Raw genomic sequence first — 129270 nt, forward strand, 5'->3', positions numbered from 1 at the left:
AAAAAATCCAGAAATAGACCCCTATATGTAAGAATTTGGTATATCCAATAAAGTTGGCATTTATAATCAGTTAAGAAAGGATATACTTATTTAACAAACAGTGTTAGCATAAATATCTATTTGGGAAAAAATAAAACCAGTCCTTTACATCACATTATATACAAAAAATAATGGCAAATATACTAAAGAGCTAAAAGTAAAAAAAAAAAAAAAAAAATTTACATGAGAATAAAATACAAAAAAATTATAATCCTTTTTTTGTTGTTCACCAGTACAGCTGTGTGAGTGTGTGTGTGTGTGTGTGTGTGTGTGTTTCCAGATTAATATATAATACAAATGATTAGGTTACAACATTAATGTTAGTTAGGTAAGGTCCCTGTTGTAGCTGTGACCCTCACCCAAGTGTGCCATATACCATATAACGTTAGAGTACGCCAATCCTTCTGTTTATTTATTTATATTTTTAAATGAGTCTCACTCTGTTGCCCCAGGCTTGAGTGGCCTGACCTCAATCTAGCTTACAGCAACCTCAAACTCCTGTGTTCAAACAATCCTCCCGCCTCAGCTTCTCTAATAGCTGGGACTACAGGCACCAGCCACAAACTCATTAATTTTTCTATTTTTGGTAGAGATGGGGTCTTGCTCCTACTCAGGCTGGTCTCCAACTCAAGGTATCCCTCACTCAGCCTCCCAGAATACTAGGATTAAAGGCAAAAGCCATCATGCCTGGCCAAAAATTTGTAACCTTCAGGTTGTAAAGTGGTTTTTAAATCATAAAATTCTGAAACTCAAAATGGAAAAGATTGATTGACCTAATAAAACAAACCAAAAAATGATTATATTTACCATAAATTAGGTTAACAGACAATACCAGTGAAAAATATTAGAACATAAAACAAATGAAGAATTAACATTCAATCTCCACACAAATCAAAGATTACAAAAAGGCAACTGGCAGAAAAAAATATAAAAACCTATCAAAAGTTATCTGACCTGACTAATAATCAAGGGAAAACATACTGTTATATTTTACCCATTAGACTAATAAGAAGTTTAAAAATTTATCATAACTAGTATAAGCAAGGATGGAAGGAGACAGGCACTATGAGTAGGAAAATTGGTAAAGGGAATTTGGGAGTGTTCAATAAAATTTCATACACATATGCCTCCAACCCAGCTGTTTCATTTCTAAGAATCTGTTTTACAAAAATTTTGTCCACGTCCACAAATAAATATATTAGAATCCTCATTATACTATTGGCTAAAACATTTAAAAACAAAACCACATATTAATAAGGGAATAATAAGCAAATGATTAAACCATTAAAGAATGATATGGAAAATTATGCAACTATTGCCAGAAAGAACACACAAAAATCTCACATACATACTATAAGTTGTAAAACAATGTGTTCAGTATGAGCCCACTAAAATATTTTGATTATATGTGTGTTATTATGTAAATGTTTAGAAAAGACCTACCTCCAGGAAGGGTAGTGGGAGCAATTAAAAATAAAGACAGCTGGGCGGCACCTGTGGCTCAAGGAGTAGGGCGCCAGTCCCATATGCCAGAGGTGGCGGGTTCAAACCCAGCCCCGGCCAAAATAAATAAATAAAATAAATAAACTTAAAAAAAAGAAAACAACATCAAAAAATAAAAAATAAAAAAAATAAAGACAGCTTTAACATTTTGTTCTATGGGGTTTCTATCCTTTGAAATCTTTTGTTAGGTTGCACCTCTTTTATCAGATTGGGCTATGTGGAATTGCTGCTTATTCTACTATTTTGACCTACCAAAATGTCAATTTCGTAACATTCAATTTAACAGAGTAAGAATTTTTTGTGTACTGACTTTGTAATGTAAATAAATAGATTAGAAAAAGGAAAAAGACAAACAAAATGTATACACTGCCTTGGGCTGCAGTTAAACAAGCAGTGTTAATTACAACTCTAAGTGTTTATGAGAGGCTGGTCCAAAAAGAGGGCGGCACTCAGTCATTTCTCATCTGAAACAGCCGCCCACCCAGTCATCGTCCTTTCTGCCATTTGTCCGGGAGTTTTTTAATCTTCTCTGCTTTAATCAGACCATCTCCTGCCTTCTCCTCGACCCTCAGACCCTGGCTATCAAGTGGGATACAGGTCTCACGGCTATGCATTGCTCTTTGGCCACATCCTGATGATGTTACATGCTAGAAATAAAAATTTCACATTTTCCAAGGAACATCGGAAAATGTGATCATCACTATTTCTGCACCTCCATTAGTAATTTTCTAAAATAATGCTGAGTTCTGTGGTACATTACAGTAAAAACTATGACCTAGGAATCCTCCTTTTTTTTTGCTATTACTGAAAACCCATTATCTTATTTGAATACATTGAGCCTTTTCCTGTAACCACTCCAAACAATTTTAAATCAGTCTTTTTCTAATTAAATATACAATTGTTGGAAGCTTTGCTTATTTAAAAAAAAAAAAGCCATGCTTTTCATGATATTTACTAAGAATGTTTTAGTAAAAAAAAAAAAAACTCTTCTAAGTCTATTAAAAAATGGGAGGTATAATGATTCACCTTTTAAAATCTCACCAAAGTAAATTTGAATTTTTGTAGTTTAGATAATTGTTAGATTGACAGTGACTTCCTGACTTGATTGCACTATGGTTTATAAGAATAAGTTCTTATTTGTAGGAAATACACACTGAGTTATTAGGAGGTAAAGGGTTATATCCAGATGATATTACTCTAAACGTAACAGAAAAACATCATACACACACACATACACATATAGAATAAGAGTTACAAATGATAAACCAAGTGTGGTAGTATGCTAACATCTAGTGAATGCGGGTGAAGTGTGAAGTGAAGTGAAATTCTACCGGAACATTGGCACTGTTTTGCAACTTTAAGTCTGAAATGACTTTTAAATGAATTGTGTTTTAATTTTCCCCCCAAGCGATTCATGGATTCAATAATAACAAATTCTACTGCCCATAAGAACCTCTATGCATAGGTAACATGCCAGGGCTTCACAAGGACCACTTCTTTTTTTTCCTAGTATGTAGTAATGGATCATTACTATTTTATTCAACATATGGCTTTTCTACATTGAAATTTGATTTTTTTTCTTTTTTTTAATTTTTATTAAATCATAGCTGTGTACATTAATATGATCATGGGGCACCATACACTTGGTTCATAGATCGTTTGACACATTTTCATCATACTAGTTAACATAGCCCTCATAGCATTTTCTTAGTTATTTTGCCAAGACCTTTACATTCCACATTTACTAGGATTCACATATACCCTTGTAAGATGCACCGCAGGTGTAATCCCATTAATCCCCCTCCCTCCACCTACCTCCCCCCTCCCAAGGACCACTTCTAATTTCAGTTCTCATGAAGTGGAATCATCATCCCCGTGGTACTGGGTATGTGAGTGCTGCTCTCCTGTGCCTCTGCTCAGCCCCATCTACCCTGTTTCCCTGAAAATAAGACAGTGTCTTATTTTAAGGTGTGCTCCCAAAGATGCGCTAGGTCTTATTTTCAGGGGACGTCTTATCTTTCCTGTGAGTAGGTCTTATTTTCGGGGAAACGGGGTATTGATTTAGGGGATATTCTAAGCCTTTACCCCTCTCTTCAAGCCCCCTTCCTTCCTCATCCCGTCTGCCAACACCCTTATTCCCTGGGCGCATTCATTTCCTTTGTTCACTATTTAATCGTTTCTTTTCTCTGCTTTGTATCCAGAATCTCCTCCTCTGAACTGACTCCCCTCAGGCCATACCCTTGGTGAAGATGCTCACATCTTATTCTAACAGTGCTCCCTTAACTCTATTCCACTCTCTTGTCCTCCTTTCAGAACCAGGCTTTTGAAAAGAATAACCTACATCCCCAACCCACTTCCCATTCACACCAAAGAAGAAAGAGGATCATCTGTCTATCTCCTACTATGTGATTTATTTTTGCCAGTTTTTTTATAGGCTTCCAGTGAACAGAGAAAAATTGCATTAAGAAAAAGACAGGGACGGCGCCCACAGGAAAGAAAGGGTAAACTTTTTTCCCTGGTATGCAAAACACACAATGAGTCAAATAAATCACTGCTTAATGTCTATGTACAAAGCATTCTATTTGGTATTAGCTACTAGATTTTTAGCTACTAGATTGTTCAGATCCTGAACAAGAATCTTTGGACCAAAAATATAAATTCAACCATCAGAAACAAAATGAACACTAAAGACAAAGATTCTTAAAGTAGTAAAATGATGCCAAGCAATGTTCCAGTTTTTTTAGGTCATATAAAATACTAGAAACAAAGAATAAGGAATAAAGGTTGCTTCCAGCCGAATCCAAAATCTAATTTTATTGTCATCAAAGGATAACCAAATATCATCTCCACTTAAAGAAGGCTTAAAACACAGGACAAGATACGGCTCTGCTTATTCCTTTGGACGCTAAGTATCCCATGGGTCAGGAACGACACCTCACAATTGCCACCTCCCTCCAGAAGGGGCTTCTAATTAGTTTCCCCACCATTTCCTGGGCCAAGCCACCCCTCCCTGCATCTGGATACATACCACTATGTGTAGGCAACTTGGAGTCACATGAACAGAGGGAACATTCAGCATTGTTGAATGAAAGGATAAATGAATGAATTGTGTCTCTAGTGCCTCGCACATAGATGACATTTTATGAATATTTCAGGAGTGAATAAACTCGCAACCCAAAAGACAGAAGGCAGGGCAGAATTACTGGCCCTGCAGTTATAGCCCCAGCCCTTCCCCAGTCACTACCCAGCTCACACTCCCTCCTTCCTCAGGCTCACCCCATCTTTGGGAAAAATTTGAGGACTCAAAGAAGGGTAAAGACCATAAATTCATCATGTTTCCCTCCAGGATTGTTTCAGAGCCAAATACTGACAAAAGCAAAGAACTGAGAGGGGTTTGGGGTAGGGGTGTGGGGTGACTGTCTCAGCGTCATAAGATGCACAGTTTCTCTTAGCTTTCACCTTCTACCTTGATTCATTCCTCCGTTCATCTGACAAATAATTATTGGAAAAAAAATTACCATGAGCCAGACAGTATCCTAGTCATTGGAGATAGAGAAATGGCAAGGACCCTACATTTATTTATGGGGTTTACACGTTCATTCCCTCAGGTGACAAGTATTACCTGAGAAGCTACGACAGGCAGACCCTTTACCAAGCATGGGGTACACATTTCCTCCTTCATGAAATGTATGTTTCAGTGAAGGAAAACCAGAAAATAACTAAAGAAATAGTAAATAGGCTCAGTGCCCGTAGCTCAGTGGTAAGGGCACTGGCCATATACACCGAGGCTGGCAGGTTTGAACCTGGCTTGGGCCTGCTAAACAACAACTGCAACAACAACAACAAAAATAACCAGGCACTGTGGCAGGTGCCTGTAGTCCCAGCTACTGAGGAGACAAGAGAATCACTTAACCCCAAGAGTTTGAGATTGCTGTGAGCTGTGATGTCACAGCACTCTACCTCTACCCAGGGCGACATAGTGTCTCAAAAAAAAGAAATGGGTAAATAACCTATATAGCATATATGAGGAGCTAATTGATCTTGGAGAGGGTGAGAGGAGACTGAAACAGGGAAGGGGGCCAGGGAGTATGGGTGGGGGGTGCAGTTTTAGATAGTGTGGGCGGGGTGGATGGCACTGAGGAGAAAAGCCCTGCAGGAGCTGAGGGGGCAGAACAGCTGGAGAATGAGCATGCCAGGCAGAAGAAGCAAATGTAAAGTCTCTGAGCCACAAACACCCCTGGCACGTTCAAGAAACATCATGGAGTTTGGTCTGGCAAAAGTAGAGGCAATGAGGAGAAGCGGGAATCACGTTGGATCTTGTTGGCCGTTTTTAAGGCTTTGTCCTTTGCTATGGCTGAGAGAGGTCATCCAAAGATTTCTAATAGACTCAGATCAACAGGATCACTCTGGCTGTTGGGACAAGAATGGAAAAGAGATGGTGTGGTTGCTGTGGGGCTTTTATAGATGGGAGAAATATCAGGATGTTTATACTCAATGGTTATGCTAAAAGAAGAGATGACTGTTGGAGAAACATTCTTGAGTACACAAGCAGGGAATGGCTCTAGTACCCAAGTGGAGAAGTCAGGGCCACAGAGTATTATTAACCATGAGTCTGGGGGGAGGCAGAGTTTACGGATCCACATGAATATAAGTGGATAAATGCAGTGGCAGGAGCTTGTTCTATTCCTTCTGTATTTGCCTCAATATTTCAGTTAGGTAGCAAGCAAGATCATCAAATCAAAGTGAAGATGGAGCAAAAGCATCGCAGATTTGAAGAGAAAATCATCATCCCTACATGAATGCCATCTGTATGGAATCCCCTGAAAGACCTATAAAACTATACCCACAAAACTAAAATCTTGGCTATGGATTTGGTTCCAGAAGACAAAAAAAAAAAGACCAGAAAACATTTTTACACACATAGCATATGTAAAACCATCTGAATACAACAACATGTACAAACGGAGTGATGTGATTTGGAACATTTCCAACTGACATGATATGGCACATTTCCACAAAGCAATGGAAATTAAGTCTACTGAGATTTGAATCAGGCAAATCCCTCTTTATTACTGGAAGTAATTTAAATGTAGGTCAGTGCATTAGGAGTGAGATATTATAGTGTAAATCACATGTCCAGGCTGTGCCAACCAACATGAAACTCTGGTGAAGGGAGCGTCATTGTCAGGGTCTGTCTCACGCTCACACTGAGTCTAGTCACCACCTGCCTTTCTGACTGATTTCGGTATTGTACCTCTCCTCAAGGTTAGGAATCTAGAATACTCAGGATTATTTTAAACTCTCTCTTCCATAACAGTAGCTCAGCCTACAGTTCTACTTCAGGAAAACATGCTTAAATTATACTCACTTCCACCATTAGATTTTACCTGTTAAGTAAGACAACTTGATGGTATAACATGTAAATAGTCAAAGTGAATTAAAAACCCCAAAGACATCATTCCATTAAATGTTTTTAAATTTGAAATTCTTTAAAGCATTACACCCTTCTTCGTGTCTCAAAGGCCTGTCCTGCAGTCTAAGCGTTGCCAACATTGTCCAGCATCCTGTGGCTAGTTGGTGTGCCTGGCTGGGTGGCATAGAGCTACTGTCAAGGTAGGTAGACACTGCTACCCCCACACCCAGAGCATGTGGGAGCCAGCAGGGCAAGGGGCAGGCATGAGGCCACCATCCCTGCTTCAGCGTTCAGCTCCACTGTGGACTTACGGCCTCACTGTGGAAACCCCTAGAGGTGTGTTCCTGGTGGAGACATTAAGCTCTAAAATTTTCCTCTGTTTCCCATTTTTACTTTCACTTTTGACTCTGGTTCTTTTATCTTTTTCATTTACTGAGAAAATGGTTTTATTATATTATGCTTTTTGTATTGTATTGTATATATGATGGTTGTATTTTAATGACCATCAGCCTAGTTTGTCCTTCCTTACTAGCTTTTCCATCCATTTTGACATTTTTAGGTATATTTAAGAGCCTATATTTATCTAATTTTCTAGTCATTTTTTAATCCTTACTACTTTCTATAATAGCTATACTTATTTCTGTTTTGTCTGTTTTTTTTATTATTATTTTTGCTTTACCTAGTTGTAGCATTGGCCTAGCAGCCAATACTTCTGCTTTCCGAGCATTGCCTAGCAGGTCCCATTAACAACCATTCCCCATCCTCTTCCATACTCCCAAACTCCCACCTAAAACTTTTAATCCATAAGATTCAGGAGATTCAGCAGTTACAATTCCTTCCTTGGACAATAAATTTGCTGTTCTGGCTGCACACAATGGTCCATCTGGAATCATATGCGTTTCTCATGTTGTCCTCTGTGGAGTCCTTCTGTTGGAAATTCTGTGATCTAGACTCCATCGCCTCTGCTGTATGGAATCAGGGCATGGGAAGAAGATCTGTGGGGCATCACTGCACAACAGGAGAGAGAGGACGGAACCAGACTTCTCCCACACTATCCCCAAAGCTTATTTTAACAGAGAGAGCCCCAAACATTACAACTCTCCTCAGAAGCCACATCAAAGACCCAAAAAAACCTTCAAAATAGAATCTTTCTCAACTTGCCTATAAATGATATGATTAATCTGTTTTCTAAATTTGATATAAAAAATTATATCCTTCAGTAGGTCTCCTACTCCCCCTTATTTTAAGTTCAAGGAGAAGTGACCAGGGCTGGGTACAGTGGCTCATGCTCCTACCTGTAATCCTAGCACTCTGGGAGACCAAGGTGGGTGGATCCCCTGAGCTCAGGGGTTCAAGATCAGCCTGAGTAAGAGTGAGACTCTGTCTCGACTAAAAATAGAAAAACTAGTTGGGTGTAGTGGCACAGGCCTGTAGTCCCAGCTGCTCATGAGGCTGAGGCAAGAGGATTGATTGCTCAAGCCCAAGAGTTTGAGGTTGCTGTGAGTTATGATGCCACAGCACTCTACCCAAGGTGACAGAGTGAGACTCTGTCATGGGAATTAAAAAAAAAAAAGGAGAAGTAAGCAGGAATTATCCCTAATAAAGATATGGGTTGGGTTTGGGTTGGGTTTAGTTTTTCAGATAGATAGTTAATAGACTGGTTACATTCAGTTGCTGAATGGTTACATTTTTTTAAAGGAATATAAAACTATTGATTACTGTTCACCATTATTTACAATAAAGTTAACAATATACAGTTTGATAACATTCTGATTATTATGAAGCTGTGTTTGTTTGTTTGTTTTATGGCTCCTGCTCAACCAGCAAACCAAATACTGAAAAGTTGAGTCTATATGTAAGGAATGAGTTGGGGTAAGGAAAAAACATGCAGGTCAGTAGTTTAGATTACAGAGTTTGTTCACACACTTACGTCAGCAGGTCTGAAACTGCCAATATGGCTTACCCACTGGATTAGATTTCTATAAGCTAAGCCTAGGAATGGCTTACTAGAGGAAGCTTTAATGACTGATTAACTAAGTTTTATTTGTTTACCTCCTTAGAACACACCAGAATTTGTCTACTTTCCTCATCTGGGTGGGGAGGTTATTGGTAATGATAAAGCTTTTCCTTTTAGAAATTTAGTAAACACAATTTTGCATTTATATGACTACACATATAGATACAGATTCTGTCATGGCTGCCTTTAAATTATCCATTTAAATTGTCCAATTAAGAATGAATTATTTAATTTGAAACATTATGCCTTTAGGAAAATTTTCTGTTCTCACAATGTTCAGAATGATGGTACTGCAGACACTTGGGCTTACCTGTAATTTTTGTTTTGGTGAATGTTTAAAAACAAATAAAATCATTTATATATGTATATTATATATGCAGAAACAGAAACAAATTTTTTAAAAACCCCAGAATGGTCCTTAGGCATAGAGTCAAACACAAGTTCTGATTGAAAAATGGCTACAGAAATTGAACGGTTACATTTTGCTGGATCACTTGAAGAGCAGGATCTTAGTAAGCAGCTCAGGTGTGCTATGAACCCTAAAGCCCTATAAGAATGTGTACCTGTCTCATTCCCTGACTAAAAGCTTCCTTCTCATAAAGAATCACTCAGTTCAGAGAGGAGGGCAAGGTAAGACACCTGCAGTCCCAGGCTTAGTTCTCCCTAAGAAAGCAGGATGCCATTCTGGTTTGAGTTGAGTTTCTAAAACAACCTGGTAAATTATCAGGGCCTAGCCCATGTCCATGATTCCCCCAAACTAAAGAGAATTTCACAATTTTTCTATTTATGTGTCCAAAAGAATGTGTTTAAAGAAAAAACTATCCCCACCCCCATCCACCCATCATTAACATTATTAATGTGTTTCCTTTCCTTGAAAAACTTATGTTTAGAGCGGCGCCTGTGGCTCAGTGAGAAGGGCACCGGCCCCATATACCGAGGGTGGCAAGTTCAAACCCAGCCCCAGCCAAACAGCAACAAAAAAAGCCAGGTGTTGGGGCAGGCGCCTTTAGTCCCAGCTACTTGGGAGGCTGAGGCAAGAGAATCACCTAAGCCCAGGAGTTGGAGGTTGCTGTGAGCTGTGACACCATGGCACTCTACTGAAGGCGATAAAGTGAGACTCTCGTCTCTAAAAAAAAAAAAAAAAAAACTTATTTTTAGACTTAGAGCTTCAGTCCATCTCTTACCAACCTGTAATTCCTGTCTTCTCTGCTTGTCTATCTGCATGGTTGCACAAACTCTTCTTAGCTAGCCAGCTCAGGGTGTAGAAATTCCCATGCACCTGATAAGCTTCTACTGGTCTTAAGGGCCATGTGGTTTTCATCTGGAAGAAGTGCTAAATCACGTTCTGCCTTACATACCTCAGAATAGATCAGCGGAGTCTAGCCAGATCTGATTCCCACTCTCACTCAGCAGTGAAAGACCCATTCAGCACTGAGCTGCCCAGGCTCACACCCACGCCCAGGAGCACTCCTGCTGGAGCTCGGCCCTCCCGGCCCAGGAGGTCCCCAGGAGAGTCTGTGAAGTAACAGAGATTTTTCTGCTTGAGTGTAATAGGATAGCATCCTGTAACCAAATACCTGTTTGCATGCCTTACTACATTTTGCCACTGAGAAATCCAGATTCAGAAAGCAAATTCTCTCATTTCCAATAATTGAAACCTTTTTAATTTTCTTAGAGACAAACATTACAGAGAAAGAGTCAGCCTACTTGATTTAAAGCCATGTTCCAGTGACAGCCACTCAACCTGCTTATGCCCCAGACTCTGATCTTTCTAAGGTAGACACAGCATTTCTCTTTGGCCAGAATACACACTGATTGTTCAGGTCCTTGGCCTCCAATAAATAGGATATTCTTCTCTGAAGACTGCAAGGTCAAGACTGGCAACAATCTTGCCACAGTCTTTGCTGAGACAGGTTGCACCAAAAGGATTGGTTTCATGTGGCATGGGCCACCTCTCCAGGGATAGTTATTTTAACCTAAATGAAAAATCCCCTGTCAAATCTATAAATTTCATCAAATATTGGTGAATGACAGTTTCTGGAATGAGTTTAGTGGAAATTTTATTTATTTCTCAATTTCACAGATAAATGGTATAGATTTTCTAGGTAGGTAGCCAATATGTAAGGATAGTAGTAAACATATTACTATTCTTGGTCTTTGTTGAAAACGACCATTTTAATTTTAACTACTTTAGTCTTTGTTGAAAATAATCATTTTAATTTCTTATAGTATATGTAGAGCCCTTTTAAATAAGTAGGAAAAAGAAAAATATGAATTAGTAGAAAAATAAGCAAAGCAAACCTAAACAGCCATGAACCATATAAAAATGTATTCAAATTCACTCATAGTCGGAGAAATGTAAAATAGGATATAAACATGAGGAATTTATATTCATCAAACTGAAAAACCTAAAAAGAGTTATTATAACACTTGAATTTGAGGTGATATAAGGGAAAACTACTAAAATATATGGAAAGTGAAATTTGAAACTTATTATATCCTATATGGAAAGCAATCTGGTAACATCCATAAAAATTAATATAGATACTCATCAACTCCTCAATCCCACTCAGAAATATACACTATGGAAATAAACGTGCCAAAATGTCCGGACATATATAAGAGCGAGGAACTAAAAATAAAGTGAAAGTAGATTAATGCCGGGGAGGGTGGGGTATGGGTAAGTGGAGATGGCCGAATAATCAAGATATGTACACATTCTACCTCATGGTCTTCACAGCGGATGAACTAGAGAACAGTAGATGAACTGGGGGAACTTCATGAGCTACACTGTTGAAGGAAAAGTCAAATGCCAAAAAAAAAAAAAAAGAAATGTGTATAATATAATCTGATCTCATTTATAAAATAATTTTTGTAAATCTTTATGTGACAGATACACAAAAATAACAGATTCGTATAGAGCTATACAGATGTGGATAAAAGCATTAGAAAGGAAGTCACTACTAAATATTAATAAAGGTCACTCAAAATGGTCAGGGATCAGAAATGTCATACTAAAGTCAACAGGTGGATTGACAGCTGTCCATGATGGAAAACAGAATATATGATATGATCCTGTTCACATAAAATTCAGATATGGATTAATATGTATGTTTAATATATAAGCATAATATATATTTAAAGTGTGTGTGCATGTATATATAATGCAACATATATACTCCTAAAAAGATTCATAAAGCAATGATCACCGAAAAGTTAACAATGGTTATCTTCAATGTAGTGGAATTTTAGATGAACGTGGCTTTCTTTCTTAATTTTACATATTATTTAAATTCTTTAATATAATATGCTACTTACACTTTGCACAAATTTACTTATATAATTTATTTATAAGCAATATATTTTATATATTGAAAAATATATTTTGTGTTATCTAATTTATATGTAAAGATATTTAATCGTGAAAAAGGCAACAAAACAAATAACTTAATAGGTCAACCAATGGAATAAAGGGAAAAAAGTCCCTTCTTTATAGCCCTTCTCTTAATGTGGTGGTAGTTTCCAAAACTATTTTTATATAAAATTGCACTATTAAAAATAGGAGTTAAGGCTCAGCGCCCATAGCACAGTGATTACGGCGCCAGCCACATACACAGAAGTTGGCGGGTTCAAACCCAGCACGAGCCTGCTAAACAACAATGACAACAACAAAAATAGCCAGGCACCGTGGCAGGCGCCTGTACTCCCAGCTACTTGAGAGGCTGAGGCAAGAGAATGGCTTAAGCCCAAGAGTTTGAGGTTGCTGTGACCTGTGACACCACAGCACTCTACTCGGGGTGACATAGTGGAACTCTGTCTCAAAAAAAAAAAAAGGAGTTAATTAAATAGAAACATGAAGAATATTCCTATTTCTATAGAAATCATGTTTCTTTAACTAGAAGAGTTTCTAAATCCTTATTCCAATTGCCCTGCCTAGCTCCTACTCACGGATGTTAACCGCATCATCCTAACGGGAATTGTTAGGCCGCAAGAATGAATCCAGCTTGGTCGGCAAAGGGAATATACGAAGATACGCTAAGCTGACCTTGAAGCAACATGATAAACTGTCCAGTCACTTCCCCAAGTTCTCTCACTGGAGAAGTTAAAGGTGGAAAACACCATTCAATGGGGAGAGGCTGGGACAAAAGAATTAGCAAACAAGTGAGTCAGTCCCCAGAGCAGAGCTGTCTCCGAGTCTTTATAAATAAATTTGGGTATACTGGAATGTGTCTTTTTTGCGACCTGAAAGAGTCAAACTAACACATGTTCCCACTTGAGGAATAATTATATTTAATCTTTTAAAAAATCATTTCACCAAATAAATGTAATAAATCAAGATAGGAAGCCCTATGCCTGTTTATATAACTAATGATAAAGGCGTATTACACAGTTGTCCACCACACAGCTTTCATAAAAGGTTTTGCAAGTACAAATCAAAATTGATATCTGAAAAGTCTGTGTCTTTAAGCATTATGATTCTGAAATGACTTGGTGTGCCCTGAGTTCCTTAAGTTTCATCTACTCTAAGACATTCTCAAACTGCACCTGGCCTCTTGTCTTGTAACTCATCTAAGTTAAAGTTTAAGGTGACTACCCTTTGGATTTTTTTTTTTTTTTTTTTTTGTAGAGACAGAGTCTCACTGTACCACCCTCGGGTAGAGTGCCGTGGCATCACATGGCTCACAGCAACCTCTACTCTTGAGCTTAAGCGATTCTCTTGCCTCAGCCTCCCGAGCAGCTGGGACTATAGGCGCCCGCCACAACGCCCGGCTATTTTTTTTTTGTTTGTTTGTTGCAGTTTGGCCGGGGCTGGGTTTGAACCCGCCACCCTCGGCATATGGGGCTGGCGCCCTACTCACTGAGCCACAGGCGCCGCCAGGCTACCCTTTGTCACAGATCATTTATTTCCTACTTCCCCACTGTCTATATCACTCATTTCATAAAGAAATCAGAAAAGAAAAATCTAAGGCTGGAAAGTGAGCGCACCTTCTTGCTCTTTTTGGAGACACCCCTCAGTAAGGGGTGGGTAGCAATTTAGTGAAGCCACCCTGAGGCCAGGGCAGGACAGCCAGAGTTAAAGTTAGGTAACCTTGGAAGGAAGGTCAGGAATTAGGGTGTCTACTCAGCCAAGAGGAACATGGGTAGTTAAGGGCGGCCAGTTTTAAAATAAAGATCTGCACCCTGTTACCTGGAAGAGAATGAGAGGGCCAAGAGGTGAGGACAGCAGGGATCAGGAGATAGGCACAGGGCAAAGGAAGTTGTATCTAGGGACTGGCTGTCTGGGTCTTAATCCCAACAGGGTCCTAATTCAATCTGAGCTAGTGTAAGGAGCTATACAGATGGGGCACCATGACGCACTCAGAAGCTACAGTCAGCTGTTTTCTGCAAAAGAGGAACATTAGACCTCAGCCAGCCTTCTCCAGGACGTCACAAGAAAGAGACCTCTGCCCACGAGCACTGGAGTCCTCACACACCAAGACATTTGGTCACATTCAGACAACCACATGTCTCACTTCAGGACATGTGTGAACCACTGGATACCTACCTGGGGCAGGAAAGGGAAAGCTCTCATGAGTGGATTTTGGAACCAGACAATGGTTCAGGTTCACTGGGGCAACTCCAACAGGGAGAGAACAGAGCAGGCATCTCATTACAACTGTTTATAACTGCTAATGCCCTGGCATTGCCCTTTCCTTCTGGAGGCAGGAAGTGGCTCTGGGCCCAGGACCCCAGTATAGTCTCTGGTAATTTATGTTCACACAAAACCAGGCTAGAAGGCACAAGTGGTCCCCTGACAAGTTATATGATAACCTCCAGTACGCGTCTAGCACCAGTTTCTTTCTAATTTATGCAGTCATAATTTAAATAACCACAGACAGTAAGGACAGAAGTATCCTCCCACATGATATCAATATGGTTTTCTTATGAATCAGGGTATGTAGTCCATTTGAGTCTATTGGCAGAAAGAGAGTCTCCATATAAGTTACACTAGAGCTAAAATCATTGCTTTTGATAGTCTCCAAAATTAAACTCCAAAGTTTAATATTAAATAACAACTTACTGTAAAGTAAAGTAATTGGATTTGTTATCTACAGCTGTATTTTGCTGTTAATTTATAAAGACAATATTCCAAGAAAGCAAAAAATTCTGAAACATCTCTTACTCTTCTTCAACTCTGTAACCTCCTAGGTCTTTAATGCTTCTTGATTGAACAACAGCATTCTAGTGAATCTCTAAACCTCTGGTCTGTCTCATCCTGGCCACTTCCAGCAAACCCATTCTGTACACACATGAATGCCAGTATTCAGCAGTGAGCCAGGAATGTGTAATCATCTCTCTGCAGGTGCCGGCTTCCATCCCTCGGATTCACTCAGGTCACCTCTTGTCCCATGTATTCCAATTTGACACTCTTTGCTCTTGTCTCTAACTTCAGTTTTGATGGTTCCCTCTGGATATTTTATTCCATTTCAACCCTAGTGTCTCTCCCAAATACAAAACTGCTAGTCACCTGGTTCTATCATCCTAATCCTAGAATTTGGATCAGATATTCTCCTGACCCACCACACCAGTCAGTCCTTCTGCACCTAACAGTCTGCCTGGGGAAGTTAGAGAGTGTCCATTCTCAGGTGCTTCCAGTCTCTTCTCTTCATTGAAGCCAGATTCATCTTTCCAGAATGAAATGCTTATACTATCTGTCCCCTGCTTAAACATCAGCTATATCTCCTATAACCTTCAAGATAAACCCCAAATTCCCTATTGGCAAACATAGCAAATCAAGTCCTTCACGGTGTTGCTCCAAACACCCTTTCCAGCCAACTCACCCACAACTCTCCCATTACCATAGACGTGACTTTTGTCTAACCATTATGACATGCGGTTGACATTTGAACAGTGTAGGTGTTAAGGGCACTGACCCCTTGCACAGTTTAAAATTCATATAATATTGAATATGAATTCATATAATTTTGGCTCCCCAGAAACTTAAGTATAATAGATTACTGTTGACCAAAGCCTTAACAAAAATTGACATGTTTCATTTATTTATAACGTAGCATATATGCATTACACACAGTATTTTTACAATAAAGTAAAGTAGACAAAAGAAATTACTATTAAGAGACTTGTACGAAGAGAAAACACACTTACTATTCATGAAGTGGAAGTCGGTCATCACACAGGTCCTCACCTTCGTCATCTTGACATTGAGTGGGCCGAGGAGGAAAGGGAAGAGGAGGGGTTAGTCTTAGTGTCTCCGGGGTGGCAGAGACAGAAGAAACTCAGTGTATAAATGAACTTATTCAGCTCAAATCAGTGTTAAGGGTCAACTGTCCTTGCATTTCTCCCAATGTACTATGATTTCCTGCTGCTGAAATTCCCCCTTTCTGAAATGCTCTTTCTTACATTGTTTGCTAAGTGAATTCTGTCTTCAAAATTAAATATCAACATTTTCTTCTCCAGAAAATTTTCCTTGATTTCTCTGAGCAGAGATTACCATTTCATTCCTGATGGTCCTATAGTGCTTTTCCTAACCTTATTAGACTCCACTGTAATCATTTCTTTTAAATGTTATTCTAAAGGATTGTCTTTCATGAATTTTTAAATCTTTATTTCCTGAAATAGTATCTGATCCAGCATAATTGTTGAATGAAGGAACTAACTATTAGCAGGTAGTTTTAGAGCAGATCTAAAATACATTCCTGGGAAAATTTTAGTGTTATCTTTGGATGAAAAACTCTACCAAAATTGAGCATTCTCATGGATTTCTTAATGGTGAAACAGAAGTATAAGCATGTATTCTCTAGTTTGGGACCAAGATTAAGAATGGCCACAGTTGTTTCTCTAGGAAACTGGTGATTCCAGTCCATTCTCCAGGAACTCAGGAATAGAAGAAGTTGTAGAGAGAAACAAAGGAAGAAAAAGAAATTCAAGAAATCAGCAGCTGACAGATTTGCCACGTAAAAAATAGAAACATTTGCTTTGACATCTATTCAAATATATGAGCTACCAGAAAAGAAACCACAGCCAAATATTGTACAAGTTAGGAGAGGAAAAAAATTTTCTTCTGGATTTGTAAGGCTGTATAAATGATGCTGAAGTTACATCACACTGGCAGGCAAACAGGATATCAGCCAAGAATAAGATAACACCATAAAATTGTCATTGTTAGTAGAGTTTTACCAAGGTGTTTGTAATTCTGTTGTTGTTATTATTGAATTAATACCTTTTTCAACAATCTTGATGGACCAAGAGACCATTCTCCTAAGTGAAGTATTGTTTTCTTCTTAATGAAGGGGAAAATAAGTATTTTTTTAGTGTGGCACCAGAGAATTAATAGAGTATTTAGATCTGTTTTACAACTTTCTTAACTGACATGTATTGCTTTAATGGTTCTACTAAACTTTTAATTTTTTAATTCTGGAAAGTTGTATGGGGAGAAAGAATAGTTCTCTCCCCAGAACTCCATGACTTACAGGTGCTACACTTGTGACTCTCCAATCCATTTCCACATAGAGGTAGAAATGATCATACAAGAGTGTACAAAAAACTAAAATATTAATAATAGGAAGATAATCTGACCTCTACTATTTTTATTTCCTAATCTGGTATCAACCTCAACCAGCCACAGAGACCACTAATGCAGCAGACCTTGGATAGGAAAGACAACCTCAGCAGCCCTGCCTCCTGCCCAACTCCTATTAGAGGCCTTGCTGATGGTAGTGTTATTTAGAAGTTCTCTTATGACATGCAATCCCTCTGTTCTTCTAGGCAGTATGTTATCAAACTGTCCAAAACAAACTGTCCAATGAGATGGCAATCAAAAAGCCTGCAGAAAATAGTCATTAAAAAATGTGCCATTTGATTTCATATTAAAAAATCATTGGGCTCATTCTAACCATCCCTTACATGAAGTTTCAAGGGTACCATTTCTTTAAAATAAAAAGAGAAAAAGAATACAGTTAGTTCTAGGAATATCCTGGCTACTCTGAGAAAAATCCTGTGTGCTTTCTCCTCTCTAAAAAGGAATAGTCAGAACTGCAGCCCAGAAGCCTGGTGAATTCTCTGGGTCCTCCAAGCTCTATTCACAGTAAAATGACCACTCCCACCCTTCCTTGCTTAATCTGGAGTTCATGAGCCCATCTTCTCCACCTCTTCTTGCTTTCCCTCTGTTTTCCTTAGGCTTAAACCCTTTTTAGTGGTAAATTCTCAGTCTTACTCTTTTATTCATTTCAGCAATAAAATGTATCGAGAATCCACTAGATATCAAGTATTGTGCTAAGTATCATAGATTGTGAGAAAAAAAAAACAATCACAGAGTTTACGATCCAAGTGTAAAGAACTCATGATTTCTCTGTCAAAATTCCAGCTCCCAATATGTCTGCTCTGGGCCAGAGGCCCCTGCAGACACTACTAGGCATGATCACCCAGGACCTGAACAGCAGAGTAATGAAAATCCATATTCCACCCACTTGTAACCACCCGCAAAGGGGGAGATTCTGCCAAAGGCTACTGACTTGTGAGGACATTCTAATTCTCCTGGCAGGCTCCTTGACGGCACCTTCACTCCTTCTGTTCTTTGGATGGTCTGCTTAACCAGTACTGAACCCCCCAGTTCCCGGACCAAACTCTGACTGTCAGTCCCCCACTTTGCAAATGCTGTTCCCCTCCTCTGCCAACTCACACCTGACAGACTCCCATTTATTATTCAAGTCACTGCTTAAGGAACACTTCCTTCATGCCTACCAGAAGTCCACCTCCTTCTTTTTTCCTCCATCCCCAAAGTAATCCCTCCTTCTTTTGTACTGGAGTTGTACAGTGCAACAGTTTCTAGTTTGGTTTCCAAATTCAAATTAATTTGTGTTTATTTCCTGGCTCTACTACTTAGTCACTATGTGATCTTGAACAATTTATTTAATCTTTCTGGGTCTCAACTTCCTAATCTGCAAAAGGAGACAATAACAGTATCTATCCCATAGGATTGTTAGAATTAAATAACATGAAGTATGTGTATGACTTAGAACTGGTTCTGTTCTGATGCACAGTAGGCGATTTTACCATCAATCATATGTCACTGGGTTGTAATTATTTATTGAGGTTCACTCTACCCCACTAGACTGGCAGCTCATTGAGAGTAAGAACAATGTCTTATCCATCACAGGCCCCAGCATATAGCAAATATACCATAGTGAGTTCTGAACTAAACCTAATAAGGGTATAAAATAAGTATGTCATAATTCATTGCAATTCAATGTAATTCAAACATAAATAATTTAAACTAACTTATATGGACAAATGTGCTAACTGCCTTTAGAGATCATCCTCTTCCCAGGCTGTTTCTAAAACTTACTATCACTTTCTTGCTTGGCTTCAGTCATTCAGCAGTGATCTATCAGGTACCTGCTATGTCCCAAGCAATGCAGGAGGGAGTGGCAATACTTTGGTAAACTTTGGCAGCCCACTTCTCCAGAAAAGAGACAGACCAGTTCATACAACAAAGTCCTCCTGGGGGTCATGGTGAGACAGCACACAAGGTGCCATGAGAAAACTCAGCAGAAGCAACTAACCAATTTTTGAAATCAGATAAATGAAGTTCAGGTGACTTTAAGAGAATATGATCTTTCAGAGGTGTCCTCTTTACATGCGAAGTTTATTGTACTGATCACCAGCTGCCAGAGGCACCCCTTGTCCAGAGCCACACTTCTCTTACTGTTAATAGCAAACTCTAGAGTACTCTAAAGATCAGTGTCTTAAGAGTCTCAGGCAACCCTAGCTTCCTTACACCATTATTCCCAGAAGGATATTCAGCTTAACACTACTTTATTTTGGCATATTTCTGGCACCTAGAAGTTAACAGTTAAATGTAAATATACTGTAAAAACCATAGAATGCTGGGGGGCTCGCCAACTGGAGCCTCCTAGGCTGTCTAGAATTCACTGCAGTAAATCTTCCTGCCTATGCAACCCCATGGCCCTTCTTAGAAGGATCTAATTTTTCTTCAAAACACCTATTAAAACTATTCACCCACAAATCGCTCTTATTATGGTTCAAAAGGCCTAAATTCTGTTTGCATGTAAACTGTGCTTTGTGTACAAACAGCCTGAGATAATCTCTAAGTTCTTTTATTAATAAAACATGTATTAGACATCTCCTGAGCCACCATGATTATCATCACTAGGAGGAAGGTTATCATATCTTGACTTTTTTTCTTAATTATTACCCAGTCAGTTTTCCCACATCTGTAGATTTGTTTATATAGTGAAGTAATTTGGGGGAAAGGGTGAAAACACTAAGGATGCAAAAGTCAGAATCACTCATCAGAGTTTTAAATGGCTTCTGATTATAACTTCCAAGGTGTGCGGCAGGGACCCCTTCCTTTGAGCATCGCACTGGGGCAGTTCTCTTTAATTCATAACTTTTCCCTTCCATGTGAACTATAGTAGTTTGTCTCTCCTATCACCAATAGACTATAATTCTAGGTAGTGAGTCTGAATAAATTGGTACAAGTTTAGCACTTTGGTTCTCAAGCCCAACTGAGTTTGGATTCTGGCTCTACCATTCCCTAACTAGGTGACCTTGGGCAAGTTACTTCTCTAGACCTAGTTCCCTCATCTAAATAGAGTTGTTATAAAGATTGTATAAGATAACATATATAGAAAGCTTAGCTAGCTGTAATAATCAAGCATTTTTCTTAGCATATTAACTCATTTAGCCCTTGCAAGCTACCCATCCCTTAGGGAATTTAGGAATATATATTAGGTCACTATTTTACAGGGAATCCATGCCTCCCCATTACACCATATTCTGTCCTTCTCAAGTCAAAAGATAAGACTAGCTTTCTTACCAAGGCCAGCCTTGAGGTTCTACTGGCCCCAGGCATCAGCCCTCAAACTCTTCCGCATGGCGCCTTTAATACACTCCGTGTGGCTGTTTCCCTGAGATAAATAGGCTGCCTGCAGCACTTTGCACTGGCTGCAAACTTGTCTCTGCTCTTAGCCCAGCAGAGCTGGCTTTGCTGACTTTAAGGACATGGTGCAAAGCACAGCTCTTTAGTTTCCAAATGAATGAAAATGACATACTGAAAGCAAAGCAGGCCACAGCATCTAGCCGAAAACAACAATGACTCACAGCAAAGACAAGTCTGAGTAAGCACCAACAAAAGGCCACTCGTCCCCTCATTAACATCACTTGGAAAAATATGGTCTCACCATGGAACAACCAAAAACATATGGACAGAAATCTCCTAGGCTTTTGAGGATAGTCTAATTTCCATCTGTTTATAAATTTCCTAACTTCTAAGTCAGCTTTAATAGGAGTTGGGGAGAATATTACAGGGACCACAGATATTAGAAATTTTTACATACAGCATGCACCTACCTGCATCACGACTAGCATTGCTAATCAATTGTGAAATGACTATTAGATAGCTTTGATAGGAGAGGTTCTTATTGTAGTCTTAATACCGAACCACGAAAATATTCCACTGGCTACAAAAGAGATTGAAGCTTCTTTACTACCACTGTATTTTGTCAGAGGTATGGATAGAAACCTAAAATAATAATAATAATAAAAAATAAAATATTTAGTGTGCTACTCCTTTCTTGTTTAATATATTTATTATATACTTTTTAATGCTATTTTATTTTGGCATATCTTAATTCTGAAAATACCTTATAACACATAAGCTTTTCTTCCTGGCCAGTCATTATTTTTATGGCTGATTACTCAATATAGTAACAATTATATGTGTGCAGCAAAAAATATGCCTTGATTTTAGTGCCAGGAAATGTTAAAATTTTGAACTAAAAATACTATTTACATGATGTTTCTCAGAAAAAAAATTAGGTAAAAGAATCTAATGAACTAGTATCATCTTTACTTTCTTGAGGACTTCTCAGGAATTGAGAGCTAAAAAAGGAAATGTCTAAGATATTAAGAGTATTGTCCCAAAATATCTGGTATTAACTAAATAAAAGGGTTATTAACCCAAATCAAACATTCTTAGAAGACAAGCCATATATATACATATATACACACACACATACATAGGATGCTGGCACATGGCCTTGAGTCCTCTTACTGTAGGGACTCACCTCAGCTTTTGAATCCAGAGCTAATGACCAAGAAGGAAGAACTTGATAGACTCCGTTCTGGCAACAGTGCTAGCAGGCAAGGACAGAAACTACATTCTTTTTGCAGATGCAACAGCCACAGTGATTTTGAGGCCACCTCCAGTGCCGGCATCAGGCTGGAGGTAAGGTAAGCTGATGTATCTGTGCCTATCAGTAGAGGCATTGGTATCTGTCTGGAATACTCTGTCCCACGACATCGCACAAAGTACCTGGCTCTATAGGCTTCAGGCCTAGGTCTTCAGCACTTCTAGAGATTGTCAGATATCCAGTTCCCTGAAACAATTTATATGAGTCTATTGTATCACACCAGAATTCTCATTATTTCATTGTATTTACTTTTTAAAATATTGAACATGTTATTCCAGCTATATATTATAACTTGAAAAAATGGGGCAGTTCTAGGTTAAGAAAGAAGAGGACGTAGACACAGAAGTTTTGCAATCAATAGCAAGGCAGTTGTCAGTCTTGCTATTGCAAAACAGCTGATGTCAGTTTGGAGTATTCAAATTCTGAATTCCAGAATGTGCTTTCCAAGAGGCAAAATGACTGAGCAATGACAAGCAATGCACATTAGCATATAACTGCTCCTTCTCACCCCTCAGTTCTCAGAACGTACCCTACCTACCGTGGCCCCCAGCCTGTCCTTTCCCCTACCCTGGCTGGTCCACTCAGGGAGTAACTCCCCTCCACTGAGAATGTTGTTAATATTCTAGGTCAATCTCCTTGTCCCATTGAACTTACCCCCATTTTATTCATTCATTTATTCATTCACTGCCCATTTTCTTGTCAGAGTTCCTTAGCACAATGTTCTGCTCCTTTAAAGAGGATACTTAACAATGTGTTATATACAACACATTGCTAAGAGAGTATATTTGGAATGTTCTTACCTGTAAAAAAAAATACTGTGAGGTAATACACATCTTAATTTAGCTTGATTTAATCATTCCACAATGTATACATCTATTAAAAGATCATATTAAACACTATAAATACATACTATATAATGTCTGTTAATAAAAATAATTAATTAATCATTATTTTTAAAAGAGAAGGCTTGATTAATCTACTCCATTTCATCCTAATTCTTAAGAGACAAAATCATAGCACAAACTGTTTGTTGCAAACTGTTCTTGCAGGAATTGGCCCATATGATCTCTTGCTAGCATTAAGGAATTCTTTCTGTTTATACCTCTGATAGAAGAGAAAACCTGTTGTGAGAATTATAACTATCCTATTTCCAGAGAGTAATATTAATTTAAGCAGTATTTTAATAAAGGATTCCACAATTAACTTAACAATTCAATTAAAACTTCTCTCATACTAAGCAAGAAGATTTTTCGGGACCTGGATGATTCAGGATTCAGGACAATAGTGTGTTCAAGGCAAACACCAGAGACCTTATGAACATATCCACTTAATAAAGGAGAAGCCAGGCATTAAAGAAATTCACTTGCTCAAAGCACATAGCTGGTTCCTGGTGGAACTGGATTATTAGGACTCAAAACTTGGTATTCGACGTCCTACCTCATGCTTTTCCTCAACATAACTATCTCTCAACTGTAAGTGTCTATCATGACACCTGCCACATCCACAGCCCAGAGTCATTTTTGAAAGAAACTACTCCAACTCGAGGCCTGCTGAGACAGCAAGGTGGCCAACCATGGCAGTTGGGTCCCACCCTTCCCTGGCCTCCACAGACTGAACAAGAGTGGGTAAGTGACCCCAAGGCAGTTGGGTCCCTCCCTTCCTTGGCCTCCACAGACTGAACAAGAGTGGGTAAGTGACCCCAAGGCAGTTGGGTCCCTCCCTGCCTTGGCCTCCACAGACTGAACAAGAGTGGGTAAGTGACCCCAAGGCATTTGGGTCCCACCCTTCCCTGGCCTCCACAGACTGAACAAGAGTATGTAATGACCCCAAAGGATCCACAGACAGGTCTGCAGCCTGGGAGGTGGCCTTGGCACAAAAAGTTTTGACTCAATGGGAGTGATCTGAGTCAACCAGACTCTAGGCAAGTCTTGTTCATTTTAACCAACAGACTCCAGTTGACTCAACCTTTCTAGAGATAGTGGTTGTGCACATTATTCTGATTAATTGCATACAATAACCCTGTTCAACTTCCCATTTCACCCCTTTATATACATAAGTCCTAACAGAATAACATATCACAGATTGGAAGCTTTCCACCTCCTTAATCTTTGATAAGCACTTCTCTCCTGAAATACTCATTCCTTGGATTCCATGGCCCCACACAATCTTGGTCCTCTCTACTTTTTGATGCTTCCTCTTCTATGTGCTAGGCAGTATTTTGAGTGCTTTATATAAATTATCTCATTTAAGGCTCACAACAACCTTATAAGGCAAACACTATTAGTATCCCTATTTTGCAGATGAAAAAAGTCAGACACATGGAGGTAGTGGTGATTTAGATCACGGTAATGGTAGGAGAGAAGAAAAAAGGATAGATGAGAGATATATTTGGAAGATAATCAACAAACCTGGCTGCTAGATTAGATGTGGACAAGAGGAAAGGGAAGAATTAAGGAGGATACTTAATAAGGTGAATTGTGCTGCCAGTTGTCACTCTAATTGGATACCCAGAAGCACCTCAAAGCACCTCAAGTCTAAAACTGAATTTAACATTTTTTTATAAGACCTGCTCCTATTTTTAATATTTCTTAAATATTTTCTTTTTCGAAGGCTGTCATCACCCCTGTTGTTAAGGGATGATGCATCCCTGTTTGCAAATGAGAGAAGCAGTTAAAACTATAGTAAAGATCCTTCTAGGTACTCAAATTGTATTCTCTGACTTATTCATTTATTTATAAGACTTTTACCTCTCTTGTTTATCCAAAAGCATCTCAGGGGCAGAGCTTGGTCAGTAATTTGAGTTAACATTTATTGAGTACTTTCTGAAGGTCAAGGCTTATGCTAAGCCTTCTGGCTACATCACCCGTGTAATTTTACCAACAGCCTATGGGGCATAGCAGTTAACAGCAGGGCTGTAATGCTAGAACTTTAGGAGGCAAAGGCAGGAGGATTGCTTGAGGCCAGGAGTTCAAGACCAGACTGAACAAAAGCAAGGCCTCATTTTTACAAAAAAATACATAAATTAGCTAGGTATGATGGCTGGTGTAGTCCCAGCTACTCAGTTGGCTAAGGCAGGAGGATTGCTTAAGCCCGAGTTAGTGGTTGCTTTGAGCTATGATGATATCATTGCACTCTAGCCTGGGCGACAGTGAGACCCTGCCTCAAAAAAAAAAAAAAAAAAGAGCAGGAGTTAAACTGCCTGGGTTCAAATCCCAGCTCTGTCATAGGATTTGAGGGAAGAAAGTCATCTTTTCTGTGCCTTGATTATGACATGAGACTTGAGAGCTTACAGGAAAGACATGTAACCCAGATAAATGAGATCAAAGAAGGCTTTCTAGAATGGCGTGAAATGCTGTGCTAAATCTTTGTTCATAAATCTACCAGGAGAAAGATGTTGCAGGCAAAGAGAGCGGCCTTTGTAAAGGCCCAGAAGAAAACCAAAGCATAGAATCTTTTGATATCTGCCAGTGCAATTTATCAAGAGCAGGAAAAGATCACAAACTCAAATGCCTAGAAGTGGCAGACAGGTCTGGGAAATAAGTGAGGCTGACCAGGGGCAAGAGATAGGAGGACATGAGGTTCAGGGCAAACTGGTGAGCCCGTGACCCATCTGAAGGGGCCGCGTCTACTGCAGTCATACTCCTTCCCTCCCTTTCGTAAGCCCTGTACGCTGCATGCACTGTCTGGAGGCTCCACCTGGAAACTGCTTTGCATTTCATTTCAGCACAAATGGGATTTGGAAGACACTTTCTCTAATCACTGTCCACCTGCTAGCCCTAGACCTGCCTGCACCCCACTCCAATTTATTTCTTCAGAGCACTTACTATTATGTGAAATTATTTGGTTCATTTGTTTATGGGTGTATTTTGTGTCATTGTTTAATTGTATATTGGAAATATAACCTAAGCTCAGTTGGAGCAGAAAACTTTTCCAGCACCAATGACAATGGCTGACATGCAAGAGAGGCCTCATTTCTTCATTTTGAAGAAATAAATGATGATTTTATTGTGCATCTACTCAGGCCAGGAACTATGGGCTTCTGATACAGATTTGGCAACCATCAAATATAGGTAATAGCTAATGACACAGGGATGGATGAGACGGTCCAGAGCATGTATGGGGAGCCAAAAAATAATGGATCAGACAGAAATTCTTTGTAGGCATAGATGTACAAAGAAAAATCCCAGAGACTGATGAGAAGTAAGTGTAGAATCAGGAAAGAAATAGCGTCACAGAAGCCAAAGGAAAGCGGAGTCCACAGTGTAAATCAAAACTTAATCAGCTCATCTGCTTCCATCTGGTTATGACGTGCACCAGACACCTGAATAGCCTGTCCAGGTTTCTGTGATACGACCCAATAGGGATGTCACATCTCTTTTCTTTTTACCTTATTCAAATAAACTATCCTACATTCTCACCCCTGATAAATTTCCATTCATATACTATAATTTTTCTCTTTTGTAAAATTATTTCTTGATTAACAAGATAGAATCTGCCATTCTTATATTCTGATCCTGATCCTATTCACTGGGCTCTCAAAATTTTGGTAGTGTCATGAGCCTATAGTTTCTATCCAGTGTTAAGTAAAGGTTGAAGCCATAAATAGCCTATCTGGCCTCCTTCTCACTCTCTCAAGCTCTCTCTCTTTGAAAAAAATGTATTAAAATGATAATACACAAGTCACATCTTCTGCAATTATAAGAGGTGCTCAAACATGACTTGCATCCATCTTTTGTTATCAGTATATATCAAGTATTACAATTTTAATACAGATTCTTTTCTTTCTTAAAATGTGTATACATTGTTTTGGCACCCTCTGATGTATGCAAATCAGAGCTAAAAATCAAGGTTATGCTATCAAGGTTAAAGATGAACTGTGGGCAGAATGTAGATAAACGGAAGATGTTTGTGATCTTTTGACAGGGAGTTGAGGGATGGCTTCTCTCTCTACTAAGGTAATATTTGAGGAGAAATCCAAAGGACGTTAGGGAGAAAGTCTGGTATATATTTGGGAAAGAAATTCCAGAGACAGGGATAGTAACAGTAAAAAGCATGTAGCTAGCAGAGAATGAGCAGAGGAGAAAGCTGTAAGATGAGGGGCTGGTAGGAGAACCTGAAGGGAGCAGCATCTGCCTTTAGTTCAGGAAGTCTCCAAGGCCGCCTGAGGAAGTCATGGTGCAGCCACACAGCATCTGCCATGCCACAGGTGCTCAGTAAACATTTGTTGGAGAAATGCACCCGAAATGAACAGATAATTATTTTGAGAATGAGCCCTGGGGACCCCACATGACTGAGGGAGCCCCTAACTCAAGCAGGTTTGATATTTGATTATATGTAATTTTAGTGTCTTCTCTAGATTTTCCCCCAATATATCTTATCTTTCCAAGAAAATATTTGGTTTATTTAAGGTATGATCCATGTCTTTATTTTATTTCATTTCATTTTATTTTATTTTTTTGAAACAGAGTGTTGCCCACAGTAGAGTGCTATGGCGTCACAGCTCACAGCAACCTCAAACTCTTGGGCTTAAGGGCTTATCTTGCCCCAGCCTCCCAAGTAGCTGGGACTACAGGCACCCACCACAAAGCCTAGCTATTTTTTTGTTGCTGTAGCAGTTGTCATTGTTGTTTGGCTGCCTCAGGCTGGGTTGGAAGCCACCAGCCTCGGTGCACATGGCCAGTGCTACTGCACTACCAGGGCCAAGCCATAGGTCTTTTATTTTGTGATTCTGAGTCCAGTTCTGGCACTGAACACACACTTGTTTAATAAAATTAAGAAAGATAGTGGAATTACCAGTTGAGAATGAAAGAGAATGCAAAATTCTAAGGGTGGTTGGTTATCTCTAGGTGATGGGGTTAGAAATGATTTAGTGTTGAAACTCTATGTGCCTTAAAAACTTTCTATAATGAGCATGTATGACTATTATAACTTAAAATATCAGAATACTAAAAGGTACGAGATGTTAAAGCCGGTGAAATCTGCCTCCATTAACCCTTATCAAAAGATCCATATAGATAAAGCACTTCAGCCTCAATTTCACTGTCGTTCAGCTATATGTAAAAGGGTCTTGACAAATGCTAGCTCCTGCTTTTGTAATGAAGAACCAACCACAATAAAGTACAGTAGAACCTTCATAGGTGACCACTTCCCTGCATTGACCGTCTCCTTAAGTTGACCTAACTTTTATAGGCCAGACGTGCACACCAACCAGTGCAGTAGGCCTAGTTCTTTATGTTGACCACTCCATATGTCAACTGGTTTGTTATAGTCCCTTGGGTGGTCAATTTACAAAGATTCTACTGTAATTGTATAGACCTTATCCTACCAAAACTCTAAATGCTCTTGCATGCACGTTTTAGCAATGTAAACCACAGAAGCACTGGTAATATATTTCATTGGGACAGTGTCTTCTTGTAAACATGCTGTCCTTGGTAAAGCTTACCGAACACTTAACTGCCTCTTGTAGTTATCCAAAATAAAACAAGTTCCTGAATTCCTCTGGCAAGATCTTCATTAGGAAAAAGGGACTGCCAAAGACAGATAATGCTCACTTTTAAAAATAGATGCTTGTAAGAATGAGTTGGAAGGTCTAACCTTTCTCAATAAACCTTCAGGGTTTTGTGTAAGAAACTCAAAACTAGAGGAAGTTGCAGAATGACTGAAGAACTGGAGAAAGATTCCAGGAGACCCCTGCTATAGTTTCAAATTAAAGTAAGTTTTTTGACCAAAAAGAAGGGAATCAAGAAACAGGAATAGATGAATGGTTCTATTACATGTTGAAGTATGGCCTGACTCACCTCTGCCTATAAGTTTAAACCTGTGTGCTCTAGACTGACCACAGAATAGAAAAAGCAGAAGACAAATAGCTCCAATAAGATCAGAGTTCACCTCCACTGAATCCCTGAATGTGATCTGTGATCTACCAAACCATTCAAAGCCATCAGATGGCTCTGTCCTATTTATCTCTTCACCTCAATCATGTCTCACTTAGGCCCGTGGTACCAGCTTACAGGACTAATGAAGGCTTAACATTGTCCTGGCTGGACTTTTCATTTTTAACTCCTTCTGAATGTTCTTTGGATGAATATTTCCTGGAATTTCAGTGTTCAAAAAAAAATAGTGACAGTCTGAATTTTCCATTGACTTCCTCTCTAAAGTTGAAAGTACACACTATCTAGAATCACACAGATTGGTTGTCTCCCCTGTATCCCTCTGAACTTAGTCACTAAGCCTACTTACCTCCCCCAATCCTTGACTCTGAAGCCAAGCTAGCCCCTACCAAGTCAAGGTGACTTGATCCACCCAACCTCCCCAGAAAGGCAGTATAGTGACTCAGCAGCAAACCTGCTGTGCTGATAATCCTGTTCTTCCTGTAAACCACAGCCCTAATTAAAAGGCTCTCTCTTTTATTTCATTGCTGTGCTATTTATTGTTTGTTTGTCTGTTTATGGGATTGTTTTAATTTGTTTGGTCAGTTGCTTATCTTTTTTTTTTTTTCTTTTTTTAATCAAGCCCCTGTCATCTCTTTTAGTTCAGTAGTTGGCTCCTTGCCTTATTCCCCCACCCGTATATTTCTAGTTTCCAAGTTCCTTTGAGATTTGAAATCCACCTTGCCCAATATGTCAGAGATTGAGGACCTGAATCATAGTTCCCAAGACCACATCTCTACTACCTTCTGACAGATTAATACCTCAGTAAGAAGCCACAGAATGGCGAGTCACTGGGGTTCCAGCTGTCTGTAGCCAAGCTGAAGGCCTTCTGCAGTCAAGGTGCAAAAAGCTGAGGACATTGCAGAGAATAAGACACAGCTCCTGGTTTCATGGAGTTTACATTCTGATAAGATAAAAAATAGAACAAATAAGCACAAAGCTTCTAGGTGGTGAGTACTATGAACAAACTGCCTGTACAGTCTGCCCCCTGCCTATGCAGACCTTCTAGGATGCCTTCAGGGTAAGTGCACTTCCTCTGGTGTCTGCCACTGAGAACATCCCTGAATGTTCCCCTTGGGTCAAGTAGTTCCCATAAAAACTTCTCAGAGAATCAGGGTTTATAGCTTTTGACAATTAAGTTGTAAAAACAATGACTAATCCCAGTAATGCCACTGGGGATCCTTGAGCAATGAACAGATCTCCCCTTTCACAGGATGACAGAAATCTTTCCCTTCACTGGGAAGCCCCAGACTCCACACATGCAACTCACGGGGCTCCCTTAACTTCCTCTTCCTTGTGACTGTGGACCAATAGATATAATAGTCTTTTTTAAAAATATTTTTAAGTAGTTAATTCAAGTACCCAATTTAAAATTTAAAAGCTATGTCTGAAAGAGTAGAGAGTAAAAAGTGAAATTCTCCTTCTCCCCAATCATCCTGCTCTCCTGCCCAGAGATAACAGGTGATACCAGTTTCTTGTGTGTTCATCAGAGATACCACATGCATTTATAGGCAAACACAGAGATTTTCTTCCACACAAATGGGAGCATACTATGTACACTGCTCATCACCTTCCCTTTTCAATAAGTAATGTATCTTGAAGTTTATTCTATACACAAAAAAAGCTGCTGTATTTTCTTTGAAAGGTGAATGTCACTCCAACGTATAGAGATACTTTAAACAGTCCCATATTAATGGACATTTAGGTTGATTCTAATATTTTTTGCCTTTGCAAATAATGCTGCAATTAACATTCCTGTGATAGAATTTTTAAACAAAAGATGCACTCTAACCTGAAAATTCCACAACTCTGTGTCCAACTATCTCAATTTTGTACATTTATAATTCAATATACCAATTTCCTTTTAAAACAAGAGACACTGATAGGGCACATGACTGCATGGCACTGGCACGCTGGGAACCTCCCCACTCTCCTCCCCACTCTGTCCTCTCGTGGCCTCCCACAAGTTCAGGGAGGGGGAAAAAAGAGTCATGCTGCTGGCAAGGAATTTTGTGGTTACCCATCAAAAGAAAGAAGCTCTGATATTGGTCAACAGCACGTATCTCGTGCCTTCTGGTTTCCTTTCCCTAAGCACTTAGAGTTAAATAGAAACTCCAGCCAGTAACTGAAGCTCATGGGCAAGAATATACTTCATCGCTCAGCGTCTGTCTCCCCTACAGCATGTGCTTGGTAAATGGTTGAGTCATGATGATAAATGAAGCTTAACATTTCATAGGTTGTTGGAATTCACAGATTTTCTCAAAAAGACATAAAAGAAAGTGGGTGAAACATCCCAGTAGTCACCTGGCTGTGTGTGTGAAGCTCCTCAAATGCTGGCCAAAGAGCTGGAGATGAAGGTGCCACAGTGGACTGCTGACATCGTTCCAACTAAGGTCAGTGTTCTGGCAGAGATGGTAGGGGTGTGAGGCATAGGAGTTGGAGAAATGACCCTCTTGTGGTCATTTCCAGTGAGAAATCTCCCAAGGGCGTCACTAGGAAACCTCTGCTTAGAACTAGTTGCCAGGGGTGAGTGTGTGTGTGTGCCAGTTTTGAACTAGAACTTTTGAAGTCTTTGAAGTTCTTAGATAAGGTGGGTGGGTTTAGAGCAACCATGATGGGATGTGATAGGCATCTGAATCGCCACCTTTTTAAGGCTCAAATGTGAATCTAGGAGTGTGGTAATCTACCTGGAAGCCAGAGCGTAGAAAGCAGAATTGATGCCCTCCCAACCATTCTCCCCTCATCTGTTCTTTCTAAAGCATTTGCTTTTAAGTAGTGAGGCTATCCCCAGATTTTGCCTGCTATGGAGACGTAGCCACTTAAGTTCGTTAATCAGGTACAATTCAAAGTCCCAAGTCAAGGTTCAGACTTAATTTTAGAACTAAAATGGGACTTTAGCTATTCAGAATCAGCAGAAATGCATGTTTGCCTAATGCCTGTTTGAAGCTTTACTATCAGACACACAGAATTTGATGCTCAATTTCATCATTTGCAAAATGAAAAATGGGGTTAGATTAAGTATCTTTAAATTTCCTCTCATCATCCTAACATTCTCTGAACCCATAAAAATTCTTCCCTATATTCCTCCTCTTTCTCTCTTTAGGTAAATATAATTTGGGATAAAAAAAGAGACATGAGAAGAATTCCCCAATGCCTATTTAACTCAGAGTCATAAAAATATTTTATTTTCATTTGAAATGTTCTTTCAATTGTGATTTACTAAAGGTGAACAACAGCCATGTTGGGTTATTGTTACAATAGTTGACAACAGTCAACAATGATTATAAATAAGTCAACTTGTTTAAAGTTTTAATAATATTCTCTTAATAGCAGAGAGAGTATATATTTACCCTGTATCTGCCTTTTTGAGATAATACTATAAAACATTTTCACATGCATATTATATGTATTTTCAAATACATGTCTAAAACCAAACTGTTCTGAACATTTTTAAAAAACTAGTTTTCCTAACCATATACTGCCCCATTTTTCTGTTAGCAATACTAAGGTTTCCCATCCATACTCACTAGTCGTTTTAGACTTCTCCCTTTTCTCACGGGTGTCTCCACCAAGTACACTCACCCACTCGATCACAAAGCCTTTGTGATTTGTACGTCAGGGTCTCACTAACCCATTGCTTCCTTTCCTCTCTATCCATGTAGTCCGGGTCAGTTCTGCCTTATCAGCCTTCAAACTTGTTTCCCTCCCCTTTCCAAACCATCCAATAACCATCAGTGTATGGTATTCCTATAATGGGATACTCTTCACATTACCTTACAGATTCCCCACTGCACACAGACTACATGGAACCTTCTCTCTTTCTCCTTCCCTCACTTATTTTTCAATTCTCAGAAATTGTGTCCTTCTTTTCCTTTCCAGCTTTTTCTTACTCCTATTTCCCTGGCACTATATTTTTGTTTATACTGTCAGTTCCACAGATATTCCCTTCTTTTTCCTCTCCATTCATCTAAACACTATTCATCCATCACAATCCAACTCAAATCCCCCCACTGTTGAAACCCAGATTTATCTTCTATGTAAGTCTTCCCATCTACTTCAATCTAACATGATTCTTCTGTCTTCTGATACCTATGGCATTCATTACCCATGACACATATTTGATACTTATAAATTATCTTATCTTTTTCATTTTCTATTAACTTTCATGTGTTTTTATCTTCCTAAATAAGTAGTAAAATAATGAGGGCAGTTACTGTATCTTATTCACATAATGAGTCTTAATTCTAGAGTCAAATTACCTGCAGTTTAGTCCTTGCATGTTTATTTATTTACTGTAATCATGGTCTCAGTTTTCTCATCCCTGAAAAGGAAAAAGTGATAAGTGGTCCCTTACCAGGGTTTTGTGGGCATTATATGAGATAACACATGCAAAATGCTTAGAATAGCATCTGGAACGTGGCAAGTATTCATTAAATGTTAACTATTATAACTATTACTCATCTCTTGTACCCCGATATTTAACTATGCTTTATTGATATTGAATGGAATTCAACTGAGTCAATTGTGAAACACAAGCAGTAGACTGTGTGGGCCTGTATCTTCGAGTGGGGGAACTTCCTGACATCCCTAAAATCATGCCCCAGATAATGTCACATTGTCACCAACTAACCAGCCTCTTTCTAAGTCCCTGGTAAGTCCCTTGGAGATCTTAAGATTAAGGAATCTAATTATGTTCCAGAGACTTCTGAGGGTTTGGTCCAGTGTACAATGTTTGCTTTTCCAGCCCCCACCTTTCTTGCCAATAAAATCTGACCCTGCTATAGAGAGCAGGTTACCAGTCTTCCAAAGGGTCTTCAAGGTGGTTCTTAAAAATGTGGACCAGAGAAGTCAGTGTACTCACCCACAATTTTATTTACTAGGCTCCAAGACTAGGAGGAAAACAGGCTCAGGGAGATACTCTCCTTTTATCTCTAGGGAAATCAGGAAGCCCATAGACACCAGCCAATAGGATGCTCTCAGCTGGGACCCCATCCATCCCCAATAGCTAAAGAGCAACAGATGCTGGCCAAAGAGGTGGGCACATCCATCCTGCTCAGCTCAACCATACAGGCATATTGTTTTTGGTAGTGAACATTAACCGGGAATGTATAAAGTTTTAGCCCCAATAAGTAGTCGGAGCAAATTAAAGAGATCCATGCTTAAACTATACATACGCCTTATTGAAAAATCACTCAAAGAAGCAAGACATAATTCTGGTGAAAATGTGTTCAAAGGCATGAACCGCGGTCCAGTGAAACAAACGGGTGCTTTGGATGCAACAGGTCCAGATTCTTCATATCCAAGTTGTGTAATAGCAGGTATTAACAGCAGGTATTTAACCTCTATTTTCTGATGGATAAAGGGGATTGTAATACCCAGCTCACATGGCTGCAGTGACAATTAAATGGGATAGTACATTTAAAGCAGGCTACCTGGTCCGTGGAGCATGGCAGGGGCACAATCATGCAGGGTCCTTCCCTGGCACTCCAGAAGCAGACCGATTCCACAGGCAGGCGAATAAGGAAGGGTGTTGAATACTTCGGAATGTTGACTCAACTGCGCTGGGGGTTGTACAATTCACAGAAGTAGAAAGGCTCCCTGCTTTAGCCCTGGGCGCCCACCTCAGTACAGAGAGGGCTTTCCCTCCCCATCTCCCGAAAGAAATCTGGATTTATCTTAGCTTTAACTTCAACTTTGACGTGACTGCCATTTCCAACAAGGCCAATTTCCTTGCTGAAAGAAGTCCCTCTCCTGGGTAAAATCCCGATAGCTTCATTTGTTTAAATTCTCTTACTGGTCTTGCTAATGCAGGGTGTGGTTTCTCCTCATTACGGAATATTGATAATAAGTAAACAAGCCCGGGAAACCTGCCGTAAGAAGGAGGCCCGTCGATGTCCTTGACTGCCCGGGACACCACCCGCGTTATCGCGGGGTGGAGAATGTGTCACCGCCGAGCTAAGAGGAGGCGCCCCCGGGCAAGCCGGGACCCCCGGGTGGGGCCAGGGCGCAGGCCGCCGGCAGCCCCTGCGGCCGGGTCGCGTCCAACAGGTTCCTGCAGCTCCCCTCACCCCTCTCCACGCCTCCCGGGTTTTCCCCTTGGCTCGGGGTTTCCTGTTTCAGTTCTCGGCGGTCTCCAGCAGCAGGTGCTGGTTTGCCAACCTCGGCTCCAGAGGCGGCGGCGAAGGAAAAGAGGGGAGGGGAAGGGAAAGGAGGGGAGGCGGCGGCGGCGGCACAGCCGGGTTCGCTCTCGCCCGCGGAGGAGCGGCACGCCCGGCCGGCATGGGGGAGCCTCCCGCTCGCCCCGCACCCTAGCGGCGGCCGCGGCGGCCCAGGGCTGAGGCGGGAGGCGGCCGCCTGCCGGAGGGCCCCGGGGCTGCCCTGGCGGCCGGGGCATGTTGTGATGGCTGCTGAGAAGAGAATGCAAGTAGGTTGGCGGCGCGGCCGCGCGCGGGGGGTGTGCGCTGCGCCGCGGGGAGGGGGCGCCGGGCCGCGGGGAGGGCGCGCGGCGGCGGGCGCGGCTCGGCTCGGCTCGGCGCGGGGAGGGCCGAGGTGGCCGCTGTCGCCGCGGGCCCCGCCGCCCGCTCGCCCCCTCCTCGCGGGCTCGGCCATGCCGGGTAGCGGCCCCCAGGTTTGTGCCGGGGAAGCGGGCGGGGGGCGCCGGCGGCGGCGAGGGTGGTCCTGAGGGAGCCGGGAGCGGGGAGGGCCGCGGGGCCGCGCCGGGCGCCGAGCGGGGACCCGGGGCCGGGGCAGCCGCGCCGGGGAGCTTCAGGCCCAGGCGGATCGGGCTCCGGAGGTCGAGTCGCCGAGCGCCCGCCGCTCAGGTGGGGCCGAGCGGGGAGCTGGGCGCATCCTCCCCGCGGGGACTTGGGGCGAGGTGCGGCCGGTGTCCCCGGCCTGCGCGGCCTAGGGCACCGGCCCCCTCCCGCCCGCCGGGGGGCACGGCCGCCGAACATGGAGGCGGCGCGGGCGCCGGCCGCGGAAACGGACCCGCAGCTCCGCGACTCCTCGGACCCAGCCCCGGCCGTCGCATGGCTTCCGTCCCTGCAGCCCGGCGGCCGCCGCTCCCAGGCCGGGCTCGACGAAAGCCCCTCACCCTCCTCTGCCTCCCTCAGCCTCCCGCTCGCTCCATCCAGCCCAGTTCCGGTCTCCAGGCTGCGTTCGTTTTAGCTCAGCCAGTTCTCATTTTTAACTCCCTGCAAAGAGGTGTTACAAATACAACTTGGAGAAATGAATCCCACTCTTCTACCCTAAATGGTCTCATTTTCACCCCTTACAGTCCTTCAGAGCAGCCTCAGCTTCCAAGTACTGATGACTCTAACCGGGTTTCTTGCCATTTGGTTATCATTTAACAGTTCTGGTTGTGCTGTGTTTTGTGATAAAGATGAAATAGTAATCCAAATGTAGGGAAAATTTTCCTATTGGTTGCAATAGGTGCTGGAGTATCCCAGGCCCGTCAGGCACTTACTGATAAAGATTTTTTTTTTTTTTTTTTTTTTTTAGCATCTTAGCATAGGTGCTAATACTTGGAGCTAAGTATTGTATATTTGGAAATTTGGGAGTTTTCTGTTCTTCACTTATTTCCTCATTAAGCTTTTCATTTACAGAAAAGGGGGAATATGCCTTACATACTTTTTTTTTTTTTTTGCTTTCCAAGAACCACAAGAAGTCATGAACACTGTTTTACATTTTTGTCTTAACATATTTAGGATTTAGACGGTATGGCTTCTATTTATTTAATCACATACACATACAATTAATTTTAGTAGGAACTTCTTAACTTCACTTTTCTCTGGTGTTTGAATACATGATAGTTTGCATCAGACATTTGTGAAATTATTCTAACTGTGACAAGCCCAGGAAGATGCCTGTTTAAGACTTGCCCTTTTGTTCACCTGTTTCCTCCCAAATTTGCATGTTCATTTTGTTACCTAAGTCCATCTACTTAAAGGTACCATGAAAATGTCAGAATAGTCTATGAACTATGTAGCCATAATTCAAATTGTTTGAATATTTTTACTTGAAAGGATGTGTTTTACTTTCATAAGTACCAAATGGTCTATGAAGTGAGTGTATGATGCCCCATGATCATATCAATGTATACAGTTATGATTTAATAAAAAAAATTGAAAAAAAACAAAAGTACTAAAACATTATAACTAATATAAAATGAAAACTTTTAAATGAAACAACAGCAAAGTGGTATTTTTTAACCTCTGTTTAATAATGAAAGTCTGATGGAACTATTTTAGTATAATAGGAAATACTAAGGAATAGCAGACAGACACTTGGAATGTTTCTATGCTGATGAGAGTTTTTATTAGTCATTTCCTTTTATGAAATTCTTGTTTTAATTACCAGACTAATAAAAATATCCTATTTTATATTACAGACTTGTCTAAAGCTATGTTTTCATGGGTACAGCTGCAAAATTGGACCCCAAATGGTTAATAGAAATTGAATCTTTAAAATATTTTTCTTATTCTACAACTGGGTTACCTTGCCTTCATTCTCTCAGACTGCTGTGGTTTCTTCCAATTTTAATTACTACAGCAAATGTAAAAGTGTTGTCATTTTATACCTTCTCCGTGTTTTTCATTGCTTTTGCACATAAACTCTGAAGAATTCTTTCATTTTGATTTGATAGCATTTTATTAAACAAGATGGGTAAGTAGGGAACTTTTTGATCTTTTTAGGCTTGGAATTATAGGAGTATAAACTAACCTGTAGCTGTTGCTCATTTGAAACTTACATACCCTCAGCAAATAATTATTTATATCAACCTAAGTACTTCATCAGGCCCCTGATCTCTAAAAGAATAGATTTTGAACAGAAAGAATGTGATGTTGAGTGGAATAGTACTAAGTGCCCTGGGTGAAGTGAGAAATTCAGGTACTTGGGGATGGCTTCAAAGGTAGGATGCTGGTCAGTAGAGCTCATTGGGAGTCATCTCCAAATGAATGCAATTAGTCAAGGAACCATGGCAGGAAAGCAGGGGCTGGCCGGTCCAGTGTCTGGGGCATGTGGCAGATGATAGTAGTAGCTGAGTAAGGTGACAAGTAGAGTTTTGGAATGCAAGTTTTATTAGAAAGAGAAATATTAAGTAAATAACATGGCCGGTGAATAATATAAGTTAATTCGGTCAGGATTCCAAATTTAAACTTAAAATATTGAGATTCTGAGGTTTGATCTCAAATCTACCAAATGTTTTAGAAAAGCTTTGTGTGTTTTCAGTGCTAATATGCCTCGTGGACCTATAACATACAAACTCTTATACCCTCACAAAGTCAAAAGTTAACTTTTTAAAAAATTAAAAAGTTAAGATTCACCAGAACATATATTATGATCGTTGCCTCTGTTCCACAATTAACAACTTCAGGGAAATGGTGAACAATTGAGAATGTGATTTAACCAAAAAAAGATCTGTTTCGTCCTAGCATATAGTTCCAATCTCTTGGTGATTCAAGATAAAATAAAAAATAAAAACTTTATAGACTGTATGCAAATTAAATGGGTGACAGTAATTTTTGGTGCCTTGACAAAGATCTGTGATGTGGAGAGATCAGTTTACTATTGCATTGGTTTTCATCACAGACATAATGTAACTATTATGTGGGTGCATTGATGTGCCAGACACCATGCAAAGTCCGTACAAGCACTATCTCACTTAACCCTTGGACACCTTTATGCGCTGCTTCTATTATCATTATTCTATAGATGTGGAAACTGAGACACAGAGAGTAAAGTAACTTGCTGAAGTCACAGAGTTAGTAAGTTGAAGAAGGGAGTTTGCAACCACCATTGGGCAGTTCTTCCTACCTATGATTCTATTTTTAGTTCTCTAAAAAGTAGTTACCATGTGTGTTGGTATGTTGATACATCTTTTTCTTTTTCAGTCACCAGCTCAATGGGTTGGACAAAGATCATTTGAAAATTGAGACGCTTGATAATTAGCATCATGAAAGATGGGAACTATATTAACTTTTTCTCTACAAAGTACTCCAGTAATAGGACAACACAGAAGTAAATTCTGCCTAGCCAGATAAATTGAAGGCAAGGACCATGTTTTTTCACCCGGTTGCTAAGATCTAGAAAGGAGACAAAGCAAAAGACACTTTCAGTCTCATGTGACAAATGATATAACAGCAGTGTGATTCGTAAAAAGGAGAACTTTTCTGTGAAAACCTCAAACATTTTTATTGGTTTTACAACTTTTTTTTTTTTCTGACTGTAGAAATGTAATGTATTTATTGTAGGAAATTTTAGAAAATATGAAGAAATATAAAGAATGTTTAAAACACCTGTTGTCCTGTAACCTAGACATAAGTAATTTAACTAATCCTCTAATTTATCATCAGAGGATTGTTTAACTTTCTTAAAGGGAAAATAGAGACTAATAGCACCTAAAGTCCAGTGTGCGTTGTTTTATGTAACACTGACAAACATTCTTATGCCCACTGAACTAGTCGAAAGCAAAGCCCATAAACAAATGTCTGAACATTCAAAGTATTCTACTTTTAAGATAATTACCAAATCCCTAAGGTGGGTATGAAATAAGTAGAAAAACCACATGGTCTTCCTGCTTGCCTGGAACTTCTTACCCCATCTTCCCTCACTCTTTACCTACTCACATGTCTTTATTCAGGCCTCTGCTTAGGTAACGTTTGGTTTGTTCCATTGTAGCTTAAGTTTGAGAACAGTATGTAACATTCATTGTGCCAAGTATTGTTCGAAATATTCTACATGCATTAATACATGCTTGTGGAGAATTATTCCAAGACCTCTTTTCAGATTAGGGAAAAGATTAGTCATCTGGTTATATCACTTGCTTGAGGTCCCAGAATTAATAATGACAGTGTGATGAGGGTTCCAATTTAGCCAGGCTAAGTCTCTGTCAAAACAAATAAGGTCCTGAGCCTCATGACAGTATTTCGTCATAATTGGTCCCATAAGATTATAATGGAGCTGAAAAATTCCTATTGCCTAGTGAGTTTCTAACTGGTATGATGGTGTGGAAGAATGTGTTACTTACATGTCTGTGGGGATTCTGGCCTAAACAAACCTACTGTGCTGCTAGGTGTATAAAGATAATGAATGGCTGTGTTACTGGTTTATGTATTACTATTCTATACTTCTTATCATTATTGTACAGTATACTTCTACTTATAAAAACAAAAACTATAAAGGACCTCAGGCAGGTCCTTCTGGAGGACCAGAAGAAGGCATTGTCATCATAGGAGATGACAGTCTATGCCTATTATTGCCCCTGAAGGCCTTCCAGTGTGACGAGATGTAGAGGTGGAAGGCAGTGACAGTGATGATCCTGACCCCATGTAGGCCTGGGCTGATGCGTGTTTATGTCTTCATTTTTAACAAAACAAAACAAAAAAAAAGCTTAAAAGTAAAGAAATTTAAAAATAGAAAAAGTCTTACAGAATAAGGATATAAAGAAAAAATATTTGTGTGTATCTGTATAATGTGTTTATACTTCAAGTGCTTTTACAAAAGAGACAAAAGTTTTTAAAAAGTAAAAAATTCATACAATAAAAGTTACAGTAAGCTCAGGTTAATTTATTGAAGAGAGAAAATGATTTTTATAAATTCATTGGAGCACACATGTGCAATGTTTATTAAGCCTTTACATTTGCTTACCACTGACTCACCCAGAGCAACTAACAGCCCTGCAAGTTCCATTCATGCTGAGTGTCCTACAGAAATATTCCAATTTTTGGCAGTGCCTGTGGCTCAGTGAGTAGGGCTCCGGCCCCACATACTGAAGTTGGCGGGTTTGAACCCAGCCCTGGCCAAACTGCAAAAAAAAAGAAAAAATAGAAATATTCCATATTTTATCCTTTACACCACATTTTTACTGTACCTTTTCTAGTTCAGATACCAAATTCAGTAGAACCTCTATAAGGTGACTGCACTGTCAGCATATGGAAGGGGTCGACATAAGTAACGAGGCCCATCCGACTGACACACACAAGGAGTGCATGCCCCATCTATGGAAATTAGGGTAACTTAAGGAGATGGTCTGTGTAGGGAGGTGGTCAACTGTGGAGTTCTGCTGTACTTATCATTGTGTTGTATTTGCCTGCAGTATTCAGACAGTAACTCAATGTATGGCTTATAGCCTAGGAGCAATAAGCTATAGCATGTAGTCTCAGCGTGAAGTCGGCTGTACCACCTGGGTTTGAGTAAGTACTCTGGGAGGTTTTCACAAAGACCACATCACCAAAGGACACATTCCTCAAAACTCAGTCTCTATTGTGATGCTTGGGTGTTTTAAGGTCTCAGTAACCAAGTACATGTTTAATGGAATCATCTTCTGGGGGAGTTTGCTTCTAAAATCCAGAGCAAGGCCTTAACTCTCTTCAATTCAGCAAAGGCTAAGAGAAGTGATAAGGCTGCAGAAGAAAGGTTTGAAACTAGTAGAAGTTGGTTAATGAGTTTTAAGAAGCCATCTCCATAACATAAAAGTGCAAAGTGAAGCAATAACTATTCAGAGCTAAGTTGATGAATGTGGCTATATTAAACAACAGAGTTTCAATGCAGACATAACAGCCTTAACACTGGAAGAAGATGCAATCTAAGACTTTATAGCTAGAGAGCAGAGGACAGTGCCTGGCTTCATGCTTCAAATTCAAATGGAACTTCAAAACCTGGATGATAAAGACATCTGTTTACAGCATGGTTTACTGAATATTTTAAGCCCATTGTTAAGATCTTCTGCTCGGAAAAAAAAATTCGGAATATTACTGTTCATCGACAGTGCACCACCAAGAGCTCTGATAAAGATGTACAAGGAAGTTAATTAATAATTATTGTGTTTTTTCTTGCCTGCCTAATACACATCCAATCTGCAGCCCATGGATCAAGGAGTAATTTTGACTTTCAGATCTTATTATTTAAGCAATGCATATCATAAGGCAATAGGTGGCATAGATAGGGATTTCTCTGATGGATCTGAGCAAAGTACATTGAAAACCTTTTGGAAAGGATTCACCATTCTAAATGTCATTAAGAATATTCATGATACGGCTCGGCGCCTGTGGCTCAAGTGGCTAGGGCACCAGCCACATACACCTGAGCTGGCGGGTTCGAGCCCAACAACAATGACTACAACCAAAAAAAAAATAGCCAGGCGTTGTGGCAGGTGCCTGTAATCCCAGCTATTTGGGAGGCTGAGGCAAGAGAATCGCTTGAGCCCAGGAGTTGGAGGTTGCTGTGAGCTGTGGTGCCACAGCACTGTACCCAGGGCAACAGCTTGAGGCTCTGTCTCAAAAAAAAAAAGAATATTCATAATCCATGGGAAGTCAAAATATCAGCATTAACAGTTTGGAAGACGTTTATTCCAGGCTTTATGGACGACTTTGACCGCTTCAAGACTTCAGGGGGAAGAAAGTCACTGCAGATGCGGTGGACATAGCGAGAGAACTAGAATTAGACACTGAGCTGAAGATGTAACTGAGTTGCTACAATCTCATGATAAAACTTGAAGGGATGAGGAGTTGCTTTTTATGGCTGAGCAGAAAGTGGTTTCTTGAGATGGAATCTACTCGTGGTGAAGATGCTTCGTATGTTGTGGAAATGTAAATGAAAGATTTAGAATATTCCATAAACTGAGTTGTTAAAGCAACAGCAGGGCACGGGAGGACTGACTCCCGGAAAGAAGTTTTGTTGGTAAAATTCTATCAAGCAACAGCCATGCTACAGAGAAATCTTTCATGAAAGGAACAGTTGATAAGTTGTGGCAAACTCCATTGTTATTTTAAGAAATTGCCACAGCCACCCCAACCACTACCCCATCTGTCTTTTAAGACTATAATTAACCTCTTTTACTTCTCTTAGCAGAGGACATGATAAAAGTGAACTTTCCAGAAAGTTTCCCAAGAGCAAAGCATTTTAACTATTACAAATGGAAGAATTTATGCACATGTTTGTTTTTCTTCCTTCAAATAATAGATAGATAGCCTATGATTTCACATATTTTGAATTGTCACTAGTAGCTAATATTTATTGGGCACTAGCTGTATGCCAGGCACAGAGGTAAGAACTTTAGTTATATTGTTTAACTTAGTTTTACGATAGTTCTATAAAATACATACTGTTGTTTTGCTTATCTTCTAGGTAATAGAACTGATGGCTAGAGATGTTAAGTAACTTGGCCCTGCGATTTCTGATTTATCCTAAACTCAGTAGCAATAATTGGTATGCATTTTGTTTGATTTAATTTAGATGGTAGCAGTAGGCGGCAGGCAGCATTTATTTTGGTTGGTATCAGTGACTTGGGGTCTTATCTCCTTGGTGTTAGCTGTTATTTGCTGACATTGTCACTCCCTCCTAATTTACCAAAGAAACCTTCCATGGCTACGTGACAACATGCTAGCATTATACCTGAAAATAAAAGTTTATTAAGGCAGCAATGAAAGGCCTAAAGGACATTTATGCAGTCTAGGTTGAATAATTGAAAGGTTACACAATGTGGGGGAAGCAAGTTGGGACTCTGAAATTAGGTGTTCCTGGATTTAAATCCCAGATCTGCCATTTCCTTGCTGTGACCCTACATAAGACTCCCAATTTCTCATCCATCCAACAATGTCTTTGCAGAGCTATGCTTACTGATTCAAGATAATGAATGTAAAAATACTTGACTCATAGAAGACATTCAGTATTAGGAAATGATTTAGCAGTGTGCATTAGTTTGATTGGCCTGAGGTTTTATCTGTTTGTTTTGTTTTTCTACTTATTCTCTGGCTCTTAGTTGTGTTCTGAGTAATGAGAATTGCCAGATACGGTATTTCTATAAAATCTAGTTTAATTGCTTTTAAGGTCAGTTTATATTTTAGGATTTTTTTAAAAGAGTTTTCAAATCTATTACTTCATGTCTTTTAGGGTGAAAGCTAAAATTAGGTTTTGTTCTTTGTTCTTAGTCATCTGTACTCATTTCTTATTCAAAATTATGTGGGCTTAATTTTATCACTATTCTGTGATTTAATCTATTTCAAATCCTGGCTTTTACTTTATAATTTATTTTTATTGTATACATATAAAGAACAGTTTTCCCATATTATCAGGGCTGCCTCCTCATTGTTGGCTTACACTTAAAAAAAAAAATCTTTATCATCATTTTCTTTGATGGCCCCATTGAATTGGTGATTATGTGTGAGATACTTTCTGTAATTTTGCTGTTATTTTAAATGATGAGTTTAGATCTAAAAACCTTAAAATGTGCACTAAATGATCTATTTCTGTTTTTGCTAATATAGAAAAGTACCTTGATTAACAAAAATAGAATGGGCATAAAATGTGTAAATAAAATTAGCAATATCATGCATAGAAAAATTGTTTTAAATGAAAGTAGTCTGTTACTGTGAGTACTTCAATTTATCCTTTAAAATTAAATTTTGACTTTAATAACTTAACAGTTTTATCCCATAATACAGAAAAAGCATAAAATGATAGTGAAAACCATTCTTACCTAGAGATAATTTAAAATATTGGTATCCTTCTTTCATTTTAAAAAATCTTTCAATCAGTATAAATACATTCTTTTTAAAAAGTAAATGCATGTGCAGTTTTGTTTCTTTCTTTTTTTTTGAGACAGAGTGTCACTATGTCTCCCTCTGTACAGTGCCGTGGCATCAGCTCACAGAAACCTCAAACTCTTGGGCTTAAGCCATTCTCTTGCCTCAGCCTCCCAAGTAGCTGGGACTACAGGCACCCACCACAACACCTGGCTGTTTTTTTATTTAGTTGTCATTGTTGTTGAGCAGGCCCGGGCCAGGTTCAAACCCACCAGCCCCAGTATATATGGCCAGAGCCCTAACCACTGTGCTGTGGGTGTCCAGCCTACAATTTTGTATCTTGATTTTTATTCAAAATAGCGTAAGGGGCTTACTGGGCCATTAAATATCCTAAGCGATTATTTTTCTAGCTGAGGCATTCAACATATGCAAGTACTATAGTTTAATTAAGTTTATATTATGGAGTATTTAGATTATGGACAGTTTTTTAAAATTATAATAGTGTGATATATAGGTTTATATGCACATTGATGAATATATTTTTAAAAAATTTATAGATGTAATCATGCAAATTGCCCTCTAGAAAAGTTGCACTCATTTATATTTTGACCATCAGTGCTTGAGTGCCCATTTCTCTGCACCCATTCTTGTTTCCGACACATCCTATTTTTGTGAATTTCATAGACAGGCCTGGGTGTAATAGTGCTAAGATACTCATTTTGTAGAGTCCGAGAGACTGAGTTTGTATTCCTCTTGTAACACTTATGGGTTATATGTGTGATTTGGGGCAAGTTTCTTATTAATTTCCCTGAAGCCTCAGTTTCTTTGAAAAATGGTGATAATAATACCTATTATTATGGTAATGTCATATAATATGGTTGTGGTCGTGGAGATTATCTGATAGTATATACTGAAGCACTTAAGTTCTTGAGAAATGTTAGCTATCATTGTTCATTATGAAGGTGATTTTTCCTCATTATATACTGTATAGCTGGTAGTTGCTGATATAAAAAAAACTTCATTTTACAAAATCACCTGGCTCTTTACTGAACTCTTCTATGTTCTGTTAGGTAAATTGTAAGACCTAGTTCCAACACTTTTTGTTATGTCTCTTGATTTTCAGACTCTATTATAATGACCTTATGATACCACGGTGTTTTCAGCATTTCAGTGATACCTTTTATTCTTATTGCATTAGCTGAAATCAAAGAATAATGTTGGGTAATAGAGAGGGCATTTAGGCGATTTCTGCTTTTAATAGGATTTCCTCTATTTCTGCTTTTAGTTGGATTTCATTGGCTGTTTTGTACTCGTTCCGAAAATATCTTAACAGTTAAATGTGAAAAACTTAAAAACAGACTTACATGTTATATGGGATTCCTTTACATGGGATTCCCTTAAGTTATATCCCTAAGTATTTTTAAAGAAACATCTTCAACATGTATTTTTAGTATTTAAGACATGATCTCTTCTTTTTTAATTGAACATATAGTCAATCAGCTTAAATCCAGTAAGGCTGACATTTTACTAATTTTAACCCACTTTATAGATTCTCTATAGAGTATCTTTCCTTCTCTCAGTGTGATAAATTTTGAGATCGATTTTTTACACTGTTGTCCACTTGTTATAGCTATAAAAGATGAATAAAAGTAAATGAAACTGTACACCCTGGAAGAAAACCCTTCATTCAAGTGAAGTGTTAGGATCAGGGTTCTTATTCCCTCCTTACCTAACCCCTTAGTGTCTGTGCAGAGCACATTTGAACCCTGCCCCCCCCCAATAAGATTCAAATAATTCACCCCCTCCCCAAATAGCAGTGCTACTGAAACTGAAATTTCAGAGGCTGGTAGACAAATCACGTTGTGATACTATGATATTTTTCTTGAATAGTTTTTGTACTCAAGTCTGAATTTAGCATGCTAAAAGAATATTAAATTTAGCAACATATATACTGCATGAAAATATGGTATTCACAAATCTAGGAGGCATCTTTCCATCTTTGGGTAACTAATATTTTGCTCCTGGAATCTCTTCTTTTACCTACACTCTTCTGATAGAAGTCCCTCTAGTATTATTTTAAAATACTGTTCGTGTGCGGATGAATACCAGATTTACATCTGTTGACTACTCTCCTGTACACTGCTGTCTTAACGGTACTGTTTTCCATAGAGGTTATACTAGTTTGCATCGCCACCAACAGGGTGTAGGCATTTCCTTTTCACTGTATCCATGCCAACATCTGTTGTTTTTTGATTTTTAGTAATGGCCATTCTGATATGGTAAGGTTATTACCACAAACCCACAAAGGCTCATTGTGGATTTTATTTGCATTTCCCTGATAATTAGTGATATTGAACATGTTTTTGTATTTTTTTTGGCCATTTATCTTCTTTTGAAAAAAAGAATCTTTTATATCTTTTGCTCATTGACTTTTTGGATGGGGAACTTTATTTTTCTTGTTGAGTTGTGTGAGTTCTTTGTAGGTTCTGAGTATTAGCCCTTTGAGTTCTTTGTAGATCTGGATATCAGCTTGTACATTAGTTTGCAGATACTTTCTCCCAATCTGTAGGTTGCCTGTTTATTATTTCCTTTGCTATATAGAAAATTTTTGTTCTAATTAAGTCTCATTTATTTATTTATTTTCCCAGTTGCTGCATTTGCTTTTGTGGTCTTAGTCATAAATTCTTTGCCAGATCCAGAGTATTTTTCCTAAGCTTTCTTTTTTTTTTTTTTTTTATTTTATTTTATTTATTTATTTTGTGTGTGTGTGTGTGTGTGTGTGTGGTTTTTGGCCGGGGCTGGGTTTGAACCCGCCACCTCCAGCATATGGGTCTGGTGCCCTTCCCCTTTGAGCCACAGGCGCCGCCCTCCTAAGCTTTCTTTTATAATATTTATGGTTTCTGGTCCTACATTTAAGTCTTTAATCCATCTGGAGTTAACTTTTGTATATGATAAGAGATAAGGATATAATTTTTTCTTCTTCTGTATGTGGCTATCTAATTTTCCCAATGCCATTTACTGATTAGGGCATCTTTTCCCCAGTGTATGTTTTTGTTTGCTTTGTTGAAAAGTCAGTGGGTTGTAATTATATGGCTTTATTTCTGGGTTCCCTGTTCTGTTCAACTGGCCTATATGTCAACCTTTATCCTAGTATCATGGTTGTTTGGTTACTATAACCTTGTAATATAATTTGAAGTCAGGTAATGTGCCTCCAGATTTATTCTTTTTGTTTAGAGTTGGTTTCGCTATTCAGGCTCTTTTTTGGTTCCATGAGAAGTTTAGGATTGTTTTTTTCTAGGTCTATGAAAAATGATATTGATATTTAGAAAAGGATTGCACTGAGTCTATAAATCACTTTGGACAGAATGGATATTTTAGCAATGTTGATTGTTCCAATCCATGAACATGGGATGTTTTTCCATTGGTTGTGTCATCTGTGATTCCTTTCATCAGTGTTTTGTAGTTCTCCTTGCAGAGATCTTTCATATCCTGGGTTAAGTATCTTCCTAGGTATTTTACTTTCTTTGTAAATGGTGTTGAGTTCTTGATTTGACTCTTAGCTTGACTGTTATTCACATATAGAAATACTACTGATTCTGTACATTATTTTGTAACCTGTGACTTCACTTAATTTATTATCAATTCTAGGAGTCTTTTTGGTGGTGTCGTTAGGGTTTTCTAGGTATACGATCATATTGTTGGCAAACAGGGATAGTTTAACTTCTTCCCCAATTTGGATGTCCTTTATTTCTTTCACTTTCCCAATTGCTCTGGTTAGGACTTCCAGTACGGTATTAAATAAAAGAGGTCAAAGTGGGCATCATTGTCTTCTTCCCCTTCTCAGGGGTAATGCTTGCATCTTTTCCCTGTTCACTGTGATGGTAGGTGTGGGTTTCTCATATATGGTTTTGTTATTTTGAGGTATGTTATTATGATATTCTTCTATGTCTAGTTTGTGAAGGGCTTTGATCATAAAAGTGTGCCAGATGTTATCAAATGCTTTTTCTGCATCTATTGAGATGACCATATGGTTCTTGTTTTTAATTCTGTTTATGTTCCTTCTATGCCTAGTTTGTTACCGATTTTGACCATAAAAGGATATCACATTTTATCAAATGCTTTTTCTGCATCTATTGAGATGACCATATGGTTCTTGTTTTTAAATCTCTTGATGTAGATCATGTTTATTGATTTGGTGTGTGGAACCATCTTTGCATCCCTAGAATGAAACCCACGTGATTATTATGAATTACCTTTTGATGTGTTCTTGGATTCAGTTTGCTAGTATTTTGTTGAAGATTTTGGAACTATGTTCACAAGGGATATTGGTCTGTAGTTTTGTATGGTGCCCTTTCTTGGCTTTGGTATTAGGATGATACTGGCTCTATAAGTGAGTTAAAGAATTCCCTTCTTAATGTGATGGAACAATTTAAATAGGGTAGGTGCCAATTCATCTTTTATAGATGTGGTAGAATTTGGCTGTAATCTGTCTGATCCAGGCCTTTTTTGTTGTTGTTGTTGGGGTATTTTTTATTACTATTTTCATCTCACTTGTTCATCTGGTCAGGATGTTATTAATATTTCTTCCTGATTCAAGCTCGAGAGGCTGTATGTTCCCAACAATTTATCTATTTCCTCTAGATTTCCCAGTTCTTGTGCTTAGAGGTTTTCATGACTACGGATGATAGTTTGTGTATCTGTGGTATCAGTTTTATGTCTCCTTTTTTAATTTCTTATTGAGCTTGTTGGAGTCCTTTCTTTTCTATTTCTGGTTAATCTAGCTAGTGGTCTATTGATTTTATCTTTTCAAAGAACAACTTTTTGTTTCATTGATCCTTTGTTTTTGTTCCTTTGATTTCCATTTTTTTTAGGTCTGCTCTGAGCTTTGTTACTTCTTTTCTTCTGCTAGCTTTGGGATTGGTTTGTTTTTTTGTGTTTTTTTTTTTTTTTTTTTTTTGTTCCTTGAGGTGTGAACCAATTAGGTGGTTAATGTGTGATCTTTCTGTCTTTTTTGACAGGCATCAAGTCTTGAGTTTCCTTCTTAGCACGGCCTTTACTGTGTCTGAGACAGGAAGCTCCTGTTACTTTTGGCATTAAATTTGTCATTAAATCCATCTTGATTTTGTTGTTGACCCAAGGATTGTTCAGCAGATTGTTTAATTTCCATATATTTTGTAGTTTTGATAGTTCCTCTTGGAGTTGATTTCTAGTTTTATTTCACTGTGATCTGAGAGGATAAATTTGCTGAGACTTGTTTTGTGGCCTAATCTGATGATCTATTTTGGAAATTGTCCCATGTGCTGATGAGAAGAATGTATATTCTGCAATTTTTGGAATTGTGTGCTTAGAGGTTTTCATAGTAGTTTCAGATGATAGTTTGCAACTGCAGAATGTTCTGTAAATGTCTGTTAGGTTCATTTGTTCTAGAGTCCTATCTAAATCTAGTATTTCTTTGTTGATTTTCTGCTTTGATGATCCGTCCTTTTCTGCCAGTAGAGTGTTGAAGTTCCTAGCTATTATGATGTTGCTGTTTATGTCCTTATTTACATCTAGTAGAATTTGTTTTTTCAATCTGGGAGCTCCTGTGTTAGATGCATATATATTTATGATTGTTATATCTTGTTGAATTGATGCCTTTATCTTTGTATAATGACCAGCTTTTTACCACCCATTGTTATTTGATGTCTATTTTCTGTCATGAGAATAGCTACTCCTGCTTGCTTTTGGTTTTCATTTGCATGGAATATTTTTTTCACTCCTTTACCTTAAGTTTATGAGAATTTTTGTGAGTTAAATGGGTTTCTTGGAGACAACACATATTTGGGTTGTGTGGGGGTTTTTGTTTGGTTTTTTTTATCCATTTAGCCAGTTTTTTAGTGGGGCATTAAAACCCTTATATTTAATGTTAATATTGAATGTGAAATACTGTTCTGGTCATTATGCTGACTGTTATCTACTTGCTTTATTTTATCCCTTTTGTTATTGTTTTTATAAGAGCTGTATTTTTACATTGGAGGCTATCAATTGTTCCATTTCATGTGTAGAACACTTTTAAGCATTTCTTATAGGATAGTAGTGACTAATCCTTTAGTGTTTGCTTGTCTGAAAAAGATATTATTTCTCCTCCATTTATAAAATTTAGTTTTGCAGATACAAAATTCTTGGCTAGCAGTTACTCTGTGTTAGAAGATCAATCTCTTCTGGATTTTAAGCTTTCTGCTGAGAAATCTGCTGTTAAGTCTGTGGCCAGATTAATGACGTGCGTCTTAGTGATGTCCTGTTTGCCTTGAGTCTGTCAGGTACCCTCTAACCTTCCTGGATGTCTAAATCTCTATCATTACCGAGGAAATTTTCCTCTAATTCTCCCTCACATAGGTTTTCCAGGCTTTTTACTTTTTTCTTCTCCCTCAGGGATACCTATGATTCTTACATTTATTTTATATGATCCCTCATCGCTTAGAGAAATTATTTATTCTTCTTGACTTTTTTCCTTCACTTTTAACTGACTGGGTGAATTGTAAATCCTTGTCTTCAAGCTTGAAGTTCTTTCTTCTGCTTTGTCTGTGTTAAAACTTTCCACTATATTTTGACACTCCCTCAATGACCCTTCCATTTTCAGAAGTTCTGTCATATTTTTTTTACCATATTTATCTCATCAGTGAATTTTAATTCATATCTTGAATTACTTTTTGGTTTCATTGTTTAGTTTTCAACATTGATCTTGCTTATAGTCTATCCTTTGAATTCTATGTCTGACATTTCAACAATTTGCTTTTGGTTGCAGTTCATTGCTGGAGAGAGAGTGTGATCCTTTGGGAGTGTCTAAATAGCCTCTCTCTCTTTTTTTTTTTTTTTTTTTCATTTTGCCAGAGTTACCTTCAATGAATTTTCTAGGATTTCTTAGAAGTTGGAAGTGGAACCAGCATGTGTGGCTTCTCCGTGATCCCCACTGTTCTCTCTTTACCAGTTTGAAAGTATTTCAGATTGCATTTTCAAATACTCTCTACTGTCACCCCCAGGATTTTAAAGCTTTGGAAATAACTCCTGTTTACTATCCCACTTATGGGTGGGATGAATAAACTGACCATAGGAATAGTGGGATTACAGAAATTACCCCACCTTAAAAATGGAGAGAGGGGCCAATTCTAGTGATTCCTGCAAGTAAGACAGTTAACACTACTAATGCACCAATCACTACCCTTTCATTTCACATTAAGTGCCCTATTTTTTGTGTTCTTTAAGGGCTTCCGAATGCATTAGTGAGGAAGCCTCTAATTAATTCTAAGATCTTAAAAACCTCCTTTTTGAATAAAAACATTATCAGGGAACAAGAGGCAGCTATTTGAAATCAAATTCTGATTCCATTAGAAATGCACAAGATTTTCTGTACAAAGAGAGAGATTAGCTTCAGAGTATAGGTAGTATATGTTTAAAGTATGATTTTAAAAAAAATATGTGCATATGGCTTGTAAGAAAAACCTTTGCAAAAATCAATTTTGTGAATTTGGTTGAGGTAGGAAATTTTACTGTTGGCCTGGATGACTGGGAAGAACCTACCAGGTTGGCAGCTGCAGGTTGGCTTTGAGATCATCCCATGCTGTGTGAGCACCTGAATGAAGACGTGGCAGGTGGAGAAAGCACTTTAGAACTCCAGAGTGACAGCCAGAAGTCCGAATGCCAATTTTGTTAGTCACCAAGACTGAGTGCTGAGTCTTGGGCCTGAGTACTCCTCAAAATAACAGATCGTAGATGTTTATTTCCTACTTGATAGCAAATGAATGTTTAACTTTTATGTGCATTTTAATATATTGGGTATTTATTTGATACTGTCTACCCAGTGTAAGCAGAACAGTTCAGCATGGATTTACATGTGATCAAAATCCTGAGATAATTTTTATTTATAAACCTGTAGTATATAAAGTTCTCTTCAATGTGTGACAGCCTCTTAATCAACTTATTGTGTCTTCTCTTTAAAAGATAAGCAGAATTTAAAAAGTAAAATAAAATGGTCAGTCACTTATTTTAGAAATACTGGTTCTAAAAATTGATTCATTTGTTTAATTGCCAACTCTGCTTCCCCAGTAGATTTTTGTTTACTAAACACAATTGGTTAAAAATTTCTTACAAGAGTGAGAAATGGCATAAGCTGGTTCCATGCCCCCCACAGCCCTCTCTTTCAGAGCGTGTGTGTATCCACATCTACACTAACACACATGAGCACGGAGGAAGGAAACATGCAGGTCAGGGCCAGAGATCAGGAGTATACTAAGATTCTTGTATTTAACAAGACAGCAGAACCTCTGTAAGTGTCCACCCAAGGGACTGTAACGGAGTGGTGAACATAGAGAAGTGCTTGACATAGGTAGGCCTGCTGTGCATTTAGTGCATGTGGTGCATGTCTGGTCTATGAAAATTACATCAAGGGCAGCGCCTGTGGCTCAAAGGAGTAGGGTGCTGGCCCCATATGCCAGAGGTGGTGGGTTCAAACCCAGCCCTGGCCAGAAACTGCAAAAAAAAAAAAATTAAAAGAAAATTACATCAACTTAAGGAGGTGGTCAACTATGGAGGTTCTGCTGTAATTAGCTTCCTTTGCAGTGCAGACCTTTTTGTTCCAGGCATTTGAAAGTATTACTTTGAAAAGAGGTTTATAGGCTTCATTACACTGAGAAAGGCATCCATGGCACAAAAACATGCTAAGAATAATTGCCTGTTATTCTACCCTCTCTTCATTTTGAAGAAATAGTCCCTCCATGGCCGTTGGCAGTCTGTACCCAGGTCCTCTTCTCATTCTGTGATGTATTTGTATCATTTGGTGCCATCATTTTTTTCATAATTCCTTCTTCTCCTTCCTCTTTTGTTTTTAGCATCAAATCCAGACCCATTGTCTCTATCTTAGAAAATATCTCATATTTATTTCTCCTTTTTTTTCTGCCTAACTTTAGATATTGGTCATCTTTTACTTGAACTATTATAATACCTTCCTAACTTGTCACCATTGAGTTTCTTGCCTCCCCCAAACTAATGCAGCTGAGGTTATCACCCTAAAATATAATTAGAAACACTTCATTTTTGTTCTCAGAAACCTTCAGTGGTTCCCATAGCCTTTTTAAAATGTGTATACAAGTACACTTTTCAAAAGCCTTCAGTAGTTCCCCATCACCAAAGTTGAAACTCATTGTTATAATATTCAATACTTTCCATGAAATAGCCACATCCTGATTTTTGGCTTCTACAGCAGTATTAATCTCACTGTGTTCTGTTTGTTCTTACCCTGGGCCTTTCATCTTGTTTTCTGGGCAACAATGAAACTTCCCTACCTCACCCTACTGCCTTCCTTCCGTGTACTAATGACACACAGACTGTAGTCTATGTAGGAATATATCGCAATGGCATTCTGCACTCAGCTTATACATGACCACTAGGCCCTGCTGAATCTGAGGCAATGTCTTTGTCTCTTGTACTCTATGACCTATCTCTTTTAATAGCATTGATTTTGGCGTGCCCTCTGTTATACAGATGTTCATTTATCTAACTTCCTTAATAAATATTATAAAATATTTCCTTATATTACTTGTTCAGAATTTTGAAATAAAAATTGATCAGCTAGCTAATGTCTGTAATAAGGAACTCTATATTTAAGTTATACTACTACCAATAAAATAAATATCTTAATTCATAGAGATCTTTTTTCACCTAAATGAGTTTAAGTAACAATTATCTTAGAAGGAGAATTATTGTGGCTTTAACTTTCAATTTATAGATCTTTGGAGAAAGCTAACTCTGAAAAGTGTAGTAAGTTATTGCTTTAGGAAAATGCTACGGCTAGAAATTAAAATGTAAATGAAATTATGTTATGGGAGAGGTAGGAAGGAAATGGGTATTCTTGGTTTGTCTACGGCCATTTATAGTAATTTTTCACTATATTGTTGAACTGAAATAAATGTTTTCTCATTTTCTAGAAGAAAAATCTTTGTTTCCTTTCACCTGCCTGTTGTATTTCCTTCTGATTATACTTCCCTTGTCTCTCTCTCTGCCTTTCAATCTTGCCTAGTATGTTTCTTCTACATCACAGATTTTCAGCCATTTTCTCATTCATGTTCCTTCCCTATTTCTAACATTATTTTTCAATTATCCTCACTAGCCAAAATATTCCACAGTACTTTAATCTTCAGTAGTATTTTTACAAGAAAGGATAGGTACATTTGGTTTTTCCAAACTAAATGTTATTTCCTTTTTTCCCTTTGAGAAATATTGTTCTAGATTATTTTATTTATTTTACAAAATTCATATGGTAGGAAATCACAGACAAAGGAATAAAATAGGGCATTTGAACTCCCAACTCATTTGCACTCCCCAAGTCATTTGATTTCCTGGTTCTATAATCATGTGGTAAGAGCCAGTGAGACACAATTATAGCCTTTACCTGTATAATTTTGGCCTCTACATTAATAAGGAGAGAACTTATAGTCATACTTATGAGAATATAAAAGAAGTAATGAAAACTAGATTTTCTCTTTTTTTTTTTGGTGCTAATTTCACTTTCAGTGTTAACTTTTTAAAAGCTACATCATAACATTTACTATGTGACAGACACAATTGCAAGTAACTGTTTATTAATTCATTTTATCCTTGTAACAACCGTATGCTATGGTGGTATCATCCCCATTTTACAGTTGAAGAACTAAAACACAGAGAGGTTAAGTTCCCTGTCCAGATTACTTGGTTGCGTGCAGAGGGCATATTATGAGATTGGTTCTTACATCCATAAATTATACAATTACCCTCTTGCTCATCCTCTTTTCTCTGTATCTTATGCTGGAGTGAACTGTACCTTAGAATTTATAGTTTTGGGGGACAAGTTTTGGAATATCAGTAAATCAGATCTCTAGAAATTGTGTCCAGTCTAATCTAGCTCCCTTTGCATTGGCCACTTGGTTTGCCATTAAGAAAAAGTTTGGGATGGAATACCCTACCTCTTTTAAGTCAGCAAAATAGTGGTGCCCAAATGTGGCAAAGCAAGTAGGTTGGAGAAAATTACAACCTAGTCTTATGTTTATTGATATAAAAATTCTTAGTGAAATATCAGCATATATAATCCTCCCCAAAATGTAATCATGTTTCTGTGTTAGCCTATCTATATAATTCACAATGTAAGTTAAAGAAAAAAACAGTTATGATCACTCAAACATCATTTTAATTTAATCCACATTTCTGATTTTTTTCCCTAAATCTTTCATATAGGAGGAAATATATTTCTGTAAATGATTTTTAAAGGCTGTATGTAGTGTGTGAACATGTATACATATATAAACATCTAACTACATATAGTTAGCACCTCTTCAGATGCCTGACTCTAAGAGCTTTATATTTCTGAGGTCATTAAATTTCAAAACAACCATATTCTTTTTTTTTCTTCTTTACAGCTGAGGAAATTAATGCATGAGGAAGTTAATCTGCCCGAGATTTCATATATCTATACATCTCGGGCAGATCAACTTCCTCATATATATGTGTGTGTGTGTGTATATATAGACACATACGCATATACATACATATGTATATATACACACATATATTTTTATATATGCAACAATATATATTTAGATAACATTTATATGTTACATAAAACACTTGAGTTATTCCCATTAATATCAAGGACAACACAAAATAACCCTTGTTCTTTAATATTACAGTGCAATTGGACAAAAGCATTGAACAAGAGAGAGAAAACTGGTAAGGCAGAGGCGATCTGATTGTTTTATATTATTATATATACCTGGAAAACCCAAGAGCCTCAGTGAAACACTTAATAGAAACATTAGGAGTTCACTGAGATACCTAGTTCACTAAAGCTTTATGTACAATAAGTTTTTTTTTTTTAAACACCAACAATAACCAATTAAAAAATGTAATGGGGGAAGAAAAGCCTTCATTCATAGCTGCAAGAACAAAATGCAAAATATTTTGAGACAAGTTTAATAAGAAATGTGTAAGTCTCAATACTAATAGGAAGCCAATAGATGATCTAATACACACCCACATAAGAGAAAAACTCAAATCAATTCAAGGTGGGGGGCAGGGGAATGAGGGAGGAGAGGAGGAAGGGGGATGGCGTGCTTCCACTGGGGTATGTGGCACACCTCTTGGGGGTGGGACACAATTGTGAGAGGGATTATACCTGAAAAATGCAAACATTGTGATCTGATTCTTTGTACCCGCAAATTAGCCTGAAATAATTAAAAAAATGTATAAGTGCCCCACAAAGAAATGTAAGGAACTCTACTGAAAGTTAATGAATATTCAATAAATTATTTTTCTTTCTTTCTTTCTTTTTTTTTTTTTTTTTTAGAGACAGAGTCTCACTTTGTCACCCTCATAGAGTGCCATGGCGTCACAGCTCACAGCAACCTCCAGCTCCTGGGCTTAGGCGATTTTCCCGCCTCAGCCTCCCGAGTAGCTGGGACTACAGGCGCCCACCACAATGCCCGACTATTTTTTGCTGCAGTTTGGCCAGGGCTGGGTTCAAACCTGCCACCCTCGGTATATGGGGCCAGCGCCCCACTCACTGAGCCACAGGTGCCGCCCTCAATAAAATATTGATTGAACAATTTAGTATAATAAATCAGCAGTGCTTTTTAAGCAACTATTTCTGTAGCACAATCTCCGTCAAATGCTCAACAGCTTTTTGGTTAAAACTTGTCAAAACAATTCTAAAGTGTATCTGGGGGGTGTACATGCAAAAATAGCCAGGATAAAAATATAAAAATGAGGTAAAAAATGTCATGATAAAAGCCTTGCACATGCTGAGCACCCAATATTCATGCATTATAAATCTACAGTTGTTAATATTCGGTATAGGCACAGAAATAGAAAAAGATCAGTAGAACCCAGTTGGAAGTATAGAAGTAAGCCTGAGTTTGTAAGACGTTAGTGTAAACTAGGATCATCACACTTCCTTCTTGAGAATAAAAGCCAGTTCCTTACTGTGAACTACAACCTTGCTACTTAAAGTGGGGTCCATGGACTAACAGCAACAGCATCACCTATGAAATTGTTAAAATATAGAACCCCAGACTTCACCTAGACAGCCTGAATCAGAACCTTCAAGAGCCTCATCTGATTCAAATATGGTTTAAAGTTTGAGAAGCATCGCCCCCCACTCATGACCTGGTTTGGGACCTCACCCTCTGACTCCTGCCCTTGCTCACTGGCTACCAGTCAGACTGCCATGTTGCTGTCCCCTGAGGACCCCATGTACATTTTTCACCTCAAGTCTTTGTTATCTGTTTGTCCTAAATACATTAGACTGGGCAGTTTATAAATAAATAATAGAAATTCATTGCTCACTGGTCTGGAGGCTGGGAAGTCCAAGATAAAGGTGTCAACAGCTTCGACGTCTGGTGAGAGGCTGGTTCTCGCTGATGGTGCCTTGTGGCTGCACCTCGCCTAGTGGAGGGTGAGGGAGCTCACTTGAGCCTCTTCTGTAAGGGCACTAATCCCCAAAGCCCCACTTCCTAATACTGTCACATTGGGTGTAGGCTCCAGTACATGAATTCTGTAGGGACAACAACGTTCAGACCATAGCCCTGTTACACATTTCCTTTCACCTCGTTCAGGTATCTGCACAAATATCACTTTATTAGAGAAGCCTTCCCTGATTCAAAGTTACTATTCTTACCATCATGTATTTACTGTTTGTTCTCTCCCCTGCTCCTCCACACACTACCCTGTAACCAGATGAGAGAAGGGAGCTGGTTTTGTTTCTGCTGTATTCGCAGTACCTGGCACCTAGGAGATGCCAGTTTGCTGAATGAAAGTGGCATTAAAAATGACAGATGTGTAAAAGCTCTGAAGAGAAGGTGAAACTTCGGTCAATTCTTATTATTCTTAGCTGTGGTCTGTAAAGTTGCCGTGACCATGAGTTGGTGAGTACTGGCCCGTTGCTCCTGGAGGAAACACGGGGTTAGGGTTCTGCAAGCCTCTGGTCACAACATTTTTATCAGCCCACCTTTATATGTGTTTCTTTTTAAAGACGACTTCCTTAAAATATACCATTGATTGATTAACACTGAACTGATGGCCAACAGCATCGTAACCGATATGTGAACACAGCTCATCTGACACTCCTGTTCTCTCCATCAGACAGCCAGAATTTCAGCTATGCTCAGGGACATTTTAAACAGAAAAGTCACCAGAGAAAACACAAGAACAGGAGAGCACTGAATAGACTACCAAAAAAAAAGGACACATTTTTACAGAGAGCTGAAACACCAAGGCAGAGTTTCACTTTGTTCATCGTCTGCTGGAACATGTGCCTTGGGCAACTCAGTTTTTCGCTACTCTGCCCATGCACATGGATGACTTTACAAGTGCTACCGGTATTTATTTGGGGGCTACAAACAATTTTTAATGAATAGGCAGATTTACAAATTCAGAATTTGCAAGTAATGAGGATCAAGTGCACATAATTCTTCGAATAAATGTTTGAGTCTCAACTGTGTGCCATGCTCCCAGGATTATGCACTGTTTAAACATTTATCAAGTCCTAGCTATGTGCCAGGCCCTGTGCAAGACTCAAATAATTCAAAGATGAATTTAACAGTGTTGTGGGAATGGTTTCATGGCAGTGCTGGGTATTTAGCTGAATCTTCAAATAGTAACTGGGTAGAGTTTTAATGTGAAACTGTGGAGAAAGTATTTTGGAAGAAACTTCAATGCCGGTGTGGAGGCTCATGCCTGTAATCCTAGCACTCTGGGAGGCCATAGCAGATAGACTGCTTGAACTCAGGAGTTTGAGACCAGCCTGAGCAAGAGTGAGACCCATCCATACTAAAATTAAAACAATTAGCCACGCATGGTGGCACACATCTATAGTCCCAGCTATTCGGCAAGCTGAGGCAGGTGGATTGCTTGAATGCAGGAATTTGAGGTTGCTGTGAGCTATGACACCATGACACTCTAACCTGGGCAGCAGTGAGACTGTCTCAAAAAAAAGGGGGGGGGGGGGGACTCAAGTCAGTGTTCTCAAATTTGGCTATCAATGAGAATCACCCAGTGAGCTTTTAGAAAGCCTATGGCCAGGCTTCACCCAGACCAATAAAATTAAAATCTCTAGGGTTGGGACCCTGGCATCGGTATATTTTAAATCTCCAGAGGTGATTTTAGTGTATAACCAAAATTAAGAGAACTGCTGCTTTAAATTATCTGCATTTAGCTGGAATATAGTTTATGTGATGAAAGTAAGCAAATAAATCTGGAAAAAAGATTTCAGTTCAGGTATTTTCAATTTTCAGTTCAGGTATTTTCATGCTATCATTTATTTTGCACGTTGCTGTTCAACATCTACTGGGTGCTAGGCGCTCTCGGGTGGGAGAGCTGCGTCTGAAAACAACACAAGACTCTGCCTGTTAGAGGTAATCATCGGATTGCATTGGCAGCTGCTCAGGATGATTCATACTCCAGATTTAACTTATAGTATCTGATGATTTGTATTTAGAAAGAATCTTGCCCTAAAGACTCAGAATTCTTAATTTAACGTCTAAAATAAAATTTTGTTATAAACCTTTCTGCTAATTTCACCAAATGTTTTCTAAAACAGCCCCTTTTTTTTCTTTTTTCTTTTTTTTAGCCTCTCGTTATTTTCAGTTTCTTGTTTACCAGGACACGTATCTAAAATCAGTAGCATGCAGTTACTTAAAAGTAGTAATATAAGGCCATTGGAAGTAAAACACAAGCTTTTCATTTTCCCATCTTAAAAGAACTGATATAGAAGGAACTATTTCCAATATAGATTCTTAATAAGAATTTATATTTAGATCACACTTAAAATTAACAAAGTAATTTTATTGGGTCCTGGTAGTTTGCAGTTCCTTTTGGATTATTTACTAGCGTGTTTTATTTTTCCTGAGTTCCCTGAAAGGCATTTGATACACTATTTATTCTCCCTTTCAGAGTTTAAGAATAGACAGACTTAATGATGGAACCCTCTTTTAATTCTGATGCAATTATTCTTTGTAGCCTGTCAATTTCACTTTTTAATAATGTTTGGGGTCAAGCAGTTTTGAATTAGTTGCTTATATAAACTATTTAACACTTAAGGAAGAACAAGACATGCTTGTATCCTCATTTGGCTCAGCAGCCGAAAGCTCTGATGTGCAGATGAGCAGCACAGAACAGAGAGGGGCCTCAGGAGAGAGGGGCTGACTGAGTTCTGGCCAGGCCTCACCATGGTGTTGTAAACGTTATCATTACTGTAAGTGACACAGTGTCATTTAACTACTATCAGCTATTTTAAATTCCAAGAATGTCTTATACATTTTATTTTATATAAAAATGTCACATTTTTGGTCTTTTCCTCACAATTTTTGTTATACTTAATATAATTGTGAATAATGTGTTTTGCTAATCTGGATAATATCATGTGCTTTCTGCTTCTTTTAAAATCATATAGTGGTCCCCCTCATCCTTGGGGGTTAGGTTCCAAGACACCAAGTGCATGCCTGAAGCTGTGTACAAGGGGCCCCAGTTTACAATGATTTGACTTGCAACTTTTTGACTTTATGGTGGTATGACAGCGATATGGATTCAACAAAAACTGTACTTCAAGCACCCATACATCCATTCTGTTTTTCACTTTCAGTACAGTATTCAATTTTGCATAAGATAGTCAACACTTTATCATAAAATAAAGGCTTTGTGTTAGATGATTTTGCCCAACTGTAAGCCAATGTAAGTGGTGTTCTGAGGTGTATTGAATGCATTTTATGATATTTTTATCTAAAGATGAGTTTATCAGGACATAACCCCATCATAACTGTAGGAGTATCTGTATTGTGTCTCTTTCATCTGATAAGCAATTTGGTTACTGAGGGATTAACAGGTAGGCAGCATCTTCAGCATGGCTATGCTGGACAAAGGGATGATTCACATCCCGGTGTGACAGAGTGAGCCGGGGCAAGATTCCACCATGCTACTCAGAATGGCTTTTCCATTCAATATTTTCCAACCAAATTTATCCCGGGTAACTGAAACTGCAGAAAGTGAAACTGGCTAAGGGGAGGAATAATGCATGTCATTTTTTTCTCATGAGGTTTCTCCCTCAGCCCTCCATACACCAGTCGGCTGCTGTGGTCACCTATTTGGATGTCATTTATATTCCCTGAACTTTTCCCAAATTTCTCATTCCTTGAGTACTTACAGGATTTGTAGAGATTATAGGTCGTCTTTTTAAAGATTTATTTGCTTAGTTAATTTCTTTAAAAACACTAAAAGGGAAACGAATCACTAGGAAATAGTTGAATGAAATCTCAGGATATGAGTTATATTGGTCATTTTATTTATTTATTTTTTTGTTTGTTTTTTTGTAGAGACAGAGTCTCACTTTATGGCCCTTGGTAGAGTGCCATGGCCTCACACAGCTCACAGCAACCTCCAGCTCCTGGGCTTAAGCGATTCTCTTGGCTCAGCCTCCCGAGTAGCTGGGACTACAGGTGCCCGCCACAGCACCCGGCTATTTTTTTGTTGCAGTTTGGCCGGGGCTGGGTTTGAACCCGCCACCCTCGGCATGTGGGGCCGGCGCCCTACTCACTGAGCCACAGGCGCCGCCCTATATTGGTCATTTTAAATGAATGTACAAGAGTTTGTTTTTAGACCACTGGGAGGGAATGTTATTTTTGTGGATTTATTTTGTATTTGTCCCTGAACTCTTAATGACTTGATACTGAAAGATTTTCATAAATCTTAAGAATTCTGACTTTGAGGAGCTTTATCTTCCTTCTTTGTTACTGAAATCTTTTTCTTTAACTTTAGCCCTTCATATGTCTTGTAAAAGTAGTCTGATTAGAGTTAATTATGTAGTCTTTATTATCCCTTATTTTTCTTAATAGTTCTTTGTAACAAAACTTTTTATTGTTGAGTATTGTTGGAGTTTGAGGGGTCTTTTTCCTGCCTCAGTTCTGAACCAAATGAGAAATAGACAAAGGAGCCAGGCAGAAGATCAAAATAGCAACTCTTTTTATCCCTAGAACTATTGGAGAGAACATTACTTAAGGGAACCACATAAAGGGCTTAGTAACACTGACCTCCAGAATTAGATTTAACCATCCTGTCTCAGGCCTTGCCAGAGAGCAAAGCAGCCTAGTGCTCTCTGAATGTGGGCAGATCTCTTTTTTACTTCACTCACTGTACAGGAGTGTACAGTGGAAGGGCCTGAACTTTGCTTACACGCGTTTTCTTCACACACTTGACCATCAAATAAGTCTTCTTCGGGTGGGGAGGCGGGGGCTGTGGTGATACTCCAGTGGACTGTAACAGCAGTACCAGGGCTGTAGGAACCTTGTCTCTAACCGAAGCCTCTGATAAATTCACCCTGTCACATACAGAAAGAAAGACTAGCGAAGCAACATTTTTGTTCATACAAATTCCAGCATCTAGATTGGCAGGGGCTGGGTTTTTTTACTGGTCTTCTAGAGAAAGCACACTGTTGCATGGGTCATACCATGTGGGTGACAGAAGGTTGAATGGTTCTCCTCTCAAGGAGCTTACATCCTCGTTTATTAGTGCTTTATTGTACAGTTCAGATTATTCATGTTACAGAAATTCGACGGAGTTGGAAACCAGTAACTTTAGCAGTCTAAGAAGGTATTGTGGAAAAAAGAAACTTAGAGCTAGGATTAGAATGACAGTGTGATCTGGGTAGGTGAGACAGAGCAACAACACTTAAGGTGAAAAGACAGTGGGAAATCAGATTACAGGGCCAGAGGAGGCCCAGGTTGTAACAAAGCCTTGAAAACAAAGCAGAGGACCAAGACTTGTGATTTGCAGCTGAGTTTTTTGTTTGTTTGTTTGTTTTTTAACATAAGAGTGGTATCATTGAAAATTACTTTCACAGGGAGGTACCTAGTGGGGTATTCAAGGAAAGAGATAAGTTAATTAACAAAAGTAATACAAGCCTGAGGGAATGAATGCTTAGCCTAGGGAATGCTCTTGGCCACAAGAATGAGAAAGTTGAGAAAAGTAATCAGGAATTGATTAACTGGATCTTAAGGATATTACATGAATAGAGTGAGAACTAGGAAAAGGTGACTGTGACTGTGATGTTCCAGGAATACACTACTGGGAATGAGGGACAAGTAGCTCTCAGATGTAAAGACAAAAGCAAAGTAACACACGTGTTCTCTTTAGGTGTGACATAAATGTATTTCATTTTTATTTACTTTTCATACATATGAAAATATTAATCATAAATACAGGTTTTCTTTTTCATTTAATATAACTTTTAATTGTGTTTTGCTCTCGTTTTTAAAAGTTTATTTCTTCACTATTTTCAGATTCTTTTTAAAAGTTGTTTTGATGAACTTTATGGGAATCATATACAATCTCTCTCTAACGTATTTACTACCTTTCTGGAGTGCTTATCTGATGTTCTGTCCACCTAGAATTTTCTCCCAGTCTATTTTTCACTACCACCCTCTTTAAGAATTCCCCAGACCATCTCCTCATGGTTCTGGTGGAGCTTCCAATGATGGCCCACATACTTCTGCACATAGTAACTGGGCAGAGGGGTCAGTACATAACCTCAACTGCTGGTCAGATTTTCTGTTTCAGGAATTTGTACCTTCAATTGGGACCAGAGGGTCAGAAAACAGATAATGCTGAATCATCAGATACAGGTAGTCTGGAAGCTCGTCTGCCAAAACCCTGGGTTCAGTCCTGGTCTCGGACCTTCCAAAGGCTTAAGTGTTAAGTCTTTCTTCCTTTGGTCCTGTGAGTTCCTCTATGTCCTTTCAATAAATGTCAGAAGCCCTTTTTGTTAAAAGCCTGTTTTTCTTGCTAATAAAGATAGGATTAAATTGATATGTATCTATTAAGGCTTATTCTTTTTCTTTTTTAGTGAATATTATTATTTTTTAAGATATGTGGTCTCTGTCACTCAGGTTAGGGTACAGTACAGTGTTGCCGTCATAGCTAACTGCAGCCTTGAACTCCTGGGCTCACAAGATCCTCCTACCTCAACTTCTGCAGTAGTGGGGACTATCTGTGCACACCACTGTGCCTTGCTAACTTTTTTTACTTCTTGTAAAGGCAGGGCCTCACTATAATGAAAACTCCTGGCCTCAAGTGGTACTTCTATTTCAACCTAACAAAGCTGCTAGATTTAACTTTTATTTACTTATTAGTAATTGCTTAAGATTTTTTATTTGTTGGTATGGATAGGAAAAGTAGTTTGCTATCTTATTATTAAAATACTAATAGTTTATGGCCACTGGATGATAATTTTATCCCCCTGCCCTCCCTCATTTCCATTACTATGTTTAATGTTAACTGTGAGAAATGGTGGAGATGGCTATCTCATTGGAGAAAGAGTGAGCAGAAAATGTGTTTTAGAGCTTTTTTCATTTGCCCTGAAGGTTCTAATAATGCCACTTTCATTTTTTTAGTTATTGGTTCCTTATTATCAGTTATTAGTATACATTTTTCTACCCAATATTAATACTTTTCCATTTATAAGCTTTATTTTATATAAAATCCTATTTTAAATATATGATCCTGGTTACAATTGAGATCTTTTTTGCAGTTAATGTTAAATGTAAAGGTACATTTATCTAGAATGTGGGGGGCAGCGGGGTAGATTATATTCAGAACTGATTCCAAGTATCAGCTAACTTTGGAGCTTTCAGGGTCTGTTTCTTCCCTGAAAAAAGGCATGGTTTTCATTGGATTTAGAAGAATGTCTACCAAGGATATTTTATCAGGTTCTTGATACTGTAGACTGTGCAACTTTCTTTTAAATAGTTCTATGGAGATTTACAGCAACTTTTTTGTGTTCCCTTCATATCAAGAGGCAATATTCTTAACACTGTTTTGTGGTTTAAAGTTGGTCTTTAACACTTTTCAGATAACACTAGGAGGAGCAGTTTTAGATATGAACAATCTCATGGCGTTCCTGATAGAATGACTCCAGTGTTAGAGCTAAAGCCTAATTGCTTCGGCCCCAATCTTCTACACCATGTGTATGACTTAGCTTTGTTTTGTTGGGTAATTAGTTCCTTTTTTAACTCTCAAAAGTAATAACAGTTTCTGATTAAAATTTTAACCTTTTGACCTGTTGGGAACAACTGGGAGAATTTGATAATACTCTTACTTCCATGTCATTATTATTAGGATCTAAGGAGATTTTATTAAAGGGAAGGAGTCCATACCTAGGGGAGTTAGTCCACGGGGTGCACACGTACCAGGAAGTTGGTTTGGATCACTGCTAGCAAGGGGAATTGATTCTAAACCCCAGCATCAAAACCCATTTGTTCACATTCTTGTCTTAGAAAAAGTAAAGGCTCTTTCCAGTGGTAGACGTTTCAAATGTTAGACCCGCCCACGGACAGCTTTTCGTATAGTGCTTCTAATGCTGCCCTCTCTTTTCTTTCTCTCCTAAGTGTGCACTGTGCTGAGTGGTTTATTGCAGGGACCCAAACTGAGCCTGGTACAGCTATTTGCATTTCTCTTGCAGTGGGAAGTGGACGGAGGCCATGTGTCTAAGCCACACTGGGGCATCTTTTCACCTACAGATGTTTTAATGTACTTAACATTTTCCAATACTAGCAACCTAGATGGCCTAAATACCACAGCAGGATCTGATTAGCTTTTTCAGATCACTGCCTTTATTTGCTGTTTGCAGAAAAGCTTAATCCAGTGCTAGAGATCACGCTTCCTGCTGAGCTCTGGGGTAATTTTCTCTCCTTCTTTGTTTTCACAGTGGCAGGCATTAGTGAGAAGATTCCTCCTCCTCCTGAATTAAAGCTATAAAATAGTAACTATAGTAGCAAAGCACAAAAAGAAGGAAGAAAACCCAGCGAAAACGGGAAGACTGTTTACTCATACTAAGTAGTTACCTTTTTATATGAAAAAGTAGTAGAGTTTTAGTGTGAACTCAGACCCTCACTGTCTGGGTAATCAGTGCACATCTGTGAGGTTTTATTAGATTTTGGTTGTATCTACTTTGCAAGAATGTATGTTTTTCATTTTCATCATATTAAATCAAACTCATTTTTATCAGAAGAGTTACATTTACTAGCCTTAGCAGTGGCTTTGGTTTCGCTCTGTCATTCTTTTCAGGAGTGATACCCCTTTACTCATGATATTTGAAAAAGAACTACCACCACCACCACACACACAAAAAAAGACAAATTCTAACTTTCTTCTTTTTTGTGATGTCCATTTGCTCACCAAAGTCGAGAAATTTGAAATCTTTGTAATTCACATTGTAAATTTGTGGTAAACTATAATGGTAGAGATGGTCTAGCATGATCTTTAATAGGTTTATGAGACCATGGCCTTGACTATTTCGATTGCATTACTATAACCCTTGACAGAGAAAGAATAGTTCTTACTTTAGAAATTAGTTGGACATTCAGAGCCTAGTAATTATATTTAACTAAAAAATATTTTCACAGGTTTTTAAGTTTTCTAACATTTTAGGATGGCATACTGTAATAAGTTAGTAAGCTCTTTTGAGGAAAATTTTCTATAGACGATCTATATTTTAGTTTTCTTTCTGGAATCAATAACTTTTGGTTGTGTAATAGGTGTAAGGAATGATTTTAGAGCAGTAACTCAAACAATAGAATGGCTCTTCCTCTTACTTTTGTAAATAAAGGACATTTCATTTGCATTTGAGTAGGTACAATGAGGGCAGGGCCTGGAGACCCCAACCAATATTGCTTTTTTCTAAGTATTCACAAATGATCCTAATTGTAGGTAACCACTGTATTTGTGTATGAAAAGAGATTAATTTAGATTGTTTGGGATGCTTTAGCTAAGTTTTGCATATTTAGAGTTCATGATCATATACCAAAAAAGTCTAGATTCTGCATAAATCAGCCTATAACAGAAAACTATGTTAAGAGCAGCTCTTTGCCTTCACTCTTTTAATTTGCCCTGGAATGAAAAGGGAATGTGTGTGTGTATTCTACATCCACGTTGCATAAATGAATAGGATCCTTACAACACTGTAGAGTATTTACATTTTTTTTGCATTCCTATCATAATCAGAAGCCACTCAAGGTATAACTTAGCTCACAAAAGCAAGTAGTCCATAGTATTATAATGGTGTAATCTAAAGCTTTGAAATAAGTCAGGGATAACAAACAGGCTTTCTCAACAAAGGAGCTTATTTTTGTATATTTTATACGTGTATCCTTCAAAATACTACAATACAGTACTTCTTTATAATGTTAACTTGTTCGTGAACTGAAATTTGTAGTATATCTTACAAACTTTATGAAATATGAATACCGTTAACAGGAATGATATGTTGTATGTTAAAAAGTAGTGAAGGACTTTGCTTTTGTTTATTACGTGGTTAACTAGTATCCATACTAAAAGAATTGTACATATATCGCATGTTTGACATATATCGCATGGGCTATTCCGATGATTTTATGTTTAAGTCACAAAGTATTGTCTAACTGTATGGTTTAGGTGACTCATTTGGCATAAAGGTGAATCAAACTTTTGATTGATCAATGTTAATCTTACTAAGCTCCACTTTCAGTTAAGTTGTTTTTTAGAATCAATTCCATTAAGCTTATTAAGCCCTTAATAAGACTTTTTCTTTGGAATCTTATTTTCTCTTTTTTAAGTTTTATTATCTTGCAACAAATTAACAGACCCTTAAAATGTAGATTGTCTACTGTTTCCAGGGAAATGCTTTTACTATAACCTTCTGTCTTATTTCACCAGTAACTCATTTATTAAAGAAAGGAATGGCTGCAATAGTTAATTGCTCCTTTGACACACCTCATTTTCTTTAATAACAACAGAAAACTAATAGACTAGGGTATAGCCTCAACTTTTTGGAAACATGCAACTTTTACTACTTTAAAATATAATTGGTTTCTTTGTTCCGTGCATTAAAAACAAGGAGGAAAAGCTGAAGTCTGCCAAGCCAGGTGTTTCTTGTTGGCAGCCCGCTCCCTAATGACTGCTCTCAGGGAGCAGCTGCCTACTAGTCAGCTTTGTGCCGCCCATTGTTGCTGCACACCCCTCGTTAATACTCATGCTGCCCCGGGCAGACCCGGGAATGACATCAACTTGCTTATCTTAGAAACCTCCAACCTGACGCAGGGTGCTGAGGTTGGCTTGCATCTGCCTGGCCAACTAATTGTGAGCTTTCTGGCCTGTGATTGGCTGTTAGTCCACTCGGTAAGAGGTTAAGCAAAGACACTGCTATTCCATCTGTTCAACCATTCATTGTTCTTCTTGCCTGCCTGGAAGTCAGCAGCTAAAATTGTGTTAAGGAGTTTACTGTGAAGCTGCTACAGAAACCAATGTCTTTGTATTTTCCTGCTAACGTGAGTATCTTAATGCCTTGGAAGTTAAACTTTGCTAAATAGTCAAGAGTATAAATATTAACTCTGTAAAAGATAGAAAGCACCTCAAACAAAAGCCTGCAAATTGTTACATATTGCCAAGCTACCAGAAAATTCCGTTCTTTCTGTAAAATATATCTATGAAGCAGATTTTTACATTTTTATATTCTGGAGTTATATACGTAATTACTTACAGGTTCATGAACATGGATGGCCTCAAGCATGGCCTGTAATCGTTTGGAGCTTAACAACAAGTTATAAAAGAATTCTGATATTTCGATAAACAGTGATTTAGATTTGATATTGTCAGTATCTTAGGTTTCTTAAGATATCATTGTCATATCTTTATGCTGTTAAAATGATGGTAAGATTTAACATAGTTGTTTTTTTTTCCATTGTCTTAAAAGTCTAGCTTGGGAAGATGGATTGAAGTAGGTGGATGTTTCAGCTTGTTTTAAATATGGTGATTTAGCATTCAGTTGCTTTGTTAGCCTTTTAAATATTCATGTACAGTTTCTAATATCTTTTCTCCCACCTGTTTTTTTCCTTTGCATTAGTTTCAGATATTAGTCTGAAGAAGTCATTCAAAGAACTATTGCTTTCAAAGGTTCTGTAATGGGGAAGGGAGGAGACAAAGGCTTACATCTATCAGTAGGGAGGGAAAGAGAGAGCATAAAGGGTTAAGGAGAGGTTTTCATTTCTACCACATGCCCTATTGTGTGAACATATGCATAGGCCCATTGAAAGTTCTCAGAAGATGGGCAGCCACCAGTTGCTGGTCTCCTGCAGTTGCAGTAGACATCTGTTGCCCTAGAGCATTAACCAATGTGTTCAAAGGGACATCCTTCCTTTGTTAGCTAGAGGGGTGCAGACAAGAGCACTCAGTCAGATACAATGATAATTAAATACACAGGGACTACAACAGTAGGTATTTATTACATATTCATTATTTTATTTTCATTGTTCTTATAGTATTACCATTTGGATAACAACCAGAACCCACTTTTATGGCATTGTAACTTTACATTACAAACAAATAAAGTGGTTTAACAAGTTTATGATCTAATATTCCTGATCAATAGGAGGCTCTCTAGCATATAGAAAAAAATGTTTTACCTGATTTGAGATGAATAATTATCCAAGTTCTCTAATGGGAACTCTCAGAAAACCTCTTCACTAAATGGAAGAATTGTATTGTATGTGATAAATTTCTAGTGAGTTGTCATTACATCATAAACTTGCATTCAGCTAATATAAAATTTCTTTTGGCAAATTAAAGAATTAGTTGTATTTCATCGTCCTCTACCAAATTAACATGAAAATGTAGATCTTTTTAACAAATATTATTTGATTTTTAGTTTATTTTTAGCAAGAAATATTAACTTTCCAATACAGTATCTGGACAGAATCTATAAATCTATAATTATAGAAAACTGTTTTTAGATTATTATATTTTTGCCCAATACCTTTGTGTTCAAGATTGTGTTTGTAAGGGCCACTTATAATGGATCCCCTGACATAGAGTTTAAAAGTCAAGCTGTATTTCTTGGAATATTTTTATAACTATGGGATCATGATCTGACCTACTTTGTGAAACTTTGTGCTGCTTCTTGGTGAAATAAGGTCAATTACCCTTGTTTAATATTTAGTTGATTAACTTTAAGATGGTTTGGTTTAAATAAGTTTCCATTTGAGTAAATAAAAAACTTAGAAGTTTAATAAGTGGGGAGAAATATATTGAAATGAGGAGAAAAGCACTGTCTACTTTCCAGGTAATAATACATTTGGGGATGTTAGTGGCGTTGTTTCACTCTTCTTCAAAATTACATTGATTGTTTTGAAGGCCCTATAGAAAATAAAGATCATATGCCACTCTTTCTCTAAAGTTTCTCATAATAATTCCTTGTGAGCTTTACATATTCCATTACATCAACAAATACTGAAGCCTATGAAATATTTTATGTTTTTAAATCATACTAGCATTTAACTTTTTATGGATGATTTCAGGATTTTGCCAAATTCTCAGTTAAGTGCTATATTAAGCCAGGGTAATCTTTTTACTAACTACAAGTAGGTAGAAAGCATTCTAGAGATTAAAGTTTCAAAAACTGAATTTTTACAATTTGCATCAATACAGAACAGGTTATTTCAAATTTGTATTATCTGATAGAGAATATATGTGTGGTTTATATGCTTGGAAATTGAACTCACTTGTCCTTGTTTGTGCTGTTTCTTATTTAATCTCTCATCACCAGAACTAAAAATCACTTAACTGCTCCTTTAGGACAAGATGATATGGGATAACTTTCTCTGAGCTAACCAGGGAAATCCTAGGAGGTGATGAAATGCCTGTCAGTATGCAAAAAGTTCAGCCAAAATACTTCAAAACAAAAATTATTTTGCCTAGCAAAACTGAATGCTAATTTTTTAAAAGTAGATCAAGCTTCCATTTATCTGTAGCATTAAAAAACAACCTAATAATTATAAATTTTTAATTTAAATATTATGGGCAATTTACATAAATTATAAGAAAGGTGTATGGTGTTCACTAAATATATTTGTATATAAATGAATTTTGTATGGTTTAATATAAAAAACAAACATCTAATAATCCCAATTTTTTTCTCCCTCCTATCATTGTAACCATATAAAATTACATAGTAGAGCAAACCTAGGCACTGCTATCAACACTTTTTTAAAATATTAGATTGAAGATATAGAAAGATTTCAGTAGTTTTTAAAGTAGTTAATTTTCAGTTTAAAAACTTTACATTGTCTGGTTTTGTTTCTTTGAAAAAGGTGAAAAATTAAGAATAATTTCACTTCTCCTTTAAGCAAAACATTCCATTTTAATGTTCCCCTCTGGGTGTATTTTTCGAAGTACTCATCCTATCTGATATAGTAAAAACACAATTTTTAAAAAATCCACTGCTGCTCAATTTTAAAATAATATTTCCTAGTTCAATTCAGAGATTGGTCAGCAAGTCATTATCTTGAAGAATTATCTCACAACAGCACTTATGCAAAACCCAAACTTTTCAGTGGAGATCACAAATGTTGCCCATTAAACGTACTTCCTGCAGTCAGAGCAGATTGTGGGGTTTACCGAACAATGATGTCGGAGCTTCCAGATTGGTTTGGCAGCTGCATTGTTCTCGGAGGGTAAACCAGACGCACTTAAGTCCCAGTCTCTTTTATAGGCTTTTGTTCATACCAAATTATTCTTTCACTACGCTAGCATTCATGATGGCATGTTAAAGGAGCGCAGCTTAGCAACCAGCTTCTGGTTGCCAGGCAGCCCAGCTACCAATAGGTTTTCCTTGTTTAAGATACTTTTGGTGGGAGCCCTAGGAAGGCCACAGTGTGGATTTTTCTTTTAACTGTATCCCTTTATTAGGATGCTGTTGTGATTTGTTACTTGCATTATGGTGTTAGTATATTACAGTAGTTAATAAATCACACAGTGTACAGATCTGCTTTCAAAATCCCTCTCTTCAGTTCTAAGTAATTAGCTTCATGCATATCCATATTAATAGGTAAAAAATTGAAATGTATGCAGCTTCACAATGAAGCTGATGAATGCAGAGCTGCTCTAAGGGATATTTCTTTTTTTTTTATCAGTTGTGCAATTGGGGGCTAGGAGAGTTTGATGTTTCTTTAAAATTAATGAATGCTATATTAATAGAATAATGATATTAGAGTTGTCTATCTTCTCAGGGACTAAACTCCCAAAGAAACTCCCATAGAAGAGTGTAGGAGTGATTCTACACAGAAGGAATCGTAAGTGTGTTGTGAAGCTAGAGATTTTATATTCTCTTCTCTAGTATTTACCATAATTAATCAAATTTATTTTGTTAAAATACTTGACGCAAGTTTGCCAGGTATGCTTTTCAAATTTATGACTCCTCACAAAATCACTTACTATTTTCTTTTAACATTTGTCTAATAACTCTTTTCTATTATATATACAGTGTTAAAGAACTTTAGAATAAAATGTTTTCCAAGTTTTCTTTCTGAGGTTATTTAAGTACGTGTTTTTATGGCAGTCTCAAGTTCAGCTACCAGTGGCTTGCTAATGTTATACCTGGGTGGAACACTGGATTTGCCTTAATAAGTAAACCACTGATGTGGGTATAGTTCTCACCGTGAAGCACAAGAAAAAGTAGCCTTGTCTGTCCTGTTCTTGGTAGAGAAATAATAATTATTTCCAATAGACTTTAAGAAAAAAATAGTAACAGTAAAACATTCAAACAGTAAATGTATTCCCATATGGGGAAAATAAGAGATTTTTTAACCAAATGAAAGTTAGTGGCTAATTAATCTGATGCTACACAGAAATATTTTCTGCCATAAAATTCAAGAAACTAAGATGACAGTTTTTATTGAATGTACTTAAATTATTTGCTGCTAATTTTATGTGATATGTTTAATTTCTCTGCTTTGTATAAATGCACGTAGAATAAAACAACTTTTATTTTTTCTTATATTGAAACAGACCGTCGTATCCCTGGTGCTCAATAAGGGACGCATAATGTTAAAAATTACATTGTGTCAGTGTGTTCCATACTCACAAAATCAGGAATATTATGGCAAAACTTTATTCATCTCTAAGTGGAATTTAATTCACTTATAATTATTTAATTCCTTGCTAACCATTTTAGAATTTGTAGACTTTCATTACATTATCTACATTAGTTTTGAAACTTCTTTAGGTAGTTGTTATGTATCTAAATTAATGACAGTTTTTCAAGTATGATAAGTTAATGTTTTCTTTCTACATGGCTTTCTCTTTAATAGAATTTTTACAGATTTTTGTGAATTCTGTTATAGAAAGTGCAAATAGTCTGTCATGGCATAGTTAAAGCATGCTATTTGGTAATACTCTGTCTGTCACTCTAGAATGATGTATCTTTCTAAAAGTAGAAAAATCTCTTCCATCAAAGTTGAGAAAGAAGCATGATATAGTGGGAAAGCATGGGCTTTGGAGTCAGAGCAAACTAGGTAAAACAAAACAAAAAAAATCCAGTACTGCTACGTACTCACTTACATGCACAGCCCTCCTAATTCATAACTTCTTCATCTGCAAACTGGACCGTGATGCGATCTTGGCAAAGGTATTATGAGGGAGGAGAAGGTGTAGGTAAAATACAAAGTAGATATTTAATAGTTTAGTAATTATCTTTTGACTTCTCTGTTAATACAGAAATCAAATCCTGAATATGAAATTCTAAATATTTTACATTTTTCTCTAGGAATACGGGGTGCTTTGCATTCAGAAATACAGAAAAAACAACAAGGTGGAGTCAAGTACACTGAACAGCTTCATGGGCTTGAAGGATCACCTGGGGCATGACCTTGGCCACCTTTATGTGGAGGGCACTGACCCACAGTTAAGTGCAGCTGTACCTTGGTCAACGGTAGAGAAACAAATAATGGATACAGTTAATGCTGGGAAGGATGAAAAAGAGGTGTCTGAGGAGAATGTAAGCTCTGGTGACTCAGAAGAAAGCACAAGTTCTGATCATGAGTCAGAGCAATTGAGTAGCATTTCCATAGAGCCATGCTCATTGACCAAGACTCACAGACAACTGTGTAGGTCTCCCTGTTTGGAGCCTCATGTACTGAAGCGCAATGAAATCTTGCAAGACTTTAAACCAGAAGAGTCTCAGACGGCATCCAAGGAGGGGAAGACACCTCCTGATGTGGTACGAGAATACCAAACAAAACTGGAGTTTGCACTTAAGTTAGGTTATTCTGAAGAACAGGTTCAGCTTGTGCTAAACAAACTTGGTACAGATGCTTTAATCAATGATATTTTGGGAGAACTTGTCAAACTTGGAAATAAAAGTGAGGCTGATCAAACAGTTAGTACCATTAACAGTATAATGAGGGAAACATCTTCCCTGGAATCTCAGCGGTCTGAATCTCCAATGCAAGAGGTTGTAACAGATGATGGTGAAAATCTGAGACCAATAGTTATAGATGGTAGCAATGTGGCAATGAGGTAAGTGGAAAAATCCTTGCTGAAAATTATTACCAAATGATCTTCAAAAGTTATTTCTAACGTGTGGCCATTTTCCTTGACAGGTCATTAAGGTCAAGATTATTCTGTATCCCAATATTTGCTTTAGAAAACAGTTGTCTACCTCTCTTCATTTAGGGCACATAGCCATCTTCACCTCATTCGTCCCTATATAAAGACCTTCTTTCCTCTGATACGTCTTATTCCTTACCGAGCTAAATTATTATGGTATGAAAATTAGTGTATATTTTTGGTTTAGCATTTATCACTAGTTTGAAATAAAGAACTTGAAGATGATACTACTCAACAATTTTGAAATCTAGTTTATTTCTACATGTAGTTGAAATAACCAAAGGAAAAACCTCTCATTCTTCTAGAAATAAACTATTTATTTTATTGATTGAGAATAAATATATCATTTGAAGTGTCTTGTTCCATTCAAATGCAATTCAAACTCTAATAAAAGTTTTTTGATAAATTTTGACGGATCAAAATATAAAGCACGTCCAAATTCAAGCAATGTGTAATTAACTGCCACAATATTCAGGAGGATAAAAAGATCATAAGTATAAAAGCATCTGTACGGGTGGCGCCTGTGGCTCAAAGGAGTAGGGCGCTGGCTCCATATGCAGGAGGTGGTGGGTTCAAACCCAGCCCTGGCCAGAACTGCAAATAAATAAATAAATAAATAAAAGCATCAGTACTTTTTCTGGAGAGCTTGGAGTTTTCACATTGTTTCTCAGAAGGTGATCAGAGGATGCCTACCACAGACTCAATCGGGGCATTTGTTAAAACTGCCGATTCTGTAGCAAACCATATATATCATATTAAATTTTCCCTAGTGCCTACATTAAAAATTAAAAAGAAAGGTAAAATTACTGTGAAATTTTAATGTAAGATGCTAATATATCCAAAATGTCATTCTAATATGTAATCAATATTTAAAAGTTACAAAGGAGATTTTTGTGTTATTCTTTGATAATCACTAATAATGCAATTAATGTAATTGCATATCCCTTGCAATCTGCTGTGCTTCTTACACTTGTAGTAAATCTCATTTCAGAATAGCCGTGTTTCAAGCTGCCAGCAGCCATATGTGGTTATTGGCTACCATTCTGGACAATGTGGTCCTAGAACCCCACACAGACCTACCAAGACAAGTTCAGAGTGTAGCCCAGGCTTCCTTTTGTAAGAAGTATTCCTTCTAATACTGGTGTGAACTGAAATTTGAGAACTGCTGCTTTTAGTAGGCGATAACAAGTTCTTCCACATGCCAGTTTGAGGAGGACCAACATGTAATTCTCCAATAACATTTTCCGGTGGAGGCACTATTATCTTTCTTTTCATTTATAAGCAAATTAGATATGATTCAAATTACTTGCCAAGACAAAACATAATTCTAACCCAAAAATGGCCTACTTCAAAATCTGTACTCTTCATCATAAAATAAAAGGGGGAAATTTAAGTTGAAAAGAGTCAAGTCGTGATAACTTTCCCTTAGATCTATAACAGGCTAAGCCGTATGTTTATAAAACACAAGTAAAATTTAGAATCTGTGCAACTAGGATTTAAGCTTCAGATTAATTTTTTTTTTAAGTACAAAGCCTTTTATGTCTACTGTTGATTGTGAACTTATATGAACTTGAGAACTCTTTCCAACATATATTTGAATATTGAAGGCCTCTTGCGTAGGCTCTAAACTTTACCTTCGAGTGTTTGGTTTGTTTGCTGTCCTGTAGCCTATTTAACATTTAAGTACAACACTGATTTAGAGTTAGTAAAATCTCTCTGGACACCGCATCCGCATGTTTGGTTTAGACGACAGGACAGGCTGAGAATTGCCAGAGCCCATTCATACGTGTTTGCCAGGCCACTTTCCCTTGCTTCGTTAGGGATAGTGTTTCCCCATCATTCACAGAGGCAGCACAAGCATGGATCTCTCTGGTCAGAAGGGGTTCACATGACATTACCCGTGAACACAATATTTATCTGAATGCCCTGCACAAACGTGCACCAATAAGACCTGTTCACCAGTCAGGAGATTTAATCTGACATTTAAATTATATACAGTAAACATGCAGGATTCAATATGATAACCACTAGACATGTGTGGCTACTGAACTCTTGAAATATGTCTAGTCCAAATTGAGATGTGGTGTAAATGTATAAAAATACTAGATTTCCAAGACTTAGTACAACAATATGTAAGCTATTTCAATAGCTTTCATGATATATACTTGTTAAACTACTTTGAAATGTTGAGTTAAATGAAATACATAGTAAAATTAATATCAACTGCTTTTTTTTTTTTTCCAAGCAGGATCTCACCTTTATTGTAACCATATCAACTGCTTTTTAATTTTTTAAGGTGCCATGCTAGATAATTTAAAAGTACATGTGTGGCATATTTCATATTTGTATCGGATAGCCTCTCAGTGGAATGTTTTTTAAGTCCCAATTTACTAGAAGTAAAATTAATTAAAAGAACAGCTTAAATTCCCTCCAAGTGAATGCTGCGGATGTTACTTCCAGGTTAGTTGGCAGTGAGTACCCCATTTCTTTTACTGTTTTTAAAGAAAATCTTTATAGATTATATAAAGAATCAAAGAGTCATAATTTGTTGTTGTTTAATTATATTAAGACAAACAGATATTACTATATTACATTATATCTCTTTTATAACTGCAGGCACATAATTCCATTTATCATCAATATTATGTATTTTATTAGACCAATGGGCAATAACCTTTCTTATTATCTCAGGTGTATTAACCTAATAAATAGTGACCTTAGTAATCCTGTTGTACATAAATAATCACAGAGCTTCACCTAACTAGTGTTACCAATTATAAGAAATAGGGGGGGAAAGTGATTGGAGTATTTTCTACTTTTGTCAATAAGTCCTTTTTATATGTACCAAATATATCTCTATCATCTTCAGACTAATGACCCACTTGGATCTAGATGTGCTTTCTATTATTAATTTTGCCTCAAATTACAACCGTTATAAGGTAAAGGGAGTCCTTCTCCTTTCCTTTTCCATTTTCCCTTTCCAATTCTCAAAGCTACCTCTCTGGTTTATGCTGCTGTTATGTTCATAACTGGTGGGGAATAATTGTTTCATATTAGACTTCTAATTTGGGGTTGAATATTTTTGTCATCCCAGATCGATGCTTTTTCAGACTTTTATTTTTTTTTAAAGCAGTACAATCCTGCAAATCTTACACGGAAGCCCAATATTTAAAACAAGCAAAAGCTTGTTTTGTTTGAATTGGGGAGTGTGTGTGTGTGTAGCTGTTTCCCACTTAAAAATTCCCTTCCCTACTCCCCAGAAGGTTCTCTGTGCCATGGTATTTCTGGTTGGAATACAACTTGAGAAATACTGATTTAAATGATATATAACAAGGGAGCATGAATTTAGTTTTCTGGTGGTGTGTTTAATATTTACCATCCTGAGAATGATGGTTAGCTTCAAAGTGATCTTGGGGATACTGAAAAAAAGATTAGAGACAATAAAGCTGCGTAGTTATAAGAATAACAAAATAGGCAAGCATAAAAAAAAACACTTAATAGCCTTCAATACAAAAAACCCCTCCAGAGGCCCATGGTAAGCAACATGAAATTAGTTACAGGTTCTCTAATGCAACACATAATTTAACTTAATTGAGTTTAATTAATAATAGTGAAGCCCCTCTAATGTCCACATTTTCCTTTTGAAGATGATAACCAGCTATATACTTCTTCTGCCTTGCTTAAGGGATATAGAGACAAGAGAATTTCTTTTTATCAGTCATTAAACATCAAAAATTACATTAGTAAAGGTCTTAAAGCCATTTTTTGAAAAAGTTCTTTAAAATTAAAATCTATGTTCACACATCCAAAATGATTTATGCATAGTTAGGCCTAAAAATTAAGGGAAGAGAATGAAATTATTTCACTAAATATTTGAAGAACACTTGGACTTTATGTCAATAATTTAGTATTCAATCATTATTTATTAATATTATTATATTACTATAATTCTGTGATTAGCATTTACCCTGTTTCCCCGAAAATAAGATAGTGTCTTATTTTAAGGTGTGCTCCCAAAGATGCACTAGGTCTTATTTTCAGGGGACGTCTTATCTTTCCTGTAAGTAGATCTTATTTTTGGAGGATGTCTTATTTTCGGGGAAATGGGGTAGTATACCATGACTTTCTGTAATACAATTAAGCTAACTAAACTTCAAGGACTTTTGTACTAAAGATACAGCTTTCTACTTTTAAAAAGGTAATTTTATATTTTTCATTCTAGACACGTCACTAACAAACTCTCCTAACTTACATCCTTATTGTGCCTTAATATAATGCCCCATTAACATAAAAGTCTTATGTCTTTACTTTAAAGACACTTGGAAACTGTAGTATGTAGTCATACTTTAATCCTCTAGTAGAAGGCATCACACACAGAATATAGCAAACTTAGGGGTCAGGTTTTTATTTGTTTTATTTATTTATTTATTTATTTTTTGAGACAGAGACTCATTATGGCGCTCTGGGTAGAGTGCTATGACGTCACAGCTCACAGCAACCTCCAAATCTTGGGCTTAAGCGATTCTCTTGCCTCAGCCTCCCAAGTAGCTGGGATTACAGGTACCCACCACAACACACAGCTATTTTTTGGTTGTAGTTGTCATTGGTGTTTGGCAGGCCTGGGCTGGGTTCAAACCCGCCAGCTCCGGTATATGTGGCTGGTGCCTTAGCTGCTGAGCTACAGGCTCCAAGCCATCAAGTTTTTATTAAATAAAAGATGACATATGGAGAATTATAGAAAAGCAATTTCCTTGGCTTTTTTAGTCCCTGATTACTTTGATATTCTTTAGGTTTCTTTTGAAACTAAAACTGTTCAGTGGTCTCTACATACCAAATATATTGCTAGAAAAGTCAAACTGTGTAGAGATTGAAGCTGTTAAATAAAGATTTATCTTACTGGCTCCAATTTACATTCTTAAGCAAGCTTTTTTTCCATTTCCTGAATCTTAGAACTAAGGAGACATACAAAAGTAAAGGAACTAATATTTATTGAACCCTCTATGTACCAGCCACTTTGCTATAGATTTATTATTATATCTCCTGTCAAGGAAGTAGGGTTATCCTTACTCTAAATATAAGAAATTAAGGTTTGGAGTAAAAACTTGCCCAAGGTCACACAGAAAAGTGGTAAATAAAGGCTAAAACTCATGTCTAATTCCAGACTCCACGTTATCTTCACTATAGCAGCCTACTCTTGAAACGCCATCTCTATTTGGATTTTAATGAATTATGAAAAAGACTTAATAATAGCTTTTCTTTAATCATAAAAGTAATATACTTACTATACAAATTTTAGAAAATGAAGAAGAAAATACAGGTCACCTACAGTTTCCAATTTTCTTTACAAGCATTACATGCAAACTATAGTAAAATCAAATTTGAGGAAATGAAAAGATAACTGAAAAGAGACCCCTTTGCCCCCCAATTTCATTTAAAGTATTAAGAAAAGGCAGTCTCCTTTAATAGATGTCTCATTCCCTTTGTAGATTTCTCCACGATTTTCAGTTATTCCTCTTGTGTATCACTGGACAATAACAGTTATAATCCCAAAATAACCCTTCCTGGCTTGTTGCCTGTAGCTCAGCGGCTAGGGTGCAAGCCACATACACCAGAGCTAGCGGGTTCGAATCCAATCTGGGCCTGCGAAACGACAACTACAACCAAAAAATAGCCGGGCGTTAGGGTGGGCACCTGTAGTCCCAGCTACTTGGGAGGCTGAGGGAAGAGAATTGCTCCAGCCCAGGAGCTGGAGGTTGCTGTGAACTGTGATGTCATGGCACTCTACCCAGGGCGACAGCTTGAGGCTCTGTCTCAAAAGAAAAAAAAAAAAAAACCTTCCTAACTTTGTGATTAACGTAGTTAATGGTATATGTATATACACCTGAAAAAAGTATAATATGTGAAATCATCATTTTTACACATGGCAGATGGAGTGGTTGGATCACTTAATGGACCCTCCTTGTAGGTCCCACATTGGGCAAAGTACATTAAAATATGTGGTCCTCCGAATTTTTCTCTGCATTACAACATACACCTTAATAATCTTTTTACCATCTTAAGTGGCTAGTTCAATGGCCTTATTTAAGCAAGTGCACTTTAATTCTCCAGTGGCATTTATATACAGTATTACAGGATATAGCAAACATATTATTTTGACTTCTTGTCAAAATTTCCTTCTGTTGAGGACAGAATAGAATTTATGTGCTTTTCAGATATATTGCTATAATAAATATGATTAAATTAAAGGTAATCTCAATAGAGCTGTGGAGACAAAGTAAACTTACAGAATAATGAGAAGTTATAATAGAGTCTCTAGAGAATATGTTTGTGTATCAAAATAATTTGTGTTCCTTTTAGCTCACCTTGGTTTTCAGTTTTCTGGCTCATAGGGAGTTGCATTTGTATAAAACTGTTGAGTTTCCCTGTATAAAAGTAAAGGGCTTCAGTTAACCCAGTCCAAAAACCTTAGTAGTCTTTTTCACAACTTGCTCTGCAAATTAATTGCAACTTATTGTCTAGTATAAGCTCCACAAAAAATTACAGTTGGAGAAGTTGCAATGACTCTAATAAATTAGTAAGTCATTTTCCCCAGTGATATTTTAGTTGCCATTGATTAGAAAGATGTCATTCTTCCCAAATTTGACCCATAGCATGGAAGACCCTCAGTATACCAGTATAAATGAGCACATATTTACCAGTTCAGATGCCTTGTCTCCAAGACTCTTGAAAAATACCCTGAGTACAGTATATGGTAGCCCTTAGCTTACACAGCAGGCACCTTCCCAACAGATTAACAGCATTAAGAGGTGTATTCCTGGGCGGCGCCTGTGGCTCAAGGAGTAGGGCACTGGTCCCACATGCCGGAGGTGGCGGGTTCAAACCCAGCCCCGGCCAAAAACCACAAAAAAAAAAAAAAAAAAAGAGGTGTATTCCTCTAACATCGGAATCTCTATTTGCTCGGGATTCTCAGAGGAGGAAGAAAAAATAAAAGGTTGTAAGAAGAAGCTCACAATTTGTTTTACTAGGTCAGAATTAAATGAGAAAGATCTCTCATCTCCACAAGCCAGTATAGGAAAACCCACAAACAAGTGAGATTCTCCCATTCCCAGCTCTGAGGCTTTTCATTGTGACGATTCTGCTCATTGGTTTGCACCATCTGCCAGCAATTTCCTGTCTGATTTCCAGAAGGGAAGAGTCTCTGGAGCTGGTGGTCGAGCTTTATAGGTGGGTTGTAGCCCCTGCATCTTCCTTAAGCTCTCCCGCCCTCCCTTTTGCTGTCTTGGTTTCTTACAGCAGAGGCTTATTGACTTTGCATAAAGGGTCTTCTCTCATTTGTTGGTCATCTAAGGAAGGGATTTGCTCCCTTTGTGAGTAATTCTGACTGGGAAGGTAACACCACCATTTTAAGTTTCTTTGTCCTCTTCTATCTTTCTCCCTTTTATCCCCAGAATTGGGTCGCCATTGCCAATAGTCTGCAAACTTGTCTGTCCTTACCATCCAGTTACCTGTTCTCTTGCCCAAAAATAAGGGTGAATTCCCAATAATAATACTCCCATAGAAGTGATAGGGAGTAAGGGCCTATTCTGATCTGCCCCTAAATCTATCCTTAATTCAGCAAATGCCTCAGCGAACCACTACTGGGAATCAGCAGGGCTTACCGGGCAATAGCTGGGCAGCTCCTTTGGGGTCACCTCCTGCGGAAGACCTCAGTGCTGCCAGCAGTGCCTCCCAATAGCCTGCCAAGGCATGAGAGGAGCCTGAGCTGGGCCAGGAGGTAGTCACTTAGGAGGGGTCTGTCTGTAATCTTCCCCATCATTCCTGTTTTAGTCAAGCAAAATCAGCAGAAGCAACATTCCCTGCAGCAGCTGGCACACCTTGCCCCCCAGGGCTGCAGACTGAAGACATGCTGCCGAGCGCCTGGTGCATTCTCCAGATCTTTTCAGAGCACTGAAAATAACTCTTTAAGATCAGTAAAACCAACTGGGAGAAAAGGACATATGCACTCTTAGCATCTCCGATGTGCCTGATGGTTCTGGATCATTTATAAAAGGCACTTGAATCACTGCAGCAACAAAGGGGTACAGCTGATTTTCTTCACATTGAGATGAAAAGTAAGTTGGTCTGTGCGGCTGTGCAGGGACTCCTTTTGTGTCATCTTTCATCCAAGTTAACAGGGCAGCAGCCTGCCTGCCCAGCACCTCACCTCTAAGGCAGCCTCTTCATCCAACGCAGACATTGTTTGCTGCTTCCTTAGCCGTGTTTTACATGTTCAGTTTAGGGAAGTTTGGGGGATGGAATTCATATTAAAATATTCTAATAAGGTTAGCAATTCTCCCCTTTCCAAGAGGAGGTTATCCAGAGATACTATAGCTGTTAGGAGCCATCCATGCATCCAAGAAGTCATTGTGTCACTCTTCTGGGCCCCAGATAGAGCAAAGACGGGTAACAGGAAACAGAAAGGGCAGGAGCAACAGCAGAGAAGGTTCAGGAACCTGCAAAAGAGAAAGGAGCTTTCAGTTACCTCATCTTTTCCTCCAGTTTCTTAATTCATTTGTTGTGGCTGTCCAGCTTTTTCATTCTTTTATTTTCTGAGCTCCAAAGATACCAAGAATCCTTTTATTTTGAGTGGAGATTTTCCAGAATCTGTCTACTTTAAATGAACCTTCCTTTGACCATTGCAAAGCAGGATTCTTTTAATAAATGTATCTATTCCCAATGTAACAGAGTGAAATAGGCTTTCATTTTTAAGAGACCTACTGACAGCCTTCTGGGCTTCTCATTTTTCCCTACTATTGAAGTCAGCGACATATCAGATGGGACTTTCAAGCTCATGTTACCCATTTTGCTCAACAGAAACTCAAAATGTGTAGGGAGAGTTGGAATTTTCCCTGGGAACCCAATCCCACTGAGCCAAGTGGTCAGAGGGAGACTTTTTAGCAAACATTCAGGGACTCTTACCTAATGAAAGGGGACCACAAATCCACCGACAAGTTCACTCAGCAAAAGCACTCGTTCGGGATGTACCAGTCATCCTTACTGCCAAACTGTTGAGATAAAAAAGAAATCAGGACCCAAAGGAACATGACAGTCCACAAGTATGGAATTAGCTTTTTATCCAGGTGTTACTGAGCAAAAACAAAACAAAAACACCAAATACCTGTGGATAGACCGTAGTGCCTACAAAGCCTGGTGAATGGATTCTATTTATGTGGAATTAAAGATACGGTTTTTTCTTAGTAGTCAGCGGTTCATTTGCATTAGTAGCTATGTTACACTTATGTCCTGTTTTTTTGTGATTTCTCACCAGGCTAACTCTGATTTTATAATTCTTATCAGTGCCTCCTGTGGTTACCCCCTATTTTCTGTAATACATATGGTTCTCACAGCCTTCCATATACCTCAGTCAGGTTAGGTTAACTCTACTCCCTTAAAACCTCTCCTAGTCTGTCCCAGTCCCATAAGCAGTTTGGAGCCACCTGGGATTTGTCTGGTCAGGCTTAAATATTACTAGGGACGATTATTCTGAGTGTTGGCAGCTGACAGAGATGGCCACGGCAACAGCAGCCATTCCAGGGACTTCTGAATTAGCATTCGTTTTTTGGCCTGATAAGGGGAAGACTGGCTGGGAAAGTTCTGGCAATTTAGGGAACCACCCTGCACATGCCTTTACCTCCCTGTGCAGAAGGGAACATTAGCCTGCCCTATGTGTAATCTAAAGCTAGGAAAAGGAGGAAAGGCAATTGCTAATTGCATTAAACCTAATTTAAAGTTCCTATGGGTTTCACTGTACCTAGATGCACAATTACTGTGTTTTAGAGGAAGCACGCCTTCAACTATATAAAGTATTGCCAAATTGCTCTCCCAAATAGTTATATCAATTTACACGCCCACGTGTAATGTATGAGTTCCTGCTTTCACATATTCTTGGCAACATCTGGTGTTTGCAGACTGTATTTTTACCAATCTGATGAGTGTGAAGTAGTGTCTCATTCAGCTTTAATTTGCATTTCTCTACTATTGAGCATCTTTTCATATGTTCATTGGTCATTTGAGTTTCCTCTTCTGTGAATTGATTGTTCATCTTTTGCCTTTAAAAAAAACTGGCTACCCTTTTTGATATATGACTACTTTCCTTACCTCTTGGTTTTATGTGTTGCGAGTATCTTCTTTTCATCTATGACATTGATCTCGTCATTAAGTCTTTTGCATAAAGAACTTTTCTGTGCTCAAATATGTCAGTTTTTGCCTGGATAGCGCATATTTCCATATCTTGTTTAAGAAGTGTTTTCCTATTCTGATGTAAATGTTTCTTATAATTTCTTCTAAAAGTTTTTAAATTTTTCTTTTCACACTTAAATCTTTGATCAATCTACAATTTAAGTTTTGTGTATGGTGTGAGATAAAAATGCAGTGTTTTTTTCCTGTAAATTGCCCTAGCACCATTTTCCTGGATAGTCAGTCCATCTTTTCCTCATTCTCTTGTTCAGTCACTTTATTCTTGCTTTGTGTTTTTCCATGTATATTTTAGGATCATCTTCCCAAGTTCCATGAATATACCTTTGAGGAATTTGATTGTAATTGCACTGTACTATAGATTAATTATAGTGTGCTTACAGAGAACAATTGCCATCTTTATAAATTCTTACCATACATAAAAATGGTATATTGTTCTTTGGGTCTTCTCTTATGCCCTTTAATACATGCTTTTAGTTTTCATTTTCTTACATATCTTTTATTTTAAAGATTTATTGTTGTTATAAATTGAATTATTTTTAAAATAAAATTGTAGGCTTGGCGCCTGTAGCTCAGCAGCTAGGGCGCTAGCCGCATACAACGGGAGCTGGTGGGTTCAAACCCAGCCTGGGCCTGCCAGACAACAATGACAATTACAACCAAAACACAGCTGGGCATTGTGGCAGGTGCCTGTAGCCCCAACTACTTGGGAGGCTGAGGCAAGAGAATCGCTTGAGCCCAAGAGTTGGAGGTTGCTGTGAGCTGTGACCCCATGGCACTCTACTGAGGGTGACATAGTGAGACTCTGTCTCAAAAAATAAATAAATAATAAAATTGTAACTTGATTTTGCTTATGTAGCAACACTGATTTGTTAATAAGACCCTTCTATCAGCAATGCCATAGCAGGTTGTGTGTCAAAGCATATTGTGTGTCTGGTTCAGATTTCCACATCTGTTGAAATCTGTTCTATGAACATAGTCAATTTTACAAAGCTTCCATGTGTTTTTGAAAAGATTCTTTTCCCTGTAATTTTGGGCAGGATTTGTGTATGTCTGTTAGATCAGGCTTGTTATTGATTGTTCAAATCATGTATTTTATTAAATGTTTTCCCCTTCTGTGAGTTGGTACAGTCATAGATTTGTTCATTTCTTCTAACTATTGTAATCTTTTGCATTACTGATATGGAGACTTGAACTTAAAATTGCCACACCTTCCTATGAATCATTTCCTTTCTACTAGTAGGTAGTAACTTTTTATCCCTAACACTGATTTTACCTTAAAGTATATTCTTTTTCCTGGTATTAATAGGACATGCTAGTTTTCTTTTGGTTTGTGGCAGTATTTTTCAACCTTTTTTTATCTCATAGCACACTTGAACCTGCAGTTAAACTTCCACAGCAAACTTCAATTATGTGGATCAAAAAAAAAGAATATACTTACTATGCTTTGAATATTTTTGAAAATTAATTAATAATTTTTGCGGCTCCCTAAGATCCTCTCGTGGCACACCATTGTGCCACGGCACACGAGTTGAGAATCACTGATGTGTGGTTAGCTTAGTATAGCAATCAAGGATGCACGCAGCTGCACGTAACAGAAAACTGGACTACAATTGCTGAAGTAAATGGAGGATAATTTTTTTCTCAGATGACAAGATTGGGGATAGATACAAGTCCATTAGCTCAGGAACTCAGGCTTTTTATATGTTTCTACTTGGCATTGACGTGCTCCACTCTCCATCCTCATTCTACAAGACTTTGTGGAGGGAGAAGAGCAGATAATGAGAACAACCTTTATTATCTGAATTGCATGGTACAATATCCTATTTTAGCATCTGTACTGTCTTTGTCCCATGATTGTACATGGTTTGCTGTTTACAGACATTTTATGACCGTGCAAGTTTTTTTTTTTTGTTTTTTTTTTGTAGAGACAGAGTCTCACTTTATCACCCTCAGTAGAGTGCCATGGCATCACACTGCTCGTAGCAACCTCCAGCTCCTGGGCTTAGGTAATTCTCTTGTCTCAGCCTCCCGAGCAGCTGGGACTACAGGCACCGGCACAACGCCCGGCTGTTTTTTTGTTGTTGCAGTTGTCATTGTTGTTTAGCTGGCCCAGGCTGGGTTTGAAATCACCAGCCTCGGTGTATGTGGCTGGCGCCATAACCACTGTGCTACGGGCACCAAACCAACAAAGTCACTCTTTTTTAACTGGCTTGGACCTTCTCCTAACAAGAGCTGGAGAATACCACTTGATTATCTGATTGCACTCCTGGGGTAACAGGGATTCAGTAGACCTGGATTGGGTTGCTATGGACTCTACCCATACAAGATTATTTAAAGTCTCAAGATGCTCCTGGTCAGCTGAAGGCTCTTCTGGGAATTTCCCTGACTGTATCTGAGGTATGCCCACCTCTTTGGTAGTAAATGTGTACAGTCTGACCCTGGAGGGTTCCTCAATTTTTAGCCTGTTTTAGAGAAATCCTCCTTTTCTATTTAAGCACCCACCACAATGCCCGGCTGTTTTTTTGTTGCAGTTTGGCCAGGGCCGCGTTTGAACCCATCACCCTTGGTATATGGGGCCGGTGCCCTGCCCACTGAGCCACAGGCGCCGCCCCAAAAGTGCAAGTTTTTTCTTGGACCGTGCCCATAGTTCAGTGGGTGGGGCGCCGGCCACATACACCAGGGCTGGCAGGTTCGAACCCGGCCCAGGACGGCTAAATAACGACAACTGCAACCAAAAAAATAGCCAGGCATTGTGGTAGGTGCCTGTAGCTGGGACTTGTCCCAGCTACTTGGGACTACAGGCAACAGAATCACTTAAGCCCAAGAGTCTGAGGTTGCTGTGAGCTGAGATGCCACGGTACTCAACCCAGGGTGACAGGTTGAGACTCTTGTCTCAAAAAAAAAAAAAAAAACATGGATCTTCTATTTCTGGAGTAATGTGATTTCATTTACCAAATGAAATCACTAGAAAGAAAATGCTTATGTAGGCCCGTCTTTAGACCCAGAAGCAATTAAGTGGTCTCAGTAAACCAAATATCACTAGTTTACTAGCAAAGCATAAGCCAGTAGATTTAAAAGTAAATGCAAAGTAAAAATATAGTACGGTTTTAGCAAGTTATTTTTGTATTGAGGAATATGTGCTATATAGTTTCTCTCTAGAGAGAGCATTTTCTATCATTTTTCAGAAGACTGGTCAAATTCAGTATTTTCCATGAAACCTAACATCACTTTGTGATTTTTGCTGGGGCCTTGGCCAGGCTGTCAGATAGCTCATCTTACCCAGAATATGACCTCAAATTCTCCAACAACATTGATAGCCTAATATTTGATTTATACTAAAACTTAACAAAGCATTTACCTACATTATTTCATTCAGCCCTCCTTAGTACTAAAAAGAAAAATATCTATCTCCATTATAGAGATAGATATTTTGAGCCTTCAGAGACAAATTGAGCCTTCAGAGCTCAAACTATAAAAGAACATAATCACTGCATTCAAAGCAGAAGACTTTTTCTTAAAAAAAAAATTGCAATAAGTCTTATTTTTGAATTATTAGGTCAAAGTGTACAAGCAAGCCTAGTGCTAGATAAACACTTGTTGAATGCCTATACTCTTAGTTGGGCATTTTCTTTTAAGCTAAGACTGCTAATCCAATTTTGAATGCCCTTTTGTCATCATTAATCCTTGTTCCACACAATACGAGTGTATTGTCAAACAGAAGCTAGGTGTCTTTTCACTGCAGAACATGGGAAGTGTTTCTTGTATGAGATTAGGCACTATGGACATGGTGTGTCTTTTGGTGGGAGTGAATATGTTACACTGGCCACCTGATAGATTTAGAGCATTACTTAGTCATTGGATTGAAATGCTATATGTATAAGGACTCTTGAGAAGGAAAAGTTTTTAGAGACTCAAAAGTATTTCATCCTATCAGTTTTACAGATATTTTTCTGTGTGACGACTTATTTATGGTGGACTGAAATTATTCCTGCTGGGGTTAGAGCTCTTTCTTTTTCCCCCTGTCCTGCTCAAAAAGAATTTATATCTTTCTACTTAGTTAACTTTTACAACTTTACATTTGAAAACTCACTTTTCTTTCTGCTCTACAAAATAATCATCCCAACTTTTTTTCCCATATAGATTTTGATTTTCAAATAAGTTATTATAATGTTTCTCTGAGCTGTACAACTCCGTCTGAAATTTGACATCATTTACTACTCTTATCATTATGTGACCATTTCTGTTTACAAACTTCAATTAATTAAATTGAATTTAGGGTTTGTGGGTTTTGTTTTTGTTTTTTTTTTTTTATATTTTAAATATTCTAAAATAATCTTTCAGCCATGGAAACAAAGAAGTATTTTCCTGCCGAGGAATAAAGTTGGCAGTGGATTGGTTTTTGGAAAGAGGCCATAAAGATGTTACAGTCTTTGTTCCTGCGTGGAGAAAAGAACAGTCCCGGCCTGATGCTCTCATCACAGGTAAGCTCATCACAGGTAGCTGTTGGTTTTTAGCTTTCTCAGAACACCAATGTAGATATCTGGCTCTGTATTTTGTTTTGTTTTGTTTTTTAATTGTTAAATCTAGCTGTGTACATTAGTGCAATCAAGTGGTACAATGTGCTGGTTTCATATACAATCTGAAATATTCTTATCAAACTGTTCAACGTAGCCTTCATGGCATTTTCTTAGTTATTGTATGTATGTAGACATTTGTATTCTGTATTTAGTAAGTTTCACCTATACCCATTCTAAGATGCACCTTAGGTGTGGCTCCACCAATTACCCTCCCTCCACCTCTCTTCCCCTTCCTTGGCCCTTTCCCCATAGTCTTGTGCAATAGTTGGGTTATAGCCTTCACGTGAAAGCTATAAATTAGCTTCATAGTAGGGCTGAGTACATTGGATACTTTTTCTTCCATTCCTGAGGTACTTTGCTAAGAAGAATATGTTCTAGCTCAATCCATGTAAACATGAAAGAGGTAAAGTCTCCATCTTTCTTTAAGGCTGCATAATATTCCATGGTATACATGTACCACAATTTGCTAGTCCATTCATGAGTCCATGGGCACTTGGGCTTCTTCCATGACTTAGCCATTGTGAATTGGACTACAATAAACATTCTGGTACAGATGTCTTTGTTATATTGTGATTTTTGGTCTTCTGGGTATAAACCTAGTAAAGGAATTGTAGGATCAAATGGCAGGTCTATTTTTAGGTCCCTAAGTATTCTCCAAACATCCTTCCAGAAGGAACGTATTAGTGTCCATCCCCACCAGCAGTGTAGAAGTGTGCCCTTTCCTCCACATCCACTCCAACATCTCTGGTTTTGGGATTTTGTTATGTGGGCTACCCTTACTGGGGTTAGGTGATATCTCAAAGTAGTTTTGATTTGCATTTCTCTGATAATTAAGGATGATGATCTTTTTTTCATGTGTTTTTAGATGGTGCGTCTGTCTTCTTTAGAGAAGTTTCTCTTCAAATCCCTCGCCCACCCTAAGATGGGATCACTTGTTCTTTTCTTGCTAATATCTTAGAGTTCTCTGTAGATTCTGGTTATCGGAGGTATAACCTGCAAATATTTTCTCCCATTCTGAGGGCTGTCTGCTTGCTTTATTTACTGTGTTCTTGGCTGTGCAGAAGCTTTTTAGTTTGATCAGGTCCCAGTAATGTATTTTTGATACTGCTTCAATTGCCTGGGGAGTCCTCCTCATAAAATATTCACCCAGGCCGATTCCTTCAAGAATTTTCCCTGCACTTTCTTCAAGTATTTTTACAGTTTCCTGTCTTAAGTTTAAATCTTTTATCCAGTGAGAGTCTATCTTACTTAATGGTGAAAGGCGTGGGTCCAGTTTCAGTCTTTAACTGATCACCAGCCAGTTCACTCAGCACCATTTGTTAAATAGGGAATCTTTTCTCCACTGAATGTTTTTAATTGGCTTGTCAAAGATCAAATAACGGTAAGTAGCTGGATGCATCTCTTGGTTCTCTATTCTGTTCCAGACATCTACTTGTCTGTTTTTGTGCCAGTACCACGTTGTTTTGATCACTATCGATTTATAGTACAGTCTCAGGTCTGGTAGTGTGATTCCTCCTGCTGTGTTTTTATTGCTGAGTAATGTTTTGGCTATTCGAGGTTTTTTCTGATTCCATATAAAACGAAGTATTATTTTTTCGGGATCTTTAAAATATGACAATGGAGCTTTAATAAGAATTGCATTAAAATTATATATTGCTTTGGGTAGTGTAGACTTTAACAATGTTGATTCTTCCCAGCCATGAGCATGGTATGTTTTTCCATTTGTTAACATTTTCAGCTTAACATTTCTTTTCTTAAAGTTTCATAGTTCTCTTTGTAGAGATCTTTCACGTCCTTTGTTAGGTATACTCCCAAATATTTCATCTTCTTTGGCACTACTGTGAAAGGAATAGAGTCCTTGACTGTTTTTTCAGCTTGGTTATGGTTGGTATATATAAAGGCTACAGATTTATGGGTGTTGACTTTGTAGCCTGAGACATTGCTGTATTCCTTGATCACTTCTAAAAGTTTTGTGGTAGAATCCCTAGTGTTTTCCAGATATACAATCATATCATCTGCGAAGAGTGAAAGTTGGATCTCTTCTGACCCTATGTGAATATCCTTGATCGCCTTTTCTTCCCTAATTGCAATGGCTAAAACTTCCATTACAATGTTAAAGAGCAATGGAGACAATGGGCAACCTTGCCTGGTTCCTAATCTAAGTGGAAATGATTTCAATTTAACTCCATTCAGTACGATATTGGCTGTGGGTTTGCTGTAGATGGCCTCTATTAGTTTAAGAAATGTCCCTTCTATACCAATTTTCTTAAGTGTTCTGATCATGAAGGGATGCTGGATATTATCAAAAGCTTTTTCTGTGTCAATTGAGAGAATCACATGGTCTTTATTTTTTAGTTGGTTTATGTGTTGAATTACATTTATAGATTTACGTATATTGAACCAGCCTTGAGACCCTGGAATAAATCCCACTTGGTCATGGTGTATAATTTTTTTGATATGTTGTTGGATTCTGTTCGTTAGGATCTTATTGAATATTTTTGCATCAATATTCATTAGTGATATTGGTCTATAATTTTCTTTTCTTGTGGGGACTCTTTCTGGTTTGGGGATCAAGGTGATGTTTGTTTCGTAGAATGTGTTGGGTAATATTCCTTTTCTATATTTTGGAAGTGGTTTAGTAATATAGGTACTAGTTCTTCTTTAAAGGTTTGGTAGAATTCTGACATAAAGCCATCTGGTCCTGGGCTTTTCTTTTTAGGGAGATTTTTGTATAGTTGATGCTATTTCAGAACTTGATATAGGCCTGTTCAACATTTCCACTTTGTTCTGGCTAAGTCTTGGTAGGTGGTGTACTTCCAGGTATTGGTCGATTTCTTTCAGATTTTCATATTTCTGAGAGTAGAGTTTCTTATAGTATTTGTTAAGGATTTTTTGACTTTCTGAGGGGTCTGCTGTTACTTCATTGTTACCATTTCTGATTGATGAAATTAGGGATTTTACTCTTTTTTTCCTGGTTAGGTTGTCAAAGGTTTATCTATTTTATTGATCTTTTCAAAAAAAACCAACTTTTGAATTTATTGAGCTGTTGTATAATTTATTTGTTTTCAATTTCATTTAATTCTGCTCTGATTTTGGTAATTTCTTTCCTTCTGCTGGGTTTGGGGTTGGAATGTTCTTCCTTCTCCAGTTGCTTGAGATGTCCCATTAAGTTATTAACTTCCTCTCTTTCCATTTTCTTGAGGAAAGCTTGCAGTGCTATAAATTTCCCTCTTAGTGCTGCCTTTGCAGTATCCCAGAGGTTCTGATAATTCGTGTCTTGTTTGTTCCAAAAATTTGGTGATTTCCTTCTTAATCTCATCTATAACCATCTATCCTTCAGCATAAGGTTGTTTAGCTTCCATGTTTTTGTATGGGTATGCAGGTTCCTGTTGTTATTGAGTTCAACTTTTATTCCATGATGGTCTGAGAAGATGCAAGGAATAATTTCTATTTTTTAAAATTTGCTGAGGTTAGATTTGTGGTTGATTTTGGAGTATGTGGTCGATTTTGGAGTATGTTCCGTGGGCTGATGAGAAGAAGGTGTATTCAGTTTTGTTGGGATGAAATGTTCTGTAGATGTCTGTTATGTCCAGGTGTTGAATGGTTATGTTTAAATCTAAAATTTCTTTGCTTAGCTTCTTTTAGGAGGATCTATCCAGCACTGCTAAAGGGGTGTTAAAATCGGCTCGCTCGCTCGCCAGCCGGCGGCCTCGGCTGGGCCTCGCTGCGGAGCGCGGCGCCCGACCTCCCGCCTGGGCCACGGCCCGCGCCACCCGCGCCCGCGCCGAGCGGCTGGCGGGCCCTCACGCAGGCCGATGGCGGCAGCCGCGGCGGCGCTTTCGGGCGTGGGCCCCCCACCAGCGGGCGGCGCGGCCGGGGGCGGCGGGGCCGGGGGCGGCGGGTCCCCGCCGGGCGGCTGGGCCGTGGCGCGACTCGAGGGCCGCGAGTTTGAGTATCTGATGAAGAAGCGCTCCGTGACCATCGGGCGCAACTCGTCGCAGGGCTCGGTGGACGTGAGCATGGGGCACTCGAGCTTCATCTCCCGGCGCCACCTTGAGATCTTCACGCCCCCGGGCGGCGGCGGCGGCCATGGCGGGGCGGCCCCGGAGCCGCCGGCCGCGCAGCCCAGGCCCGACACGGGCGGCGACTTCTACCTGCGCTGCCTCGGCAAGAACGGCGTGTTCGTGGACGGCGTGTTCCAGAGGCGCGGGGCGCCGCCGCTGCAGCTGCCGCGCGTGTGCACGTTCAGGTTTCCGAGCACAAACATCAAGATCACATTCACTGCCCTGTCCAGCGAGAAGAGGGAGAAGCAGGAGGCGCCTGAGTCCCCGGTGAAGGCTGTGCAGCCGCACATCTCGCCCCTGACCATCAACATTCCAGACACCATGGCCCATCTCATCAGTCCCCTCCCGTCCCCCACGGGGACCATCAGTGCTGCCAACTCCTGCCCATCCAGCCCCCGGGGAGCAGGGTCTTCAGGGTACAAAGTGGGCCGAGTGATGCCATCTGACCTCAATTTAATGGCCGAAAACTCGCAGCCAGAACATGAAAAGGAAACTTCCGGAGGAGACAGCCCAAAGGATGACTCAAAGCCACCTTATTCCTATGCACAGTTAATAGTGCAAGCAATTACGATGGCTCCTGATAAACAACTTACCCTAAATGGAATTTACACACACATCACAAAAAATTACCCCTACTACAGGACTGCAGACAAGGGCTGGCAGAATTCAATTCGCCACAATCTCTCTCTGAATCGTTATTTCATCAAAGTACCGCGTTCCCAGGAAGAACCAGGCAAAGGCTCATTCTGGAGGATAGATCCTGCCTCTGAAAGCAAATTAATAGAGCAGGCTTTTAGGAAAAGACGGCCTAGGGGCGTGCCTTGCTTTAGAACCCCTCTGGGACCGCTCTCTTCTAGGAGCGCCCCAGCCTCTCCCAATCACGCTGGGGTACTGTCTGCTCACTCCAGCGGCGCCCAGACCCCCGAGAGCCTGTCCAGGGAAGGTTCGCCGGCACCCCTGGAGCCTGAGCCTGGCGCCTCACAGCCCAAACTCGCTGTCATCCAGGAAGCTCGGTTTGCCCAGAGTGCACCAGGGTCACCTCTGCCCAGCCAGCCAGTCCTCATTGCTGTTCAGCGACAGCTGCCACAGGCGGTTAAGCCCGTCACTTACACGGTTGCAGCCCCAGTGACCACTCCAACCTCCCAGCCACCCGTTGTGCAGACAGTTCACGTCGTCCACCAGTTACCAGCGGTGTCGGTCACCAGTGTAGCTGGACTGGCCCCAGCAAACACTTACACTGTTGCAGGACAAGCTGTGGTCACTCAGGCGGCTGTGCTGGCCCCCACCAAGTCTGAGCCGCAGGAGAACGGCGATCACAGGGAAGTGAAAGTGAAAGTAGAACCTATTCCCGCCATTAGCCATCCCACATTAGGCGCTGCCAGCCGGATCATTCAGCCGTCACAGACCACCCCTGTCCAGACAGTCACCATAGTACAACAGGCGCCTCTAGGTCAACACCAGCTACCAATAAAAACTGTAACACAAAATGGTACTCATGTGGTACCAATCCCCAGCGCAGTCCATGGCCAGGTGAACAATGCGGCAGCGAGCCCTCTGCACATGCTGGCAACCCACGCGTCAGCATCAGCCTCCCTGCCCACAAAGCGCCAGAATGGCGACCAGCCAGAGCAGCCAGAGCTGAAGCGGCTGAAAACAGAGGACAGTGAGAGTATCGTCATCGCCCTGAGCATGGACACGCCACCGGCAGCTGCGAGGGAGAAAGGCATCCAAAACTAGCATCTGGGAGAGCTTTTTTACTTCAAAAATTTCAACTTTGTGGTGCCAAAAGGAGACATTGCCTCTCACCGATGCTCCTTCGGTGGGTAGAGGGCCCTGCGGTTGGACTTCACCTCTCAGCACTGAAAACAAAAAACCCAGGTGGCCTTAAAGCTCCTTAATTTAAAGACAGAAGTCACACTTGAACAAAAACACATACAACAAAACTGGTTCTGAGATGGTGGCTCTGCTGCCAAGCACTCACCATGCCGCTGCCTCTGGGTGCAGCTTTTAACTACAAGTAAGAAAACTCCCGGGCCTTCCCCTGGACCAGACTGCATGTGAGGATGGTGGGCAGCACCTGATGAGCAGGCCTCTGGGACTAGGGCCTCTCCAGAGGCCAGGCAGAACCCGCCGGTGGCACTGGGAGATCAGACAGTATTTTGTTGCTCTCACGTGGAATTAGAATTATTTGATGTGTATGTTCTTTACACAATAATGGGGTCTTTGACATTTCACATCACTCCATTTCTGCTCTGGAAATTTTGGAATCACACAGGACTTTCATGTGGATTTCATTTGGGGAAAGAAACAACATAATTTTGTGTTTTTGTTGTTTTCAGCCTAGCCGGTGGAATGATTTACTTTTGCCTGTCTTGTTAAAGTTCAGATGGAGCTACTCTGTGACAGCTGCAGATGTCCTATGGTAGAGCAGTTGCCTGAAGGATTTCAGCACCTCCGTCTCGGTGGGTGGGACAGACAAGCGGCACCGCAGCCACAGGTGCAGGCCCGGGCACATGAGGCACATGTGAGGGCCCAGGGATGAGCCTGTCATGCAAAAGAGCTGCTGGGACTCCTCGAGCTGCACTTAACTGTTCTCTTTCTTGGTATTTTTTATTGTTTGTTTCTTTGTGTTGACTTTGTCCCTGGCAAAATATTTTCACTCTAAGTAAAACCAGTCTCCTAAGTATTGTGTATGTTTAAAGTGACAGAGCCATTATTACTACATTTAGAAAAAAGATTCAGTCTTTTATTGTGCCCTTTATCGCATCCTTGCCAGCTCTGGTGGCATCTGACGAGCTCTCGGCTCAACTGTGTTGGAGTTTTGCGTTTTCCCCATGCAGTGAGAGCCCCAGCTGCTGGTTCATCCCAGGGTCTAGGTGAGCATCTTGCTGAGAAGTGCTGGAGATGGTTGGGCCATTTTCTGATTTGCAGTAGGAAACTTCCTGGCCTTTCAGAACTGAACACTGTAATGCTAAGGCTGACCCTCCTGCAGATATTCAAAGGGAGAGGGAGGAGACAGGTGCAAGTGGGGAGTGGGGGCCCCACAGTCTCAGCTCTGCTCCTTGGGAGGAGAACTCCCAGGGTCAGGACAGCAGAGAGCAAACAGAAAGGGCTCTAGCCTTATTGTGAATTTTTAATGTCATCATCATAACATTATTTATTTAAATGTAGTTATTTTGGTATTTAATTTTTTTAAAGAAGGGGAAAAACCTGTATTTTCCTGGTGGATTGAAACAGCTCGGAATGGTGTATTTAGGCAATTTTAAAACACTTATTTACATAAAGACCAAATATGATAAAAAAAAAAAAAAAAAAGGGGTGTTAAAATCTCCAACTACTATGGAACTGGAGGAAATCAAGTTGCTCATGTCTGTTAAGAGTTTCTATTATAAATTTAGGTGCATTCTGGGTGCATAAATATTAATAATTGAAACCTTGTCATATTCAGTATCACCTTTAATAAATATGAAGTGTACATCCTTATCCATCCTTATCCTTTATTTTGGTTGGTTAAAGCCTATTGCGTCTGCGAATAGGATGGCAACGCCTAATTTTTTCTGCTTTCCACTTGCCTGGAGTATAGATGACCATCCCTTCACCTTGAGTCTATATTTGTCTTTTTTTTGTAGAGACAGAGTCTCACTCTATGGCCCTTGGTAGAGTGCCATGGCCTCACACAGCTCACAGCAACCTCCAACTCCTGGGCTTAAGCGACTCTCCCGCCTCAGCCTCCCGAGTAGCTGGGACCACAGCGCCCGGCCATTTTCTGGCTGCAGTCTGGCCAGGGCCGGGTTTGAACCCGCCACCCTCGGTACATGGGGCCGGCGCCCTACAGACTAAGCCACAGGCGCCGCCCCTATATTTGTCTTTTAATGTAAGATGAGATCCTTGTATGCAGCAGATATCTGGCTTGTGTTTTTGTATCCAGTCAGCCAACCTGTGCCTCTTTAGAGGACAATTAAACCATTCACATTATTTGAGAATATTGATAAGCCTTTCGAGAGTCCGGTGGACATTTTTAATCCTTTTGCGACTGTGGAAGTTGGAATTTGATCAAAATTTTCTGGGTGAGTTTACTTTTGTGGTGGAGGGTTATGCTGGTCTTTATGAAGGTTAGGTCTGAGAATATCCTGGAGAGCTGGTTTAGTTATGGCAAATTTCTTCAACATGTGAATGTCGTTAAAGTATTTAATTTCTCCATCATAAATGAAACTCAGTTTAGCTGGGTACCGGATCCGGGGTTGAAAGTTATTTTGTTTTAGGAGATTAAAAGTCGATGACCATCCTCTTCTAGCTTGAAAGGTTTCAGCAGAGAGATGTGCAGTTATTCTAATATTCTTCCCCTTGTAGGTGATGGTTTTCTTTCGTCTGGCTGCTTTCAGAATTTTCTCCTTCATTGATTATGATGTGTCTCCGGGATGTCTTATTTAAGTTAAGTCGTGCTAGAGTTCTGAAACTGTCTGCTATCTGAATTTCAGAATCTCTTGGCATGTCTGGAAAGTTCTTCTTCGTAATCTCATGGAGAAGAGACTCTGTGCCTTGTGAAGCCACTTTGTCGCTTTCAGGGATCCCTATAAGATGAAATTTGGTTTACTTCAAATTAGCCCAGAGCTCTCTGAGAGAGTGATCTGTTTTTGCCCTCCATTTCTCTTCTTCTTTGAGAGTTTGGGAGCGTTCGAAAGCTTTGTCTTCAGGGGCGGTGCCTGTGGCTCAAGGAGTAGGGTGCCAGTCCCATATGCCGGTCCCAGCCCCAGCCAATAACCAAAAAAAAAATAGAAAGCTTTGTCTTCAAACAAAGCTTTGTTGGAAATCCTTTCTTCTGCTTGCTCCATTCTGTTACTGAGGGATTCTACTGTGTTTTTCAGACCTTTGAGGGCTGCAACTTCTTGTCTCAATGTGTCAAAATCTTTGGTCATTTGGTCTTTGAATTCATTGAATTCTTGATATATGTTTTGGGTTACTGCTTGGAATTCTAATTCAATCTTATTTGCTATCCAGATTCTGAATTCAATTTCTGGCATCTCAGCTATTTGTTTGTGCATGGGATCTTGTCTGTGTCTGTCCCATTGATCCTTGGGGGAGTTGATCTACTCTGATTATTCATATGGGCAGAGTTTTTCTGTTGATTTCGCCTCATGATTGTTTTTCACCGTTGCCTCTGGCCGTCCTCAGAGTTGGAGAGGTGTCTCTCCAAGATTAGACCCCAGCGGGATCACTCTGTTGTTGCTGGATCTTTGTAGGAGAGTGACCCTGTGTAGTTCCTCTGGGGATGCCCCAGCCAGGGAGTTCTGGTTGTAGAAGCAGCTCCGGAGTGTACCTGGATCCAGCAACATGGCTGGGGATGGTGCACACGGTTCTGGGAGTGCCTGGCGCCCCAGTGACTTTGGCACAGAGAGCCCAAGGCTCCAGCAGTCTCTAGCCAGGAGAAGGGCTCCACGCAGAGGCAGGGAGGGCTCCGGAGTGCACACAGCTACCAGAGTCCCTGGCCATACCAGCGGGCTGGTGTGGAGGCAGGGAGGGTACAGGAGGGAGGATACGGGGTTGCGCAGCTCCCGCAGTTCCTGGTCAGAGCGTGGGGAGGGCTGGTGGGCATGGGTCAGGGGTCAGGGGTCATGGCGCATCTCTTACGGAAGTCCAGGCAGGACTGACTCTGTGTTTTCAATCTGTTCTTTTTTACTCAGGCTGCACAACAGCCACATTCTTTTTGGTGGGGCCTGAAAGCGTGTGTGGTTATTGCCATTTTTGTGGAAACTTTGACTTTAAATTTTGTAAAATTCTGACCTTTAGAGACATGCTGGTAGTCAGGATACCTAGACTCAAATTCTGGCTTTGCTTTTCACTAGCCATGAAGACTTTGAGCAACACAGGGAACCTCTCTGGACTCCGATGTTCTCACATGCTTTATGAAATTAGGCTAGGTTGAAGTTAGATTCTAATGATGACAGTTCAAAAAAGACTTATATGCCCCTGGGGAATGCTGTCAGTCAAGTAGAAGAAAATGTCTTGATCTCAATTGAAGTATTTATAAATTACTATATATTATATATGTATATAATTATATATAATAATTGTGTTTAATTTATAAATATCATTCTAGATATAAGCTATTAAATCATTGTTAATTTGGAGTGAGAATGAATAGGGGCAGGGAATGGTGGAGTCTTAAGTCATGGATTCAGAACCTGGCCTATAAAACTGTAAAGCAGAGAGGTGCATATAATTGAACCAGGAGTACCAAAATATTGTATGACTCCTTGGAAAAGGTACACTTGTTGAGAGCCTTATACCACATAAGAATAAAATCCAGATAGTTGAAGAATGAATTGTCAAATATCAAACTATTAAAGACTACAGATAGTCTTTGGGGGAAGACCTTTTGAAATTCAAAAACTTTAGAACATTGCAAAAGAAAAGATAAATGTGATTACATCAAAATTTAAGTTTGTGCATTTTGGGATACTTTCTTTAAAATGAAAATCTACCCAATTGCCTAAGAAAAAAAGAATCCATGCCTTTAACATAAAGATCTCATACAGATGAGAAAACAAACACAAAACTGATTTGTCCTTCGTTGGTTGTCCAGCTTGGTTGTCCAGCTTGGCCAGATGTGCAAAACTTGCGTGGGTGGGGTCAGTTCCTGACGCGCCCTCTCCACGGGTACCAAGTCAAGATAGTGGTGACTCTTATGCTGCTGGTTAATGACTAGAAGAGGCATGAGAGATGCTTCTGGCTATGTCGGTTAAGTGACTGTTCAAGTTATAAAAATTCATCAAGTTGTATGCTGTTCATCTGTATATTTTTATATAATACAGATTATATTTCAATAAAAAGTTAAAAAAAAAAAAAAAAACGCCCAATTCACAATTGCCAAGTCATGGAAAAAGCCCAGGTGCCCATCAATCCACGAATGGATCAATAAATTGTGGTATATGTACACCATGGAATATTATGCAGCCTTAAAGAAAGATGGAGACTTTACCTCTTTCATGTTTACATGGATGGAGCTGGAATATATTCTTCTTAGTAAAGTATCTCAAGAATGGAAGAAAAGGTGTCCAATGTACTCAGCCCTACTATGAAACTAATTTATGGCTTTCATAGGAAAGCTATAACACAGTTATAACCTAAGAATATGAGGAAGAGGGAGAGGGAAGGGAGGGAGGCAGGAGGTTGGGCAGAGGGAGGGTGATTGGTGGGATTATACCTGCGGTGCATCTTATAAGGGTACATGTGAAACTTAGTGAATGCAGAATATAATTGTCTTAACACAATAACTAAGAAAATGCCAGGAATGCTGTGTTAACCAGTGTGATGAAAATGTGTCAAACTGTTTATAAAACCAGTGCATGGTGCCCCATGATCGCATTAATGTACACAGCTATGATCTAATACTAATCACAAAAAAAGAAAAAGAAACCCTAAAAAAAAAAATAAAAAAGATAAAAAAAGGTAGAAAACTCAAAGCTCTCCCCAGTATTTAAATCATGAAATAGTTGGAATAGACAACTTCCAGAATAGAAATGTCAAAAAAGAAAAGTACATTCATAATTAAAGAAATGCAAATCTAAACAACTTATTTTTTACCTATGAAGTTAGCAGAGATTAAAAAAGAAAGTACTCATTGTCCTAAGGGAGTTACTCATACACTGTTATTGAAATTGTTACAACCTGTCAAGAAAGCAATTGGTCTTAAAATGTTAATACTCTTGAATCTGCTGGTTCCTCTTCTATGAATAGTTCCAAGAAAATAAGCAGAGATAAAGGTAAATATTTTTCACGAGAGACATATAGTGAAATATTATTATTTGGAATAGAAAAAAATGGAAATAAAGTATACATTTATTAGAAGAATGCTTCAGGAAATTAGGATGTATTGATATGATAGATACACATTAAACTATTTAGGCAGAATTTTTAATTTTTAAGAAATGTTCTTTTATATAAAAAGCAAGTTTTATTATTGTGTGTGTGTCCGGGGTGTGTACACCCATGGGCCTGCATGCAGAGATACACACAAATCAACATGGAAAGAAGAAAAGACACAGGAAAATGACTAGGAGGAAATTTGCAAAATTATAAAGTTCCATAGACTAGTCATGAATAAACTGGAAAACTCCAGAGTGTTTATCTTGAAATAGCTCATTTATTTACCACACAGATTGTCACTGAGCATCTACAGGTATGCCTCAGGGGCTGGGTTCTGAGGGACACAAAGGTAAATGACATGTGAGGCCTGACCTGTCAGGGAAGCCCCCAGGGTTCTAACACAACAAAGCCTGTCATTGAAACTCATGTTTTGATCTTTGTAATGGCTTAGTGGAATTTTTTAAAAGAAATCAGTAATTACGTCTGTTAAAATTAAAGAGCACAAAACGTGGTAAAACGACAAGAACAGATAACTACTTGAGAGCTAGTTATTGAGAGCTTGCCAGGCACTGTGCGAGGTGCTTTTTCACAGGCTAATGCAGTTACTTCTTGTAGCCTGTGAGGACCCCGCTTGACAAGATTGTGCTCACCAGATGTGGAAGGCACCAGAACCTGAGATCTGTCCGTGATCTGCTGATTGTAACGATCTGTCCATGATCTGCTGATTGTAACGCCCACGTTTCTTCCACTCATGCTCTGCTGCTTTTCTGAACCAAAGTTCTGGTCCTGAGCAGCCCATTTGTCAGGAACATCATCAATCCACATGCCGGGCAGGAGAGCCAAGCCACACACTGTCCTGTTCCCTCTGCCTGCCGCCCAGCTCACACTTCCGCTCTACTTCCCACGTTGGTCCAGGGCAGTAGGTCCAAGGTCTCTCTGAGGAGAGGTCATTCTTCATCACGGTGGCCCTGACACCTGGCAGAGTCCATACCACTGAGGATGCATGTAGCAATTGTCTGTTAAAGAGATGGATTGAAAAAAAATTAGTAACTCTCGTTAATAAACACTGAGAAATAATGTGCTTTTAAAAAAATCATGACCTCATTAGGTACCTGGCGTTCTATACCAGAATTTACAATGGTAGGTAAATGGGGGGTGGAGGGACAAAAGCAGGAAGAGGGGTGATTAAGACAGAACTTTGGTCATTGCATCATCAAAACATGAACTCTAGCATCTTTTTTTTTTTTTTTTAATAAAACAAGTCAGTGGAGTTACAAAGTGCTGTAATAGTGTTCCCAGCAAACACCCAGATGAGCACCCCACCCACCCTTTGTCTGTCTCCCACAGTGTCTTCCACATCATCACTTCCAGTCTCTTACTCAGTCGCACCCCCACAAGTTGGACATTTATCCACCCGTGCCTCCTGGGAAGGACACAGAACATACAGGAGCTGCGTCCACAGCACAGCTCTGACCTCACTGCCTCCATTTTCCTTGAACTGTCTGCGTTTGAAGATTTTTCTCTTTGCAACCTCAATTTCTTAGCTTCAAACTCTCTCACCATCATATCCACTAGTTAGAAAAAAATAACTACAAAATATACATTGGGAGGGAAAATTCTGTCACTCGCTCCTGAGTCCCGCATAGCTGCTTGGTTAGGACAGCATCGGAGCAGGAGGGTGGAAGAAGCTGGGTTCGTAGTAGCTGTCCCCATGGCTCCACCTCTTAAGCAAAAGCTTCAATTAATGAAAATCAGAATTTTCTCAGTCATATCCAAGTTTTATACTGTTTATTTTTTTTCACTATTTTAAAATTCTTTATTATTGAAATTCCTGAAGAAAAAATGTTATTAGGAGTTATAAATTATACTACTTTTACAAACTGTAAATCATCCCTAATTAAATGATTATGTACATCCAGTTCATGTTAGAACAGGTCATATTGTATGAAAATTGCTGTGTGTGTTGTTTTTACTTATTTCTGAAATTCTACCCTTATTCTCGTAGATCAAGAAATTTTACGTAAATTGGAGAAGGAGAAGATCCTGGTGTTCACTCCGTCTCGGCGAGTGCAGGGCCGGCGAGTGGTGTGCTATGACGACAGGTTCATCGTGAAGCTGGCTTTTGAGTCAGACGGTATTATTGTGTCCAATGATAACTACAGGGATTTGGCGAATGAAAAGCCAGAATGGAAGAAGTTCATAGATGAGCGGTTATTAATGTATTCATTTGTCAATGACAAGTAAGTAAAACCATTGACTTGCCAGCGATGACCCTTCCCTGAAAGTGTACTGCCCCTGGCAGCTGCTACAGGATCTTTCTCTGTTTGCCACTGATCAGATCTAAGACAGGTTTCTTTTTTGTTTTTATTTTTTTTAATTTCAGGTTAATATATATGGGTACATATGGTGGTTAGGTTACATTGTTTGCGTTTGTTAGGAAAAGTCCAAGTTGTATTTGAGTCCTTCACCCAGGAGATGTGCCATTACCCACACTCCGTTCTGTGGGCGCTTACTAGCCCCATGCCCCTCCCTCTTCTTGAGTTTAACTGTGTCCACCCTCTCACGAGGGCCTGCAGCTATTTATCTACCAGTGTCAAATTAGTATTGCGTACGCAAGATGCTTGTTTTTCCATTCTTCAGATACTTTTTTAAGCTGAATATTCTCCGCGTTCATCTAGGTAAATACAAAAGATATAAAGTCTCCATCTTTTTATGGCTGAATAATATTTCATGGTATACACATGCCATAGTTTACATGCCATGGTTTGATGGGCACTTGGGCTGATTCTGCATCTTTGCGATTGCTAATTGAGCTACTATAAACAGTCGAGTGCAAATTCTCTAAGACAAGTTGCTTCCAACAACTGATTTCCCCTCATTTTTCCCCCGCTAATTTTCAATGAGAGTCAGAAAAGCTGTAGAATGGAGCTGCAAGAGACCGTGTGTGAGTGGCAGGTGCCTGCCCTTCCCTGTCACAGCAGAGCACCTACCACAGAGGACATCCTCAGGACTGTCCAAGGGGCCTGTGACAGCTGACAGAGAGAAGTCCCATCCTCACCCTCAGAGATCTGCCTTTCACCGTCAATTCAGAGCATTGATTGATAGCTGACTAAATTGAGTCATGTTCTTTTTTTTCCTTCTCGAGACAGAGTCTTACTTATTACCCTGGGTAGAGTGCTGTGGTATCACAGCTCACAGCAACCTCAAATTCTTTGGCTTGAGCAATCCTCTTGCCTCAGCCTCCCAAATAGCTGGGACTCAGGCATGCGCCACAGTGCCTGGCTGAGGAATAAGTATTAAGAAATGTTGCTTAGGAAGTTTTGATGTTTTGTGAACATCACAGTGAACTCACACAACCTACATAGTACAGTCCACTGTACACCCAGTCCATATGGTGTGGCCTGTCGAACTCACACAACCTACATAATACAGCCTACTGTACACCCAGTCCATATAGTGTGGCCTCTCGAACTCACACAACCTATATAGTGCAGTCCACTGTACACCCAGTCCGTATGGTGTGGCCTGTCGAACTCACACAACCTACATAGTACAGCCTATTGTACACCCAGTCCATATGGTATGGCCTGTTGCTCGGAGGCCACAAACCTGTACAGTGTGTGTTTCTGTAATGAATATTGTAGGTCAGTGGTGATACACTCTAATACACTGTGTTTAGATATTTGTGTATCTAAACATAGACAAGGTACAGAAAAATAAACAGAAAAAATTAAGAGTGGTATTCCTGTCCAAGGTACTTACCGAACATAAATGGAGCTTGTGGGATGGGAAATGACTCTGGGTGTCAGAAAGTGAGTGTATGTGAAAGCCTAGGATGTCACTGTGCACCACTGTAGAAACAGTGTCAACACCGTTTACTGCAGGCTGTGTCAAATTTACTGAAGTTCCTTACTTTTTTAGTTTATAAACTTTTTCTTTTGACTTTTTGATGCTTTTGTAATAACACTTCACTTAAAATGCAAACACATTGCACAGCTGTACAAAAGTATTTTCTTTCTTCATGTCCTTATTCTATAAGCTTTTTACTATTTAAACTTTCTTTTGGTTTACTTTGTAAACATGTTGTACTAAGACACAAACACGTTAGCCTAGGATGACATGGAATGATCTTCAGGGGCAGTAACACGCCTGGAGCTGTCCTCTCCTGCGGTAACAGTGCCTGGTTGTGGAACACCGCCTGGTGGACCTCCCTGGGGCTATCCTTCAGTTAACTTTTTTAATGAGTAGAAGGAATGTACTCTAGAAGAATGATAAAGGCATAGTGTAGTAAATACATAAGCCAGTGACATGGTTATTTATTGTCATTATCAAGTGTTACGTACTGTACTTAGTTATATGCACTAGACTTCTATAAAATGGTCTGTTTACACCAGCGTCACCACAGACACATGAATAACACATGCTGTGACATCTCTAGGAATTTTTTGGCTCCATTACAATCTTAACGACCCCATTGTTACGCAGTTCGTGACAAAACATGGCTTGTTGTAAGTCCAGGGTAATAGTCATGATGAGAGTCTGGAAGTTGATGAGTGAACACACGACATGAACAAGCACATCTCAGGAGAAGTAAATTTATTTATAAATATGTAGTGAAAGTTCACCTGTTGCTAAGCAAAAATGCAAACTAAATCTGTGTTTTCTCACCCATTTAATTCACAAAAAATATTTTTGTGTTTTGCTATTAAAGATACATGTAAACTGATAAACAGTTTGGCACAGGTTAGCAAAAACCTCAAAAATATGTGTACTCTGTCAACCCAATAATCTTATTTTTGGAATATATGACTCTTGGAGGAATATAGGAAGACCAGATATGCTCATTTCTGTTATTTATAAAGGTGAGAGTTCAAAGGCAACTAACTGTGCGGTAGAAAAATCAATCCAACTGTTCTACATCTATTGGAATATTATTCAGCTAATTCAAAATTTTCATTATGAAGGCTGTTAAGAAACATAAAAAAATATTTTTATGTTATTTTAAGCATGAAATTATTATGTTTGACTAAAACAACGTAAAATGGTGTCTACATGGGGGAAATGACTTAAAGCCAACACAGACGTGTAAAACAATTGTTTTAAGATTGTGAGATCTAGCAACTTTTTCTTCTATTTATTAACATTTAATGTTGCCATATTGTTTCTACAACAATAAACACTGTATTTGCTCAATGTCACTGCTTAGCCATGTTGATGCTCCTGTGAAGAGTTCCCACGTTATTCCCATTACTCATGTTTTATGGGTAAATACTTGGGTTTGCTTCCAGTTCAAACAGTGACATGACAAGTGGAAGTCTTCAGTCATAACTTCTTCTCATAATGCGTGTCAGAGATTTATTTTTCTCTTGGACATTAGTTCTAAATGATAAGTCTTCCTTCCTTAAGACTTTTTTTTACCGCTGCTGAGAAGCCTATGAGTACAGTGAGAAGAGAATTGACTTTGGAGTCAGACATAATTGACTCTGGACTGTGACATGTGATGTTAGATAAAAATTGCTGAATGCATCTGCAACTAAATTAGAAAAGTTTATTAATCTGTAAAATGAAGCTACTGCTCCTTGGGATTCGTGTCAGGACAGAAGGAAATAGTGTGTGTAAAGCGTCTGGCACATAGTCCATGTTCAGGAAGTCCTGGGTCCTCCCGCAGCGTCCCAGCCCCTCCCTTCTCCTTACTGCCCCCCCCCCAGACCCCCACGGCTCCCACTACTCACAAGACCCATGTTTATAAAGCTCCTAAAATGTCACTGCAATCATTTTCTAAAATCCTTACAAAATCCTAAGACTGAGAGGAGGGAGGAATTAATTGGAACATGCTAGGCTCAAACTTACTTGAATTAAAACAAATGTTGGCTTCCTTTTAATTTTGTTTTTATTGAAGAAAGTGAACTTCATATACTGATATTTTTAATCCTATAAATGTTGAAACAAAACACTTGGATTATTAAAATCTAAAAAACTACCTTAGAGTAAACAAATCTTTGTACTCTTATTTTTAGAATCAAGTGGCTGACCCTTGCTGAGATGCCTTTTTTTTTTAATTCTTTCTCTGTGACAGATTCATGCCTCCTGACGACCCTCTCGGCAGACATGGCCCCAGTCTGGATAATTTTCTGAGGAAGAAACCTATTGTTCCTGAACACAAAAAGCAACCTTGTCCATATGGTAACTTTCTTTTTTTTTTTTTATTTTGGCCGGGGCTAGGTTTGAACCCGCCACCTCCGGCATATGGGACCGGCGCCCTACTCCTTGAGCCACAGGCGCCGCCCACATATGGTAACTTTCTTAATGAATATTTGGTATATGCCTTTAGAACACAATACATTGTTAAATTTTTGTTAATAAAAATAAATATTTTTGGATAGTATGTGGTTCTTTTGATTGTAATATAATTTAAGAAAATGTCTTAGCCTTGAAAAAGCATTATTTTTACCTATTTGGGTTCAAAACAAATGCATGTCCCTGAATTAAAACAAGATTTGAAAAACACAGTTAACTCCACATGCAGTTAGTTTCCGGGTGAATAAAAATCTGGAATTCTTTCATCTAGACACAAATCAGATGAGCATGGTTTTATCACATTACAGCTGGACATGTTGTTCTTCAAAACAGAATTTCCACTGGGAAAAAAAGAGGCAGGTCTGAGTTCAGAACAGGGGGTATTAGCCAAAAACTTGGGGAGTGATCAGTAGTTATTTGGCCAACTTCCTTGCTGCACTTAATAGTAAGGGAATCAGTAGACTGAAAAATAACATTTCTCATGAGTCAAGAGCAGAGCAGCGTGTAGGGCATCTACCGTTCATGCCTTCGTTTCTTTCCCAAGTTAAAATGATGGTGCCAAACTGAATTTGTTTTTAGGATCTAATGGTAGATTCCTTTAGCTAATTAATTTTACTTTTCATAGGAAAGAAGTGTACCTATGGACACAAGTGCAAATATTACCACCCCGAAAGGGGCAGTCAGCCTCAGCGGTCAGTGGCTGATGAACTCCGTGCCATGTCTAGAAACACAGCAGCCAAAACCACGAATGAAGGAGGGCTGGTGAAAAGCAACAGTGTTCCTTGTAGCACTAAGGCTGACAGCACTTCTGATGTGAGACGAGGTGCTCCAAAGAGGCAGTCAGACCCAAGCATAAGGACTCAAGTCTACCAAGACCTAGAAGAAAAGCTTCCCACCAAAAACAAATTGGAAACCAGGTCTGTACCTTCCTTAGTTAGTATGCCGGCTACTTCTGCAAAACCCCAAAGCACTGCATCTTTAAGCAATGGCCTTCCATCTGGAATTCATTTCTCACCTCAGGATCAAAGACCACAGGGACAGTATCCTCCAGTGATGATGGCAACCAAAAATCATGGAACGCCAATGCCTTATGAACAGTATCCAAAATGTGACTCGCCTGTTGACGTTGGGTATTATTCCATGCTGAATGCATATTCAAATCTGAGTATCTCAGGCCCACGCAGTCCTGAAAGGCGTTTCTCCTTAGACACAGATTATAGAATAAGTTCCGTCGCTTCTGACTGCAGCAGTGAAGGGAGCATGAGCTGTGGGAGCAGTGACTCCTACATGGGGTACAATGACCGGTCCTATGTCAGCTCTCCCGACCCACAGCTAGAAGAGAATTTGAAGTGTCAACACATGCACCCTCACAGCCGCCTTAATTCCCAACCCTTCCTGCAGAATTTCCACGACCCCTTAACCAGAGTGCAAAGTTACAGTCATGAAGAACCAAAGTTCCATCACAAGCCTCCTCTTCCACACTTGGCTGTGCACCTGCAGCACCCGGCTGTGGGTGCCCGGTCCAGCTGTCCCGGCGACTACCCCTCTCCACCAAGCTCAGCACATCCTAAGGCGCCACACCTGGGGAGGTCCCTGGTGGCCACGAGAATAGACAGCATTTCTGATTCTCGCCTCTATGACAGCTCTCCTTCAAGACAAAGGAAGCCTTACTCCCGCCAGGATGGGCTGGGGAGCTGGGATCGGCCGAGTTACGGGATCGATGCCTACAGTTATCGGCAGACTTACTCCTTGCCTGATAACTCCACACAGCCATGTTACGAGCAGTTCACCTTCCAGAGCCTACCTGAACAGCAAGAGCCAACTTGGCGGATACCGTACTGTGGGATGCCACAAGATCCTCCAAGGTACCAAGACAACCGGGAAAAGATTTACATCAACTTGTGCAACATCTTCCCACCCGACCTGGTGAGACTGGTCATGAAGAGGAACCCTCACGTGACAGACGCCCAGCAGCTGGCTGCAGCCATCTTAGTGGAGAAGTCACAGCTGGGTTATTGAAAGATGCTGCATCTTCTTGGTGTAGTTTTTTGTTCAGCTCAAATGCTGAGGGAGGTTTGCTACAATAGCACATGTGATCTCCTTCTCAGCAAGGAGGTTATATAGTATCCATTTATGTGAAATACTGTATCATGGAATCTGTATGTATAGCCCCACTAGGAGGAAGTATCACGGGATTGCTTTACCTTTAAACTTTTTTTTAAAATTTCCTTTTTAAAGCTATATCCTTGGCTGGAAATTTTTCCAGTTTGATTTAATAGATGTATCTGTGATCTTTGATAATAATCTGGTGCATCAGGGGTTTATATGCAGCACTTTTTAATCCTTGTTTCATGTTTTATTAACTTGGTGTTTGTCCATCAATTGCAAGCAATTACAGTACCTTCAGAATGTGGAGCATTTGACTAGACCTAGCAAACTATTTTTTCAAGCCAAGCTTACTTAGACTCTTTTACAGCTTTTTAAGTTATTTTTATTTGGGGAAAGTGGGCTTCTTTGTGCTATAATCATTATTTATAGAAACAAAGATATCTATTAACACTGACTTTATACTTTAAACAAAATGTAAGTTACCAGTTTATGTTGAAATGGGTAACAGTATATATTAGAATGATTTACAGTATGGCACTTTTCATTGTGTTTTTTTTTTTTTTTTTTTAGATTTTTTCTGTTAAGAAATTAGTTAATTTAATATGGTCGATTTAAAAGAAAGCAGATGCAATCAATGGAAAAATTGTTTCCATTTTTTTTTAATATATAAGGCAAAAGCCGTAACTATTACAGGTTAGAGTTTTGTTATCCAGCTATGATGTGCTTCTGACAGCTGAAATGGAATTGAATTCCTAGACTTCCATTAACCTGTATGTTTAATATGTCTGTGTTTTTGTTTGAGGGCACAACAATACTGGATAAAATAACCCTTTCGCAGTACTTGCCTGTTTTTAATGAATCTAATTATTCTCAATGCAACTTTTATATTTAATAGACTCTTCAGCTTCCCTGCTGTTTATCAAGGCTGGCCTGGGGTGGCTTATGTGTTGAGCATATGCAACATGTATTGATACTGCACTATAGAAATGGTGATGGAGGAGATGGGAATGGTAACTTAAAATTTTTGTAAGATATTGTATATTTTCCATTTTCCTGATGGTAGTTTTTTTTTGGGGGGGAGGGGGCCTGTTATATTATTAAGGCCGGATTCTTGCCACAAATAGTGTAGTTTTAGATACAGACTAAAGTCTGTTCTAGTATTAGTAAGGGATATTTCTGGTTTCAAAGTTATGGGTTTTGCTAGCTGCAGACGCATTTCTGTGGAGTAAAAGACGGATTCTGTAGTCAGTGGCAGACAGTTGTGTGACTGACAGAACTTTACTCTTGCCTCCAGATTGTGAATTTTACTCAGTGCAACACACACATTCAGATCTGTTCCTATAGTCTGCCTAGAAGCCCTGGTTATTCTAATTATTCTCCGTGAATAATGAAGTAAAACCCTGAAAAACCAGAAAGTACCTTTTACTGTTGATACAAATTGTATCTTTTTAACTATAAGAACTATTTTGATTTGTAGATCTAGTTAAAAACACCAGTGTGTAACTATGATTAGACTTTTGGGCAACATTTTATCCCTTATTTAAACACAGATTTTAAAGTAAAATTGAGGTCTAGAATAGGTTAGAAAATAAGAGTAACAGGTAAATCAAAGTGTCTTGTCCTAGTTTTATATATTAAATAAGTTTATTGGCATTTTTCTTTCTCCTAAAACTTATCTAGTGTGAACTTAACTTAAAACAAAGGTAAAATGTTGCCTGAGAATAACGTCCAAGCACCTTTGACTAGGATAACATTTCCACTACTTGTGTGACACCGTGTGTCACACGAAGTAGGATTTGGGTATATAGTAAATGCTTCTAAAAGGCATTGTGCATACTGACAAATCCAATATTCTGAACCGTGTTCAGCAAACTTAATTCAGGAGAGTGGTGGTCTACACAGTTATCGCTATTGTGTTTGAAAGGGGTGTGGTGCTCATCTGTACCCAGAAGTGGTATGGATGATGCAACACCAACCATTCCGAGTGGTGTCTGTGTGAGAGCAGCCCTACTCGTGCATGAAACTGTTCTCCTTGATTTTGTCGGTCACTATTTATAGAACAAGTTTAAATGTAGAGGCTAACCCAGTGCCAAAAGTAAGGCCACAGACGTGTAATACCTCTTACTTTAGTCATGTTCCCAGGCTGGTTTTAGTTTGAAATCACTTGTAAATTGATGTAGGTTGCACTTCCATTTTCTTCATTCCAGCATTTTAATAATTTGAAGATCTGCCAGACTTTGCTAAATTTATTTAAACGAAGTCTTAGGTGAAAAGTATACAGCACTTTTAATTTGATTTTCTAGTGTCTCCAGCTATTTGTCATTGCTTCATGGATTTTAAACTATGGGAAAATAGCATAGCCAGCTGCCACCCATCCTAAAGTGAGTAGCTCTGAACTGCCCACGCAGAAATCCTTCAGTACGTGTGTGACTAATTACAAAGGTTTTTTTTTTTTTTTTAACTAGCAGTTTTCTTATTTCAAGAGGACAATTTGTCCCCTTTGTTTTGAAGCACAAACATTGCCTCCAGAATGTAAGAGTGAGATAATTGGCAGACTTTATATACAGCAAATTCTTATTTATCTGAAGCAATAAGTAAAAGGATTCCATCATTAAATTATATCCACAGCTAAAAAAAAAAAAAACTTATATCCACAGCTGACACAAATCTTCATTTTAGCCAAAAATTCCTTTCTACTCAAATATTTTACCAGACTTGCTAACAAGTAGCTAGAAAGAGGTGTGTTAATGAGTGAAAATGCCAGATGTGGTCAACTGATAGACGAAAAGGATTCGGACCGCAGTATTTTGCCCCTGAATAATTGACAGTTGACTGTACTTCACACAGTAATTTAGCCAGTGTGTCATCTCTGTGTCTGAGTCCAGAGGGAAGTACCCAACCGGCCAAGTCCTGGCCCTTGGTATTTCTTCCTTTATTGCATGTGACACAAATGTTTTCCATCTCATTTTTATGATGTCTGTATCCTGATAGAGTTTGTCATTGACCTATAAACATTTGAAAGAAAGCACACCAGTATGAAATATTCGATACTGGTGGAAACTTGAATTTTGTGTTTTTTTGAAAATTCATTTATAAGAATGTGTAATATAACTAAAAAGAATATTTTATATTAATACACACACACACATACATGTTTGTTACGAGGTACTAAAAATGGGGGAGGGGTGCTATTGATGGCTAACTTTTCCCTGATCGAACTATGTTTTTTTGAGTTGTAGATGACCAAGTCCAGGATCTGGATGGCCAATATTTAGAACTACTTGAATGGAAAGCAATTCTCCACTGGTTTTATTCTGGGTATTTTTTAAAAAATATTTTGATAATTTTAATAGAATGTGTAATTTTAAAATACACAAAAAACTTAAAGTAGTATTAATTATACAAATAATTATTTAACATGTCTTTTATGGATGTATCTATATGTATATAGACAGTAATATATTTATAAAACAAATATACTTTGTTTTGTAGCTGTTCATGACAGGTGGGAGGGTGTGTGTGTGTGTGTGTGTGTATGTGTGTGTGTGTGTTTTGAAAACTCAAGCTGTTTCGCTCTGAGTTAATGATGCTTAAAGTATATTTGATTTTTGTTATTCTTTTTTCTGTCCAACTCCCTTATTCAAGCTAGAATAAGAGGAACTGTTTTCTGGCTGTTCTTTCGGTGTGTGGCTAACCCATTTTATTATCTTCTAACTCCTGGAGAAGTCCTGAATCAGACAGATTATGGATAGAGACAGCACTTAGATTCCAAATCCACAAAGATGAAGACTTAGCCAAGATGGTAAGCTCCAAGGTATACACAAATAAAAAAGTACAAATGCATGATAGAGAAAGAAAAGTGTTAATAAAAGAGAAGAAACAAAACTATTTTAGATCAGTTTAGGACCATCCTCTAGGGTAGGGGTTGACAGACTTTTTCTGTAAAGGACTAGCTATAAAATAATTCAGGCTGTGATAATCATATGCTCTTAAAAACCACTTACCTCTGCCTCTATAGCATAAAAGCAGCCACAGATAATATGTAAATGAACCAGTATTCCAATAAAACTATTCACAGAAACAGGTTAACAGGCCAGATTCTGCCTGTTTGCCAGTTTGCTGATCCCTGCCCTAGAGGGAGAGAAATGGGGATATTAAATAGTAGTAATTCTTGCTATATGTTAATAGGAGAAATAATAATTGAATTTCGGTTGACATTTTTTAAAAATCTGATAGTTATTGATGTCCTTCAAAAGGATTATGAGACGATAAAGCATCTTAATTCATTTGTGTCTTTCACCTGATCACACTCATTATTTATTAGAGGTATTTCTTGTGTATCATCACAAAAACAATTCTGTAAAAAGATGTTTTAATAAATATTGATATTTTTCCTGAACTTTTCATTTCTATTGATAAACGGGAATCCCCTTACCTGCCTTTTGTTTTTTTCATGACCTCATGAACCAAAAATATCTGTTGTATTTTGAAAATTGGCATGCAATTAATCACAAATATTTTAAAGACTGAATTTATCAGTTACATTTGTCTGTTGGTTTTAGCTTCTAATAAGTGACAGATCAGCCCTTTAAAAAAATGGTTTTAAAGAAGATAAATATATTGTAAATTCACATACTATAGCTTTATTCTGTAAGATTAAAAATTGTGACTAGTATAATTGTACCTATAAGGTTTGTATATTTGTTACATTGTGACCCTTTATAAGAAACAAAGTGTATGTATCCCTGCTTTCTCTGTCCAAATCTTTAGCATAGATTTTTTTAGATGCCTTGGAACTGTCCATGGTGAATGATAATCTTACTATGATCATGTGTAACTTTGAATTCATTGGAAGAACACACTGCATGTTCATTCGTGGTGGTTTATACATAGTGTTACATCAATAATATCACTTTTATAAGAACATTAAATAGTTGTGAGCCTCATCTTCTACTTAAGTATTATACTTCTTTTTAATTAGAATACAACTTTGGTTTCTAACAGTGTTTATTGTTTTAAATGTTTACTTCATTTTTTTTCTTTAAGGCTTTCTGTTGAATCGCTTATTACTCCTGTTACAGTAACACTGTTAAGTATTAGAAGTGACTTTTTTCCTAAAATCCTTAGTCTTTCAGATTTGAACACAGTTTAAGGTTTTGACCACTTGGCAATAGAAAATATCTGTGCATGTTTCATATGGTTTTATAAAATCTGTAAAGTTTCGCTCCTTCAACTTTGTACCACGTTTCCGTCCAAGTATTTCAGGTGAATAACAAAATGTTCCCCATTAAAGCTTTTGCCACCTTCTTTCCAGCACCTTGTGTCCCAAGGAAAAAAGACATTAAAGAGCAATGGTTTGTTTTATAAAGAATGTGTTTTAGGTTTCCTTCCATTTTTTTGAATTGTAAATTTTCTGTCTAATATGAAGTATCCACAAACATGCAAACTTCTGCAGATATAGCATCTCATTGCTAGTATATAGATTACTGATTTTTTTTTTCTTTGAGGTTTTTCCTTTCAAACCATAATTGTATGCAGATACTAGAATTTCTCATTTGATCCTGCAAACTTTTCTTACAGGAAAAGTAAGACAAAGAATACTTTTAGACCAAACATCTGATGTGATTCTAATTGTCCTCTGTCTGTTCCGTATTTCCATAATGGATTTTTTTAATTCCATAAGCAGTACTTTAGACGTACTGGAAATCCGCATCAGAACAGCTGTGTGATTCTGACACTGAGGGAAAAAATTTAAAACTTCATTTTTCTTATGATGTTTTGTTTTTTCTTTCATGAAGAAATTGACCCCCTTTGGCAGCATAGACGCTAAACAGACAAGCACACAGCCTTCCCCACTTGCCTGCATCGTGAGCGTCTGCAGGAGCAGGAGCAGTGTGAGCTGAGCCGAAATTTATTCCTACAAAAATTGAATCAAGTGTCAAAGACAACTAATCATAACACATGATGAGAGTGGGGTTTTCTTGTTGTGTTTTGTTTTCCTAATCTGTCATTAAAGTGTTTGTTTTTGGCAGTTTTGAAATATCATCGGGTGTCTGGCTGAGACAGAGTGATTGTTGATAGGGACCTGGTCCAGTGAGTTTATAGAAAACTTCAGAGGGCATGGGCATCCTCTGTCATGTGGTTTGAAAGTGTTGACAAGACCCATCCTGGTGTGCGCAAGGACGGGCGCTGACTGGGCACAGATCTGGCTGGAGCCCCAGCAGGGCTGACGTGACCTCTGCGTCCAGGGATTTCACCTGGTGCCATTCAGGCTGGGATCTACAGGGCAATAGAGTCAATAGGCATAAGGATTAAAAAAAATAGATGAGGGCGGTGCCTGCGGCTCAAAGGGGTAGGGTGCCAGCCCCATATGCCGGAGGTGAGGGGTTCAAAGCCAGCCCCAGCCAAAAACTGTAAAAAAAAAAAAAAAAAACAGATTAAACAGATCATATAAACAAAAATTCCTTTGCTAGCTGGGAATAAAAACATGGATCAGTGTGGGGAAATGTTCAGGTTCTGAGAAATACCCGCATGGGTGGAAGGAGATCCCAGGCCTCTGTCAGGTACGGTACTCAAGGGGTGAATCAGTGCCGCAGGTGTCACTAAGGTGACTGTACACAAGCAGATAGGACACGGTGTGTAGAATCCGGGCAGACCTTTCAGAGTGTGCTGCAGGTGTCACTAAGGTGACTGTACACAGGCAGATAGGACATGGTGTGCAGAATCTGGGCAGACCTTTCAGAGTGTGCTGCAGGTGTCACTAAGGTGACTGTACACAGGCAGATAGGACACGGTGTGCAGAATCCGGGCAGACCTTTCAGAGTGTGCTGCAGGTGTCACTAAGGTGACTGTACACAGGCAGATAGGACATGGTGTGTAGAATCTGGGCAAACCTTTCAGAGTGTGCTGCAGGTGTCACTAAAGTGACTGTACACAGGCAGATAGGACACGGTGTGCAGAATCTGGGCAGACCTTTCAGAGTGTGCTGCAGGTGTCACTAAGGTGACTGTACACAGGCAGATAGGACATGGTGTGTAGAATCTGGGCAGACCATTTAGAGTCCTTTTCAAACACAGTGTGAAAGGAAGTGAACGCTCAGCTCACAAGTTTATTGTTATCAGTGTAACAGCAGCAGTGTTTGTGGGACTTGTGGATAATTCAAGGACAAATGCAGATAGGTATAGTCCTGCATACACCCTGTTCTTGCTGAAGTAAGGCCGGAATCTTTGCATTATTCCTTCCGTCCTGACCCAATTGTTGTAATCATTTCCGACTTGGTAACTGTATTGAAATGTTCTAATGATTCGTGATTTAGTACTTTCATGTTCTCTGGCAGTGTGAAACCACTACTTCAGAAACAGATTTTTCCTCCTTCATTGTTTTTTAGACCTTTGCTTTTCTTGTTATTTTTCCCTAAAATTGCTATTTGCTGTTTCATGTATTCTTTTTTACCACTTAATTATCTTGAGCTGTTTAACTGGGATGTAGACAGTTTATTTTGGCTCTGCCAGCAGATTTGACTTTTGATACATAATCGTTAGCAGAGGACTCAGCATATCCACAGTCAGCATTGGGGGGAGGGGCTGCTCAGGTACTTTTGTGTGCAGAGGTGGGGAGTCCAGAAGAGCACTGGTTAGGCTGCCTCATTATTTCTGCACCTAATACCACTAGTGATAAAGTAAGTAGTGTTTGGGGAGGGGAGAGTTGTAAAAATCAACCTGGAATTAGGCATCTCACTCATTAAAAATCCATGCACTTGTTTGTACATCAACCTCTGCTGCTATTTGAGAGTTAATGATTTTCATTTTATTTATTTATTTATTTTGAAGACAGTCTCACTTTGCTACTCTGGATACAGTGCTGTACCATCATAGCTCACAGCAACCTCAAACTCTTGGGCACAGGTGATCCTCTTGCCTCAGCCTCCTGAGTAGCCAGGACTACAGCCACCGCCCAACACCTGGCTAGTTTTTCTATTTTTAGTAGAAATGTGGGTTTCGCTCTTGCTTAGACTGTTCTCAAACTCTTGAGCTCAAGCAATCCACCCACCTCAGCCTCCGTTTTCACCTTTGTTTTTAAAGGTTTAAAAGGATTAAAAAATTACTTTTAACATTTTAAAGGTTTCCTTTTTTGAGATTCTTTAAATAACCTTTTTTTAAAATGCTATTAAAAATGTTATTAGAAATGTTATTTTAGGGCGGCACCTGTGGCTCAAGGAGTAGGGCGCTGGTCCCATATGCCGGAGGTGGTGGGTTCAAACCTAGCCCCAGCCAAAAACCACAAAAAAAAAAAAAAAAAAAGAAATGTTATTTTAAAAGTACTTTTAAAAATGTACTTTTCTGCAGGTGCAGTCATAGTCCTTGGCTTACGGGTCAGAACCCCCCCGCCCCACACATCTAGATGCATCAGATTTGTACATTTCTAAACCAGTAATAATTTCCCCATCCCCTGGGGTGGTTAAGACTGAATGAGTTGAAACATGTGAAAACCTTTGAACATGCAAATCTATAGCGTGTGTTCAAGGAGTGACAGCCATTGTTGTGTAAATAACTGGGGGTATTTAAATGCATAATGATTTTCAGATGTTCTCATTAGCGCCTTCTCTATTAAACTGTGGAAGAGTTTGAATTCTAACAATTTGATGTAATTTGATATATTCTACAGTGAGGGCTGTTTCAGGAGTGGCATATTTCCCTCAAGGAGTCCTTGACAACTCCATCACTCACTCTTTGTGGATTTGGGGGTAGGAGGTTCTGTGTATCATAATAGGGAAATAAGTAAAATAATAAACAATGATTACAAATTCCAGAATCTGATAGTTCAGTGATTTCTGGACTGCATTGTTAACATCTCTGACTCCACTTTAGTCCTGTAGGTGACACTTAGCAAACCTGTCCGCCCGTTTTCTCCCTCACCCTGAGTGAGAGAGGACACCTGTACCCACAGAACAGGGGGCCCTCTGTGGCTCCCTGGATGTTTCTGGGGAGGTGTCAGATGACCCGGGCGGTGGTTTTTCTCCTTGAGCACCTCCTCCCAGGTTATAACTGCTGCTCTTAAAGCAGGAGACCCCTCACATTGGAGGGTCTAGCCCTGTGAAGCAAGCATTATCCCTATTTAGAAATATGGAAACTTACCCTCGATAAATCCCCAACAATAAAAAAAAAAGAAATATGGAAACTAAGATTCAGGTTAAAGCACTTGCTCAGTGGCAGCCCCGTGGTTTGAACCCCTCTCTACAGGCCTCCCAAAGCCTTCTCCTACTTTCCCATGCTGCAATGCAGTACTTGGAGTGGACCCTGATTGTCCTTGACGTGAGTTAGTCCTAAGGAATGAGATCATGCTGCACAGACTTAAACATGCTGTGACTTCTCCTCGGAACAGCCTGAAGCGGAGCTTGTCTGCAGTAGACCCACACACCTCCATGACCCTATAAAGAGGTAAGAAAAAGATGTCACTTGGACCAGAGGTAAAGGTTTCCCAGAGACCTGCCTGTCCTAAGGATTGTGAGGATGGCCCTGGCCCAGGACTCAGGCCAGCTGACCGGGGCTCGAGGCTGGTTAGTTCTGTGTCTGGAGGTTATTTAGAGTCGGCTCCTGTGTCCTCTTCCCGAGCATTCTCCCAGTCTTAAGAGGTTAAGGGCAGTACATCTACTGCTAATGTTTCCAATCATGCGCAGACCCTTCCAGGCTGTCTTGGGAGAAGGCTCCTTTAGCTTTCAGACCTGACAAAACCAGCTGCAAACACAACACCTTTTATGTTGAAATGGCTGCCATCTACACCTCATGCTTACTAGTTACACAGATTCAGCATGAGATTAGAAATAGGAAAATTTAATTCAGTGACCAGATTCCCTTCCCAGGTCCCTAGGAGAACTCAATGAGGAACAGAATCCTGGAAGAATGGGATATAAAGTGTCTCTGTGCACGTAGCTCCTGTCCAGTGGCCTGGGTGGTGCGTCCAGGGCACAAAGGGTCCCCTGCAGACCCTTGTGGGAGGGCTGCGAGGGACGAGGTTTTCAGTCTCAGCCTTCAAAGCTTTTCTGTCTCCCTCTCCACTTTTCAAGGAACATAATTATCATTCATTTGAATAATTATTTCAAATATGCATGTGAAAAGATTAAGGGAGATGGCAAATACAATTTGGTGACTACACGAAAAGCTATTCAGTAAACTCCAGAGGAGATTTATGGGTTTGCTGTGTATGTTGCCAAATTAACAAAGCAAGGACAAAGCACATTGAGCCATAGCGAATGCAACACGTTAAAATGCTGCAGAGGGGCCAAGGGGGAGGGGAGTGGTGGGAGAGGCCGGAGTGGGGCCCCTGCACCAGGGCTGGGCTCCTACAAACCCCAGGGCACCCGGCAGGAACCTTCCCAGCCCCAGTTTCTCATCCTGCTCTGAGTCATCCAGAAAGCCTCTTCTCTCCCAGCCAGAGGTTGCCTGGGGACATTGATATCACCCTGCTGGCAGTGACAGTAGGCAGATGGGAAGAGAGGAATATGACAGCAGACTGAAAGTTCCCTCCATCTCTATAACAAGAGCTTAATATACAGACTTGTGATGCCACTTTCCAGATTGGTAGCAGGAAGTGCCAAGTGGTGACGGGGTGGCACAGAAAATACTGTAGTCTAGTCCCAGCTCCAGTTATGTTATTGAAAAACAAAAGTACAAGGACTGAGCAACACCAGGCTCTGGAGGCTGGAGCAGGAAGTCAGGAGGTTGGGCCACAGCTCAGCCCTCAGGCTCCCCTGGCTGAGGGTGAGGGCACAGCTCTTCACTTGGCCTGCCTGCTGGTCCGTCTGTTCATCTGACCAGGGAGCGATGTCACCAGACTATCTTTCTCTGTCCTCTTTGCTAACTTGAAGGAATGGACACAACATCCCCACTGTCGGGGTAGGGACACACGACCTCATCTTCAACTGGGCAGGAAGCTTTGCCCAAAACACCCTTTGAAATACTCAGAGTTTCTGAGGCCAAGTATATCCTCCAAAAAAAAGAATTACATTTCCAGAGACATTGGCTCTTTAAGCTGTAAAGCAGAACAACTTGGGGCAAAGTAGGAAAAGCCAATGGCAAGGAGAGAGGCTCACGTGGACACAGCTGCAGAGAGGAGGCAAGGTTGAGGGGTAAAAGGGGAAGCAGGTGAACTCGGCAGCCTGCAGACCTGGTTGCCAGGCTGGTGCCCCCACTGCCGGCTGCACAACCTTGAACGGGTCCTTAAATCTTGAAGCTCAGCTACTTTCTTTTGTTGTGAAAGCCGGGCTTTGTACCCACCTCACAGTCTTGTCAATGTAATTAAATAAGACTCTGATAGAGCCTGCCCAGCACCAGAGCCTGAGACATATTGGGTGCCAAAAGATGGTAAGTTCCCTCCAGGTGCCAGCTCTTCCCTCTCCCTCGAGGGCACATGCCGCCACTCCCCGCGCTGCATTCAGGCTTGACAGATCCCACTGGTCACCCTCTGTTACTCCACACTGCTATGGTGGGGCCTCACAGCACCGGCTACCCACCCGGTCTCACTGCATCTCCCTTCCTCAAGCCCTTCCACCCTGTAGCTAGACTGGGTTAAACTTCTTATGATGCTCTTCTTAGATTTAACCCTGCCCCCCCCCACCTCTACAATCAGGCCAGAATGACTATGATATCCAAAGCTTCCCCATCACCATGACATCTCAAGTGCGCCATCCACCCTTCGCACCCACCATGGACTCAAGACCCCATTATTGCCTACCTAAGGTCTGCCTGGCAAGCACAAGTGCCCTCATTCCTCCAGGCTGTGTCTCGCAGGCTCCCTCTGCCCGGGAGGACCTCCAAGTCTGCTTCCCAGCAAAGACACAATCCTTAGCGCCACATAAATGTCACCTTCCGCCCGCAGCACTCTCCAGCCTCCTTTCAGAAGCACGGCCCTGTTCTAGCAGAACTCAGAGGGGTCCTGAAGATGAGTGCGGGCTGGGTGCTTGTCAAGCGTACCCACTGTTCTGCCTCTGCCTAAATCAGGAGGGCCGCAAGAGCGAGGGCAGTGGCTGTGGCGGCTCCATTTCTTCCTTCTAATGATGGATGCATTCATTCAGCAATTGCTAAATTAGCCTTTGCTAAGTTAGGTGCTGACAAAGAGCACAGGGGAGAGGACACTGTGGGGGTCACCACTGCTTTGGCCGTGCCATCACTTGGCTTCTGCCCTTGAGAGCAGCCTGAAGTTGGACCAAGGCGTTGGCCACCAATGATGATGCTACGGGCTGGCAGAAGAATTTCACGGAGAAGTGGATTTGGACATAGGTCCCAAAGTCAGAAGAGAAGAGGCACAGAAGCAAAGGGGTGCAGCAGAGCAGCTGACAGGACAGAGGGGTGCAAAGAGACGATGACTCCTCTCTGTATGCGGAGAGGAATGGGGGTGCGCTGAGGCCAGGCTGGAGGGGCCCCACCGATTTTGTTCCAACGGGCTCATAAAGACATCTGAGTTGGGGTCCCTGTGAATAGGCAATGTGATTTCTACGCCAGCACTAAAGAGGGGAGCAGTGTCTGAGGAGGAAGATGGAGCTGGGGCCAGGGCTAGGGAAGTAGGCAAGACAGCTCAGTGGGTGAGAAGTGGCTGTCCTGGTGTCAGCGGCATGTTGTGGAACAGACTCAAACCAGGCCTTTATTTGAGAGATGCTGGACAATGGTTTGACCTCACAGCCATCTATTATGTAAAGACTCCCAGGCCCAAGTTCCAGGAGCAAAGAGCAGCAACTAACACCACAATGGGAAGTGTGACATTGGCCCATGGCCGCTGCCCACCCAAATGTGGCTTCTCATACCCGTAGGGCAGTAATTGTTAACAGTGTGCCTCGGAAGAGAGGAACTTCGGCGTGCTGTGAAGATTTTTTAAAGATAATTAATTAAATTATTTTTGAAAGAAGTTCAAAGCACAATAGGTATATTCTTTTTACTATCTTTTCTTTGTTTTTGCTTTTTTTTTTCTTGAGACAGTCTCACTATGTCGCCCTTGCTAGAGTGCTATGGGGTCACAGCTCACAGCAACCTCCAATTCTTGGGCTTAAGCAATTCTGTTGCCTCAGCCTCCTGAGTAGCTGGGACTATAGGTGCCCACCACAATGCCTGGATGTTTTTTGTTGCAGTTGTCATAGTTGTTTTAACTGGCCTGGGCTAGTGCATATGTATGGCCGGTGCTGTAACCACTGTGCTACATGTGCCAAGCTTTCTTTTTTTTAGAGATGAGGTCTCCCTCTGGCCCACTCCTGAGCTCAGGCAATCCACCTGCCTCAACCTCCCAGAGTGCTGGGATTACAGGCACTGGATCTCTCTTTTTTTTTTTTTTTTTTTTGATCAACATAATTTACATGTGCTGCCAGCTTACCTATAGGTTCCACTGTGCCATGAGATAAAAAAAAAAAAAAAAAAACACTGCTGTAAGGCATTAAGGCCTCATTTTCTTTCACTCTCCACCAAGGACGCAGAATATTTGCTTAAAGGTATAAGCAAGGTCAGTCACTCCCACAGGTGCAGCTATGGGATGCATCACCCTGTGGGCGTCCCTGGACTCCCTGGACTCTATTCCTATGGAAGCCATCAAAGTTACAAAACTGCAGACCACACATGAGGATTGGCCTGGTCCCTCAGTTCTCATCATGCTGTGTGCCAGCCATATTGGCCCCTATCCTAATCCCCTGAGACAGAGTGGTCCTCATCAGCTCCAGCGGAGGGCTGGGCTCCCACCTTCCTCTCTAGCTTCACCTGGCAAACCTGCTGTGAGGCAGCACCTCCAGCTGTGGGCTCCTGTCTCCCCTCCCTGGGCTGGTCTACCCTTCAGGGGGACTCAGGGCTTGGCGGGGAGTGGGGGCAGGGCTCCTATGCCTTAGCTGTGTGACACGTGGGTTTGAAGGATCTTCCCAGAGATGGCAATGGACAAAGTCAAGACCCAGGCTCTACAGTCCAGAGCAGAGCCACCTACTCACAACGGTGCAAGGAGAGAGCAGTGTCTAAAGCCAATCACTGCACCTACCTGGTGAGACGTACTAGGGCGGAGTCATTTTAAATGACTCTACTTAAAAAGTCTCTACTGGAGCCTGGATATATGGCAGCTTTTATATGGAGACATAGTTAGCCAGTTCAGACCCAGGCCCAGGCACACCCAGAAGTCACACCCAGGAGGTGATTGGGTGCTCATGTTCCCTGCCTGGTCACCCTCTCACCCCACCCCCTACGCCCTCCCTCAGCCACCTTCTCCCAGGCCCCTGCACTCCTGGACAAGGGAAGGGGACAAGGAGAGATGCTAGCAGCTAGGCTCACTGCTTTACAGCTTTCTGGGAAGAAAACATTGCAACTTCCAGTTCAACCCATGGATTATCAGGAAGTCAGGACAACCCAGCACCATGGCATCCTTGCCCGTGCCAGGTCAGCGGGAGGCACAGAGGAGGCAAGGCCCTGGGAGTGCCCAGCCCACCGCTCGCCTGCACCCTCAGAGCCTGCACTCCTTGGAGTTGTCAGATGGACGAATAGGAAAATGGTTGGGCAAACATTTCTCTGAACTTGACCAAGTCTCTTCTTTTCTGCCCTTAGGGCACCTTCTGACAACTATCCCCCAGGGGCCTGAGCAGGCTGCCCAGTAACGGTAACGGGTCAACAGCATTAAACTCAATCAGAAGGAACTAAAGGTGGGTTATGGGCACCTACAGGGGAGGGAAAAGTAATGAACACAAACATGTTACAGAGGTCAAGTCATTCTTTCACAGGTCTAGGATTAAATTCCAGAGAGGGTAGATGACCTGCCCAAGTCACATAGCAGGAGGATGACAGATGTGGCCCTAGCATCATATTTGAGATGGATGTTGGGTCCAGCACACTGCAGGAGCTGGTCCACTGTGAGGCAAGTGAAGGGCAATGGCTCAAGCTTATTAACTTGGGTTTAACAATGTTAACTCAGGCTCATTAACTTGGGTTCCCTTCACTGTGGTTCAAGAACCAACCAGAAAAAAAGGAAGGTACAGGGTGTAGGAGGCCAGAGCACACACATGTGGGGCTGCCAACTCCTTACTGGGGTGCCCCCTGCCCCTGGTGGGGCTCTGTCAGCCTGCTATCTACCTGGGGCGGCACCCCACACACACATACCGGTGGAGCTCCGCTAGCCTGCTGGGGAAGCTGTCGGGAATATCACTCAGGTGAATATCACTCCTTTCTCTACATCTGCTTCATACCCTGGTCACTTCTGCACATCATTCCTTCTGGAGCCATTGAGCCTTCCTATGGGAAGCAAACCATAGCCCGTTGTCCAGCCTGGCCTTCGTCCACCATGACTGTTCACCCTGAGATGGAGCTTAGCGGAGTGACGCCCACCCGGGCCCAGGTAAAGCAGCATGGTGCAAGGTGCACAGTGGCATTCACACGTGGCCAGCTGCTTTTGGCCCCCTCATCTTCTATGGTGGGAGGACAGTTGTATGCACTGTAGGATGTTCATGAGCACCCTTGACCTCTCCCAACTATGTGCCAGAGCCGCCTGTACCCCAATAAAGGGGATCAGAAATGTCTCCAGACACCTGCATGGGGGACAGCTGGTGGGACCCCTGCCGGGCGCAGTGCAGATAGTGTCAGATAAGTGGGAAGAGGGGATAGAGGGCTTACCAGCAGAGGGGAGGAGGCCTGTCTGAACGCTGTGGGCATCAGGGTCTCTCCCCCTGAGCTCCCCCACCTCTCCCACTCCCCTTGTAGCCAAGAGGGCTCATGTGGCTAGTTCTGACCAAGAAACATGAGCAAAAGACATGAGTGTCCCTCCTGCACCAAGGCTGGGAGAAGCCCCATGAGCTGTTCAAGCCTGTCTCCTCCCTGTCGTGGTTCCTGAGTGGCCATGAGTTCCTTATGACGCAGGGAAATCAAGGTCCCCGAGGAACTGCGAGGAGCAAAGTGCCCCCAGATGCGCACAGAACAAGGACTAGGGCTTGGAGGTACGGGTGTGGCAGGTGGGGGAGCCTCTGCCTGTTCTGATGGAAATTGGCAGAGGGCCGTGTGCAGGGTGGGAGAGCCCAGCTGCTGACACTTCCCAGGGGAATGATCTGCTGGAACCGCCCCCTGTGGGAGAAGGTGGAAGATATGGGCCGCAGCAGGCAGCCGGTAACAGAGGCCAGAGGGAGGTATGATGTGGTCGGCAATGAGGCAGATTGGATGAAAGCCATTCTGGGGAATTCATAGGTCTGTTGAGTAAACCAGATGTTGAAGAATAAGAGGAGCCGGGCACCACGGTTCACGCACTCAGGGAGGCTGAGCAAGAGGGAGACCCTGTCTTTACCAAAAATACAAAAATTTGTTGGGTGTTGTGGCAGGCACCTGTAGTCCCAGTTACTTGTGAGGCTGAGGCAGGAGGATCACTTGAGCCCAAGACCTTGAAGTTCCTGTGAGCTATGATGATGCCACAGCACTCTATCCAGGGTGAGAGAGTGAGGGTGTCTCAAGGAAAAAAATAAAAAGAGTACATGCTGAACAATTACTTTACATGAAGTTTAAACCAGGTAAAACATACCTGTCCTGTTAGAATTCAGGACAGTGGTGAAGGTGGGCCCAGTGCCTTAGGAAGGCACCAAGGGCTGGCAAGGATGAACATTCTGGTCTCCTGCTGACTCCTCTGGTGCATTCAGTTTGTGAAGACTCATCATGGTGTTCCCTATCCTGCAAAAGTTTGTTTTTCATATTTCAATGAAGAGTTACTGACATCGCTAAAACACCAGTTACATGCTTATCGTGCACAGCGCTCTACCAGGTTCTATCAAAGGAGAACTGCACAGGCCGCAGACTCTGTTTTTTTAAAAATTGCCTTTTCAGTGCTGACGTACAGCTGGCGCTGACTCATCTTGAGTTCCACACAGAACTGAAATGAATATAATCCATAACCATTTGTTTTCCCCAAGGCTGTGGGCTAGAAGAGGATATTGATTTGTAAGAGTTACTCAGGCTGACCAGGAAATGTTTGCCGGCTCCAGGTTATCAGACAAAGCCCAGCTGACTCAGACAGCTTTGAGAACATTTGGTTCTTCTGGAGTTTGTGGAGAAGGTAAACAGAATACCTTCTCCCAGCCCCGTGCCCCTGAGGTCTGAGTGTGCTCCCAGCCCAGCGGCCTCAGCCTCGCCTGAGAACTTGATGGAAATGCAAAGTCTTGGACTCCGCTCCTTATCTGCTGCATCAGAAACTCCGGGAGTGAGGGAGCCCAGTGTAGGTTTTAACACATCCCCTGGGCGATTTGGGTGCATATAAACATGAGACCCCCTGGGCTAAAGCAAAAGAATGAGCAAGGGAGGCTGTCAGAGCACCTTTGTCATGGATGTGAGCTTCTGCCTGGGGCCACTGGGCTTTCTTTTTTTTTAATTTATTTTTTTTTTGTCAAATCATAACTGTGTACATTATTACATTTATGGGGTACAATGTGCTGATTTTATATACAATTTGGAGTGCTTACATCAAACTGGTCAACATAGCCTTCATCTTACTTAATTATTGTGTTAAGGCATCTATACTCTACTTTTAATAGAGCTGACACGTACCCTTACAATATGCACAATAGGTGAGGTCCCACTGATTACCCTCCCTCCACCCAAATAGTGAACCCCAAATTGGACGGACTTGCCCCTCCCATGGGGGAGCCACCCCACTGACGTGGTCCCTAGTGTGGATGTGGATAATCCCGACCAGCTTTCCTCCCCTTTGGGTTGCTACAGCTGTCAGCTTTGCTCTCACCCACGGTTACCAGAGCCCGGGGCAGTCTTCATGTGGCATCACCCAGTCTGCCCCTCTGGCAGGTGTGTGCAGTTTGTGAGTGAAGAAAAGTGGCTTCTTGTTCTGAGATTTCAACTTCCCACCTGCCTGTCCCAAGGAGGCAGCCCCAGAAGAAATCGGCCAACAGAGGGTCAGAAGTGAGAGCTGTTTTGTTTCTTCAGAAGGGGTTTAACTAGGTTTTGCTCCGACCTGTCATCACTGTAACAATGCATTTGTTGGTATTTGGATCTGAGCAATCTCCGTAACTCTCTTCTGCCTCTCAACTGCCCATTTTTGCCTCTCATGACTTTCATCTTTAGCATTGGAAGCACGCTACTTTCTTCCCCTTCCCAAAGCAGGAGAGACTCAGAAGAGAAAGAACCTTAGAAGTCATTTAGTGCCAACACCACCTTTTACAGCAGAGGAATCAGAGGCCCTGAGAGTTGGAGTGATTTGTCCAAGATCCATCCACTGATGAGCAGCAGAGCCCAGGTCCAGGGCTGAAAATCCTCAGTCCTTTGCAGACCCATAAACCAGAATGACCTTTTGATTATTCAGCATTATCTCCAATTGGGATTATCTCTTACAGTGCTATAAACAGAGGCAACTGATAATGAGTCCAGTATCTTTTCCAATAATTTCCTTTTATATCACCAGTCCTGGCAAAAACAGCTATGTGCAGGAAAGGGTTGCCCAGCGGCCTCACACGGGACTTTGCTGTGGACGGAAGGCAGCGCTGCGCCCCCCTCGTCTTCGCTGTGGATGGAAGGCAGCGCTGCGCCCCCCTTGTCTTTTGACCCAGAGCCTCATGTCCTCTGAGGGGACCAATTAAAAGACGAAACGAAAACAGATGCAGCTCAGTCGTTCAGAGAGTTGTCTAGAGCTCCGTGGTTCAAACAGCTTGACAAGATAACTTCCCCAAGCCCCTTCCAGTCTTCATTGTTTTTAATAAACAACAACAACAACAAAAGTCTTCCCAGCCCTACAAACCTGCCTGGGATGTTCCAGCCTTGGGCTCCATTGCGTTCCCAGGTCTCACGAGTGAGTGATTTTATACCAACTTTCAAGGAGAGGCTTGAAATACAGCAATTTGATAAGAAACACAACAAAGTACGTGATCATCTTCTGAGTTATCACAATACCTGATCATCAATGATGTCACACAAATTATACGAGATTAATTTGAGAATAAGCATTCGTTGGTGTTAGACAATGTTCTATGTGCCTAATAACAATGATTTGCTTCTGTGCCCTGTAGGAGGTGGGCCCAGAGATGGGTTGTCCGTA

At 39.8% G+C, this 129270-nt stretch overlaps 2 protein-coding genes across 3 annotated transcripts; both read left to right on the forward strand.

The window, feature by feature from the left end:
* Window positions 1-34986: 34986 nt before the first annotated feature.
* Window positions 34987-118533, forward strand: ZC3H12C (zinc finger CCCH-type containing 12C). Of its 2 annotated transcripts, none has more exons than XM_053594509.1 (6): window positions 34987-35539; window positions 74257-75008; window positions 89676-89815; window positions 103847-104081; window positions 107918-108024; window positions 108764-118533. In XM_053594509.1, the coding sequence occupies exons 1-6, from the start codon at window positions 35516-35518 to the stop codon at window positions 110155-110157; spliced, it is 2652 nt and encodes an 883-aa protein (XP_053450484.1). In that variant the 5' UTR covers window positions 34987-35515; the 3' UTR covers window positions 110158-118533. The 2 variants fall into 2 exon arrangements, with proteins under 2 accessions (XP_053450484.1, XP_053450485.1); XM_053594510.1 differs by lacking the exon at window positions 34987-35539 and adding an exon at window positions 35658-35743.
* Window positions 93727-96672, forward strand: LOC128587969 (forkhead box protein K2). The gene has a single exon (XM_053594511.1). It carries the CDS (start codon window positions 93727-93729, stop codon window positions 95710-95712), a length of 1986 nt encoding a protein of 661 aa, XP_053450486.1. The 3' UTR covers window positions 95713-96672.
* Window positions 118534-129270: the final 10737 nt, after the last annotated feature.

The sequence above is a fragment of the Nycticebus coucang genome, chromosome 6 (genome assembly GCF_027406575.1).
Source record: "Nycticebus coucang isolate mNycCou1 chromosome 6, mNycCou1.pri, whole genome shotgun sequence".
Classification (NCBI taxonomy): Eukaryota; Metazoa; Chordata; class Mammalia; order Primates; family Lorisidae; genus Nycticebus; species Nycticebus coucang.

What these genes read in the sequence shown, in the direction of transcription:
- ZC3H12C (XM_053594509.1), top strand. Translation starts at nt 35,516, where the DNA reads ATGGCTGCTGAGAAGAGAATGCAA. An exon ending in CTGCTGAGAAGAGAATGCAA is followed by an intron (nt 35,540 to 74,256) that starts GTAGGTTGGCGG and finishes ATTTTTCTCTAG; the next exon opens with GAATACGGGGTGCTTTGCAT. An exon ending in TATTCATTTGTCAATGACAA is followed by an intron (nt 104,082 to 107,917) that starts GTAAGTAAAACC and finishes TCTCTGTGACAG; the next exon opens with ATTCATGCCTCCTGACGACC.
- LOC128587969 (XM_053594511.1), top strand. Translation starts at nt 93,727, where the DNA reads ATGGCGGCAGCCGCGGCGGCGCTTTCGGGCGTGGGCCCCCCACCAGCG.